Genomic DNA, 144,179 nt, shown 5'->3' with positions numbered 1-144,179 from the left:
TCCTCCCAAAAAGGACCCCCACAACCCCATTCATCTTTGACATGTTCTCAATCCAGTGACACATCCTCTCAAGATATCCTTCAACACATTTTCAAGGAAGTTCCCCATGACCATTCCCATTGGAATTTTCTCTCAGTAACCCAATCTTATAAAAAGCCCCAGAATAGGGCACAATTTGTTCATTATAGCCAGGACTCTACCTCGAGTCCTGGCTTGAGTTGAGATCTGGCTAGTTCCACAGAACCCAGGCTAGGTGTGACCTCACTAGTCTAACTCAGTCACCCCAAATTTGCTTATCTGACAGAAGGGGCTAGTTCTTGGTTTATTTACCTCACTGCTACTAAGATGAAACAAGATAGTGTTTGTAAGAATGGATTGAGGAAGTATAAAGTATTGCAAAAGAATAAGGAAGAGGGGGCCGGCGCAGTGGCGATAGAGGTAAGGTGTCTGCCTTGCCAGTGCTAGCCTAGGACGGACCTCGGTTTGATTCCCCAGCGTCCCATATGGTCCCCCTTGCCAGGAGCGACTTCTGAGTGCATAGCCAGGAGTAACCTCTGAGCGTTACCGGGTATGGCCCAAAAACCAAAAATAAAATAAAATAAAATAAAAATAAGGAAGAGAACTGTAGTTCTCAGGATTGAACATTGTGATTAGAATTGAGAGGTCCCAAGACTTTCTAGAATGGCCCACTGTAAGCTGCTTGAAGCCAATTCCTCTACCCCACTTCTTCAGAAGGGCAGGATCCTGTGATTTCTTGCCTGAGGCCTTTCCACAAAGGTCTCAGTGGGCAGCCTTTGCAACAAAATGACCCAGATGCTGCAGGCTGGCAGCTCCTGCTCAGGTTTCAGTGCAGGTTTATTTCAGTTTTATATTTTATTCCAGGCAAGTGCTTATTACATGGGTAGTATTCATGTCTCAATACCTAAAGTCTTGGAGCATGAACAGCCACTAGAATACAGTTCAATAGTAAAAATACAATATGTACAAAATTAGGGTTTTTGTAGTATTTTTCCCACACAGCAGATGTATCCAAACACATAAAAATCTCTACAGTCTGGGGTCACTACGGTTTATATTTCAGGAAACGGAGACACAGTGACCGAGTCCTCACTGTAAACAAGGGCCACCTCTTTGGGGGACAGGGGTGGGACCCTGGGATGGGGGGAGAAGCTGTTCCTAGAGAGAGCAAGGGTTATGGTGACCCTCAATTCCTCTCCAGGTATTCCCTGCCCTTCTTTGCCTCCCCCCTCCTCTGGAACTAAGCTCCCCCCTCTCCCCGAGGTAAAGATTCCCAGCCAGTGAGCCACTCTAAACATCAAAAAGTAAAACACGCATGAGAGGTAAGATGTGTGTGTGTGTGCACGCGTGTCCCCCAGGCTGGAAGGGCAAGGGAGGGGAGGGGCAGGCAGTCCCATAGGGCGAGGACAGATAGGGTCCTGACAGTTCTCAGAGGGAAGATGCCCAAGGAAAGGCTGGCCGAGGCTGCCCTATCGGGCACACAGCGTCACAGCATTCACAAACAACAAAACAACAGCAACAACACCCATCATCACCAATCTGGACATAGTCATTCGGCACTAGTTTGGGTGACCCCCATGGCTCGGGGGTGGGGGGGGCAGGCAGATGAGGTATCTGTGCAGGCCCGAGGGGCAACTGGCTGACACTCTGGAAGGGCTTTAGGATGCAGGGTGAATGGAGGTGAAAGGAAGGGCGAGTTCACCAAATTCTTCTCCGACTGTCCCCTTAGCTTTTTACCATCATTACACCAGGGGAACAAAATCAGCTTCCCCAAGAACCAGGGTGGCAGGTGGTATGGATGACTGCAGGTGCAGGAAGCATCAAGCTACTATGTTGGGGTGGGCACAGGGCTCCCTCCTTGAGGTCTTCCCCACTGCCAGCAGAGAGATCACGCTCCAGGGCCAGGTAGGGGCGGACAGGGCCTGAGCGTGTATCAATCTTCTCACAGCACCATCAGCCTCTTTGCATCCTGCTGCATACTTGAGAGGACCCTGGTCCCCTGCACTGCCTCCCTCTTCCCCTTGAACAGACTTCACACCTGAACACTCACTTTCTCCCAAGGATAGGCCATTGGTGGGTGTGCTTCCGGGTGGGGAGCCGAGCATGCCTGACACATAAGGCTACTCATTGGGGCCAGCCACATAGAAGATGTGCTACAGAAGCAAACAGGTCCAGCCATACAAGAGAAGACAAAGCTGCATGGCAAGAAGCTGAGGCAGGGAGAACAGCATCCCTATTACAACCTGGTGCTCTCTCTCATGCCTCCTGAGCCCACACTTCGCCCTGCCTTGGACCCAGAAGAAAGAAAGAGGTGGCACACTGCAGCCCGCCAAGGAGGGTACTCAGAATAGGCCACTGGGGAAGGGATGTGCCAGGAAAATGATACTAGAGACAGAAGCTGGGGCAGAGGCAGCACCTCTTGATGCTTTGGCCTTGCTCCCTCTTCTCCAGGGCCGGAACACTTCAATAAGGGAGAGGCTTTGGCCTAACCTCTGGGCTTTAGCTTTGCGATGGCCTCAATAGGGTGATTCAGGCTTCTGAAGCTCATACCAGCTGCTGGTCCGTGTCTTTCAGACTCTAGGAGGCACCTAGATGTATCCCCCTTTCCTTCCAGCAGAGCAGAGGCCAGAAAGCCCAGGGGGAAAAAAATACCTCCCCTTTGCCTTCTGAGAGTCAAGAGCCTTATTCTCACTCCAGACCCAGGATACAGGGGTGAGGGTAGGGAGATCATAGCCTCTCCTCCACCACTCCAGACCCAACCTGCTCTCCTGAGGTCAAGAGCCCAGCAAGCAAGGGTTGGAGGGGCTTGGGAAACTTGACAACAGCTTGGGTTTGGTTTTATTCTTGGCAGATCATCTGGTTTCTGCTAAAATGAATCAAGTGACTGCAGCTGGGTTGGAGAGCCCCAGATTGAGGGGACCCGCGACCAGCCACTTCCTAGAAGCTGTCACTTGGACAAGAGCAGGGACCTACAGTCTCAAGCTTTCTAGGCCAAGCTGTTTTGAGTTCTGCTCCCCTACCCCTCCAAATATCTGGGAAGAGAAGGTGGGACTCAAGACCTTCATTAGCTAGAGCAATAGCAGCAGCAGTGGAAGGCAGCAGGGCAGGAGTCAGAGAGTAGGTCTACATCACATTGTGTGTAGGGGATAGGGCAGGGAGCAAGAATGGCACCAGAGCTGCCACCAGGCCGGAGAGGCAGCACGTTCACCCAACAATCTCATTGTTTCATCAAGTCCTAGTGCAGTAGGGGACTCCCTTGCCCTGTGCCCAGCTCCTTGGGGTGGCCCCTCCATCCCCTGGCTCAGTCTCTGCACCCCTTTCCCCTAGGGGTGGGTGGAGTGGGGTGGACTTGGCTGGAATGTGTGGAGCTGGTGGGTGGGAGAGTGGGGAGGGCCCCCTTCTGCCCCCACTGGGGGCCTGAGTGGCCTCACCCTCAAGCCAGCTTGAGTGTGCTGACCGGGAAGGAGGGCATGGTGACCATGGTCACAGGGTTGAGCACTGTCTGGCCTACCAGCTGGGGGTGATGCACCACCTGAGCCCCAACAGCTGGCTTTGCCATAACAGTTGCTGGGGGCCCCAGCCCGGCTGTGCCATTCACTTGCTGGTGAGAGAGGGTGTGGGCAATGTGGCTCACAGCCACAGGCTGGCTCACTGCCACGGGCTGTGGGTACAGAGGCAGCTGGGAGCCAAGGTGGGCCACGTGGTTGAGGGTAGCAGGGTGCACTGTGATGTGGCCAATGGGGGGTGTGGCAGGTGCCAGCTGAACAGCAGGGCTGGGGGCCGAGGGAGCAATGTGTGCAATGTGCTTGCCACTTGGCCCCTGGAGCACATGGTTCACAGTCTGGATGACTGAGGCATGGGTGGTGGCTGTATGGGCAATGACCGTGGAGCCTCCCCCAGCTGTAGCCACCAGATGGGCTGGAGCAGGCACCAGTGTCTGGGCAGGGGCAGCTGGCGGGGGAGGAGGAGCTGGCAATGGTGTCTTCTGCTGTGGTGGCTGTGGCCCAGGCAGGTGGGCAGGAGACAGGGCCACGGACTGGGTATGGGGGTGTTGGTGTGGGGGCAGAGGCAAAGGGGCTGTGCTGGGTGGTGGTTTCGGCAGCTCCGGGTGAGGGCGAAGGCTCAGCTTAGATGGGCACAGGCCGACCTGGTCCTCCTCCATATCCTCGTCTATGTTGTCCTCACCCTCTGTGGGGGGGGGAGGGGACAGGGACAGGTCAGAAGGATTTAAGAAACAAGAAACAGATGCCTCTGGAGATCTGAGGTATACATAAAAGGGCTAGGATGTGGGACATCTTCTCTCCTGACAAAGGAGGCCAGAGAGACCAGTGGTTGAAGGGCAGCGGCTCACCAGAGGCGGTGGAGGTAGAGGCCTGGTCGTCTTCAGGCTGGCCCGTCTGCCTGAGCACACGCTCGATCTCCAGCACATCCATCCACTGGCTCAGCTCGTGCTTGAGCTCAGCCAGCCGCTGCTGTGTGGCGATTTTCTCCCGCGCCAGCCGCTCCATCTCATGCTCATATTCCTTCTCCTTCCTCTTCAGAGACTGGAGAACAGGGCAGGGGACAGCAGTATTCCTTGAGCAGCAGTCACTGGGCCCCAAAGAGCCTCAAATATTTCCCCCAGTGGCTTTCCCATCCAGATGCCCTGGCCCTCAGGAGAGCACTGCAGAATCTGGGGCAGGTGCCAGTGAAGGAAGTGCAGATTACTTGCCCTCCCAAGCCCATCTCCAATGTCCATATCAAACTCTTGTCCTGAGGAGTTTCAGCATCCCACCCTTTCTATCCATTTCTTTTTTTTTTTTTTTTTTTTTTGGTTTTTGGGTCACACCCGGCAGTGCGCAGGGGTTACTCCTGGCTCCATGCTCAGAAATCGCCCCTGGCAGGCTCGGGGGACCATGTGGGATGCTGGGATCCGAACCACCGTCCTTATGCATGAAAGGCAAACGCCTTACCTCCATGCTATCTCTCCAGCCCCCTCTATCCATTTCTTGAGGACACTGCCACCATCCATATCTCCCGTCAATCACTGATTAGAACTCTTTCCCAAAGAATCCTAATATTCTTTTATTCTCATCACATTCATTGTGGTCACCTTCGAGTCTTAGAGAATTATTTCATCTCCTTGACCTGCCTCTCTTTTAGTTCCAGAAGCTATTGGCCTCACCCAACTCCTCAATTTGGGCTACTCTCCACTGAGTCCCTTGGTGCTATCTCTACAGTCTTCCCTGCTTCCCAGGCACTGCTAAGTAAAGCACAAGCCACTCCTCCTTTCACATCCAGACCTGAGCTGGGGAACACTGAAACAGCTCTTGTCAGGGGACCCAAACTACAATTATGTAAAACTGTGTGTATACAGGTTGGGGGCGGGAGGAAAATGAGGACTCTGGTGAAAATGGAACTGGGACGTCATCTGCCTGAAACTCCACTGTTAACAACTTTGTAAATCATGGGACCCAAATTATGTCTTTACCATAGGCTTCAAATCATACTCTTGAACAATGAGATGCTGATTCCACTCAGTTGACAAAGAAGAGAGGGAGAGAATCCTGTCCTCTATAACCTATTCCCCAGCTCACAGGGGTCTAACTATTTTCCAGAGGGAAGGCCATATCTGGCAATGTTCAGGGTTTACTCCTGGCTGTGTTACAACTCAAGAATCACTTCTGGTGGGCTTGGGGGGGAATATGAGATACCAGGGTTCAAACCTGGGTCAGCCATGTGCAAGGTAAGTACTCTACCTGCCACACTATATAGCTCTTGGGTTTGTGCCCTTCTTTGATTTGGGGCCACTTCTGGAGATACTCAGGGGTTACTTCTAGCTTTGCACACAGGACTCACTCTTGCTGGGCTCAGGGAACCATATGGGTGCCAGGAATTGAACCCGGGTCAGCTGCATGCAAGGCAAATGCCCTACCCACTGTACTATTGCTCCAGCAGTGGGTCTGTGCCTTTTAGGCTCATTCCCTCACACAGATGCAAGAAGCCAGGCCTCTGATGTAGCTTCCCTTATAAGAAAGATTCACTTCCCCTCCCACAAGCTTGTTACAAGCTCCAAACAGCATGCTCAGGACCTATTTCTCAGATCCCTTCTAAATCTCTTCCATCCTGCATGGCTTTCTGACTCTGACAGTTCAGTAAAGCCACTCATCCAAGTCTTGCAGACCTCCCCACTGCTGAGCCTGACATCTAACACAGGCAATCCAGCCCAGCTGCTACCTCTCACTAGAACTGCTCCTGAAGTTCCTAGCTTCCAAGCACTGCAGGTCATGGGCAGGTAAAATGTCACTACTTCTTCCTGTTGTCCTGTCCCCACTACCCTTCTTAGCACAGCTATCACAAACCTGAGCAATTAATAAGTGGGACAATACCTAATCCACACTAGCTCATATGACCTATGTATTTCATATTTTGTCTTTTTTATTTTTATTTTTTTTTTGGTTTTTGGGTCACACCCAGCAGCTCTCAGGGGTTACTCCTGGCGTTAGGCTCAGAAATCGCTCCTGGCAAGCACAGGGGACCATATGGGATGCCGGGATTTGAACCCGTCCTTCTGCATGCAAGGCAAACGCACCACCTCCAAGCTATCTCTCCGGCCCTATGTTTTGTCTTTCAATCAACATTCCTAGCCAGGCTGCAGTGAATGGGCTTGGAGGGGAGTAGCCTAGAATGAAAATGACTGTTCTACCCCAAAACTTAAAGCTGACCATGACAGTGCACAGGCCTTAGCCTTAGGGGAAGGGGCTCCCTCTTCTTTATCATAGGAGATGCATAGTGACTCAAGAGATTTGACTTATCCCCCCCCCCCCCAGCTGCACTTCCTATGGGCATCTTAGCAACAGCCTATCCCTACTGGGTGTTGCTGTGTCTTCAATTCCACCCATCACATAGTCCCAATTCCCCACTTTTTCTCCTGCAGCCCCAAACTTCATATCTCCAACCTCAATCGTAAAAGAAAGACGTCTCAAAACTCAATACCTGCCACATACAACCCCCACACGGCCACACATGACTATGACCTGAAACCTGGAAATTTTATACATGTCACTAGTCCCAGGCCACACATAGCTCAAATTTCTTCAACAACTTCCCTTATTCTCCTAAATCCTTCAATCCCTGCCTATCTCCCTTTAGATCTCATTGTTTATAATTTGTCACGAGATCAAACCTACCATATTTCAAAGCATTAACTGTGGCAGATTTTATGCCAATTTTTCAGTGTGATCAATATGTGAAACTTGGGGAGGCACACCCAGAATGGCTCAAGGCTTACTCCTTGCTCTGTGCTCAAGGATGACTCCTGGCAACTGAGGTAGGACCAAACCCAGGTCCACCTGGGCAAAAGTCGTTTTTGTTTTGTTTCTGGGCCCCACCACAATGCTCAGAGGTTATTCTGGGCTCTGTGCTCAGGAATCACTCTTGGCAGGGGACCATGGGGGATGCTGGGGAATAAACCCAGGTTAGTCACATGTGAAGTAAGCAGCTTACACAGCCCAATGTGAAGCTTTTTAAAAATAATTTGCTGTTATTTAAACAAACATTATGCAATGAATTAGCATAATATGGAGATGAATTAGCACAGGACTTTCCAAAAATACCTGAGTGAATAAATAGTGAAGTTAAAGATTCAAGGTTAGCCTTGAATTGTTCCCACTGACAGTAAAAGGGTCACTTAGGAACAGCCTATGTCTATTTTGTTTCCCACTGAGACTAGGCTCATGTCCTAAGACTACTGAATCTCCGTTTCTGACTTCAAATCCGAATCTCATACAAAGTGGCCCTCCATAAGCACGGAAATTTAAAAAGGAACTTGCCACCTCATCTTACTATTTTCTCATTAATATTTGTATTGTCTATCTTCCCCTACAGAGAGAATACTGTTCTTTTCCATGTAGCTCTATGGCCAATAGGCAAGAGAAAAACCGATGCCAGGAGGGGTGCAGGGGAATAAACCCAAGTCACAGTATTTGCACAGGGATTTTCTCCCAGTCCATATGGCTGTTATTCAGTAACTGACACTCAAACCCGCATTCTCTAAAAAAAAAAAAAAAAAAAAAAAAAAAAAAAAAAAACCACCACAAATCACTCCACAAATAGGACGCCCTAGAACCCTTGGAGACCTAAAACTGGTGGATCTCTAACCTCTACCAGGCCCTCCAGAGCACCAGTTAAGCCCCGCCCCTCCCCGAGCACGCGCGCACACACGCGGCTCAGGCTTCGCTGCGTCACTCCAAGCCCGCCCCACCCTTCACCTCGGCAGGCTTGCCCCGCCCCCTTCCAGCCGACCAATCCGCGAACCGGATGCCTCGGCCTTCGCTGCGTCACTCCCATCCAGCCCCGCCCGTTCGCAGTCGGCCAATCAGCGAGATGGGTGCCGGAAAGCTCGACTTGGAGGCGCGCCAGGCCCCGCCCCTCGGGCGGGCGGGCGGACGGGGGAAAGGCGCGCGCGTCTGAGGGAGCCGAGCCGCTGAGGGGAAGCGAGTCAGGCTCAGGTTACCTGAGGGCTCTGACCCCGCCACGGGGGCGGAAAGGAGGGGCGACGGGGGCCAGCCCCTCTCAGCCACCGAGCGGCTCCCACGGGTCGTGACGCCACCCAGCTCCCCCATCTCCCCGCGCAGGAGAGCCCCCACCCCCGAAGGGCCCCACAGCTCCCGCCCGCCCCGTGCTGAGGGCCGGCGCCTAGCCCCTCCCACTCTCCAAAGGCTCCATTCGGGCCCCGTCTCCACAGCAGCCGAGCGTGGTCGCCCGCCGCCCCGCCCCCCGCTTCCTTCCCGGCACGTAGCCCCGCCCCTCCCTCCCGTCGCCAGGGAAACCGAAACTCGGGCAGCCAAGGCAACGGGCCGGGCGGGGCCCATCCCCCCCAGAGCCGCGGCCCGGAGTCAGGGCCCGGAGGGAGGGAGAAGAGGGAAGGACGTCAAAATGGTGCAAGTGCTTGACTCCGGAGGCAACGGGAACAGGAATCTTTTGGAAACGGGCCTCCCGACTTAACCCACTCGGGAATCCAGAGGCACCTCAGGCCTAATTCTCGGGGCAACGCCGGCCCAGATACCAGTGGGGGATCCCCGCGCGGCCCCCACAGCAGAGCAGAGCAGAGCAGCCGGCAGGCAGCCACGCCCAGCCCGGGCGCAAGCGGGTTCAAGCCCGGGCACCGTGGGCGGGGTGTGTGGAGAGCCCTCCTGCTCCCCCCCCCCCCCCCCCCCGGCGCCCGCGCAGCGCCAAGCTTCCCCGCAGGGACCCCGCCCCGACCCCGAGCCTCTGAGGGGAGCGTGGGGCGGGGAGGGGGAGGGGAAGCGCCGCCGCCCAGCCCCGCGCACGCGCCCTCCCGGGCGGGGACCCCGCTGACGTCAGCCGAGCCATGTGCTCAGCGCCCGCGTGGAGGCGGGCGGGGCCGCGGCGGCCCGGGAGCTGAGGAGGAGCTGAAGAGGAGGCGGGAGCCGGAGGAAGCGGCGGCGCTGCAGCCGCGCTCAAGGCTCCATCCAGGCTGAAGGGGAAGGGCGGCCGTCCGTCCCTCCCTCCCGGCCCCGTACCTGGATGTAGCGCAGCGCCGTCCGCAGCACGCTCAGATTCGACGTCTTCTTGTCGTCCACGTTGGGGATGTTGCGCTTCAGGGTCTCAAAGCACTCCTTGAGATGGGCCCTCCTGGAGACGGGAAGCAGCAGCCCTTCAGCCCGGGCGGGAGGCAGGGGGGAGGCTGGGGGTGCCCGGGGAAGGCAGGCTGCAGAAGAGCAGCGGTAGGGCCGTCCAGGGTGGGGCCAGAATCACAAACACCCGCGCACACACCTGTTCTTCTCCAATTTGTTGTGGACTTCTCTGGTTCCGATCCTGAAACCCAGACAGACAAGGAGGCTTCAGGCGGGAGGGGAGGGTCTGAGCAGGCGACCTCCCCGCACCCCAGCCTCTGAAGGCCAAGCTCGGTTTGTCCCTGACATTCGCATGAAAGCATCCGAAGAGTGACGTTTGCCCTGCATGGTGGCACAGACCTCATCCCCATTAACCCTCTTAGCTACCAACCCCGGTCTTGTCCAGAGGCCCATAAACCAACATTCAGTTCAGACTTAGAAATGTCAAGAGTTACATGTGGTCGTTAGCAAACATGGAATCCTGAGGACACTGCCCTACTCACGGGGTGCTGGACACAGTGAGTGAGAATGTGTCCACAGAGAAAGCCCTTCTAGATACGGACAGGAGGTGGCTGGTTCTGCAGGCTTAGTTTTTTCTGTTTTGTTTTGGGCCATACCTGGCAGTGCTCAGGGATCACTCTTGGCATTGAACATGGGTGAGCCACATGCAAGGCGGGCACCTTGCCAGCTGTACTTTCTTTCTGGCGCCCCCTCCCCTGTTAATTCTGGAGGTACCACAGCATACACACAGTCCATCGGGTGGGTGTTCTCTGCATCCCACCATACTGGATTCAGCCACACCACAACTCACCCCCCAGGCCTCTTCTTCTGTTCACTGGATTTGACTTCTTCAGCCGGTGCCAGCTTCAGGGTCCCAAGAGTGGGTGGAGGTGGCTGCTGGGGTGCTAGCTGGGGTGCTAATTGGGGTTGCACTCCAGGATGTGGTGCTATGGTCAGGATGGGCGTGGGGAGGGGCTGCAAAGGTTTGGGGCTGCCAGTAGGTGGAACTGTGGTCTTAGAGTCCGTCAACAGGGGTGCGGGTGTGGGTACTTGTGGCCTGGTGGGCAGGGGAGCAGGTTCCTTAATGCTGAGTCCAGGAGTGCTAACCAGGGCAGGCTGTCGAGGTGCCAGGGGCAGAGGCTGAGCTGTAGGGGGCAGTGGGGGTGGTGGGGGCAAAGGCTGAGGGGAGTTGGTCACCACTGGAATAGGAATGACAGTCAGTGGGGTGGGGGTGGCGAGAGGTGGCGGGGGAGCTGGCGGGGGCGCAGGGGGGGGACAGAGGCAGGGGCGGTGCCTCCATGCGGGGTTCCTCCAAGGGCAGGGCATGGGCCAGCCTAGCCAGGCTGCTGGCCTTCTTCTGCTCCTGCTCTCGCTCCCGCTCCAAGCGAAGCCGTTCCTGTTCCTCTATGTAGAGAGAGAACACAGGGGGTGTCTCAGGCAGGCTAACAGTCCTGGATCCCAGCTTTATCTGTCCTCTGACCTAGCCATCTTCAGGCCCTGCCCCAACCAGTGGTCGGTGACACACAAATAGCCACCCCTTCCCAGCCAGGCAACTGGGCTAAGCGAGAAGACACAGCAGTTAACAAGTAACAGAGACACGTCCCTGCCTTTGGGGAGCTCATGGCCTGGGGGTGGAGGTGAGGAACAAGTAACAGGGATGGCAATCCAGGCTAAAGAAGGCCAAGGGATGAGGCAGTGATGTGCAGGGAGAGCCATGAGCAACAAAGCTGGGGGAGGGCTGAGATGAGGTGAGCAGAGGCCAGCCCGCTAAAGGCAGCAGAACGGATGGTGGCTACAGAAATCACTGCTCCTGGGGAGGCCAGTCAGTATTACTGCGCACCTGGAGGGAAAATAATACTTTCACTTCACAGATGAACACAGCAGCTCAGGGACAAGTAATCTGCCGAGATCACACAGTTCCTTACAGGTGAGATTGGGGCTTACACCCGGCCAGTTATACCACCTGGCGGATGCCTTACTGGCTTTGCCAAAAAATGGTCAGTGCTACCAACCATTGTCTGAAGACTGGTGCTGATCTGCAGGTATGAAAAGATCAAAACCACAGAACTACAGACATACACACATCACACACGGGGACTTGAAACCACTGCACTAGTACATGCACGGACACACATCACACACAGGAAACCGAAACCACTGCACTAGCTCACACGACACACACACACATCACACACTGTGGGTCATTACCATCAATTCACACATGAGGAAACCAGAGCCAGGACTCTGGACCCCCAGGTTACATCCCAGTGCTCCTGGTTTCCTCAGAGACCATACAGAAAACCTCCTCCTCTGCCCGCTGTTGTTCTCAAACTCATTGTTCCCAACCCCATATCTTCACACAGCAGCAACAGTTGCACAAACTACAAAGGAAAGAAAGAGGAAGACAGAAAGGAAAGCTGGACTTTTTATAGGGCTGAACAGGGGTGATGAGCTCTGACATTCTTGTACCCTGCTGAAAACCAGGTTGGAAGGGGAGGACTGTTCTAAAGCTTGAGACTGGGAGAAGGGAAGCCCTTGATTTTCCTGAGGTCCCTTCCTCTGGGTGTTGTGCTCTACCATCTTTCATTGTGACCCCCTGGCTCCAGAGTCTTGCAGGAGTCCTAGGGAGCAGTTGCAGCCCCAGGCTAGGGTGCAGGTCAGACATCTAGCCCGCCCTTCAGTTGGGGTTTGCCATGCTGCTGACTAACAGACACGCCCCAAACACCCCACCCATTAGGGGTGGGGAATATGTGTGTGGGGAAACAAAGTTAGGTAAGTGGACCCTAAAGAGGGCCCCTCCCAAGCCTTTTCCACAGATATTATGGAGTCAGGGGTCCCAGAAAACCTGAGGCCTCAGGGTTCTTTGGCTAGTGAGGGCCAGATTGGCTGAAAGACAGGCCTGCTACTGCGTGCCTGCCCTCACTCTCTCCCTCCCACAGGCTGCAGAGGAGGAAGTAGAGGGGGAGTGTTTTGAGAGGGGAAGCATTTCAGTGGTTTCCCAGCAGCCTGAGTTCAAGGGCTGGACTGGTCAGCCTGGGCCTCTTCCGTAGCTCTCTGCCCTTCAGGAAGGGGAGCCGGCAGGCTGGTGCAAGCCTGCTCCAGTTAGGGGAGGCTTTGCTCACTCAAGCTTTTCCAGACAACACTGGATTCTGTTATAGCCCCTAGATAAACCAGCTCTCTGCTCTCCACAGACCAATATGGAAACCCTTCACAGGCCAGCCTATTCTCCATGTCTGCTTCCCACCTTCTGTTACTCCATGTCTCAAGAAAACCTTGGGATCTTAAGTCCCAACTGCCCCTTTCTACCAGCACTCCTTTGTCTAAAGCCATGAGCCACATTTTCATTGGCTTTGGAGCAAGTGTTCACTCTCCCATGAGTAGGGAAACACAGGGGCCCCTAACCTCAAGGACAGGAGCCCTGCATACTGCACTGAAAGCAAACCTCATGTTCTCCATATCTGGAAGCAACTGCAGCACTCCAAAAGATGGCAATTTCCTTTCCACTGTTTGACTCTTTCTAAGGCACCTCATAGGTGCCAGGTGTCAGGAAGAATTCTATCACACTAGGATCAGAATGAAAAGCTTTGATGATGAAGTAGAGGAGGTGTCCCAGACCAGCTCAGTCCACCAAAGCTGCCAGTCTCCTCCCTACCCACTTTAACTCATTTAAAAATTGGAAAATGGCGATAAGACAGCAGGTAAGAAGCCTGCCTTGCACAGGCAACCCAGGTTTTAATAGGCAACCCCCTATCCTCATGGATCCTAGAGTCCCGCCAGAAGTGATCCCTGACCAAAACTAAAATCAAAACACTCCAAAACACCAACAGCCAGCTTGGGGGTGAGGGGAGTTAAAGAAGATTATACAGATGGGGTAAGGTACTTGTCTTGATTGTTGTGGACTAAAATTCAATCCCTCATACCCTATATGTTTCTGAGCCTATCTAGGAGTGATAGCTGAAAGCAGAGCCAGGGGTAAGTCCTGAGCACTGCTAGGCATTACCCCCTTCCCCCAAAATAACCCCCAACAAAACCCAACAACAACCTTTTCCCTACAGCCTGGACAGGGAAAGAAGCTGCCGGAGTAGACTGCAGTCCCTCAGAGGCAGCCTGTATTTAGGCTCCTTAAAATTAATGTTCTGCTGCACCCCTAGGTGCACTTCTTTTCTCATACATTCATAACACTTATTTTGGCACCTTTCTGGATCTGCTTAGATCCCCCACCCCTCAAGAATGTAGCACAACCCCTCTGGGGTGATCCAAGGGTCAGAGTGGAGAACATGGATACCGTGTTCTCTTCCATCACTGCAAGCTGCTTTCCAAGTCCCTCTCCCAGGGACTCAGCAGGCACAGGGCTGAGGAGGTGGCTGTACCAGGAGGCCCCAAATGTTCACACAAATTCACCCCTCTACATACATGCTCAAGACAGGACTAGGGTAGCTTTAAATCAGCAAGCCTGCAAACACCACTCAAGTCCTTCCATTAAAGAGGTGGATTCCACTGGTGCTATTTCCATGACTGCTAGAAGTGACCACCACCAGGCAGGCCTTGTCCTTCCCTCTGCACTCTCACCCACAGGCCAACATTCTGAGGTCCATCATGTGACTGAGCTGGCTCCTGTAGCTCAGGACAAGGACCTCAGAAGCTAAGTGGGGTCTGGCAGAGGAGCCTCATTCAGAGCCACTGCTCAGCCTGGGAAAGCAGTTCTGGTCCTCAGATTCCTAAAGCCCCCAGTCTTCCCACCCTGAAGCAGAAGATAAAATCTCCACAAGGAGAAAGCAATGGAGATCAAGTTGCTGCAGCCATCCTGGCCTTAAGTGTAGGAGAGCTAACGGAGTAATTTGGTTTTCCAGGCTGAAACTCACTATCCCCCAACCCCCCAGGAACGGATCCTGGCAAGTACACAGCCTCAATCCAATGCCCAACCCCCCAGGGCCCACCTTAAAGCAGGCAGAGCTCTCAGGCTCTCACAATGTCACACATCATCCTTGTCCTCCTGACTGGCCAGCATTGGTCTCGCTTATCTCGGAAAGGGTGAGGGTGATGGCAGTGGGTGTCTACTCCCCTCTCCCAGAAGGCAAACCAGCCTGTAGGTAAAGTGAAGGTGAAGTAAGTGTTCTTTTGGGGTACAGGAGTCATCGGTTCACCCTTATGCCGTGTCTGGGACACTGTAGGAACAGACTCTGGTGCTAATGGTGGCAGCAGATCAGGTGCAACACCCCCCCCCCATCAGTGGAGGTTCTTTTACCACTAGATTGGCCCCACAGTCTGACCCTACTCTGTGCCAGTGATTAGGGTGGCAGGCTGGTGGGTGAGCAGAGGTCCCAGCCCCACATTTCCACAAAATCCAAGCACCCTGATTTTCAAGAGTGCCTCGACCTTGAGAGGCTGGTTAACCTGATGAGGCCTGAGGCCAGCCTCCAGGAGCTGCCTCGCCTCCCCTCGGGCCTCCAGTGACAGCAGCCCGCCCTGCCCTGACAGCAGCCAAGGCGGCAGAGGCGAGGGAGGCGAGGCGGCACTGCTGGAGCTGGCGCTGGAGGGGGAAGGCGCCCGCGCGTGCGCGCACTCACACACAACACACTACTACCTCCGGCATGACTCATCATTGAAGCAACAATAGGCAGAGAAAAAGGAAAGGAGGGCGAAGCACTCTCACCACCACACGGGCGGGGGAAGGGCTGAGAAGGGGGGTCTGGAGGGGCTGAAGGAAGCCAGGGCTAAGGGTTACTCAAAAGGGGAACGAGGTCTTTTCCCAGTTCTTATTTTTGGCAAGTGGGGACACCTAGGGAGGCGGGAATGGGGTATATCCGAAATGCTAGTCGTAGTCTACATCAGCGGGGAGAGAGAACATCAAAAACATCAGTTTGCCCCTTTTCCGCCCGCGGGGTGTCACCCGTAGGCCCCGGTGAGAACGTTTTGGGGATCAGTGGGCGTGTATGAGCTGCAAAGTCCTTACAGCCTTGGGATCCTGAGGGTTTTCTGGGCCCAAGATCTAAACTAGGGGGGCCGGGGGGAGCGGATCACAGACAGGTGAGCGCGGCTCCTCCTACGCGGGCGCAGGCTCACCCCGGAAAAAGCCCAGCGGCCCGCTGGGCCAGGGCCCAACCCGGCGCGAGGCCCCGCGCCAGCCCCGCCCCGGGCCCGCCCCCGACCGGGCGCGAGCGGCGAGGAGGGCCGGGCCGCGCCGTCCCCAGCGGGAGTGTCCCCCGTGCACGTGGTCGGGGGCGGGGCCCGGGCACGTCAGCGCCCGGTGTAGCCAACGAGTGGGGAACGCAGCACACGCAGCATTCCAGCCGCGAGCGGGCTCGGAGCGCGCCGACACGCCACATTCCAAGCCGGCTACGGCGGGGCGCGGCGGAGGGGGCCGGGGGCTGCCCTTCCCGCGGACACCGTCCGCCCGCTCTCACCCACCCCCGGGACGCGCGGCCCGGCCCAGCTCGGGGAGGAGGCGGGGCTAGGCGAGGCCGGCCGGGATCATAAGACACGCGATGTCACTTCATTCTGCAAAGGCCGCCTCCGCCCAGGAGAGGAGGCGCGTCGATCTGCCGGGAGCGGGCCCCCCGCACGCTCCCCACGGCCAGGAGAGCCGGCGAGCTGCCTCGCGTAGAGTAGTTCCCATCCCCCCGGTTACACACACGCCCACTTGTGTGCGCGATCCGTTCGGCTCGAGGCTCTCCCATCGCACAGCCCCCGTGCACACACGCACGCACGCACAAGCGGGTGGGCCGCCTCCCTGCAGCCCCGTTCCTCGCCCCCTCTTTCAGCGCGACCCCGCGTGCCGCTGGCCCCACACGTACAGGGCCCCTCCAGAAAAGCGCACGGGGTGGCAGGCGGCGGGGTGGCGCCCGCAGGAGCCGGGTCCCTTGCAGCATGTTAATGAACGTGCTCATTCGTGCCCGTCACTCGTCCCAAGCGCCGGCCCTCGAGCGGGTCGACCGCGAGGGGGTCCTGCCCACCCGTCAGCGCGGGCTCCGGGGCCCGATCGCGAGCCTCCCCTTCCCCGGGGCCCAAGGGGCTCAGCCCGGCCGCTCACCACGTGCTCTCTGTTGTTGCTGCGCTTGCCATTCCAGGAAGCGGGCCGCCTCCAGTAGCGTGTCTATGCTCATCGCGCCGAGAGCGGCCGGGGGCGCGGCGGGGCCGAAACTGCGGCCCGAAAACCCAGCACAGGTCAGGCTGGCGGGCAGGCAGGAGGGCGGGATCCACCTCCGGGGGACGACAGGGCTGGGCGCGCGGCGCACTCCGCGGGGAAGAACGGGGGAGCAGGGAGAGGGAATAAAAAAGCAACGTCTCCCGAATTATTTGCAAAATAGGATTTGCAAATTGAAGAAAATTATGCAAAAAGAAAAAGGCGGCCCGGCCTCTCCCTCCTTCCCCTCCCTCTGCCTCCCTGCGACGGCCTCCCGCCCCGCGATCCCCGGGAGTCCCGCCGACAAGAAAAGGCTTTGCAACAAGATGGCGAGGAGGCACCGACACACACAACAAGGGAAGGAGCCGCGCTGCCCCCGGCCGCCGCCCCCGCTACTACACCGGGGCCGCAGCCAAAGCCCGGACCGGAGCCCCCGCCCGCTGGGCCGAGGCGTCGCGCGGAGGAGGGCGGGGTTCGAGGCGCCAGGGCCCGCCCACTCGGCACCCCAGCACACGTGGCCCTGGGCGGGGAGCGGCCGCCGCGGCCGAGCGAGGCGCCTCCTTCCGCGCTCCTCTCCCCGGCCCCGCCCCGGCCGCGCGGGAGCCACCCCCGGCGAGCTCCTGGGGCCCATTCACAAGGGATCGTCCCGCCGAGGAGGGGAGGCCGGGCGTCGCGAGCTCCACGCCACGTCCCCGGCAGGAGGAGCCTGCAGCCTGGGAAGCCCAGTTCGGCGGCCAGCTCGGCCTGGCTCCGCCCGCGCACGTGACCGCATTCCTGCACCGGCTCCGCTGTCGCAGTCCCCCGCGGGACCCGCCCCTGGGCGGAGCCGGCAGCCCGGGAGCGGGCGGCGGGAGCGGAGCGCGATCCAGGCCGCCTTTTGCCTCCGCTCCTCCCCCCGCAGTGCGTTCGCGTCCCATTAGGCGACGTCACCGGGCCGCGGGCCAATGGGCGGGCAGGACAACACGGCATGGAGCGGCTCCACATGGACAGCCCGCGCCGCCAGCCTCCCGTTTAAAGGGCCAGCGTCTGGCGAGGGGGGTCACGCTCCCGGGTGCGGACGGGGTCACCGGGCTAGGCGGGACGCTAGGCGGAGACGCTCGGGGGAGATTCCGCAGCGTCTGTGCACCCGCCTGCCCGGTGCTTTTCCCCACCTCCCTCCCTCCCTCCGTCGCTCCCTCGGTCCCCCTCCTGGAGTCTTTGTCCACGCTCGTCTGGGGTGGGCGGCGTCTCCACACTCCGTCCCGGGCTCCGGGGGCCCGGGAGGGGGAGGTCACGGCGCGGAGTCTCGTGTCCCGGCCGAGGGGCGTGGCGCCCGGCAGGAACGACGTGGAGGGCGGAAGCCCGGCTTTGCTTTCCGCGGCCGGGTGGAGGAGACGTGGGCGGGGTGCGGAGACCCGGGCGCTCCGGAGGGGCCCGGGGGCGGGGATTCCGAATGCTGGCCCTCGGCCACGTCTCTCACTTCTGAGGGTTTGGGACGCCGCCGAACGTAGACCACTGAGTCAGCTGGCCCAAGTCTTGCAGAGACAGCACCAAGGTTTTGATGGGGGCGACCAGCATCTTAGCCTGAAGTGCCACTCACCGTTGGGGAAGGTTGCACAAAATTCATGCTCATGGTGGGCAGGTATTGGCACTTACCGGCTAAAGACACATTTGCAGCACCCTGGGTTATAGTTTGCTGTCCCAATGACAGGGTCTAGACTCCCTTAGTCCTGGTCTCACATTCCATTCATTGCTAACTAGTAGAAACAAGAACAGTGTCGATTGAATTTAGTATTTCACGACCTGGGCTTCACTATTGTGCAAATCCGGAAAGCAAACCATTACGAGGACCACTAAGTAACGTCATCCTGCCAAAGCATCCCAGCAAATTGTCTGCACGTTCCTAGATGGGGGACAAACTAGAAAACAACACACACGCATGCTTGTTGGCTTTACTCCTTTCATTGCAGCATACAGTGCATCTAGGAAATAAAAACCTGCAGATGTTGGAAACCAGGAACTTGGTTTAGGAGGGAGTGGCTGGGTGCTTCCCAGCATCATGCAATGGAGAACTCTTATCTTTGCACACTTAATACCCTAGCATCTGTGGCTGGGCCTAAAGAGGCCATTGCCTAGAAATGTCCCTGTACCTGCCTATGATGTAAATAGCAGGGGGATTGAGGATACAACTCAGTTCTTCATGGCCCAATGTTCTTTTCCTGGGAGCGCTTCGTTTAAGATGTCTACCACCTGCTACCAGTGTGAACAGAGTGTTTCAGGACAGTATATAGGGGTTGGGCACATGGTTCAAGTGGTAGAGTGCATCAAGTGAGGTCCTGGGTTCCATTCCCAGCACCACTTGCCCCCACCCCACCCCACTGTATATGCACCTGGAAGTCTCTAGGCACCGCCAGACTGAGCATCACCTAGCAATGTACTGGCCCTGCTTTTCTTTCTTTTCTTTTTTTTTTTTTTTTAAAAAGGCAATACTGGGAGACTGGGGTAAAGACTCAAAAGAGCTGGAGTGCATGCTTTGCATGCTGGCACCTTCAGTGGTGACTCCTGAGTAAGAACTGGGAGTAGTCCCCAAATACCACCATATGCTACCCCAAAGTCCTCCTACCCCACCAAAATAAAATAAGGTACTATACAGGGTGTATGTGGGGGACCTAAAGAATAATTCTATCTATATAGAGGCATATTTATTTACATATATGCAGATCATGTGACCTTAAATATTAACCTTAATTTGGGGTCACCTGCCCTGCTCATGATCAGGACATTTGATTAGCTCTGACACAGGGTCAGAGACATTAAAGAGGAGGTAAGGCACTTGCATTTCATGCAGTTCTTTGGCCCTGACCCTGGTCTCGTTGGCACTGCAGATGGTTCCCCAACACTGACAGGAGTGACCAGAGAACAGAACCAGGAGTAAGCCCTGGGCATTGTTAGGTGGTTCCCCCCTTAAAGCAAAACAACACAATTTTTCTAACTCTTCCTTTTAGAGACCAGCTCTATGCAATTAAGAAAGCTCCCTCAGAAAAACAGTTTTGAAAACATCTTTCCCTTCAAGAGAGAGGAAGGAAAACAAGATAAAAAACAATGGGGTACCAGAGAGATAGCACAGCGGTAGGGTATCTGCCTTGCACGCGGCTGACCCTATGACAGACCTAGGTTCGATTCCTGGCATCTCATATGGTCCCCCGAGTTTGCCAGAAGTGAGAAGCTGGGGCTGGAGAGATAGCATGGAGGTAAGGCGTTTGCCTTTCATGCAGAAGGTCATTGGTTCGAATTCCGGCGTCCCATATGGTCCCCTGTGCCTGCCAGGAGCAATTTCTGAGCATGGAGCCAGGAGTAACCCCTGATCACTGCCAGGTGTGACCCAAAAACCGCAAAAAAAAAAAAAAAAGTGAGAAGCTCCTGAGTACTGCTGGGTGTGGTCCCCCCAAAAAAAGAAAAAAAAAATGGCGTGAATGCTGATTCAGGTGGCAAGGCAGTCTCTCTCCCTTACTCCCAATACCCCATCTGCTCTAGAGCTTAGTGGAGATGCTTGTTATTTAAAACAAACACCCTCACTGGCTCTGCATGATCTTCTATTTGGGTCACACAGGGACAGAATCCAGGGGATGCAAGGCAAGGGTTTAGAAAGACTTTTCTGAGGTCTTTAGTTGCCTGCTGGAACTTAGAAATGACCAGATTGTTCCATCAACTATGGTTTCCTTAGTTGGGAGAATGGATAGTGGAGTTTAAGATAATACTTAACAGAACAGAATAAAGGTCATTCCTAAATTTTGTTTTAATAACTTTTAGGTGTTTAGAACCTAAAGAAAGAGAAAATCTGGGTCATCTATCATGCTCAGCTTTCTTATGAGAGGATTTAAATTTTCATTTTTAGTCTTATTTAAGTCTTGTGCATCCCAACTTCCATTTCAAATCCTTCAAAGATATTTTTTAAACTATGTTAGCTGCACTCCCTTAGTAAAATGGTCCCAATTCCCAACACTCACCAATCACCCCCAAAAAGCATTATACCCTATTCTTAAGAAAGCAGTTCTGTGATCTCCACAGAGATGGGAGAGAGGGAATGAAGTAAAATGTAAGGCATTTGTAGTAGATTCCAGATTTCTTCAGACCTAGCTCTTCACATTTTGCAAGTGGATTTAAGGTAACTTTTTTTTTTTTTTTTTGGATGGCCACACAATGTAATACTCAGAGTTTACTCCTAGTGTGCTCAGGGAGACCATATTGGGATGCCAAGGACTAAAAAACCCAAGTCAACAAAATTCAAGACAAGTGCCCTGCCTGCTGTATTACAGTTCTGGGCCCCCAAAGTAACTTTTTTTTTGGGGGGGGGGGCATGTCCTGCAGTGTTCAGGGGTTACTCTTAGATCTGCACTCAAAAATTACTCCTTGTGGTTTCAGAGTACCATAAGGGATGCTAGGGATCGAACCCAGATTGGCAGTGTACAAGGCAAGCACCCTACCCTCTATACTATTATCTCCATCCAGCCCCTCAGGGGTAATTACTCTTTAATTGTGCACTTAGGAATCACTCCTGACCATGTTCAGGGGATCAATAGATATCATGGGTTGAACCCAGGAAACTTCTGCCTGCAAGCAAGCACCCTACCTGTTTTACTTCTCTCTGTCCCAGCTAAAGTAACTCTTTAATCAATTATAATGAAAACAAGAGCAGAAGGAGAAAGCTATGAGAGGAAGAGAATATTCACTTCACTAGTCACTGTATCCCTAACATGTGCCAGGCACTGCATTGGGGTTCCTTGTAAGGACCCGTAGCAGGTGATGTCTGGTAAGTCAGAGAAAAAGGTGGAGAATAGCTGGAAGAGAGAGCTTTGCTCTCTTTCCCCCACCATTCTGGGTGTAGCCTAACAGATCAGTTCACAAAGATCCATACAGCACTATCTTCTTTCTGATTAGCTTTTCATATAATTTTTCTAGTAAGATAAAAATTATATGAATTTAAGAGTGGTTTCACCAACTGAACCTCATTTCTTACAAGCCTAGTGTGAACTAGCATGATTCTAAATTATTTTGTTTGTTTGGGGACCACACTCGATGATGCTCAAGGGTTACTTCTGATTCTGCACTCAGGGATCATTCCTGGTGGCTCTGGGTACTATTGAGGTTCTGGACATTTAACCCAGGTCAGCTGCGTGCAAGGCAAAAGCCCTGCCTGCTATACTACTGCTTCAGTCCCATTCTGATTATTTTGATGGAAAAATGCATCCTATGAATAGTCATTCAATTCTCAGTTGGCTCCCTAGAGCTCGGGGTTTCCCCCAAGTCTTCAGCAACTTGACTTTATAAAGGGCAGCATGCAGTCAAAGTCCCTCTCTTGAACCTCCAAAATCGGTACAATCCTATCCTGTCCTTTCCTTTCTTCATTGCCTCACTAGATGTCTTGGCTGTACCAGTGGAGATCATCAAGTTGAACTGATGATGAGAAGGTGTCTGGTTCTCCTTGGATTGTGTGGGACAACAGTCCAGTCTGGAGGAGCAGGTCAAGTAAGTCCTTAAAAATCCCACAGGGTGATGGTAGAAAGATAACTTCTTCCTTCTTGGCTGAAGACAGGAATAATCATTAACTCTGCTGAGTGGTGCTCAATAGACAAAACTAGTTGATAAGTGAGTTTAGGAAAGAGAATCAGTCTGAGGAATTAAGAACCTCTAAATGGGCCCACTTTTAGTCACTCTGGCCATACTTTTCTTCTGGTCTGCTTATGTTCTTGCCTGAAAATGGTGACTGGGGAAAAGGGGCAGACTTTTAATCCAGGAAACTGCCTTGGGTGTGGACATTGAGTAATAAGGAAAGAAATGCAGTTCAGGAGTAAAAAGGGAGGAGTCATGCACTCTGAGCTTTCCTGAGAAACCAGAGACTCATCCAGCTAAGCAACCTGGGAGAAGCAAAATGGGAAAGGCCAAAAGAAAGAATAAGGGTTCACTTATTTCTTCTTTAAGAAAAAGTGGTTTTCTGGGAGTAAATCATTCAGGTGACAGCAGTAAGTCGTCAAAGCTGTGAGAGGTGAAGTCTTACAATGAGAGTCAAAAGTCAGCTGTTGAGGGTGGACTGATAGTACAGCGGGTAGAGCACTTGCCTTGAACAGGGCTGAATGAGATTTGAACCCTGGCATTACATATGGTCCCTCAAACACTGGAGTAATTCTTGAATGCAGAGCCAGGAGTAACTTCTGATTATTACCAGGTCGTTCCCCTCACCAAAAAAAAGAGCAAGCTGATAGGAGGGGTGATGGGAAAGGCTTGACTGGCATGAAAATCTGTGCCCCCTTGGAAAGGATGAAGGTCTAATGGCTAAGCACTTCAAGGTCACACCTGCAAAGCTGCAGGATGATCTAAAATCCCAGGAGATCAGCTTCCTGAGTGAGGAACCAATTCCTCAGAAACACAAGTGAGGCCAGGAGCAGTATCCCATAACCAGATTATCACAAAGGCCCTCAGGCACACAGGAGAGTGCTCCAGGGGCTGGCCCGGAAGGAGGTTCTACCTATAGAAGCAAACTAAGAGAAGATAAAGACATAGAATGACAGATCTAGTAAAGTAGACCCTGTAAAAGCTCCCAACTACAGAAACAAACAAAAAGGGTGCACTTGCGCACACACACACATACACGTACACACACATAATAAACCAAAATGAAGTGAAATAGTTGCAGTATGTTTCCTTGCAATTCAGTAACAAAGAGAATTCTTTGGATAGAAAAATGAATATAAAAAATAATTTAGGGAGGCCGGAGCGGTAACGCAAGGGGTAAGATGTCTGCTTTGCCAGTGCTAGCCTAGGACAGACCGTGGTTTGATCCCCTCCGGCGACCCATATGGTCCCCCAAAGCCAGGAGCGATTTCTGAGCACATAGCCTGAATGTTACCGGGTGTAGCCCGAAAACAAAAAACAAACAAAAATATAATTTAGGGGAGCTAGAGAGATAGCACAATGGTAGGGCGTTTGCCTTGCATGCCGCCAACCCAGCACAGACGGTGGTTTGATTCCCGGCATTCCATATGGTCCCCGAGCCTTCCAGGGGTGATTTCTGAGTGCAGAGCCAAGAATAAACCTTGAGTGCTGCCAGATGTGACCCCCACAAAAAAAGATTTAGGGAGGCTGGAGCAATAGCACAGTGGGTAGGGTGTTTGCTTTGCATGCAGCTGACCCAGGTTCAACCCCAGCATCCCCATATGGTCCCTTGAGCTTGCCAGAGTAATTTTTCTTTTTTGGCTTTTTGGGTCACATCTAGTGGTGGTCAGGGGTTACTCCTAGCTTTGCACTCAGAAATTACACATGGCAGGCATCTGCGATGCTGGAGACTGAACCTGGGCCATGTGCAAGGCAAACGCCCCACCCTCTACATGCTGTGCTATAGCTCTGGCCCTGCCAAAGTAATTTCTTTTTTTTTTTTTTTTGGTTTTTGGGCCACACCCTGTGCCGCTCAGGGGTTACTCCTGGCTATGCGCTCAGAAGTTGCTCCTGGCTTCTTGGGGGACCATATGGGACACCGGGGGATCGAACCGCAGTCCGTCCTAGGCTAGCGCAGGCAAGGCAGGCACCTTACCTCCAGCGCCACCGCCCGGCCCGCCAAAGTAATTTCTGAGTGCAGATTCAGTAGTAATCCTTGAGTGCTGCCGGTTGTGACCCCTACCCCTCAAAAAGAAAAAAAACACCCACAGAAATATAGAACCAGAGCACAGTATAGCAGGTAGGGTGTTTGCCTTGCATTGGCTGACCCAGGTTAGATTCCTAGCATCCCATATGGTCCATGAGCACCAAGAGTGATATTTTAGCACAGTCAGGGGTATACCTCACCACCACAGCACCAAAAAATAAAGGGGGGGGGGAATTTGAACAAAGAAGAGGGCCAGATAGTAAGTACCAGGGCTAAGGTGGCTTGCCTTGCATGTGATGACCCCAGTGATTCCTGGCACCACATATGATACCCCCCAAGCACTGCCAGGGGACATTCCTGATGACAGAGAGTAAGAACCTTTGAGCACTAACGGGCGTGGCCCCAAAGTAAACAAAAGGAATAGTAGACCAGGAAGTCTACAGCAAGTTTTGTTACAGACACAGCCAAGGGGAGAGGTCTATGAGGCGGTGAGAATGTGAAGGCTGAAGTTTAGGAAAGGCCTCCATGGGAGGCCAGGAAGATAGTACAGTGCTTTCCTTGTGCAAGGCCAATTCAGGTCCTATCCCGGGCATCCCATATGTGTCCCCTCGGCCTTCGAGGAGTGATTCCTGAATGCAGAACAAGGAGTAAACCTTGAGCACTGCCAGGTGTAGCCCAAACACATGCACCCATCAAAAAAAAAAAAAGGGGGGGGGGAAGCTCTAATAAAGGAGAGTGGGCAACATTATCAGACTCCAACAGCTGAAGCAAATGAGCTAGCAAAGTGGCAATGAATACTTCAGGATTTCATAAATAGTGGGTAAGAGACAGAGATAGAACAGGAATTAAGGCACTTGGTTTATACATAGCTGACCTGGAATCAATTCCCAGCAGCACATTAGGTCCCCAAGCACAATCAGGAGTAAGCCCTGGAAACAGTCAGGTGTGACCCAACCTGCTCCCTAACCACATAAGTATTTATATGGTTGAAAGTCTGTATTTAACTGAATCATTGCTGACACAACTACTGTTATCATAACTCTAGTTATTTGGTTTCCCTCAAAAAAATAAGATATATCAACAATAGCACATATTCTTAAATAGCAGTGATTAGCAGAAAACGATCAAAGATACTTCCTCTTTGAGCACAAGCTTTCTGCTCTCTTGCCTGGTCCTGGTGTAGAAGATGAGAAAAATACTATACGAACAAAAAGTTCCTTATTAGTGTTCTCTCTCTCTCTCTTTTTTTTTTTTTTGGTTTTTGGGTCACACCCGGCAGTGCTCAGGGGTCACTCCTGGCTCCATGCTCAGAAATTGCTCCTGGCAGGCACAGGGGACCATATGGGACGCCGGGATTCGAACCGATGACCTTCTGCATGAAAGGCAAACGCCTTACCTCCATGCTATCTCCCCGGCCCCTATTAGTGTTCTCTTAAAGTTCACTGAAATACAGGTCAAATTTTGATCCATAAATCCCCACATATGACTTTGAAAGCAGGGATTCTGGAACCAGAAAACCAAAACCCAAGTCTAAAACAAAAACTCAAAAATTATGGTCAAAACGCAAAAACTCAAATTATGGTTTTTACTAATATCAGACCATACAGGGGCCTCCTTTTCCTATTAAGAGACAGTAAGTTTCCAGAAGAGCAATACATGAAAGCCTCTATCTCATCCACTGTCCCAGGAAAGGGTCCAGCTCGGTGGTGCTCTGGACAGCAGCAACTCAAGTCGTATTTCCTTGGAGGCCAGCCGGCTGCTGGGCCAGCCAAGTGCCCAGCTGGGAATTTCCTGGCTCTAGTCTTTAGCCTCTTGGGCCATACTCTCTGAATAGGGCACCAGATGGCATGAAGCCTTTTCTTTCTTCCAGATTTACACATTCATTCATTCTACCTGCAGAGACGAGGTGCTGCTTTCCTCACAAAATACTATCTTTGTAATGTTATAATCAAAAAGCACACCAATATTTTGTATACAGTATAAAACATTAGATCTACCTTTTCTTTGTTGTTGTTTTGCTTTTGGGCCACAGCTGGTGGCACTCAGAGGTTACTCCTGATTCTGCTCAGAAATTGCTCCTGGCAGGCTTGAGGGACCATATGGGATGCAGGGGATCAAACCCGGGTTGGCTGCTTGTAAGGCAAATGGTCTACTGCTGTACTATTGCTCTGGCCCCTAAAAAACTCTCTTTATAATATAATGTTCTGTCATTGTCATTACCTAATTATAACTTGTGTATGTTTGAGCTACATTCAGCAGTGCTCAGAAATCATTCTTGGTTGTGCATAGAACTGGGTGCAAGGCAAATGCTGTAACCCCTGCACTATCTGGCTCATTTATTAGATATTTTATATTTATTCTGGTCCAACATGTACTTGCACATGACATTTTACTTTGTGACTTTATTACTGTTATTTGTCCTACAAACACAAAATTCTATTAAAAACTGCTAGTATTAAGGAGGCTGGAGCGATAGCATAGTGTTAGGGCATTTGCCTTGCACGTGGCCAATCCCAGATGAACTCTGGTTCGATTTCCGGCATCCCATATGGTCTTTGAGCCTGCCAGGAGCGACTTCTGAGTTGCAGAGCCAGAAGTAATCCCTGAGCACCACTGTGTGTGTCCGCCCCCCACAAAGAAAAAGAATTATAAGGATATCACTACTAGATCTTGCTCACTGTTCAGAGGCTGGAAAATATTACTTCTCCAGCCATACCCTACAGCACGAGTATGGTTAAGTGCATATCCTTTGCATGTATGAGGGCTTGGGCATGCACCCTGGAATGTATGTGAATACATATTCACATATTGAATATATATTCAACATACATATACTGAGAGAAAAAAAAATTTTTTGCCCACACCAGCTGTGCTTAGGCTTACTCTAGGTACTACTCAGGAGACCTCCTGGGGCGTGGGGAATCAAACCAGAGTTGGTCTGGTACAAGGCAATCACCTAACCTGTTGTACTATTGCTCCAGTCCCAGAAAAATTTACATTTTGAGGGAAACTGCAAAGTTGGGTAAAAGAATTTATTCTCTTTTCTGTGTCTTCATAATTGAAATTTCCTTCCCTATGGGAAGATCAGGGAACAGGGACATTCATTTCTATCCTAAAAACAGTAATTGTAATCAACATTGAGATTAGGTTTTTTGGTTTTGTTTTAGGACCCCACCTGGCATTGCTCAGGGGATCAGGGATTGAACCCAGTTAGTACAAGGCAAGGACCTTACCTACTGTGCTATCACTCTTGCCTTGATCCTTGAGAACCATGAATGAACCTTGAGAACCTTGAGAATCTCTGGATCTGAGTTCAAATTTCATTTCTCTGACTTAGGTCTATGAGTAAGCTTAGGGCAGATCTCTGAAGCTCACTGAGCTTCATTTTCTTCACTCTACCACACAGGAACACCAGAGCACTTGGGTTGGTTTCTAGATGAGACCATTGTAAGATGATCAAAGTCTCCTCTTCTTCCTTCCATTATGTAGAAACCTGGGTTTTGCTCATGGTCAAAACATGGCTCACTACACATCTGTGGTTATACTTAGGAAGCCTCAGCCTTTTCATTTGATTCTATTTGATATTCTTTTTATTCTCTTTGGTTTTTGGGCTACACTCCGCACCATTCAGGTCTTACTCCTGGCTTTGCACTGAGAGATCACTCTTGAATGGCACTGGGGATCAAATTTGGGTCAGTTGTGTGCAAAGTCAAGGATGCACTCTTACAGGTGTTTCAGAACTTTTCTCACTTCACTGCTGCAACAGTTCTGAGAAGTTTCTCTCATCCTCTCATATGAGAGACTTATTGCTACTGATTTAAACTGCAAGGTGACTTGAATGAAGAACCAGGGCTGATGAATAGTCAAGTCTGCCTTTTTCCTCTATTTTTTATTTCACTTGGATGGATAGAGACAGAGAGGGAGGGAGGGGGAGGAGAGAGAGAGAGAGAGAGAGAGAGAGAGAGAGAGAGAGAGAGAGAGAGAGAGAGAGAGAGTTAGAGAGAGTTCAGACCCAGAAATATTCAGGAATTATACACAGTCAAGTCTGCCTTTCTTCCCCTATTTTTTTATTTCCCTTGGATAGGTAGTGGGGGGGGGAGAAGAGAGAGCCAGAGATATTCAGGAATTATGCTCCTGGGGGGACTTTACGGGATGTGGAGGATAGAACCCAGGTCAGTCATATGCAAGTCAAGTAACCTAATTGTTGTACTATCACTGTGGCCCATTGGGTGGGTATTTCAAAAATCCAAGATAAAGCTTGGCTTTATCTAACCTTTGCCTTCTTAAGAGTATAACTTACAAGCCAAGTCTGTCAAGTCCATCTGCACTTTCTGGTCCACTATCTACAACTTTAAGTCCCTGGTGTTTAATGAGACCCACGATCTTCCTCTTCCCTGAAGAAAACCTAGAGTCCTTGATGCTGCTGCACTGCTTGAGACATACTGATAGGCTAAAGGACACTTTGAGGTGTTAGGCCTTAATTCGGTCACAACACAGTCCCCTAAAGTAAAAGTAGTTTCCAAAGGCAGCATCAGCTGTTCCAACCAGCAATTAAAAAAAACCAAACCACTGTTTTAGTCATTTGTGTGAGTCACAGCAAAGGATCTGAATGACTGCACAGAAGAGGGAGTGCATGAGGCCCTGCTGTTGGGGCTGGGAACCCCATGCTGGGTTTCTTAGCACCAAGAGATTTATACTCTTGGCGCAGAAAGGCTGCACTCCATTACTGTCCTGTTCCAGGAGACAGAAGACAATAGATTCTCACCGGCAAGCCTCTATACATTTTTACTGGATTAGTACCAGAAACGTTTAGTGCTCAGCAAACCAACTTCTACCCTTATCACCAACTTTCCTACAAAATTATACATATGATTAATATAATATTAATTATATAATATATAAATATATTTATTATATACTACTAATAATATAAAATTATTATATATGCAACAAATTATGTCATAAATATATATTTTCTCGCCCAGGATGGCACAGTACCTTATAGACATTCCTTCTTCCAGAGAGCTCTTTAGATTTATAATTAGGACCTTTTCCCTCCTAATTTTCAGATATGTGAAATATGCCACAAAACTAAGGGTAAGCAAAATTTCTTGAGCACATATGAGTTGAGGATTAGTAATATCCATGTTCTGCTCAGAAATGCTCCTTGTGGGTAAGGAGCAGTAGCCTCTGTAATACATATAACACAGAACCAAAGATGCTATTTATGTAATAACACTACACATATGCTTATCAGCCAGTCAGATAAACCAAAACAAAAACTGAAAGACAGTAAAAGGCCAGGGAGTCAGCCCATCATCCTGCATGCAGCAGACCACTGTTTAATCTTCTAGTACCATATGTGGTCCCAAACATTGTCAGGTATTCCTGAGTACCAAGCCAAAAACAGTCCCTGAGCATTACTGTGGTAAAATAAACAACAAACAAACACAAAACAACAGATTATCAGAAACAGACTAGGGTTGGGGCTGTGACTCTGGAAGCACTTGTCTTGCATGTTCCATGTTTAAGATCTTGTGTAGGATCTTTTGCACCATCAAAATGCAACAAACAAAAAAATACTTCTTGGGCTGGAGAGCTGTTCAACGGGTCGACCATGTGCAGTGCATAAAGTAGGCCGGGTTCCATGGCTGGCACCAAATGGTCTCCAAAGCATAGCAGGGAGGAAGCCTCTGTACAGAACCCAGAGTTACCCCTAAACACTACAGGGTGTGGTCTAAAAACCAAACCAATATCCCAAATAAACAAAAACAATCTTTTTACAATCTCTCTATTATTCTTCTTAGAACACAAACCCTCAGAAAGGGTTCTGTTTAAGATCACTAAACATTTTCCCCTTCTGAGTCCCAGTTAACATAAGTAGGAAGCTGCCATAAATTTCTGATTGACACAACCTGATCAACCAGAATATATTCTAGATGGCAACTGAAAAAAACAAAAAGAAACAACTTGTCAGTGCTCAGGCTGAGGTCCCCTAACATCCACCACAGCCCACATGCTGAGTGCCACCCAGCTGGCACTGTTCTTTGATATTCCTAAAGTCACAACAAAAATGTACTATCTCTGTTGCATCACAGCCAAGTGTGTGACCTCATCATCCCAGAAATAGTAAAAACAACCAAAAGGAAGGGAAAGAGAAATACAAAAATGCAAAAAAGATGGCCAGCTGGGACCATTCAGAAACTTAAAAGGACTGCATGAGAGGATCCCTAACAGGAGGGCACCTGACCTGCATGTGTGCTCCTGGTGGGTTTAATCCCTATCACCACAAAAAGGAAAAGAAAGAAATAAAAACATAAAAAACAATGCCCAGGCTTAAAAAAAAAAAGAAGCTGTAGGGTAGTAGAGCTGGAACAATTGTACAGAGGGTAGGACACTTACCTTGCACATGGCTGACCTAGGTTCAATCCCTCTCATCCCATCCCTGTCATCCCATATGGTCCCCCTGAGTGCAATCCCTGAGCAGAGCCAGAAAGAAGCCCTGAACACAGCTGGTTGTGGCCTCAAAACAAAACAACAGAACCCACTAAACAAAGAAAAAAATCTAAAGGGATGGGCTTTAGGTTTTAAAAATTGTAATTATTTAATTTTTGGAAGTAAAAGCATTTTATTTGGGGGGCCCAGTGATAACACAGTGGGTAGGGCGTTTGCCTTGCATGCAGCTGACCCAGGTTTGATATCTGGCATCCCATATTGTCCTCTGAGCCTGACAAGAGTAATTTCTGAGGGCAGAGCAAAGGGTAACCACTGAGTGTCACTGGGTGTGACTCCTCAATTTTTTTTTAATTTGGAGGTACTAAGGAACCCAAGATGAAAGCCTGAAAGTCCACATCTCAAGAGGTGAAAAGTAGGCCACATATGTCAGATACTATGTATCCAGGTAACACATGTGTTATTTTCTTATTTTTAACTAAAATTTGGTTAGGTGAATATGTACTTGTTTACATAAAAATATTTATATGGGGGGCCGGAGAGATAGCACAGCGGTGTTTGCCCTGCAAGCAGCCAATGCAGGACCTAAGGTGGTTGGTTCGAATCCTGGCATCCAATATGGTCCCCTGTGCCTGCCAGGAGCTATTTCTGAGCAGATAGCCAGGAGTAACCCCTGAGCACCGCCGGGTGTGGCCCAAAAACCAAAATAAAATAAAATATTTATATAGGTATCAACTGGACATTTCAAGAAAAAAACCAAGGCGGGGGAAAAAAAAAAAAGAGAGAGAGAAAGGAAAAAGAACCAAGGCGAGTTTTATTTACTCCCACAGTGAAATAAAAGGACAGGGAATAAAAAGGCCAATGATGCCCCCATGTGGTCACAGAGGGAACTGTTGTGGTTGTACAGGAAAGTGGTTTATTAATCCCTTTCTTACATGCTTTTTGGGCCATACAAGGCGATGTTCAGGGGTTCAGGTGGTGCTCAGAGGCTCTTTTGGCTCTGCACCCACGAATTAGATGGTGGTTAGGGAACCATATGGAATGCTGCTGGTGATAGAACCCAGATTGGGCATGTGCAAGACAGTCTACTCACTGTATTCTCTCTCCTTCCTTCCTTCCTCCCTCCCTCTCTCTTCTCTCTCTCTTCCTCCCTTCCTTTTCTCTTTCTTCATTCCTTCCTTTCTTTTTTCTTTTTTTGTTTTTGGGTCACACCCGGCAGCACTTAGGTTACTCCTGGCTCTACGCTCAGAGATCGCTCCTGGCAGGCTCGGGGGACCATATGGGATGCCGGGATTCAAACTACTGTCCTTCTGCATGGAAGGCAAACGCCCTACCTCCATGCTATCTCTTTGCCCCCCCCCCCTTTCTTTATTTTTAAACATTTTCTTGGCCACACTTAGCAGTGTTTAGGGTTTATTACAGTTCTCAGGGAGCAATCCTAGTGGACTTGGGATACTGTACCAAGGCAAATGCCTTACCCAGTGTTGCCCTACAGTGATTTTCCAAAGGCTTTTTGTTGTTGTTTTTGGGTCACACCCGGCAGCACTCAGGGGACCAAATGGGATGCCAGGATTCGAATCACTGTCCTTCTGCATGAAAGGCAAATTTGGCTCCATGCTATCGCTCTGGCCCCTCCAAAGGCTTTTTGCTTCTTACCCACACTTAACAGTTTTGTCAGAGCTTAAAAGTTAGTGTACTTACATCATAAGTAGTTATTTTTTCCCCATCAAAAAGTGATTTATGTTTTAAAGTATATATACTAAAATTTGTTTTGTTTTGTGGGAGCAAAGGCTCAGGGACTATTCTGAGCTTAGTGCTCAGGGGTTGCTCTTGGTACTTGGAGTCCATACAGTGCCAGTGATGCAAACCTGGGGCTTTTGCTTACAAAATATGTGATCCGGCTGAAAAAGCCAATCCGCTGAAAGCAACGCAGACTCCAAAGAACAAAAGTCGCTTTAGTCCTCCTTGGAAAACAAGTTCAGTTTCTGTTCCACTCCAGAAAGTTATCAAGAGATCAGAAGCCAAATGCCAGCAACAGAATAGAACTCAGGAGAGTAAAAAGTTTCAATTCCAAACCAATCCATCATTATGAGTTTTACAGGAGCCAGAGTGGTGGTACTAGAGGTAAGGCATCTGCCTTGCAAGCACTAGCCTAGGACGAACAGCGGTTGGATCCTCTGGCGCCCCATATGGTCCACCCAAGCCAGGGGCGATTTCTGAGCACATAGCCAGGCGTAACCCCTAACTCCTGAGCATCAAACGGGTGTGGCCCCCCCAAAAAAAAACAAACAAAAAAAAATGAGCTTTACACTTTAAGTATCACTCAGCATTATGCTACTAGGGTCAATAACCTACTTCCTTAGAAAAGAAAATTTATGTTACATTGGTGAAGGGGGGTGTTCTGTTTGTGACTGTAACCCAACTATAATCATGTTACTTAAATAAAAAATATAAAGGGCCCAGAGAGATAGCACAGCGGCGTTTGCCTTGCAAGCAGCCGATCCAGGACCTAAGGTGGTTGGTTCGAATCCCAGTGTCCCATATGGTCTGCCGTGCCTGCCAGGAGCTATTTCTGAGCAGACAGCCAGGAGTAACCCCTGAGCACCACCGGGTATGGCCCAAAAAACGAAAAAACAAAACAAAACAAAAATAAAAAAAATTTAATTTTATCTATACCAGAGACATTTTGCAAATCACATTTTATTTTTTTTCGGGCCACACCCGTTTGGTGCTCAGGGGTTATTCCTGGCTAAGCACTCAGAAATTGCCCCTGGCTTGGGGGGACCATATGGGACACCGGGGGATCGAACCTGGTCCTGATCCTTGGCTAGCGCTTGCAAGGCAGACACCTTACCTCTAGTGCCACCTCGCCGGCCCCCACATTTTATGTTTATAAATTTATATATTTATAAATTTATAGTGATAAATTAAAAAAATTGTAAAACTTTATAGATTTATAAGGTGATAAAGATATAACTGAAAGAAAACAATTTTTGGTGTTTTTGAGCCACACCTAGAGATCCCTGGAGGACCATCTATCCACCTATGGTGCAAGGATTTGAATCAGGGTCAGCCAGAATGCAAGGTGCTGTCCCTTAACTCTTTTTTTTTTTTTTTGGTTTTTGGGTCACTCCCGGTAGTGCTCAGGGGTTACTCCTGGCTCCATGCTCTGGCAGGGTTGGGGGACCATTTGGGATGCAGAGAATTCGAACCAATGACCTTCTGCATGAAAGGCAAACGCCTTACCTCCATGCTATCTCTCCAGCTCTGTCCCTTAACTCTTGTAGTTAACTCCCCAGTTCCTTAAAATTTTTTATTTATTTATTTTTGTTTTTGGGCCACACTTAGAAATGCTCAGGATTTATTTTTGACTGCACTCAGTGATCACTCTTAGTGGTGCTGAGAGACCATATGATGCTAGGGATCAAACCCAGATTTGTACGTGGAAAGCAAGTGCTTTACCCAATGTACTATCTCTCTGTATTTAATGTACTATATCGAGGAAATCTTTTGTTTGATTTTTGTAACCCGGCGGCACTCAGGGGTTACTCCTGGCTCTGCGTTCAGAAACTGGTTCTGGTAGGCTTGGAGGACCATATGGGATGATGAGAATTAAACCCGGGTCTGTTCCAGGTTGGCTGTGTCCAAGGCAAATGCCCTACCGCTGTGCTATCACTCCTGCCTTCTGGGAGTTATTCTTTTTTTTGGGGGGGCCACACCCAGTAACGCTCAGGGGTTACTCCTGGCTATGCGCTCAGAAGTCGCTCCTGGCTTGGGGGACCATATGGGACGCCGGGGGATAGAACCGCGGTCCGTCCTAGGCTAGTACTGGCAAGGCAGACACCTTACCTCTAGCGCCACCACGCTGGCCCCTGGGAGTTATTCTTTACACCAAAATTTTTCAACATGTTTTATACTGGTGAACTGGTATTTATTCTGCATATTGATCCATGGACTGGCAGTAAATACTTTGCACTCAGGGATCACTCCTGGTGGGGTTGTGGGGGGCATATATGGGAGCCTCTGTAGAATCCAGGTTAGGTGCATTTTTTTTTTTTTTTTTTGGTTTTTGGGCCACACCCGGTAATGCTCAGGGGTTACTCCTGGCTATGCGCTCAGAAGTTGCTCCTGGCTTGGGGGACCATATGGGACACCGGGGGATCGAACCGCGGTCCGTCCAAGGCTAGCGCTGGCAAGGCAGGCACCTTACCTTTAGTGCCACCGCCCGGCCCCAGGTTAGGTGCATTTAAGGTAGCACCTTAACCAATGTACTGTCTTCTCCAGCTCTGGACCAGCTGTGACAAGCAAGGCAGTGGACCAGCGGTTTTCAACAACTGTGGATCAGCACAGCAGTTGAGACCATTGCTCTAGATATGCCTGAACTGGGTGAAAATGCTCAACAGTTTCCATTCTGCAGCTCCACCCCCACTGCACTAGTAGCAAACAATATGGTACTATTTTCTTTTCACATATTTTATGTTAAGGGTCTGCTCTAGTTGTTGCCAAGATATGCCGGGGGCAATCAATGTTTGATTGTAACAAACAGCCACCACCCCTAAGAGATCAGGATAGAGGCTGGAGAGAGTACAGCAAGTAAGGCACTTGTTTTGCACCTGCCCAACCTGAGTTCGATCCCCAGTATTGTATATGTTCCCCCAAGCCAATCAGGAGTGATCTGGAGAGCTGAACCAGGAGAATGCTCTCAGCACTGCTAGGTATGGACCCAAACCTGAGATACATCAAAATAGAAAGTATGCCTCAAAATCATTTAATACTGGGGCCAGAGCAGTGGCGCAAGTGGTAAGGCATCTCCCTTGAGTGCACTAGCCTAGGAATGGACTGCAGTTCAATTCTCCAGTGTACTCTATGGTCCCCCAAGCCAGGAGTGATTTCTGAGCACTTAGCCAGGAGTAAACCCTGAGTGTCATTGTGTGGCTCAAAAAAAAAAAATTTAATACCAGGCTCAGATTTCAATCTAAATAGAACCCGAAGCTGATAGTTTTCTCTAGAAGCTCTCCTATTAAGCCATAGTGCTCCAAATAATAGTAATTTTTGGTTCTTGTTTTGGAGCCACACCTGGTGGTGCTCAGGGGCTATACTACTGGTTCCGTGCTCATGGAACCATAAAATGCTGGGGTTTACCAAACCTGGGCACAACATGCAAATCATGTGTTCCAGCCCTTGAGCCATCTTCCTGGCCCTGGAAGCATCTTAGGAATGAAGTCTGGTGACTGGACAGACAGTATAGTAGAGTGGGTAGGGTGTTTGCTTTGCAAACAAAAGCTAACCTACATTCAATCCTGGGCTTTCCATATGGCCCTCTGAGCATTGCTAGGTGAGGACTCCAAACAAACAAGGGCCAAAGAGATAGCACAGTGGTAGGGCATTTGCCTTGCATGAGGCCAACCGGGAAGAACCTGGTTCGATTCCCGGCATCCCATATGGGCTCCCAGCCGGTGAGGGATGATTTCTGAGTGAAGAGCCTGGAGTAATCCCTGAGCACCACCTCAGCTGGGTGTGTCCCAAAAAACAATCAATCAATCCATCAAATGTTAAAAAACAGGGGGAACAGAGAGATAGCATGGAGGTAGGGTGTTTGCCTTGCATGCAGAAGGACAGTGGTTCAAATCCTGGCATCCCATATGGTATCCCGAGCTTGCCAGGAGCGATTTCTGAGTGTGGAGCCAGGAGTAACCCCTGAGCGCAGCTGGGTGTGCCCCCCCCCAAAATTAAAAAACAAAAAACAAGAAAGCATGAAGTCTGGAGTAGGGTGAACAGAAAAGGGCAGGTGCATGCCTGGCACATCTCGGAGATGCTTACTTGTACCTTGCTATTGCTGAGCAAAACTGATTTCTTTCTGCTCCCCAGAAATGTGGGATGGCATGACTCTTGCCAGTGCTGTACCACCCAACTCTGCTCCACTGGTTCCCTGCCCCCTATTCAGCCTCTACCTCACAGTACAGCTGCTGGAAAAGCAAGATGCAGTGTAGGATGGTCCCCAGTAATACTGCCACATGATGGCCCCCCAAAAATAAAGAAAAATACCCCAAATGTTTTAATTTGGGAGCTGGAGAGGTTAAGTATAGTGGGTACAGCTGGTCCTGGTTCAATCCCCAGATTGAACCATATGGTCCCCAGAGCACTGATTGAGCTCAGAAACAAGGGTAAGCATCAAGTATCACTGAGTCCACCCTCCAAAATAATACTAAATGTTTAAATCTGGAAATTGGCATTAAAGTATTAGAACTCTGACAGACAACATGAGTAAAGAAGACAAAAACTCAAGAATCATCTCAAAAGAACATCCTTTTTTATCTATACAAATAAGAAAACCAAGTATATTAAGGCAAGACCAGAAAGTGATAATACCCAGTACCACAGCCACAAAAAGACAAACTTTTTAAACTTAAAACAAAATTGGCTAGTAAAGTTTTCAGTAGAAATATAGAAAGCAAAATAATATATCAATGGGGAAAAATGCACTCCTTTAAAACTATCTAAGGAATTAATCAGTTCAACTAGGACAACTAATACAAATAATTTGAAGAAAACTAATCAAACTTTGTCATCACTAACTAAATAAGCATGATCTCCAAAGCCAATGTATGACATTAAGTCAAACACTTCACCTTAAAAACAATAGCAGGGGGGCCGGAGAGATAGCATGGAGGTAAGGCGATTGCCTTTCATGCAGAAGGTCATCGGTTCGAATCCCGGGGTCCCATATGGTCCCCTGTGCCTGCCAGGAGCAATTTCTGAGCATGGAGCCAGGAGTAACCCCTGAGCACTGCCGGGTGTGACCCAAAAACCACAAAAAAAAAAAAAAAAACAATAGCAGGAAGAAACAGTTGTGGGGCCTGTGCACACTGGATAGAGCACTTGCCTTATAAGCAGCTAACTTGAGTTTGATTCCTGGTACCCCATATGATCCCCTAAGCCAGCCAGGAGTGATCCCTGAGCACAGAGCCAGAAGTAAGCCCTGAGCAAAGATGGGTGCAGACTACCATCCCTCCACTCCCAAACAACAGTTGGGGAAACATTAATGGGTGGGGGAAACAAAGAAAGATACTAACATATCCAAGAAACTTGTTCTTGAATTTTATTGAGGTCAGATTGTTCAATCTAAGACTACTACATTTAGAAAACCTCTTCATTTAAGCAATACGGAGATCTCTCCATGAAAAGAAATAGAATTCCCCTATGATGGCAATACCATTTACTAGCATCTATCCCAAAACACAAAACATTCACTCAAAAGACTATATGATCAACTGTGTTCATCACAGCACTTGGCATAACAGCCATAAAGAAACAATAGACAAGATGCCTAACTATGGATGACTGGATCAATAAGTTGTGGTATATGGAGAAAAACAGCCCAGCTCCACTATTAAGCTCCAAAAGAAAATTATGGCAGCTGAGGTGCTAAAAGCTCTGGGGCCTTCTCAGAATGGTTGGGGATAAATTTCTCCTTTCTGTCGGAAAGCACAACAGCCCAAAGCCACACTTCCACCCTCCAACAGAAATGACTCAGTTCCATAATTTAACCTTTATCAAACTGCCAACCCAACAAATTTGTTCCAGATCTACATATCTTGGACCGTATGGCAGCTACACCTCAAAATTTCATAATAATGTTAGCACAGTAGGATCAGAGTAAACATGATGGGAAAGTTACATAGAAGATCATCAAGCTCAGTAAGCCTAAATAGTAACACAGAGGCTCAACTAGCATCAACCACAGCCTGGGAAATCCTTAGACACTGACATTGTCTTTAGGACTACCACAGAGATTTAACAATCATTTCAAACTGACCTTTTTTTTGTTTGTTTGTTTTTTGAGCCACACCCGGTGACGCTCAGGGGTTTCTTCTGGCTATGTGCTCAGAAGTTGCTCCTGGCTTGGGGGACCATATGGGACGCCAGGTGATCGAACTGCGGTTTGTCCTAGGCTAGTGCTGACAAAGCAGACACCTTACCTCTAGCGTTACCACGCCGGCCCCCAAACTGACCCTTCTTGATATAACTTTTAATAATTCCATTTGCCTTTGGGTTGTAACAGACAATATGAAGTATATTTGCTTGTGTCTGTAAGGGGGCAGGCAGGTAGGTGGCAAACTGGGGACAATGGTGGAGGGAAGGTCACACCAGAGGTGAGAGTGGTGATTGAACATTTAATGCCAGAATTATGAGAATTTGGTCAATTACAGTGTTACATTCTTTTTTTTTGTTTGTTTTGTTTTTGGGCCACACTCGGCAGTGCTCAGGGGCTACTCCTGGATGTCTGCTCAGAAATAGCTCCTGGCATGCACGGGGGACCATATGGGACACCGGGATTTGAACCAACCACCTTTGGTACTGGATGGCTACTTGCAAGGCAAACGCCGCCGTGCTATCTCTCCAGGCCCCTTATTTTTTTTTTTTTTTAAAGAATAAGATTATGGAGGTTGGTATAGAATGCACCTGGGGAACTTTGGTGGAGGGAAGTTGACACTGGTAGTGGGATTGGCCCTGATTCATTGTATGTCTGAAATCCAACTATGAAGGACTTTGTAAATCATAATGGTTTCAATAAAATTTAAAAAGGATAAGATTATAAAATAAAGAAGTTATGGTATATACATACACACAACATGAAATACTGTGCAGATGGGGGAGAAAGCATGGGGGAGAAATCATGCATTCTGCAATCACATGGATATCATGCTGAGTGAAGGCAGCCAGAAGGAAAGGAATAGATATAGAAAGATCTCGGGGCCAGAGCAATACTAAAACTGCAGGCAGGGCATTTGCCCGGGACACAGGCAACCCAGGTTCAATATCTGACACACAGGGGCTGGAGAGATAACACAACAGGTAGGGCATTTGCTTTGCATGCTGCCAACCAAGGTTTGATTCCCAGCATTCCATTTGGTCTTCTAAACCTGCCAGGAGTAATTTCTGAGCACAGAGCCAGGAGTAACCAGAGTGCTGCTAGGTTTGGCCAAAACCAAAACCAAAACAACCTCTAGGGGCCAAAGTGGTGGCTCCTGCATGAGGCTGATCTAAGATGGACCTTGGCTCAATCCCCCAGCATCTTATATGGTCCCCCGAGCCAGAAGCGATTTCTGAGCACATAGCCAGGAGAAACCCGAGTGTTACAACCCAAAAACAAAAACAAAAAAGCCCCAACAACCCCCAAACACTGATCAGAGTAGACATACTATAACGAAAGTAACTCTTGGTGATAGGTCAACTTTGCTTAAAGAAAGCCCCGAGGACAGAAAAGCTCACTTGAGTGAATGAAAGGATGGCAAAAGAATGCCAACAAGGCCTAGCTCAGTAATCAGCCTGAACATATAGCACAGAATGAAAAATCGGCTGATTGCTTCTGGATTATCAGGGAGAAAATGAACAAAGATGGGAAAGCAAAAAAGACATTCTCTGTATGTCTCAACCTGATGAATGAGGGAGGGATGATCAAAAGAAGTAGTACTGACCATAATTAATGTACTGATTCCAGATGCCAAAAAACTCATTAAATACTGGTTATGCCTTATACTAGCCTTGCTTGTGTAAGACTTCTTATAGTCTATGAGAAGGCCATCTGGAGGTCAGCTTATTGAAGAGATAAGATATACAATTGTTGGAAATTCAATAACAAAGAGTCAAAAAATGTTTTGGGGGGACTGGAGTGATATTACAGCAGGTAGGACACTTGTTCTGTATGAGGTCAGCCCAGTTCCATCCTCAGCATCATATATTGTCCCCTGAGCACCAGTTGTAATCCCTGAATACAGAGCCAGGAGTAAACTCTGTGCGCACTAGATGTGGCTCCAAAACAAAACAGAAATAATTTGGGGGACGGAATGATAGGACAGTGGTAGGGCTTTTGCCTTGCACACGGCCACTACAGGATGGACAGTGGTTCGAATCCTGGAATCCTATATAGTCCCCCAAGCCTGCCAGGAGTGATTTCTGAGCACAGAGCTAGGAGTAACCCCTGAGAGCTGCTGGGTGTGACCCCCCAAAAAGAAGCCAAAAAAGAAAAAAAAAAAGAAAAAAAAATTTGGGAGAAGAATAAGGAGGCTTGTGTAAACAAAAGGTCAACAATGAAGATACTGGGTAGGAGCACTAGAAATGGAAAATAAACATCACAAATCATGGTATTTCAAGATTGAAAAAAAAAAAGGACAATATGACAAAGGAACCAAGAATAGATGACAAGATAGCGAAAGAATGATACATATACACAATGGAATATTACCTGGCCATAAAAGATAAAGTCATGAAATCTGTTGCTACATGAAAGACTATTCATGCTGAAGGTTAGAGGGAGAGTGACAATACAGAATGATCTCTCTCACACAAGTGGAATATATAAAGAAATATAATGAATGCCCAAAGACAATGGAAACAAAGAACATGAAAACTGGTCTTAAGTAGGAAACATGCTTGAGGGAATGGGGGGATAGGACAGAGAGAGGGCAAGATCTATGGTGAAGGGAAATATTCAAGCAGGAGAAAATGGCAGTGTTATGTATGAACCTCTATCAGCAACAGCACTGTAAACCAGTGCAAAAACTTCTTAAAAAAAAAAAGCCGGGGCCGGAGAGATAGCATGGAGGTAAGACGTTTGCCTTTCATGCAGGAGGTCATCAGTTCGAATCCCGGCGTCCCATATGGTCCCCGTGCCTGCCAGGAGCAATTTCTGAGCATGGAGCCGGGAATAACCCCTGAGCACTGCCGGGTGTGACCCCCCCCAAACAAAAAAGCCAAAACCCCCCCAAAAATGCCTCTTATAGAAACAGACAAATGGGGCCCGGAGAGATAGCACAGCAGTGTTTGCCTTGCAAGCAGCCGATCCAGGACCAAAGGTGGTTGGTTCGAATCCTGGTGTCCCATATGGTCCCCCGTGCCTGCCAGGAGCTATTTCTGAGCAGACAGCCAGGAGTAACCCCTGAGCAACGCCGGGTATGGCCCAAAAACAAAAACAAAAACAAAACAAAACAAAAAAAAAGAAGCAGTCGGGGCCGGGCGGTGGCGCTGGAGGTAAGGTGCCTGCCTTGCCTGCGCTAGCCTAGGACGGACCGAGGTTCGATCCCCCGGCGTCCCATATGGTCCCCCAAGAAGCCAGGAGCAACTTCTGAGCGCATAGCCAGGAGTAACCCCTGAGCGTCACAGGGTGTGGCCCAAAAACCAAAAAAAAAAAAAAAAAAAAAAAAGAAGCAGTCAAATGGGTAGGTGAAAAATGGAGCATTAGTGAAGGGAAGTGGGCATTGGGAAGGGATTTGTGTTGAAATATTGTGTGCCTAAAGCTCAATCATGAATCACTTTGTAATTTCACTGTGACTAAACTAAAAAGAAAAAGATGATAAAGAAACCTATCCTCCATGGGGCCGAGTGATAGCACAGCGGTACATTTGCCTTGCACGTGGCTGATCCAGGACAGACCTGGATCTGTCAAAAAAAGAACAAAAAAACAAAAAAAGAAAAACCTCCAATACATAAATCAGGAATAGCTTAATTAAAAAGTGTCTACTACACAACACTTGCAAAATATAAAATAAAAATCAGCCTGTCCAAACAAATTCAACTTATTTTTCCTTTTGGACCACATCCAGTAGTGCTCCAGGGTTACTCCTGGCTCTGTGCTCAGGAATCTCCTGGCAGTGCTCAGGGTACTACATGGGATGTCAGGTATCAAAGAAGACTGGCTGTGTGCAAGGCAAGTGCCCTACCCACTTTACTATATATTGCTTTGGCAATATACCCAAATTCAACATTTAAAGAGCTGAAGTTTGTAAAGAGTGTCTTCATGAGAACACTCCTAAATTCATAGATGTTAAAAGGCCATTTTCCTTGTGAGTCTTCACTGAAACATTAAGAAATTTGGGAAATGAAACAGATTTGGCCACCCCAATTGACGCAGCTCTATGCAGAGACCAAAGTACCAGAAGAGAAGTAAAGATATAAGGAGCGGGGTTTGTACTTTCCAGGGCTGCTTGTTCTGTAATGGAAATGCTGACACATCCTTAAAGAGTGCAGCTTCTATGATGAAACTCTACTATACCAACTCCTTTATTTTCAGAAAAGTGTGAGCGTTTCCACACTGGATTCAGCAACTGATGTGGCAATTACTCATGCTTGTTGGATTGCAAGTCTTACCAAATAGAGAGGGAAAAAAAACGAATGAGGTCTAAATTAACTTGACCTCAGAATTTTCTAGTAATAGCAGGTAAGCATTAGCAGAGGGTTATATGAGAAAGAAAGCAGTATATGATCGACTAATCAGATTTTTCTTTTTCTTTTTGTGGTGTTGGGAATTGGGCATTGGGCCTCACACATGCAAAGAAAAGTGAAATACTGCCTAACTACATTCCTAGTCCTGAATTAGACTTCTTTGTGTTATCTTGTGTTGAGTAGCAGAGGTGCTTAGGACCACACCCAGTGGCAAGGATTTGATCCAGAGACTCCCACATGCAAAGCATTATAGCTCATTAAACTATCTCTCCAGCTCTCCGATTTTTGTTTGTGTTTCAGAGACACACTCAGCTGTACTTAGGACCTACTCTTGACTCTTTTTTTTGGTGGTGGTGGTGGGCCCATACCTGGCAGTGCTCAAGGGTTACACCTGGCTCTGTGCTCAGAAATTGGTCCTGGCAGGCTCGGGGACCATATGAGATGCAGGGGATCAAACCCAGGTCTGTCCTGGGTTGGCCATGTACAAGGCAAACATCCTACTGCTGTGCTATTGCTCCAGCCCCTTACCCTGACTCTTAATTCAGAGATCACTCCTACTAGGTTTGGGGACCATACAGGAGGCTGGAGATCGAATCTGGATTGCTGTGTGCAAGTATCCACTGTACTATCTCTCCAGCTCCCCTCCTCTCCATTTCTTTTGTTTTTGTTTTTGGTCACACTCAGCAGCGTTCAAGAGTTACTCCTGGCTCTATGCTCAGAGATTGCTCCTAGCAGGCTCAGGGGACCATATAGGATGCCGAGATTCGAACCACCATCTTTCTGCATGCAAGGCAAATGCCCTACCTCCATGCTATCTCTCTGCCCTTCTCTCCATTTCTTACTCCTATCATCAACTGCTACTAACTTCAAGTGATGAAAATGCTATTTCTAGCTCTGGACTCAAATAGGGTTGAGAATATTAATGAAAAACAAAACAGCAAAGCACCATTTTCCAATGTCCAAACAGATTACATGCATTCACAATAAAATGCTACAATACAACTTTCAACAGGGAGTAGGAATCTGGCTATATAATCTTGTGTCCTATCTGGGAGTTTGCTTAATTCTGTTTCAGAAATAAGCAAAACCAGGGGCCAATGTGATAGCACAGTGGTAGGGCGTTTGCCTTGAACGCAGCCGATCCAGGACGAACCTTGGTTCGATCCCCAGTGTCCCATATAGTCCCCCGAGCCAGGAGCAATTTCTGAGCACATAGCCAGGAGTAACCCCTGAACATCACCAGGTGTGTCCCAAAAAGCAAAAAAGAGAAATAAAGAAAATCAAAGACATAAGTCAGTAATGTGATGTTTCCAGGTGTCCCTCAGGTTCTAAGATCTCTCTGGCTCTTCCATCCACTAACAGTAGGCTAGTTCCTTTTAGGATTGATGCAGGGAAAATTAACTACATATATCCAGAGGGAAACATTCAGCCTTAAAGTTGATGAGAAGAGGCACTGGCTGTTTACCTAGGGATTCTGCCTCCATTAATAGGATAAGAAATAAGAAGTGATAGTACTGCGAGAAGGGCATTACCTTGTGCCTGGCCAACCCAGGATCAAACCCTGACATCCCAGATGGTGTCCCGAGCTTGCCAGGAGTGATCCCTGAGTACAGCGCCAGGAGTAAAACCTGTGAACCAAAATCTGTCTGAAAAATAAAACAATGGTTGAGGGTATGTGAGAAACATTTTGCAGACTGTTTTCAGTACTGAAAATAAGAGTGCAGAGGAGGGGATGTAGCTCAGTGATGGAGTCAATCCAGAAGGGAGGAAGAGGAAGAAGAAGAGGAAGAAGGGTGGAAGGTAGGAAGGAAAGGAAGGAAGGAGCAAGCAATGGGGGTGACAAAGGAAGCCAGATAATCTGTGTAGTTCTGATTGACTTCAAAACTCATCTTTTAGATTCAGAGAGCAAGCTAAAGCAAAATCAGTTTAAGTCTGGGTTAAGTTCCTTATAATTTTTTTGAATATTAATAACTATAAATTTTCCTCTTGAATTATCATACTACAATGTCCTGTAACTTAAAAAAACAACAAAGCAACAAACATTGGGGGAGACATGGGTTGTATTTAAAGTGGATTGATTTATATCTGCTTTTGAAATTGTTTTTGGTAGGAGTTTGGGCCACTCCTAGCAGTGTTTAGATTATTGGTGCTGGGGATTGAACTGGGGTCCACCACATACCTACCCCCTGTACTCTCGTTTTCTCTGGTACCCCTGTATCTGTTTTTAAAGATAACTCTACATAATGGTACTAGCGGGGCAATGGCAGCATTTCTCAGGTCATTCCAAAGCAAGCTGCTTTATAGAAAATCATAGTTCCAACAGGACAAGATGCTTGGAGTTAACTAGCAACCACCCTGAAAATTTGGTTGCGTATATAGGTACAAAGCTGGTTCATCAAATCCCTATTCTGACCCTCAACCCAATGCATTTCAACTAATGCATCATTCACCTCCTTCTTAACATTTATCAAACACTTAAACAGGTAATGTCCAGCCATTCCTTGGAGATGATTTCCTTTTTCAGACACAGGGTTGCTGAACTGCTCAGAAGCCTTTTGGTCCTGGGCATCATTGCTAGAGCCTTTATAGCTTTCCCAAACCTCCATCCCTCCCTTTTCCTCACTCCTTTCATCCTCCATGGGCTCTGGGTTTTCCTCCTGGGGAAGTAAATCCTGGTGTGGGTCCTGGCACTCAACAGCAGCGGGCGGGCCTTCTGGCAGAGCAGGCCCATGCAGGGCATTCTCCAGGGTGCCCTTTGCCAGATCTGGGTTACTGCCAGACTCCTTGGGGTTAGACTTTTTCTCTTCCAAGGCTTGGATGACATCTTCCGGAGCTCGAGGAACTTCTCTCAGCTGTCTCACTCGTTCTCTTTTCTTTCTTCTTAAGTGAATCCAGGAGTTTTCTATGGCTGTTAGGAAAAGGCTCACTTCCTCCTTCCCACAGGGAACTCTTTTGTGTTGGACCTAGTTGGAGGAAAAGACAGTTTCACTATAGAAAATTCCCTCTCAAAATGCCTTGTATAAAAGCAAAGAAAAAAAAAGGAAGACTATTGTAAGTATTTTCATCGTGCTTAAACAAGAACCTTGAGGTCGGTGAGAATTTTTTCGATCCATGTTGTCACAACTACTATGCCTTCCTCTGTCTCGGAGCCCAAAGATGAGGACTTGAGAGACAATTCTTTCATCACAGACTCCAACACCACAAAGGTGATGGGTTTCCTTGGCTTCTCTAATTTTCTTCGCTTACTTGGTGGTGACTGAAAGAAAAAACAAGGTATAGGAGAAGGGAAAAGTTATCCAAATATCAAATTCCAAAGATTAGAATAAAGCTGATTAAAAATTTTCTATGACTTCTGCTACCTATCACAGATGACTAAAAAATAGAAGGCTTTTCTATACTTACTCCTTCTTTCTCCCTTTGTTCTCACCCTTCTCCCTCATACCTTAATTAAACCCAAAGTCTCATATATGTGAGACATGTCTTCTACCTGTGAGTTATATCTCTGGCACCTAAATGTTTTCTTTCCTTTTTCCCTTCCCTTCCTTTTTCTGTGTGGGTTTGCACACCAAACCCAGCAGTGCTCAAGGCTTACTCAGCACTCTGCACTCAGGGGTCATTCTTGGTACTGCTAAGGGATGCTGGGTATCAAACTCAGTCAGCCACAGATAAGGCAAGTGACTTGCCCACTTTACTATCTCTACAGCCCGTTTTCAATAGTTAGAATAATCTGCTAAATACATTTATTACAACCCCATTTCACAGAGGGAAACTAAAATATAGCGAAACAATATAACTAACCAGCTCAAATTCACACTACTAGCAATGGCAAAGCTAGGGTCTGAATCCCAAACCCAGGTTCTTTCTGATATACCATGCTGCTTTTATTCTGGTTATCAATATATAGCTCTTACCTTTACTGAATGCCCTTAATCAACCTGTTGGCCTAAAGCAGGCCTGTACAATTTTTTGTTTCTTCTGTCTCACACCTGACAATGCTCATAGGTTACTCCTGGCTTTGCCATCAGGAATTACTCCTAGCGGGCTCAGGAGACCATATGGGATGCTGTGTATCAAACTTGGGTCGGCTGTGTGCAAGACAAGCATTCCCTGTGCTCTGCCAGGAGTGATCCCTGAGTGCAAAGCCAGGAGCAAGCCCTGAGTCCTTTCGGGTGTGGCCCCAAACCCCCTTCTCCCCTGCCAATCCTTAGTTTCTAGTCTGACTTTATACTTGCTGGGGCTTGAAAGAAAGGAGCCTGCTTAGACAAGGCTCGTGAGATCACTGTTTAGGAACACCCTGGATGAAGAATATGGCTTCTGAATACTGTCTGTCAGGCCAGACCTAACAGTTTAATTAAGCACTGCCTCAGCTGGGAAAGAGTCTCAGCTGGGAAAGATTCTTTCCTTCTTTCCCAGCTGAGGGTAGAGTGCCAGCAAGGGCAGTGAATTTAAAAGCTGCTTATGTCAAGTTGTCATCCATTGCAATTTTGGAAGGTGAATTAGTCTACCCACTAGGGGGACTCAGACTCCATTTTAAAAATCCAGAGAAAGCTGTTGCACCTTAAGCCCTCCTGTTGGCCCAAAATTGACTTCTTTAAAATAAAAAAAAAAAGGTGTTCTGAGGCTAGAGAGATAGGCAAATGTGCTATAGTGTATGCTTTGCAAGCAGAGAGCCCAATTTTGATCTCTAGCATAGGTCCCCTAAGCACTACCAAGAGCAACCAGTAAACACTGGACCAGGAGAATCTCCATAGCTGGGTATGACCCAAATTCTGCCCCTGCCCCCCCCCCCCAAACAACAAAACCAAAACCAAAAGCCTTTTAACTAGACCAGATAGTGTGGAAACTTAAGAAAGCGTGTTTTGGGGCTGGACCAGTGGCGCAAGCGTTAAGGCATCAGCATGTGCGCACTAGCCTAGGACGGACTGTGGTTTGATTCCCTGGAGTCTCTTAGAGTCCCCCGAGCCAGGAGCGAATTCTGAGTGCATAGCCAGGAGTAAACCCTGAGTGTCACTGGGTGTGGCCCAAAAACAAACAAACAAAAAAGGCGTGTTTTGTTTTGATTATTTTTTTGGGGGGGTGCTACACCAGCAATGCTCAGAGGTTCTAACTTTGGGCTCTGCACTTGGGAATCACTCCTGGCAGTGCTTGCATGACCTAGGATGCTGGGGACCAAACCCTGTTCAACCGTGTGCAAGGAAAGCACCTTACCTACTGTTCTATCTTTCTAGCACCATAAGATGGTAGTATTTATTACTAAATCACCCAATATAAAGAAAAAAGGTCTGAATCCTGACTTTTGTTTTGGAGAATATACCCAGCAGTGCTTGGGAAACCATATCTGGTGGCAGAGATCAAACCTGTACAAGCAGGTCTCAAGCAAGGCAAGCACCCTACCTGCCATATTATCACTCTTACCTAAAATATTATTGTTAAGCAGGGGAGGAGGAGAGATAGTGGTGGGTGGTAGAATGAGGGGGGGATGACAGTCAGATTCTCCATTCAACTTCCCAACATTAGGGCTATGACCAGGGAGAAGTCATGGAAACAGAGCACCCTTGATAGCACCTAAAACACGGAAAGTCACTTATAAATATGGCTGAAATAGTTTCCTCTAGCTCTTTTGCCAGATTTGGAGTTTTTTGTTTTTGTTTTTTGGGGACCCACCCAGCAGTGCTCAGGGCTTATCCTGGCTCTAATTCACGAATCACTCCTAGCATGATCAGAGGACCATAGAGAATGCCAGGATCAAACCCAGGTCAGTTGCATGCAATGTTAGCGCCCTACCTGATCTCTCAGGCCCTGATATTTGTATTCACAAATGATAACTAGCAAAGTAAAGGTATTTCTGTGCTTCTGCTCTGTTGGTCTGCAATATTTTAGCCACAAATAAGAATGATCATTTCAAGGGGCCAGAGTATAGGGCTTAAGGTTCTTGGCTTGCTGTGGTACAGCTGGCCACAGTGAATTCCTAGCACCACACATAGTCCCAAAGACCTGCTAAGAAGTCATCTCTGAGCACAACCAGAAGTAAGCACCACTATCCACACCTGCCCTTCAAGCACCCTCCTCCAAGAATCATCATTTCTAGAACTTAAAGGAGAGAACAGTGATAGGAGTTTTGTGAAGGATATACACTTTCCATATTCTGAGGGAATCGTAAACAACAAAAATAGAGGCTGGAGGGATAGCACAGTGGTAGGGTGTTTGCCTTGCTTGCTGCTGACCCAGGACGGACCCAGATTCGATCTCCAACATCCCATATGGCCCCTGAGACTACTAGAAGTGACTATTGAGTGCAAAGCCAGGAGTAACCTCTGAATGCTGCCGGGTGTGGTCCCAAAACCAAAAATAAATAAATATTGAAAAATTCACCACCTTGTTATCCCAGAGGATAAAATATGGTAGTAGAGTTCCAATTTTCCATATATTGCATATGTAACAATAGACAAATATGGAAATATGAGAAGATTTTAGTGAACCTTTTTTTTTTTTTTTGCAGTTTTTGGGTCACACCCGCAGTGCTCAGGGGTTATTCCTGGCTCCAGAAATTGCTCCTGGCAGGCACGGGGGACCATATGGGACGCTGGGATTCGAACCGATGACCTCCTGCATGAAAGGCAAACGCCTTACCTCCATGCTATCTCTCTGGCCTCTTTAGTGAACCTTTTTAACAAATACATGCACATCATATCCTCAGAATTATTTTAGCTAAAGGGTCAGAGAGAAAGCATCGAGGCAGGGCATTTGCCTTGCACGCAGAAGGACGGTGGTTCAAATCCCGGCATCTCATATGGTCCCCGAGCCTGCCAGGAGCAATTTCTGAGCATAGAGCCAGGAGTAACTGCTGGGTGTGGCTGGGTGTGACCCCCCCCCCAAAAAAAATGTTAGTAAGTAGGTAGGACTGCAGAATAAACTGTAGGAGCAGATCTTAAAAATTAGTAGTTAGGGGCCCGGAGAGATAGCACAGCGGCGTTTGCCTTGCAAGCAGCCGATCCAGGACCAAAGGTGGTTGGTTCGAATCCCGGTGTCCCATATGGTCCCCGGTGCCTGCCAGGAGCTATTTCTGAGCAGACAGCCAGGAGTAACCCCTGAGCACTGCCGGGTGTGGCCCAAAAAAACAAAAACAAACAAAAAAACAAACAAAAAAAAGTAGTTAGGGATGCCTAATGGAGAGATAGCACAGATATAGGGCATTTGCCTGACATGCAGCCAATCCAGGACGAATGGTGGTTCGGTTTGAATCCTGGCATCCCGTATGGTTCCCTGTGCCTTCCAGGAGCAATTTATGAGCACAGAGTCAGGAGTAACCCCTGAGTGCCTTTGGGTGTGACCCAAAAAACAAAAATTAAAATAAAATAAAAAATTAATAGTTAGGGGCCAGAGTGAGATTACAGAAGGTTGGATGATTGCTTTGCATGCCACCAACCCAGATTTGATCCCCAGAATTCCATACTTCTAGGAGTGATTCCTGAGTGCAGACCCAGGAATAACCCCTGAGCACTGCTGGATAGGGCCAAAACCAAAATAATAGTAATAATAATGAAGAATTAAGAGGGGCCGGAGAGATAGCATGGTAAGGCGTTTGCCTCGCATGCAGAAGGATGGTGGTTTGAATCCTGGCATCCCATATGGTCCCTCGAGCCTACCAGGAGTGATTTCTGACTGTAAAACCAGGAGTAACCCCTGAGCGCTGCTGGGTGTGAACCAAAAACCAAAAAAAAAAAAAAATTAAGAATTAAGAGTTAACTTCCGGGCCGGAGAGATAGCACTGTGGAAAGGCATTTGCCTTGCAAGTAGCCAATCAGGACAGATGGTGGCTCGAATCCTGGCATTCCATATGGTATCTCGAGCCTGCCAGGGGCGATTTCTGAGCACAGAGCCAGGATTAAACCCTAAGCACCACTGGATGTGACCCAAAAAACCAAAAAAAAAAAAAAACAAAACCCAACCCCCCAAAAAAAAGTTAATTTCAACCTTTCATTCGGGCCATGGTAATGAATAATTTAATAAATGCCATATGCTAGTAAACAGAAATAGTATTTTTTGTTGTTGTTTTTTTGGGTCACACCCAGCAGCGCTCAGGTGTTACTCCTGGCTCTACTGGAATCTGAAACCTACAGAAACTGTTACTGGCAGACTCGGGAGACCATATAGGATGCTGGGATTTGAACCACCATCCTTCTGCATGCAAGGCAAACGCCTTACCTCTATTCTATCTCTCCAGTCCCATGTTTTTTCTTAATTTCATAATATTTTGTTAATATGTTTATAATTGCAAACTAGTTTCAGGGGCTAGGCAGATAGTATAATAGGTGGGTTGATTGCCTTGTGCGCGCGCGCACACACACACACACACGTGTTCAATCTTGGCAACCCATTATGGTTCCCTAAGCCCCACTAGGAGTCATACCTGACTGCATTCATGAGTAGGCATTGGCTGGGCAACGTCCAAATTCGGGGGTGGGGGAAGGGAGTGAAAGCACTACTTACTTCTAGAGTCAGAATAAAAATTAGCAGATGGGCAATTTAAGTAACTTAACATTTAAAAAATATTTTTAAAATATTAAAAAATAGGTTTTTGGGAGTTTAATTTTTGTTGTTGCTGTTGTTTTATAATGATTAGTTCACTTTAATGCAGAACCAGAAAGTATTTCACATTAGAAAGTATACTATAAAAAAAAAAGTATACTATATACTAGGGTCAGAGTCAGTAGGTATTGTATTTGCCTTGCATGTGGCCGACCTAGGGTTTGATCCCTGGCATCCCATGTGGTCCAAGCACCACCAGGAGTAATTCCTGAGTGCAGAGCCAGGAGTGACTCTTGAGCACCACCCAGTGTGAACCCCTCAACAACAAACAAACAAACACAAAAAAATTATACTTACTACCAAGATGGAATTACAGTGTGAAAGATATTTGGTGGGAAACCATAAATCCCTTTTGGAAGGACAAGAATTCAGTAAATACTATTCAACAGGGCTGGTAGCTATTGTTATATAGAAAATATTAGACTGGAAGCATAAATTGGGCAAAAACAGTTCTTAATTTTGGGGAAAAAAAAATAGTCTGCAGTACTGGTCCTTATTTTAGTGCCAGGGATCAAGCCTGGAATGGCACATACAAAGCAAGCTCCATAGCCACTTTGCTGCTGTGCTGTCTGTCACTCCAGTCCCATGCCTGTAAATTTCTTTTCTTTTTTTTTTTCCATCTGTTTTTTGTTTGTTTGTTTTTGTTTTTAACCATATGTGGCAATGCTCAAGGGTTACCTCTGGCTCTACACTCAGAAATTTCTCCTCGCAATGTTTGGGGAAACAAATGGATACTGGAATCGAACCCAGGTCAGCCATGTGCAAGGCAAATATCCTAACCACTATACTATCTATCACTTGGCCCCTGTAAGTTTCTTACATGCCAACTCTGGTACCATTAGTCAAGACACTTTGAGGTGAGGTGTAACTTGACACAAATTTGGATAGCTTCTGCTTTGCTGCCAAAGCTCTGCTGTGAACTAGAGCAAAGTAAAACACTCAATAAAGCCAAATGGCATTAAATTATTAAGTTCTCCCAGCATCTGCAGGAAAAGGAGCGACAGTCGGTAGAGATCAGCTGAGCATTAAGTCGCTGACTCCACTGCTGGCTTTGATAAAACAGTTTCTGGGATGGGCAGCCAGATAATCTCAACACTCAGCCTCAAGGAAATAGGAAGCAATTCTGCTGACACAGTGAAATATTTAATCTAAGGATGCAGCCTATTTACTAACAGACTGGTGGACGTTTTTATTTCTACTTTAATCTACTTAAAATGTTCTTCTTCTTTTTTTTTTTTTTTGGTGGTTTTTGGGTCACACCCGGCAGTGCTCAGGGGTAATTCCTGGCTCCAGGCTCAGAAATTGCTCCGGGCAGGCACGGGGGACCAGATGGGATGCTGGGATTCGAACCGATGACCTCCTGCATGAAAGGCAAATGCCTTACCTCCATGCTATCTCTCCAGCCCCTACTTAAAATGTTCTAAAATAATCCCCAGGAAATGTTTTTTTCTTTTTTTCTTTTTGTCTTTTGGACCACATGTGGTGATGCTCTGGGGTTACTCCTGGCTGTATGCTCAGAAATTGCTCCTGGCTTGGGGAACCATAGGGATTGCTGGGATATCGAATCGGGGTCTGTCCTAGGTTAGCGCATGCAAGGCAAACGCCCTACCATCTGAGCCACCACTGTGGCCCCATAAATATTGATAAAATCTTTATAGAAAAAGGGGTGGTCACATATTCTCTGAATTTTTTTATTTTTAAAAATGGGGTGAGGGGGCCGGGCGGTGGCGCTAAAGGTAAGGTGCCTGCCTTGCCTGCGCTAACCTTGGACGGACCGCGGTTCGATCCCCCGTTGTCCAATATGGTCGCACATAGCCAGGAGTAACCCCTGAGCGTTACTGGGTGTGGCCCAAAAACCAAAAAAAAAAAAAAAAATAAAAAAAAAAAATAAAAATGGGGTGAGGGCATATGGCTCTTATCTTAGTGTGTGGGACCACAGTGCTGTGATTTGTGGTCCTCAGTGTCATATAATTTATCTGAACTGCATATCAGGTATGTAGCACCAGAATTCCTCATAAGTACCACAGCTAAAAAGATGTGCAGAGCCAACTGACCTCTGTAGAGCAAGTGTTGGAGCAACACAACTAACGGACTCTGACTCCAATGAGCATTGCAAGTGTGTGAGCTCTACAGCCTGGTGTGTGACCCCACAAACACAACTAAACATGCAGAATCACAGCTTAGCATGTGTGGATCTGCAGTCACCATAGCATTTGCAGAGGAAAGGAAAGGGGTAAATAAAGAAAAAGAAATGATAAAATCAGTAACCCATGGAAACATAAGATCTTGAGTGAAAGAAACTAAACTTCTGACATCACATCATTTTTGCTTTAAAATTATCATTATGATTATTAATTTTTGGTCAGATATCTAACACAGGGCTAATGCACTCTTTAATTTTTTTTTTTTTTGGTTTTTCGGGCCACACCTGTTTGATGCTCAAGGGTTACTCCTGGCTAAGCACTCAGAAATTGCCCCTGGCTTGGGGGGACCATATGGGACGCCGGGGGGTTGAACCGCAGTCCTTCCTTGGCTAGCGCTTGCAAGGCAGACGCCGTACCTCTAGCGCCACCTTGCCAGCCCCATGAACTCTATAATTTTAATTTTTTTTAAATTTTTATTTGTTTTTGTTTTTGGGCCACACCCGGCGTTGCTCAGGGGTTATTCCTGGCTGTCTGCTCAGAAATAGCTCCTGGCAGGCACGGGGGACCATATGGGACACCAGGATTCGAACCAACCACTTTTGGTCCTGGATTGGCTGCTTGCAAGGCAAATGCAGCTGTGCTATCTCTCCGGGCCCGCACTCTTTAATTTTTAAATAAAATTTTTCTAACCAAAAAAGTTTTCCCCAAATTACAAAGTAAAAAGTAAGCAAATAAAGAAGTATGCCAATTTGGTATTTGGGGCCAGAGTGATAGAACAGCAGGTAGGGTGTTTGCCTTGCACGTAGCCAACCCAGGTTTGATCCCTGGCATCCCAAATGCTTCCCTGAGGACTGCCAGGAGTGATTCCTGTGCACAGAACCAAGAGTAACCTGAAAATCTTCAGTGTGGCCCGAAAAACAAAAACTGAAGAAAAAATAAAAGGAAATATTCCAAGTGGCTTTAAAATTCATTGCAACATACTCCACAGTACTAAAGAACTTTTCAGAAGACCCAATTTAAAAATAATTCTGGGGGCTGGAGAGATAGCATGGAAGTAAGGTGTTTGCCTTGCATGCATAAGGATGGTGGTTCGAATCCCGGCATCCCATATAGTCCCCCGAGTCTGCCAGGAGCGATTTCTGAGTGTAGAGCCAGGAGTGACCCCTGAGCGCTGCCGGGTGTGACCCCCCCCAAAATAATAATAATTCTGTTCACAGCAATGACAATTTTGAAATTACTGTGTGTCATTAGCCAAAAATAAATAAGTAATTGGGGCCAGAGTGATAGCACAGTGAGTGATAGGGCATTTGCCCTGCATGAGATCAACCTAGGTTCAATCCCTGACATCCCATATGGTCCCCCGAGCCTGCCAGGAGCAATTTCTGAATGCAGAGCCAGGAACAACCCCTGAGCACCACCGGGTGTGACTGAAAAACAAAAAACAAAAAACAACCCAAAAAGGTTTAAGGTTAAAATGATATAAATGTATTTGAGACACACCTGGCAGTGCCTGGAATACAGTATGAGGACTGAATCCTAGAATGCTGGAATTCAGCTTAGCCCTAAATTCATTATTTTAATCCACAGCAACATTTCCCATCTAGGGGCCATATGACCCTGAGTGGAGCTCCAAGATATTACGAGGCGGACAAAAGAAACAAGGTCAGAAAGAGGTGTGCATGTGAGTGTGAAAATTAGCAACACTAATCTGAAGCAATGCTGTTCTGTCTGCTGTTCTCTATGATTATGAGCTGGAGGGATAGTAATCAGGGTAAGGTACTTGCCTTGCATGCAGTCTACCTGGGTTTGATCCCCTGTAGCCCAGATGGTTTTCTGACCCTAACAGGAATGAACCCTAAGTGCAGGACCAGCAGTAAGCTCTGAGCATCTTTGGGTATGATAAAAAAGTCAACCTAAACAAAATTAAGTTAACCTCCTGCCAAATCCAACCAACCCTTGCCAACTCAATCTGCCCCCCCCATCCCAAACATCAGGCCAGAGTGAGATCGTACAGTGGGTAGGGGGCTTGCCTTGCACAACGGCTAACCTTGGTTTAATCCCTGACATTCCATATGGTGCCCTGAGCAACACTAGGAGAAAAGCATCATGAGAAAAAATGAGAAAGCATCATGAGCATCATGAGGTGTGGCACCAAAACAAAAATAAAACAAACAGATATTCTACATCTTCCGTTTGTGGGGTGAGGGTAGAGGTGGGTCACACATAGTATGTTCAGATGCTCAGGACTTACTCCTGACTCTGTACTGATAAGGGATCACTTGGCAGAGTTCAGGATCAAACCTGGGTTAGCCACATACCAGGCAAATGTTCTGCACTCTGTACTGGCTGCCTAACCCAATTTTCTTTTGGAGGGAGTTGGGCCACACCTGGTGATGCTCTGGGGTTACTACTGGCTCTGCACTCAGAAATCACTCCTGGCGCGGGGAACCATATTTGATGCTGGGGATTGAACTGCGGTCCGTCCTGGGCCAGCCGTGTGCAAGGCAAATGCCCTATCACTGTGCCACCGCTCTGGCAATTTTTTGGGGGGGGGGTCCCACCCAGCAGTGCTCAGGGGTTACTCCTTGCAGGCTCAGGGGACCATATGGGATGCCGGGATTCGAACCACCAACCTTCTGCATGCAAGGCAAATGCCTTACCTCCATGCTATCTCTCTGGCCCCCAAACTGAACTCAATTTTTGAAATGGTAAAGAACTTAATTTTAAAAACCACATGGAGAATACAGATCAAGATCTATAAATGCGGGACTGGAGAGATAGCATGGAGGTAAGGCGTTTGCCTTTCATGCAGTAGGTCATCAGTTCGAATCCCGGCGTCCCATATGGTCCCCTATGCTTGCCTGGAGCAATTTTTGAGCATGGAGCCAGGAGTAACCTCTGAGCACTGCCGGGTGAGACCCAAAAATAAACAAACAAAAACAAAAACAAGGGGCCGGGCGGTGGCGCTAGAGGTAAGGTGCCTGCCTTGCCTGCGCTAGCCTAGGACGGACCGCGGTTCGATCCCCTGGTGTCCCATATGGTCCCCCAAGCCAGGAGCGAATTCTGAGAGCATAGCCAGGAGTAACCCCTGAGCATCACCGGGTGTGGCCCAAAAAAAACCAAAAAAAAAAAAAAAAAAAAAAACCCAAAAAAACAAAAACAAAAACAAAAAAAAAAGATCTATAAATGCTGGGGCCAGAGAGGTAGTAAAGTAGGTAATATCTCTAAGCCCCGCCACGTGTGGCCCAAAACCAAACAAAATATCTATGAATACAAACAACTGAAATCACTCTAGCCCTTCAAAAGCATTTTGAATGTTAGAATCTACAGACTCTTTCCCTTCTCACTAAGCAGATTAAACGTGCACATAAGTGGACAGTTTTAACATATTTCTGAGTATAGGAGTTCAAGTGTGGACTTAAGTTTGTCCACCTATTTTTTTGGAGGGTTTTGGGCCACACACAGCAGTGCTCAGTATAGTGATTACTGCACTCAGAAACTGCTCCTGGCAGGCTCGACAGACCATATGGAATGCCAGGGATTGAACTCAAGCCAGTCCCGGCTCAGCCTTCTGCAAGGCAAATGCCCTACCACTGTGTTATGGATCTGGTGCCAAATCTGTCCATCTTTTACTCTTTTTTTAATATATATATTATTTAAATACCTTGATTACATACATGATTGTGTTTGGGTTTCAGTCATGTAAAGAACACCACCCATCACCAGTGCAATGTTCCCATCACCAATGTCCCAAATCTCCCTCCTTCCCACCCGACCCCCGCCTGTACTCTAGACAGGCTTTCCATTTCCCTCATACATTCTCATTATTAGGGCAGTTCAAAATGTAGTTATTTCTCTAACTAAACTCATCACTCTTTGTGGTGAGCTTCGTGAGGTGAGCTGTAACTTCCAGCTCTTTTCTCTTTTGTGTCTGAAAATTCTTGTAGCTAGCTATGCTGCTGGGAGAAATGTTCACCAAGTTTGAATGTCCTGTTCCTTGAAGCCTAGACTCTCCCTGTATAGTGTAATAGGATATCTAGTTTCTTTCTTTCTTCTTTCTTTTTTTTTTTGGTTTTTGAGTCACAACTGGCAGGGCTCAGGGGTTACTCCTGGCTCTATGCTCAGAACTCGCTCCTGGCAGGCTCGGGGGATCATATGGGATGCTGGGATTTGAACCACCATCCTTCTGCATGCAAGGCAAACGCCCTACCTCCATGCTATCTCTCCGGCTCCTCTAGTTTCTTATTTTATTTTATTTATTCATTTATTCATTTATTTATTTATTTATTTATTTGGTTTTTGGGCCACACCCAGTGGTGCTCAGGGGTTACTTCTGGCTGTCTACTCAGAAATAGCTCCTGGCAGGCACCGGGGACCATATGGGACACCGGGATTCGAACCAACCACCTTTGGTCCTGGATCGGCTGCTTGCAAGGCAAACGCCGCTGTGCTATCTCTCCGGGCCCTTTATTTATTTTTTTTAAAGATTTTTTTTTTGTTTTTGTTTTTGTTTTTTGGGCCACACCCGACATTGCTCAGGGGTTACTCCTGGCTGTCTGCTCAGAAATAGCTCCTGGCAGGCACGGGGGACCATATGGGACACTGGGATTCGAACCAACCACCTTTGGTCCTGGATCGGCTGCTTGCAAGGCAAACGCCACTGTGCTATCTCTCCAGGCCCTATTTTATTTTATTTTTTGTTTTTGTTTTTTGGGTCACACCAAGCAGCGCTCAGGGGTTACTCCTGACTCTGTGCTCAGAAACCGCTCCTGGCAGGCTCGGGGGACCGTATGTCCTGGGATGCCGGGATTTGAACCACCATCTTTCTGTATGCAAGGCTAATGCCATACCTCCATGCTATCTCTCTGGCTCCTCTAGTTTCTTATTTTAAAATGGGTTAAAAGGACTGTTCTCTCTTTCATGGTGATGCTGAAAATTGAACCTAGGATCTCACATATGTAAGGCAAGTGTTCTAACATTTGGAAAACATTCCCAATCCAAAGAGATAATTTAGTTTTATTAAATTTACTTTGAGGCCTCCCAAGCTCTGCTACTACCATTTGATTCCAGAGATTGAACCTGGGCTTCCCAGAAGCAAAGTACTTTTTATTTCCCCACAAGCACTAGCCCTTTAGCTATCTCCCAAGTCCCTTATCTGAAAAATTTTTACATAACCCCAAGGATATAGGTATAAAAATTAAACATTTTTGATAATAAATCTAAATAAATTTATTTTATTTATTTATTTATTTATTTATTTATTTATTTTGGTTTTTGGGTCAAACCCAGCAGCACGTAAGGGTTACTCCTGGCCCTGCACTCAGAAATCGCTTCTGGCAGGCACAGGGGACCATATGATGTTGGGACTCGAGCCACTGTCCGTTCTGGGTCGGCAGCATGCAAGGCAAACATCCTACCACTGTGCTATCTCTCCAGCCCGAGAAATGTATTTTTTGAACAATTTTTAAAAAGTTACTATGCAGGGCTAGAGTAGAATGCCTTGCATGTAGCCAACTGGGGTTGATCCCCAGCAGCCTATATTGTACATCTGAACTATGGGGAATGTTCCCTGAGTGCAGAGACAGGAGTAGGTCATAAGCACTGCAATGTGGTCAAAACAAAACAAAACAAAACAGGGGGCTAGAGAGATAGCACTGTGATAGGGTGTCTGCCTTGTACATGGCCGTCCCAGAAGGGACCCATTTTGGTTCCTGGCATCCCCAACGTCCTCCAGCCTGCCAGAGTTGATTTCTGAGTGCGGAGCCAGGAGTAACCCCTGAGCACTGCAGAATGACCCAAAACCCTACTAATCAATCAATCAATATAAATAAATGAAGTTTAAAACAAAACAAAATAAAAAAAAAAAAAACAAGAAAGTTACGAATGTGAGGTTGTGAGGCACAGTTTAAGAAGTTAAGTTTTAGGGACCAGACTCATAGTACAGCTATGCCTTGCACATAGCTGACCTGGTTTGCTCCCTGGCACCACATATAGACCCTTGAGCACTGCCAAGAGTGATCCCTGAAAGCGACCCAGTCATAATCCTTTGGACTGAGTATGGCCCCAAAATAAAACCAAAATGAGCTATGTTCTAGGTTTTTATACCTTTGGACTGGCAACATGCACAGTCCACTCAAATACAACTGTTCTAGAATATCACACATCATTAATAATGGTCTGGGTTGCCACTGTGCCAACACCACAGCTGCTGGAGCATGGAAGGGGACCTTTACAAAGGCTGTTTCACTTGCCTCCCACACCTCCTACATTTGTTGGCACTGCAGGTAGAGAACTGAGAATGAGCTCACCATCTCAGAGATCAGAATTGCCCTTTGCCCTTTTGGCTCAGTAGCGATTTTAGATCAAAGATTCAAAGAGCACTATTATCTGTATTGGCAAAATAAGCTTATTCTGAAAAGGAACCATCTAAGCCTCCTTGTCTTTTAAGGCCCATTCTCGAGCCCTTTCTCTAGTTTCAACCATCCAATACTGTCTCTAACTATTGGCCTCCAGTTTTTCTCATTCCAGAGTACTTATCCCTCCCTACTATTACTCCAACCTAAAGCTGTTAATAAAGGATTCCCAAGTGTTCCATTAGTGGCACTTAAAACGGCTGCAGGGAAAATGGCACTTTCTGAATTGAGGTATCCCAGCAACAGTTTCTTAGCACGGGTGCCCTTGATCAGCAACTGCTTTCCCAGGGGTGCTTTGAGGGCAGCTGTGAGCTTTTCAAGGCTCTCCTCCCTCTTAGTTCTCCTTCCCTCTATGTAGACTTCTCTCAGTTTGCTCTTTGAACTCTTCTTTTTTGACTTTCTCCCTTTTGCTCTTGCTGGGGTGGGGGAGGGAGGAGGATAATGAAAACAAGCCAAGGACTTACTAGTTAAGCAGAAAATATTGACCTAGTTCTCCCCTTCCCCCACCGCCACACCCCACTCTCCCTCCTTGTAGGTGAATGAGCAAGTTACTATGGTAACTCAGGGCTACTGATTCGTCCCTGTTGAAAATTCTAATTCACTGCTGATTCATGTGTGTTCATTAAGCCCACTGCACTTATCTGAATTTATTTTAGCAATGAAATGACTACTAGCACTCTAGCATTGGACGAATTCTTGTACAATCATTTCTGACTAATGATGACCCTAAGGAAACACACTGGAAGGGTATTTATTTATTCATTTATACGTTGGAGGCCTCTCAGGAAATACTCAAGTGGCCAGAGGCCATTCTGGTAATACTCGCCAGACAGTTGGCCACCTGAGTTGGACAGTTCAATGTTCAGGTTGGCTGATGCAACACTACTCGAGGCCAGAGGTACTGCGGGTCATCAGTGCCAGCCTTGTGGTGTTTGGGATCTACAAGCCTATACCTGGCAGTGCTGTCAATTAAATTTGGGGTCTCATGCTTACGAGGCATGTGTTTCAGTCTAATGATCTATCTCCCCATTCCCTTTAAGGGTTCTTCTTTTGAGGAGTGGCACTCAGGGATCTCTCTCTGGGTGGAGTTCAAGGGACCATGTGGGGGTACCAGGGATCAATCCAGATCAGCTGTACTCTACGCTCTGTACTATGATTCCAGCTCTAAGGGATGTTTTTTATGGAATTTTAGTAAGCCACTTAAAATACCCTTTTGTTTCAGCTTCTAATTGTGTGAGTTGTTGTGTGAGCTTTGTTTTCAGGTTCTTGACACTTGCAATAAGGAAAAGAGGGAAATAAAGGAGCTCTAATAAGTTGTGATCTTTGACCTCCTGTCCCCATCTGTCATCCCCTGTGGTGCCTACAAAGAACCCCTAATCTATTTAATTAGTCATCTATTAGTGATATTCTATCTAGAATGAGTGGTGTGCAGGAACTCTGATTTTAAAACTATTCCCCTGTGTTTAGAACATTCCTTTGAGCCAGGGATTTTCCTGTTTAGAAAGTAGCCACTAGAAGGCTTTTTGCAAAAGAGTCAAACTAATTTAGGTAACCTAGTTAAAATCAAATTAGAAACCTCTTCTTAGTTCCTTTTCTTATTACGTTCTTCATTGTGAAAACAAAGGAATAAGACACCATTTTTTCTTTTTGGGTTTCTGGGCCACACCCAGAAGTACTCAGGGCTTACTCCTGGCTCCAATGCTTAGGGATTACTTCTGGTGGGGTTCAGGGGTCCATATGTGGATCAAATCTAGATTGGCCACATGCAAGGCAGATATCCTAACCATTGTATTATTTGCTTACCTTTTTCCACTTTGGTACTCTCTTGAGTATTTCCTTTCTTACTCTCCCTTCACTTCTAAATTTTATTTAATAAAAACTATTTTGTTTTGGAGTCAGAGCGCTGGTGCAAGCAGTAGGGCGTCTGCCTTGCATGCGCTAAACTAGGATGTACCACAGTTTGATCCCCATTGTCCCATATGGTCCTCCAAGCCAGGGGCGATTTCTGAGCCATAGTGAGGAATGACCCCTGAGCATCACCTGGTGTGGCTCAAAAAACAAAAAAAGAGAAAAAAAAAAAAGTAAAAAATAAAATTATTTGTTTAAAAAAAGAAAAAGAGAAAAATGAGTTTGATCTTCAAGCCTATATTCTCTTTTGAACACACACTTCTCCCTCTCTCCTCTCACATCATTTTTTCTTTTTCTTCTTTTTTTCTTTTTGGTTTCTGGGTTGCACTCAGGGGTTCCTCCTGGCTCTATGCTTAGAAATTGTTCCTGGCAGGGCTCAGGGGACCATATGGGATGCCGGGATTCAAACCACTGTCCTTCTGCATGCAAGGCAAATTATCTTACCTCCATGCTATCTCTCCAGCCCCTCTTTTTTTCTTTTTTTGGAGGGGGGGCTCACACCATGGTGCTCCTGGCTCGGTGCTCAAGGGACCATATAGGGTGCTAGGGTTCAGAGTCAAGTGCCCTACCTACCTGCTGTATTTTTTTTGGGGGGGGGGGGGTTTGGGCTACACCTGTTTGATGCTCAGGGGTTACTCCTGGCTAAGTACTCAGAAATTGCCCCTGGCTTGGGGGGACCATATGGGACACCGGGGGATAGAACTGCAGTCCGGGGGGATCGAACCGCAGTCCTTCCTTGGCTAGCGCAGTCCTTCCTTGGCTAGCGCTTGCAAGGCAGACACCTTACCTCTAAGGCCACTTCGCCGGCCCCGTGTATTGTTCCTCACATGCATTTTTTAATTGTAAATGATATATTCTCAAATCATTTGTTCGCTGAGCAAGAATTACTGTTACTTTTTTTTTCTTTTTGGGCCACACCCGGTGGTGCTCAGGGGTTACTCCTGGCTATCTGCTCAGAAATAGCTCCTGGCAGGCACAGGGGACTATATGGGACCGGGATTCGAACCAACCACCTTAGGTCCTGGATTGGCTGCTTGCAAGGCAAACGCCGCTGTGCTATCTCTCCGGGCCCGAATTACTGTTACTTAAACTCACAGAGAACAGTCCCACATCACCAGTCTTCCAGGACAGTGCTCTATTTACAACTATATTCCATTTTGGCGTAAGTACGTAGGGTAAACCTCAGAGAAATAGGCAGGACTGACTTAGTTCACTGATGGTTTACTAAAGGTTATTTAAAGAAGCTGAAACAAGTTCTTTACTTACCGGTACTGTTACATCATCATAAAAACTCCAAGCTAAAGCCCATCTCATTGTCCGACCTTGACAGAATTCAGTGAAGGTGACTTTAGGAACCTGCAACCAACATAGACATCTCATCTAACAGAAGTCATTCTACCAATAGGTTTCTTGCTATTAACATCAGTTAATATTTTCTTTCTTGTCAGTTGAATATTACTATTTCCCAAAGCTATATGTTGCTGCCTAAAAATTAACAAAGAAATCATATCCCAACAAATCTGATTTTTTTTCTTTCTTTGGTTTTTGGGCCACACCCGGTGGCGTTCAGGGGTTACTCCTGGCTCTGAGCTCAGAAATCGCTCCCTGGAAAGCACAGGGGACCATATGGGATACCGGGATTCAAACCACCATCTGTCCTGGATCGCCTGCATGCAAGGCATATGCCCTGCTGCTGTGCTATATCTCTCTGGCCCTTAATTTTTTCTTTTTAACAAAAATTTAACTGGGGAAAATAAATGAATAAAATGTCAGATAAACCTGACACTGAGGAAGCTATTCTGATACACTAAGCTTGGTTTCTACCATTGACTCTTTTCTTGTTTTGTTTGTTTTTGGGTCACACCCGGCAGCACTCAATGATTACTCTTGACTCTGTGCTCAGAAATCACTCCTGGCAGGCACAGGGGACATGTGGGATGCTGGGATTCAAACCACCATTGGTCCTGGATTACCAACTGGGAGAGGTGTGAGGGGAAACGTGTTTGCAACTTGCTTCTCAAAAACAGAAACACGGGGCTGAACTCCTGGGGACCATCAATACAGGTCTACAGTGGAAAACACTGTGAAATGAGGTTTTGCTTTGAGCTCTTCACTAATGCCTACACATATGAACTTAGAACAAGTATCTTAACTTGTTGCTTTTAGCTTTATCAAAGCAAAGAGCCAATGTGAGGTCAGTGGTGGGTAGACACTAGGATATTGATTTCCAGTTTCTCTGATACTCAACTCATTTAGTTTCCCAACTCTTAAAGAAGGCAATTTGAAAATGATCCATTTTAGACTTAAGTTGCAAAACTAAAAATAGACTAAAAATGCAAAACTCACATTTATAGTTTTAAGGTATAAAGGTATAAGGTTTAAGGTATAAAGGAAAACTCTGTACTTCAGCAAACATTGAAAGAAGATATATCAGAACATTAATGACCAAGTCTTACCCCTTGTATACGAAGTTCTTCTTTTAGAGGAGCCAGGCTACATTTTTTCCCCAGCATACAGCTGTACCACCTAGTAGAGGAAAGTTAAGACTGGTGAAGTGGGCCCGGAGAGATAGCACAGCGGCGTTTGCTTTGCAAGCAGCCGATCCAGGACCAAAGGTGGTTGGTTCGAATCCCCGGTGTCCCATATGGTCCCCCGTGCCTGCCAGGAGCTATTTCTGAGCAGACAGCCAGGAGTAACCCCTGAGCACCACCGGGTGTGGCCCCAAAACCAAAAAAAAAAAAAAAAAAAAAAAAAAGAAGACTGGTGAAGCACTGATTTACAAGACTATTTTATTTTTTGTGGGGTCACAATAGAGGTGCTCAGGACTCACTCCTGGTAGGCTCAGCGCACCATATGGGGTGATGGGTACTGAACACAGGCTGGCTATGTGCAAGTCAAGCACCCGCTGTACTACTGCTCAGACCTGCAAATATTTTTATTTCTCAAGGATACAATACTACATACCATGTTACTCCACCCTGGATTAAGGTGTAGCTACCTAAGACCCACCCATTTCTGGGAGGGGTCTTGGGAACCAAATATTATGTGTGACCTTACCTGCAAGACCCCGCCCATTCCTGAGAGGGGTCTTGGAATAGGTAGATAAACCTTTGAGCGAGGGGATTAAGGGTTTTTCGGCCCTGCTGAGCTCTCTGGCTTCTGGGTCTCTGCCTCTTTTGGTCTTGGACCAGGATGGAGGCCAAAGGGAAGATGGCTGAAAGGATTAAGACGCAGGGTAGCCTAGAATGGCTGAATGCTTGAAAGGTTATGAGATAGGCGACACACATGTGGTGAACAGGTCATGAATAAAGCTGATGGTTCCTGATGCCTGCCTGTGAGTGAGTGATTTCGCCTTTCACCTGGGCCTGGGACCCGCCGGCTGGATGGGGTTGTGGAGCCACCTGGCCTGGGATGACAGAGAGAAATCCATCACCATCCATCGCCATCCAGCCCCATCGTTAATTATTTGATACTACAATACCATACCTACCACCAGGGTGTAAATAACTTCCAACTATAGTCTTTTGGCTCCTTTCTGTCCACATTCTTGCCTTACCCTACTCCTCCTACCTTGATAACCTGTTTTTTTTTTCTTTTTTAATTGAATCACCATGAGAGAGTTTCTGTATATTGTGAGAGAAAAACTGTTGTTAGTTGAGTTTTAGTCATACAATGTTCCAACCCTTCACCAGTTTTCATTCCTACCACTAATGTCCCCAGTTTCCCTCCTGTCTCCCCACCTAACAACAGCCCCTAGCTTGCCTCTATAGCATACTTTCTCTCCCCTACACTTTATTCATTTTACTCAAAATGGTTTGCAATATTGTTACTGAAAGGCTACCATGAATATTACTTTACTATATATTATATTACCTTAAACACCCAATTCTTGTCCAGAATGATCACTTCCCACTATCATTGCCATAGTGGTCCCTTTTCTGCTTTAACTTCCCCACCAGCCCTTACCCCTTGTGGCAAGCTTCCTATCACATAACAGTCCTGGCCCTCATTTTTTTGTCTTTGGGTATTATTCTCACACTACAGTAAACTCAATATTGTGTGTGTGTGTGTATGTTGTTTTGTTTTTTGGGTGCCCGAACAGTGCCTGAGCTTAATCCTGGTTCTTTGTTCAGGGGTCACTCCTGGTGATGCTTAAGGGACCATATGATGTGCCACGAATTGAATCCAGGTTAGCTACATGCAAGGCAAGCACCCTACTTCTCACTCTGGACCCCCATTTTTTTTTGGTATCTGATCACCTTTTCATTTTTTATTTTGGCATCACTCCCAGCTCAGTGTTAGCCAGTTACTTTTGCTGGTGGTGGGGGACACTGCATGTAGAGCTCAAACTCAGTCTTCCTGCATGCAAAGTATGAGCTCCAAACCTTCGAGGAGTACTGCCACTCCCAAATGGTCCTCGAGAACAACCAGGGTAATTGCTGAGTGCAGAGCCTGGAGTAGCCCCCAAAACAAAACAAAAAATTAAAAAAAAAAAAGAAGACAGTGGAGGAATTTTAAATTGATAGACATTTCTAATTTTTGAGATAGTAAGGGATACACTTGTCAAAATGTATCAAATTCTACACTTAAAATTAGAGAACTTTTCCTTTTGTCTTTTGTTTTGGGGGCATATGTGCTGTGCTGGGGGTTGGGTACTCCCAAGTGTGGTGTGGTATGTAGGTGTCACTCCCAGTAAAATTGGAGAACTTTGTATGCAATAAAATAATTTTATGGGGCCAGAATGATAGTACAATGGGTAGGGCACTTGCTTGCATGTGGCCACCCTGGGTTGGATCTCTGGCATCTAATATGGTTCCCTCAGCATTATCAGGAGTAATTCTGAATATAGACCTAGGAGTAAGTAATCCCTGAGCAATGCCAGGAGTGACCCCCCACACAAAAAAAAAACAAAACAAAAAGTTCTGGTTTAATATATAAATTTCTAAAGATGATATATAATTTCTTTAATTATCTATATACTTTTTTTTTTTGTGCTTTTTGGGTCACACTCAGCAGTGCTCAGGGGTTATTCCTGGCTCCAGGCTCAGAAATTGCTCCTGGCAGGCACAGGGGACCGTATGGGATACGGGGATTCAAACCGATGACCTCCTGCATGAAAGGCAAATGCCTTACCTCCATGCTATCTCTCCGGCCCCGAATTATCTATATACTTTATATAACATGTCTGGGGTTACTTCTGGCTCTGCACTCAGAAATCGCCCCTGGCAGGCCTGGGGAACCATATGGGATGCCAGGGATCGAACCTGGGTTGGCACATGCAAGGCAAATGCCCTACCACTGTGCCATCACTATAGCCCCAATTTTGTTTTGGTTTCTAGGCCACAGCCAGCAGTGTTCAGGGCTCACTCCTGGCAGACTTGGAGGACCATATGGGAGGCCAGGGATAGAATCTGGGTCTGCCATGTTTAAGGCAAATGCCCTTCCAGCTGTGCTTTCACTTTGGCCCCTGAAGGTGAATTTTAAAGTGACTAAAATAGGTGAATCTAAGAACTAAGTTTGGCAGGGAGAGCCATAATGCTGAGTTCTTGCTGGCAAATGCAATGTTGGTAAGATCACTGAGCTCAATCCTTACTACACCCCACATGCCTGACTATTATCCTAGCAGAACTGCTGATGCCCAAAGCACCGACCCAGTATGAGGACAGCAATCAACTACAGGGTCCCTTATGAGCGCTGAGCACTGTTACAAAGTGTGAGACTCTGGGAGAGCACTGCCACCAAATGTGTATAAGCACCAATTCTGAAGGTGAGTCAAGCAGTGTATGAAACCCCAAGCAACTGTGTGTAGACCCTGGTCATCACAGAAACAATAAAGAGAAGAAAAAGGAAAAAGGTGTGTGTGCGTGTGTGTGTGTGTATGTGGTGGGGGGGTTATTTCAAATCACTCATGGAGCTACAAACCACACATAACTGCCATTTTTTAATAAGGCAACTCTGGAGATTTCAGATTGTTCAGTCTAACATGGTATTAACAAAACTCTTATTTATTTAAGGGGCCAGAGATAGCACAGCAGTAGGGCATGTGCCTTGCAAGCAGCTGATCCAGGACGAATGGTAGTTCGAATCCCGGCATCCCACATGGTCCCCCGTGCCTGCCAAGAGCGATTTCTGAGCACAGAGCCAGGAGTAACCCCTGAGCAACACTGGGTGTGGCTCAAAAACGAACAAACAAAAAAACCTCTTATTTATTTTAAAATTATGGCAAAATTACATTGATTTAGAAATAGCACACATATTAACCAATTTAACCAAATGTAACATTATGTTTAGTTTTTCTTTTTTGTGTTGAACTTTCTTTTGTTTAAGTTAAAAACAATTTTTTTTTTTATGGGCATACTTGGCAGTGCTTGGAACTTATTCCTGCTCTGCACTCAGAGACTGGGGGACCACGTAGAGTGCCGAGGACTGAAGCCAGGTAGGCAGTATGTGAGGCAAGCACCCTATCTCTATCAACTATCTATACTTTCTTAGAAAAATTTCTTTTCTTTTTTCATTTTTTTGTTTTTGGTCACATCTGACAGCACTCAGGAGTTACTCCTGGCTCTGTGCTCAGAAGTCGCTCCTAGCAGGCTCGGAGGACCATATAGGATGATGGGATTTGAACCAGGGTCTGTCCTGTGTTGGCCACATGCAAGGCAAATGCCTTATCGCTGTGGTATATTGCTCTGGTCCCCCTTAGAAAAATTTCTAAGAAAGATACTTTTCTCTTTTCTTTTCCTGTCTCTTCTTTCCTTTTCTGTCTTATTTTTAAAATTATGGTTTTTCCCTGCCACTCTGACTTTTTTTGGGCAACACTCATGGTACTTAGAGTATATTACAGGTTCTGTGGTCAGGGCCAACCCATGCCAGTGCTCGAGAACCCTGAGTAGAATTATGGATTTAAACAGGATCACCCAAATGTAAAACAAACATCTTAACCCCTGTATTGTCTCTCTGGTTCCCAATACTATGTATTTATGGTGGGCTAACAAAAGATGATTGTGCTTATTATTGTAAAGTCAGTCTTTTCTTTCTTTTTCTTTTTTTTTTTTTTTTTGGTGGGGCAGGGCAGGTTGGGGCCACATCCAATAATGCTCAGGGCCTACTTCTTACTCTGTGCTGAAGGGAGAATGTAGGGTCTCAGGAACTGGACCTAGATCTGTCCCCATGCAAGGCAAGTACCCACTGTATTATCACTCTGGAACTTTTTGTTCTTTTGATAATAAAAAAAAAAATGATTGTCCTGCCTCAACTACTTTTAATAAACCTGTGACATTCTGGATCACAATCAATTTCAGTTAGCTTTAAAATGTTTGGAATAGGGCTGGAGACACAATACAAAGAGTAGGGTACTTGCCTTGCATGCAATCAACCCAGGTTTGCTCCCTGAGCACTGAGCCAGGAGAAAGCCCTGAGCACCACTGGGTGTGGCCTAGAGAAAAAGAAAAATACGGACAAAAAAAAAATACGCTTCCTTTAAGAAAACACTAAGTATATAATAGATGCAAGTCACTACCCAGGAGTAAAAATTCTTTGGTATACTATGAACAAGATAAAGGAAAATAAATTAAGACCAATTAGGTGATCAAATAGTACTAGTTAAATAGGTTAACAACCTTTAAAATTAACATTTCAAGACTAGAGAGATAGTATAGCAGGTAAGATGATTGCCTTGAATGAACCTGACTTGGGTTTGATCCCCAGCATCCCATATGGTTCCCAAGTACTGTTGGGAGTAATTACTGAGTGCAGAGCCAAGAGTGACCCAAAAACTAAAAAAACTAACTAAATAAATACAATTGCCATTCTCTGAACTGGAGATGATTTAAATGTTTGGAAACATACTTTGCTTACAGGAGTTCCAGGTCAGATATCTTTGATACTATGTTTGTCCCCTGAGCACCAAGTGCTAGGTGTAGTAACTAGCACTGTTAGGTGTGACCCAAATACCAAAGATTAAAACCAGAATTACTGAGTAGAGTAGATCAAACTCACCAGAAGCCAAGAAAAAGTTTGTCTCCAGAAAAGAGACAAACTATAAAATTCCGGGGCCAGCGAGGTGGCGCTAGAGGTAAGGTGTCTGCCTTGCAAGCGCTAGCCAAGAAAGGACCGAGACCTCGGTTTGATCCCCTGGCATCCCATATGGTCCCCTCAAGCCAGGGGCAATTTCTGAGCGCTTAGCCAGGAGTAACCCCTGAGCACCAAACAGGTGTGGCTCGAAAAAAAAAAAAAACCAAAAACTATAAAATTCCTTATGAGATAAGGGAAAGCAAATAGTTAAGTAAAAATCACTAATAAATATTACTGATTATTAATGTAGGCATAAATTTTATTTTTTAATTTGTTTTTGTTTTGGGGGGCTACTTCTGGTGGAGCTTAGGGCTTCTACTCCTATCTCTTCACTCAGCAATTACTCTTGGTGGGTTTGGGGGACTATATGTGTTGACAATTTAACCTAGGGGCCAGAGAGATAGTACAACAGTGTTTGCCTTGCAAACAGCTGATCCAGGACCTAAGGTGTTTGGTTCGAATCCTGGCGTCCCCGTGCCTGCCAGGAGCTATTTCTGAGCAAATAGCCAGGAGTAATCCCTGAGCAGTGCCGGGTGTAGCCCAAAAACAAAACAAAACAAAACAAAACAAAATTGAACCTAGATTGGCTGCATGCAAGGCAAACACCCTATCTGCTTGCTGTATTATCTCTCTGGCCCTAAATTTAATTTCTGTTCCTTACTTTAAGTTGAATACTGCACAGTAAATTTTTCCAGATTTAATTTCATTAATATATTTAGAGGTTTCTGCAAGTAATATATCTTATAGAAAAAGCAGATATAACTGGATGTTTTAGAAATTCTATTTTAGCTTCACTTAAAGAAAAAATAAGACCTATCCTGTATATCTGAGCTACTCTCAATAGGCATTTTGTGACAACTAATCAAACTGCAAGTAGGAAAAAAATGAACAAAAGGAAAATCTAGTTACCCAAGAGACTGAATCCATTATACTCTTTTAATAAAAGTAGCACTCTACTTATTATAGTAGTTAGTAATTCCTCTGAGACAGTAGATTTCCAAGAAAATAATTTTGAAAAAATTTCAAATGTACAGAAGTGTTGCAAGATTAGTACAAATATTTCAGTATACTCTTCACCCTGACTTACAAATTAACATTTTCCCCATTTGCTCAAAATCTATGTGTATGTTTTTCTTGAAACCATTTGAGTTAGCTACAGTAATCACTGTGCCCCTTCAAACTTAAATATTTTGGCATGCAGATTTTAAATAACAAGGATATTCTCTGTCATAACCAAATAATAAAACTGGGAAAAATTTAATATTCACACAATTCTATTGTCTAAAATACAGTACAGACTCAAATTTTACCAATTACTCCAAAGAGATCCATCATGGCAATTTCCTCCCCTGATGAAAGATTCATTCTAGGATCATGCATTTCATTTACGTGTCAAGTCTCTATAGTCCCCTTAATCTGGAACAGTTCTTCAGTCTTTTTTACTTTCCTGACCTTAATATTTCTGAAGAATTATTTTATAAACCCCAGCAGGTTGGTCTGTGTGAGTTTCCTCATAGCTAGATTCAGGCCACAAAGAGCACAGTAGTGCCTTCTGTCCTTCCTGTCACACCAGGAGGTCACCACCTCCTCAAGGTGGTATTCAAATAGGTTTCTCTGCTTTTATGTTTTTTTATTTAATTTATTTTTTGTGGTTTTTGGGTCACACCTGGCAGTGCTCAGGGGTTTTTCCTGGCTCCGTGCTCAGAAATTGCTCCTGGCAGGCACAGGGGACCATATGGGACACCGGGATTCGAACCAATGTCCTTCTGCATGAAAGGTAAACGCCTTACCTCCATGCTATCTCTCCGGGCCCCCTCTGCTTTTATGTTTTAATTATTGCTTGGGGGTGGGGTTCAGGTTTTCAGGGCTTACTCCTGATTCTGTATCCAGGGAAGCAGAGCTTGAGGTACCATATATGATGTCGGGGATCAAATGACAGTTGGTCATGTGCAAAGCAAGTGCCTTACCCACAGTACTATGTATCTGGCTTCAAGAGACCCAGGTTTGATCTCCAAGTCTTCCAAGTACCAATGGAGGTGAACCTCAAGTACTGAGCCAGGAGTCAAACACTTGAGGATATACTAGCCTAAACTATCACCCAGAAGACAGGATGAGCCCATTATAATTTTCACTTTATCAAGCATGGATTCATTTCTTATATGATCAACCTATGAGTTATAAGGTAGTTGTTTTTTTTGTTTGTTTGTTTGTTTGTTTTTGGGAGTTGGGGATGGTTCATGCCCAGCAGCACACAGGGCTTATTCCTGGCTCCGTACTCAGGGATTTCTCCAGCAGAGCTTGGGGGACCATACAGTGTGCTGGGTATTGGCTGTATTTAAGTCAAATATCCGGCCTGCTGTACACTATTAATCTGCTCAAAAGAGCTATCTTTTTTTGTTTGTTTTTGGACCACACTTGATGGTGCTCAGGTGTTACTTCTGGCTTTGTGTTCAGTAATCACTCCTGGCAGGCCATTTGGGATGCTGGGATCAAACCCAGGTCAGCCAAGTGCAAGGCTATCGCTCCAGTCCTGAGAGCTGTATTTTTTGGGGGGAGGGGATCACATCCGGCAGCGCTCAGGGGTTACTCCTGAAATCGCTTCAGAAATCGCTTCTGGCAGGCTCAGGGGACCATAGGGGATGCTGGGATTTGAACCATTGTCCTTCTGCATGAAAGGCAATGACTTACCTCCGTGCTATCTCTCTGGCCCTGAGAGCTGTATTTTTAATTTTTTTTACTAATAAGAAAACAGCAACACATTCAAATTGCTTAGATTACCAGCTACGAAGATAGCTCAAGCAGACAGCACATGAAGAGCATATGAAAAGCCTGGGTCCAATCTCCTGCCATCACATGGCCCCACACAGCACTGCTAGATTAAGTTTGTAGCCACAAACTTAAGCACTGCCGGATCCAGCTCTGCCTGCAGTGTGTCCAGGGCCCCTAGTACTTCCAGGTGATCCTTACATTACAAAATTAATACTCAGAGGTTCTGGATGTGGCTCAATGACAAATCACATGCCTTACATACATGAGACCAGCTTCAATCCCCAGACCAGAGGAGAAAAATCTTTTTTTTTTTTTTTTGCGATTTTTTTCTTACTAATGAGATTTTTTTAATTATCTTTATTTAAACACCGTGATTACAAATATAATTGTAGTTGTATGATTACAGTCATGTAAAGAATACCCCCCTTCACCAGTGCAAGATTCCCACCACCAATTTCCCAGATCTACTTACTCCCCACCCCACCCACACCTATACTCGAGACAGGCTTTCTTTTTCCCTTATTCATTCACATTGTTATGATAGTTTTCAGTGTAGTTATTTCTCTAACTGCACTTATCACTCTATGTGGTGAGCTTCATGTTATTAGCTGCACCTACATGAGAGGATGGGGGGAAGTAAGGGTTGGGACTGAGGCAGTAAAATATTAGAAATGAGCTTTGTAGGGCAGTATCAAGGTCCCAAAACAAGATGGATATTATGGATATATAGAATATATGCACACAATACTATCAATATGAAAACAAAGAAAAAATTTCCACTGACTGTCCCAACATAAACCAGTGCTAGAACAGCCTGCCCCAGAGGAGAAAAATCTTAAGAGGTTTTGAGAGATAGCTTAGCAATTAGGGGCAAATCCCTTGCATATGTTAGGAGTAAGACTGCAACCCTATGGACCTATAGCACCTATGGACTCTAAATATCACTGGAAGCCCAGAATCCCATGAGCTCCTCTGGACGGCTCTGGCGTCCCCAGCACCATACAGCCCCACATACTTGGACTCTAATATTGATCAGTCCAGCTGTTGGCCAGGTATTGTTGCAGGTCATGCTGAGTACCTCTGAGGACTTCCTGAGACTGTCCTTCCCTTGCTAAAAGGCTCAGAGTTTTCAAGTCATCCCTAACCCACTATACTAGGCTGCTTTTTTTTTTTTTTTTTTTTTTTTTGGTTTTTGGGCCACACCCTGTGACGCTCAGGGGTTACTCCTGGCTATGCGCTCAGAAGTTGCTCCTGGCTTCTTGGGGGACCATATGGGGCACCGGGGGATCGAACCGCAGTCCGTCCTAGGTTAGCGCAGGCAAGGCAGGCACCTTACCTCCAGCGCCACCGCCCGGCCCCAAGGCTGCTTTTTTTTTGTTTTGGGGTCACACCCAGCGGCACTCAGGGGTTACTCCTAGCTCTGCTCCTGGCAGGCTCTGGGGACCATATGGGATGTTGGGGATCAAACTCAGATGGGTCCCAGGTGGGCCACACCCTACCCACTATACTATACTTGCTGTGCTCAGGGCTTACTCCTGGCTCTAAGCTCAGGGTCACTACTGGCAGTGCTTGGGAAACCATATGCAGTTCATGGTCAGTTGCTTACAAGGCAAGCACCTTAAGTCTTGTATTTTCTCCAACACATGAACACTTATATTATCTTTGCAGCACATGGGTTGATTTTGGTTGTTTGTAGATGTAGGAGCTGGAAGGTGGAGAGGGAAAACAATGCTCAGAGAGCCCAATGCTAATCCTGGTGGTGCAGGGAGCCATCAGGCCTACAATCAACAGTGTTTGAAAGGCTTGGGGCCGGAGAGATAGCATGGAGGTAAGGCCTTTCATGCAGGAGGTCATCGGTTCGAATCCTGGCATTCCATATGGTCCCCCGTACCTGCCAGGAGCAATTTCTGAGCCTGGAGCCAGAAATAACCCCTTAGCACTGCCGGGTGTGACCCAAAAAAAAAAAAACAAAAAAAAAACAAAAAAAAAACACATACACACACACACACACAAAAAGAAAGACTGAAAAGTCCTTCAAAGGACTTTTCAAAAATATAAAAACTTGGGGCCGGGCGGTGGCACAAGAGGTAAGGTGCCTGCCTTGCCTGCGCTAGCCTTGGACGGACCGCGGTTCGATCCCCCGGTGTCCCATATGGTCCCCCCAAGCCAGGAGCGACTTCTGAGCGCATAGCCAGGAGTAACCCCTGAGCAGCAAACGGGTGTGGCCCAAAAACCAAAAAAAAAAAAAAAAAAAACTTTTCATTTATAAAAGGGCTGAAAATTGGGTCTTAGATATTTATACATCTATTTTTGTTCACAATAGTCAAAAGGCAAAACAATATACATCAACATATCAATAATGAAATGCATGACAGAATATATTATGCAGCTTAGAGAGGAAGAAAATCCTGATATCCTATAATTGGATGAACCCTGCTGACATTAGTACATGAGAAAAAAAAAAACAGTCACAAAGGACAATAACTGCCTGATTCCACTTAGAATAGTCAAATTCATGGAAAGAGCAAGTAGATGGTGTTACGAGGAGCTGTTGTTTATTGGGCTTAGTTGCAGTTTTACAAGAACGAGTTCTTGAACAAGTTGAACAATATTAATGTACACAACACTGAATTCTTCAAAATTGTAGGATTCAAAATGTGTAGGATAACAAATTTGATAATGTGCATTTTATCACAATTTAAAAAACAATACCTGTATCCCAAAGCTAAACCCTAAGGTTGAAATCTTCCTTAGCTGTGACCTACTACAGGATCCTTCATTTCAACAGCACTGGGCAGGGTGAGAAGTTAAGTGAGACAAATCGATTCTTTGGAATACCTTCTGCTGCTTAATAACAGGTGTGGTACTTGACATAATTAGCTTTTAAAAAGAAAATAATAGCCGTAACTCTCCTTTACAACTGGTTAGTAATCTCAGTTTCCTTTCTTTCATCAAGTTTCTGACAGCTAGATGTCCTCACATCTGCCACTGTTTGGGAGACTAATTCCAAAAACATAAATTGCTTCCAAAGACTAGGCAACACATTTTTTCAGGTTCATGGGACAGATCTGAATCCATCTGTTTTCTAATCAAGAACCATACTTGAATTAGTTTTGTTCCATCATAGGACCATAATAATGAGAGCAATGCAATCATATGGTATTTTCCTCCTTTCTATCCATGTCTAGATTATTATAGAAACACAAATCACAATTAAAGGCATGAGACCAAACAGGGCCTTCACAGACTATAGAATACACTTGCTTTTAGATTTTCTTCTGTGTATTCTTCAGATCACTGGAGCAGGTTTACTCTAAATAACTTGTTTTCTTTTAAAATTACACAAGGAGAAAATATTTCCAGGCTTACCTTAATCTTTTTTTAAGCTGTAAACTATCATGGATGATCCTTTTAACAAACTCCAATTCACCTCCTTCAGCCATGATCTCTGTGATACCTCCTGTATTTACAGAACTAGGTGGAGGTCTTCGAGGATTTCTAGAGTTTACTCCCTGAAAAACAACAGAAAAGATTGATTAAAACAAATGCCTTAAAAAACAAAAAACCAAATGCCTTACCCACTCACTGTATTATCACTCCAGCTCCCCAAATTATTACGTTTAAAAAATGAAGTCTTACTATGATCTAGTTATGAGAATTTAACTATATCATCTATTCCTACATTGTACTAAATTTAAAAAATGAATTCAAGGGCCCGGAGAGATAGCACAGCGGCGTTTGCCTTGCAAGCAGCCGATCCAGGACCAAAGGTGGTTGGTTCGAATCCCGGTGTCCCATATGGTCCCCCGTGCCTGCCAGGAGCTATTTCTGAGCAGACAGCCAGGAGTAACCCCTGAGCACTGCCGGGTGTGACCCAAAAACCAAAAAAAAAACAAAAAAGAATTCAAAATAAATGTAAATATAAAAGATAAAACTATGAAACTCATAAAATATGGAGTAAATATGGGACCAGAAAGATAGCATAGCAGTAGGGCATTTGCCTTGCACGCAGCCAATCCAGGACAGACTGTGGTTCAAATTCTGGCATCCCATATGGTCCCCTGTGCCTGCCAGGGGCGATTTCTGAGTGCAGAGTCAGGAGTTACCCCTGAGGGCCACCAGGTGTGACCCCAAAACCAAAAAACCAAAAAAACAAAACATGGAGTAAATCTCCATAAGTTTGTATAAAACAAATGTCTTAGATGTGACTTAAAAGTTTATAGAACAGAGGTTAAAGCACCTGCCTGTCATGTGGCTGTAACCATGGTAGCAGCTAGAATCCTGGCTCCGTATATGTCTCCCAAGCACCTACAGCTGTGGTCCCTGAACATAGAACCAGGTATGGCTTCTGAGCACATAACCAGGTGTAGCATGCCCCACGCCCACCAGATGTTCAGTTCTGGTCCATCAAAATTTTGTTTCTTTATCTCGATTCTAGTCTCATGACAGTGTTCACTTTAGAAAATCTACAGTTTATACTTAAAAAATAATTTCTTTTTTCTTTGGGGGGGGGTGGATGATGAGTAGCCTGTAGTGCACTAGGACTATTTCTGTCTCTGTGCTCAAGAATCCCTTGAGCAGGAGACCATATGTGGTGCTAGGGATTCAAACTAGGATTGGTAGCATATAAGACAAGAGTTTTACTTCCTGTACTAACTCTCTGGTACACAAGAGATGTATTCTTTTATGTATTTATGTTGTAACTCAATATTGTTTAAAATTAATATTGCAGGGGCCAGAGAGACAATACAGTGGGCAAGGAACTTGCCTTGCATATTGTTAACCTGGTTTGATCCCTAGAATCTGTTATGGTCCCTGAGCACTGCTAGGAGTGATCCCTGATCACAGAGCCAGAAGTAATCCTGAGTACAGTTCAGTATTCCCCAATACAAAATCCAACCAAACGAAAAGAATACTCCAGGGCTAAAGAGATAGTAGGACAAATACTTTCATTGCTGACCTGGGTCTGATCTCCTTCACTCCTTAAGGTCCTCTAAGCATCACCAGCTGTGGCCCCAAAGCTAAATCATAAATAAATTAAATTTAAAATAGTAGTACCCTATGATAGAAAGCTTGCCATAAGGGGGAGGGAGTGCAGTTAGAGCAGAGAAGGAAAAACTATGATGATAGCTGAGATAATTACTCTGGACAGGAACTGGGTGCTAAAAGTAGGTGCTAATATGAATGATTTCATTCACTACTGCAAACCTCAAGGAAAAAAGGAAAAGTTAGGGGTGAGGGGAGAAGACAAGAAAAATGTCTGCTATATAGGTAGGCTGGTGAAGGGGGCAGGAGGGAATCTGTGGACACTGCTTGTAGCAAATGTGCACTGGTGAAGAAGGGCTGAGTGTTAAAACATTGTATTGATCATGAATAATTTTGCAACTGCGTATCTCATGGTGATTCAATTAAAAAAATAAAGAAAAATATTACCCTAACTTAGGTCCTAAATTTTATCTGCATCAAAGACTGAGATTTAGGTTAATCATTATTATTGTTGTTATTATTATTTTGATGCAGGGCTCATGTGCATTATGTTTCCAGGGCTCACCAGGGACTGCAGTGGAGCTTGTCAGGAATGATACTCCTGGCCACAATGCTTATATATCTTTAGCTGTGGTGTTCAGAAATCACATCTCAGGTATACTAGGGGTCCCAGAAAAGAGCTTCTAGGATGAGGCCAAGCATACATGTATAGTACCAAGGATCAACCTCAGAATCTTATGCTTGTAAAGGCCTATGCCTTAACCCACTGAACTATTCCCCTAACACCCTCAACTTTAGACTTACTGAGATCAGATTGGTACAGTACAACAGGTATGGCATTTGCCTGGCTTGCATGTGACTGACCCAGGTTTGATTTCTGGCATCCTATATGGTCTCCTGAGTACTGCAAGGAATAATTTCTGAGTGCACAACCAGGAGCAACTCCTGAGCATCACCAAGTGTGGCCCCAAAACCAAACCAAACCAAAAAAAAAAAAAGTAGATTTACTTTTTCTTGGGAAGAGGGGCTCATACCAGGCAACTCTCAGGTCTACTCCTGTCTTTACAGGGGTGGGGGGCGCACTCCTGCTACTGCTCAAGGAACTGCTTAGAATTGAGTGAAATATCTAAAACTATATTGTGTTGTTTTGTTTTTTTGTTTATTTTTGGGGTCATTTCTGGTGTTGCTTAGGGCTTACTCTTGATTCTGTGCTCGGGGACCACTCCTGGAAGGCCCAGGAGGACTATATGGGGTGGCAGGTACTTGGCTATGTGCAAGGCAAATGCCTTACCTACCACACTATTGCTCTGGCCCCAGATTTTTTTTTTTTTTTTTGGCTACACCCGTTTGATGCTCAGGGGTTACTCCTGGCTAAGCACTCAGAAATCACCCCTGGCTTGGGGGGATCATATGGGATGCCAGGGGATCGAACCGCAGTCCTTCCTTGGCTAGCGCTTGCAAGGCAGACACCTTACCTCTAGCGCCACCTCACCGGCCCCCCAAATTTAGATTTTTAAAAAAGTAATTTCTCGGGGCCAGAGAGACAGCACAGCGGTAGGACGTTTGCCTCACAAGCAGTAAATCCCCGGCATTCCATATGGTCCCTCGTGCCTGCTGGGAGTGATTTCAGAGTTAAGAGCGAGGAGTAAAATCCTGAGCGCCGCTGGGTGTGACCCAAAACCAAAACCAAAACAAAAAAAGTTTACTCTATTTAAACACAGTAGTTGGGGCCAGAAAGATAGCACAGAGGTGTTTGCCTTGCAATCAGCCGATCCAGGACCTAAGGTGGTTGGTTCGAATCCCGGAGTCCCATATGGTCCCCCATGCCTGCCAGGAGCTATTTCTGAGTAGATAGCCAGGAGTAACCCCTGAGCACCGCCGGGTGTGGCACCCTCAAAAAAAAATAATAATAAACACAGTAGTTATAGAGTTTTTTATAATACAGTTTTTTTTTCACAATTCCAAAGTTGTTCAAGATTGAATTTCAGACATACAATGTACAATACCCTTTACCAATGCATATTTCCTACCACACAGATATTCTCATTCTCCCCTCCCTTTTTTATACCTTTATCCCTTTTATACACTGTGGTTTGCAATATGTTGTTGAAGGGGTATCATGCCTATCGCACTTTTCTCCTTTCAGCATCCAGCTCTTATCCAGAGTGAACATTTCCAGTTATCATTGTTAGAATTGTAAAGCCACAATTTATGTTCTAATCTAGAATGTTGGCAGTGCTAATACAGTTCTATTTTTTCTTTCTTTCTTTCTTTCTTTCTTTCTTTCTTTCTTTCTTTCTTTCTTTCTTTCTTTCTTTCTTTCTTTCTTTCTTTCTTTCTTTCTTTCTTTCTTTCTTTCTTCCTTCCTTCCTTCCTTCCTTCCTTCCTTCCTTCCTTCCTTCCTTCCCTCCCTCCCTCCCTCCCTCCCTCCCTCCCTCCCTCCCTCCCTCCCTCCCTCCCTTCCTTTCTTTCTTGTGTTTGGGTCACACCCGGGGCACTCAGGAGTTACTCCTGATTCTGTGCTCAGAAGTTGCTCCTGTGCTCAGAAGTTGCTCCTGGCAGGCACCGGGGACCATATGGGATGATGGGATTTGAACCACGCTGAGTCGGCTGAGTGCAAGGTAAACACCCTGCCATTGTGTTATCTCTCCAGTCCCTGCTAATACAGCTCTACCCCCACTTCTCCAGGCCCACCACACAAAAAAACTGACAAAAATATTTAATCCACCTGAACTTTATCGTGAAATATGCAAATGATGCTTTTAGGGTATAAACATGACTTTAAAATAATTTATGGGGAAGATGTTGGGGAATATATATAGGAAAAATAATTTATGGGTACAACTTAGTAAAGAGGAGGCTGAATGAGTTCAAGCAATCGTAGAGTGGCGGGTGCCCAGAGAGATAGCATGGAGGTAAGGCATTTGTCTTGCATGCAAAAGGTCCGTGGTTCGAATCCCAGCATCCCATATGGTCCCCCGAGTCTGGCAGGAGCGATTTCTGAGAGTAGAGCCAGAAGTAACTCTTGAGCGCTGCCGGGTGTGACCCAAAAACCAAAAAAATAAAATAAAATAAAAAATAATACACTGGCTAAGTCTCTTTCCTTGCACATAGCTGACCCTGGTTCAATCCCTGGTACTTCTTAAGGTCCCACAAGTTCATCAATGGCTATCCCATAGTGCAAGGCTAGTAGTAAGGCTCAGCACAGCTGGGTGTGGCCCAAACACCAAAAAAATCCCCAACCCCCCCCAAAAAAAAAACCCAGCTCAAATAAGTAAAAAGAGAGAGGGGGCTGGTAGAATGCTTGCCTTTCACCCGAAAAACTTAAGTTCAATCCCTGGTACTTCATATGGTCAGGGGACCCCTAGATCCCAGATCCTCTCCAGGAGTGATCCCTGAGAAAAGCCAGAAATAAGCCCTGAGTATCACCAAGTGTACCTAACCCCCTCAAAATAAGACTGGGAAAGAAGATTAATGTGACTCTGGTGAATAGTACTAGAACTTTTTGTGGTTCTAGTGTTTTATTGTGCTATTCACAATATACCATGTGCCACACCCATTGATGCCTGCAGGGTACTACTCAGAGCTCAGAGCTTCCAGTGGTACACAAGGGACCATGCAGTGCTGGGGATCAAACCGTGGTCTCCCATACAAAGCATGTGCTTCAGCCATTTCATTCTGTTCCACCATCCTGCCAGAACTATGTTTTTAAATAGGTTAGTTGCTTTAATCCAGGGTATCTCTTTTTATATTTGTGAGTAAATAACATAAACATTTTAAGTTATGAAGAACAAATCAAACATTTACTAACAAGTGAGCGGCATCAGTAAATATGATCTCTGAGGATTGAGCTGAATGCATGTGAAGGCGAGAGTTGGATCCTGAGCACCAGATGGTAGCCTGAGCACTGAAAATCCCCCAAGATCAGAGTCCCAAGTAGCCTCTAGGAACCGATGCATGTGTTCCATAAAGCAACAAAACAAAACAAGGTCTTCCTTCTTAAGTCAATAAACTCAATGCAGGAGAGGAGTATAATATAAGTTGTTCCAATCAGAATAAATCCAAATGTTTGTGGAAGAAAAGAGATCTTCTACTCAACTCATCCTCCCTAGGTAGTTACAATTTTGTCATGAGTAAATCAGTCTGAGAACAAAAATAACCATGACCAGGCCAGAACCAAGAGAAACATGGAAAAACTTCAGCCTTGATGCAACTATGAACGTAATTGAGCAAACTGTTCACCAAGTCTATATTATTTCTGGATTTCTTTAAGACAAAGAACTGGGGAATAGAGATATAGTATGGAGAGTAAGGCACTTGACCTTCATGTTGCCAATCTGGTTTGATCTCCAGCACTCCAGATGGCCCCTCCAGAGCTCTACCAGAAGTGATGCCTAACCACAGCTCAGGAGTTTGCCCTGAGCAGTAGTGGGCATGGCTTAAACAAACAAACAAACAAAAAACAAAACTTAAAACAAGAAACTTTCTTCATTGTTGACTTTTTTTGTTTGTTTGTTTTTCTTTGGGGGTAGTCATATTCAGTGGTGCTTATGTTTTATACCTATCTCTACACTCAAAAATCACTCCTGAGGGTCGGAGAGATAGCACAGTGGTAAGACGTTTTCCTTGCATGTGGCCCACCCAGGAGGGACCTGATTCGATTCCCAGCATCCTATATGGTCCCCCAGCCTGCAAAGGGTGATTTCTGAGTGCAGAGCCAGGAGTAACCTCTGAGCATTGGTGGGTGTGGCCTAATAACCAAACAACCAATCAGTCAATAAATAAAGTTTAAAAAAATCACGCCTGCCCAGACAGCTGGCCAATGGCCTCCTGGGCTGACCACTTAGGCCAGGAGACCGAGATCCCCCCCATACCAAACTGGTCTTCAGGGCCACGTCTGGCAACTGAGCTCTGGGGGGAGGGCGGAGGAGGGAAACTCCAACCTTACGCTTTTTCAAACTGGAGAGGAAGGCTGCAGCTGGACCTAGAAGATCCCACATGACAGGATTACTGCTCCTCTTCTACTGGCATGGCTGGGAATCTGGACAGACAGCTGGCCAAAGGCCTCCAGGACTGACCAGTTAGTCCTGGAGACCGAGAGCCCCCACTACAGGCTGGCTTTCAAGGCCAGGGCTAGCATCTGAGCTTGGGGATGGGGAGGAGGCAAACTCCTCCCCCATGCTTTTTCATACTGGAGAGGGAGCTAACTGGACCTAGATGATCCCACATGCCAGGATTCCTGCTCCTCTCCTATGGGTATGGCTGGGAATCTGGGCAGACAGCTGGCCAATGGTCTCCTGGGCTGATCACTTAGGCCAGGAGACCGAGATCCCCCCCATGCCAAACTGGTCTCAGGACCACGTCTGGCAACTGGGCTCTGGGGGGAGGTGGGAGGAGGGAAACTCCTCCCATATTCATACTGGACCCCCTGCAGCGGTGTCTTTTCTTACTAATACTCATTTTCATAATCCCGTGGGCGCAAATATACATTTTAAGCATTATCTAAAAATGTTCTTTATTCTAGACGGTTCCTAGGAAAGAAAACGGAATACCAAAGATTTGGAGGATAACACTCAAATAGATCTTTAAAGTCAGTCTTTATGGGCGTGACTTTCCATACTGACTCCAAGCTGAAATCACAAACATGTCATGTATTGCCTCTCCCCTACCCCTGTGTCTCTTCTATCCCCTTATCTCCCAATCCTGATCTGTTATCTTCCCCTAATTTAACCCTCTTTACCCTCAGTTCCTAACCCGGTAGGCACCAAGATTGACCTCTTGCCCAAACAGATCACCTTCCAGCTCCTCAGTGAAAGACACCCTCTGGGTCTCCGTTCTCATGCCTTAGCAAAGAACTACAACCAGCACGCCTGTTGACTCATGCTTGAAGGCCCCTCTCACCCCCACCAAATCGTGTACTGTTGCATGATGCAGGAATCGGCCTCAGCAAAACTCCCAGCTCAAAGATACTATATGGTCTCGTAATGCAGCAAAGCATCTCTCAAACTCAATTCCAAGGCCTGTGAATCGAAAAGTACCTTGGCTTTTACTCCCCACAAGAATATATCAAAAGACTTAATTGAGAGTCTTATATTGCCTATGGAAGCTCAATATCTGTATAACAATACATCTTAAGATGTGTATTCCTAAATATACAAGTAGCCTCCTCCACCACTTGTTTTATTCGAATACCTTTTCTTTTTAACTCAGTTTTATTTATTTGTTCTATTTTAATATATACATTTTTTCTCTATCCTTACCATTTTTGGTGCTGCTTGGTACAAGCACACACAGAGACTGTGTGTTCAGTCTGTCATCCTTACCCAGAATAGCACCAGCAACACAGTATGACACCATACGTTTTTGTATGGGCACAGTATAAAAAGGGGAAACCATAGACACAGAAACAAGATCTTATCTTCTAGGGATAAGAACTTACTTTTTATAGCAGAAGGGTGCCTCCCATCCTGAACATGTGTCATGTGGATACAACAAGTCCCCAGGAGATTAGACAGTGTTAGTCCAACCCGAAACCCCAGATCCCCGACGTAGAAATGATACAGCTCCGGGCAACACCACCAGAAACTAAGCTCCATTGGGAGATTTCTAACACTACTCTGGCACCAACTTGTGCCAGTTTTGATATGACAACGAGGAAAGGAAAACTTGACCTAAGACCAGGCTGTCCTATCACATCACCTAATACTAAATGGAAATGAGAAGAGATATCATCCTTTGAACTGTGAAAAATAAAAGCACCAACAGAAAACTGACTTTGACAACTGTGACTGAACAGAACCTACCTTGGAACTAATAAGGAAAACCCTACCCTAGGCTGTAGCCCAGGACACATAAACAACAACAACAACAAGATGTCTTATTGCAGAGGTCCAATTTGGACAACAAAGACTGTGCAGAACCTTTGGATCCATAATATCCCAGGCTTCGGCTTAGGGACTGAAGGAAAACAGAGAGCAAGTGTTACAGAAGACTGAACACAACAGCAACAATGATGGATAGGAACCTAGAGACTCGATCCTAGACCCTGACCTATAACCCACGCAAATATCAAGATCGCTAGCTACAGTGGCTTGATTTTCTCACACACAACCAAGAGTAAACTTTCCTGGCATCACAAAAAGGCCTTTGGGATGGGGTAATGAGTATATAGGGAGCCAGGGGTTGATCCCATGATGGTATGCTTCAAGGATGGAGAAACCCTGAATCTCTTAGGCCACGGGAATTCCCTTTCTTCCCCAATGCTTACTGTGCCTATGCAAAAAAAAAAAAAGTGGGGGCAACGCCAAAGCCTACCACTCCAGCACCCATACTTTTTCTTGTTTTGTTTTGATTTGTTAGCTTTTGACTATATTTTCCTTCTCTTTTTTCTTCCACTTTTCTCTTTCTTTTTCACTCTTGTGGTTATTATTTAGATTTATTTTTATTTTTATTTGCCAGAGCCATTTATTTTTCTTTTTTTTCCATTTTTCTTTTCTTTTCTTTTTTTTCTCTCTTCTTTCTTTTTTGGGTAGTTGTCACCAAATTTTTTTCCCCCTTTTTTCTTATCCTTTTTATCCCCAATGATGGTGGAATAGATGCTCAATCTACAATAAGTTGTAAAGTGGAGACCAGTTGCACTAGCAATCTGGCGGGTAGACAAGGGAGCTATGGGATGCATGCTGGGAACAGGGGTAGAGGGAGGACAGCACTGGTGGTGGGAATGCCCCTCATTCATTGTCACTATGTACCATAAATGATGCAGTGAAAGATTTGTAATGCACTTTGGTCACAATAAAAAATAAAAAAAATCACTCCTGGTTGGCTTAGGGAACCATGTAGGGTATTAGGATCAAACCAGGTAGGCCTCAAGCAAGGCAAGCACTCTACCCACTGTACTCTGGTCCCTTTCTTACCTCTATAGCCTGATATCAGAAGCATCTGATACAGATCCCAAAACAAAAGTTGCTCTGTGCTCTGATCTCTGCAAACAAAGATAACTTGATATTCATTTACTTTAAAACAGAAGATATTTACCTTGGCTTCCAACTGATTGGCAAAAAATGGAGGGTTGCACATGCAAAAGTCATAGATTATTTCAGATTCTTCTTTAAGAGCATCCATCAGGAGTGTTTTCTGTGGTACTTTTACCACTAGGAGGAAAAACAGGAAATGTTAACCATTATTAACTGGTAGTTTTCAAAATCTGTTCCTAATTCCTTTTCATATTTAATGTTTTTTAATTTTAATTTGATTGAAACCTTTATGATTAACAAAGTCTATCACAGTTGAGTTCAGACATACAATGAGTCAGGGCCAATCTCACCACCAGTGTCCACCTCCCTCTACCAATGTTCCCCAAGTACATCCCATACCAATCCTTGCCCCCATGTCCCTAATTCTTTGACACTAGTCCCTCAGAGAGGTGAAGTTCAATTTCCCTCTTCTTGAGTACAGGTTGTATTGAGATGCACTTTTAGTGAATAAAATATGACAGAATATAATTTCTGAGGCTATGTTCTAAAATACCATTTTTTCAGCCTTTGTACATCTATGGACTGGAACCAATCTGCATACTGGTCCACAGATAGACAGTTATAATCAAGACTACAAATTATTTTCAATTTTTGTATAGCTGTGGAACAAGCATAGTTTAAGGACCAGCAGATAAAGTCCACTGATAAAAGATATTTTAATTTTTCTGTCCTAGATCAAAAATTATTCCTAGTAGGAAAACTGAGCTGCCAAGCTATGAGGAAGCTCAAATAACTCTGAGGAAAGGTTCATATAGTAATGAACTAAGGTTTCCTACTAACAATCATCAAATAAACCATCTTGAAGACATAATTCCTGCCAGGTATCATTAGATAACTGCAAACTCTGAACCAGAAATATCAGCTAGGGCATACAACCTGATCCAGAGAAACCCATAGTTTATTAATGTTCAGTTTTAAAGCTACTTGATTTTACAGTAATTATGACAGGAATGTATCGGGGCCAGAGCAATAGCCCTGTAGGAACTGGCCTTGCATATGGTCGCCATATGCAAATCGCCAGGACTGCCACACTATATAAACTCCTGAGACCACCAGGTATGATCCTGAGCTCAAAGTCATGAGTAAGCCCTGAACCCTGCTGAGTACGGCCCCAAAACAAAAAACGAACAAAATAATGTATAAAATTATGTATAAATATATAATCAATATATAATTTATAATATACATATATAAAATGTATAGTAATATATAAAACACATTAATAATATGAGTATCATCCCTTATGATAATGTTTATCAATGATAAAAAATAAATTTCTTCCATAAATGAACACCAGGTTTAGTTTTTTGTTTGTTTATTTTATTTTTGGGTCACACCCAGCGCTTAGGGGCTACTTACTCTTGGCTCTACGCTCAGAAATCGCCCCTGGCAGGCTCGGGGGACCATATGGGAAGCCGGGATTCGAACAAACCACCGTCCTTCTGTGTGCCAGGCAAATGCCCTATCGCTGTGCTATCTCTCCGGCCCCAACACCAAATATAGTTACTGTCATGTTTCTGGTCTGTTTTGGAGCCACATTTGGCAGTGCTCAAAGTCTACTGTTTGCTCTCTGCTCAGGAAACACTACTGGCAAAGCTCAGGGCATCATATGTCATGCTGGGGAGGGAGCCTGGGCCAGCTGCAAGCAAAGCAAACATCCTACTTGCCATACTATCTGTCTGGTTCTATTGTCTTTATGGTTTGAAGATATTCAGTGTGAACAAACTCTAAATGTATATTGACATATGCACTCCTAGAGAAATACAAGAGTAGGTAATTGATAGCTTATAGACACATTTTCATTAACTCATTGATATATAATAATGTTTTATGTGTGTTTCTGTTTAAAAATACCTTATTAATATATAGTGATGGTTACTTAATATTGAACCCCTGTCAATAGCACTATAACCCATGTTAGAATGAAGAATCCAACACATTAAAATTTTTTTTGAAAAAAAAAAATTGGGGAGGAGGAGGTCACACCCAACTGCGCTCAGGGGTTACTCCTGACTCTATGCTCAAAAATTGTTCCTGACAGGCTCAGGGGACCATATGGGATGCCGGGATTCGAACCCCGTCCTTCTGCATGCAAGGCAAACACCCTACCTCCATGCTATCTCTTTGGCCCCAACACATAAAAATTTTTTTCTTTCTATTTTTTTTAAGCTACACCTGGTAATTCTCAGGGGTTACTCCTGGCTCTGCACTCAGTAATCACTCTTGGCAGGCTCAAGGTACCATATGAGATGCTGGGGATTGAACATGGGTTAGTCCCAGGCAAGGCAAATGCCCTACCTACTATATATATAGCTCAGAACCCAAACAACACATTTATTTTCAAAGACATAACACAGGCTCTGGGACCAGAGCGGTGGCACAGGTGGTAGGGCATTTGCCTTGAATGCGCTAACCTAGGACAGACCCCGGCGTCCCATATGGTCCCTCCAGCCAGGGGCGATTTCTGAGTTCATAGCCAGGAGTAACCCCTGAGCGTCACCGGGTGTGGCTCCCCCCCCAAAAAACAAACAAAAAACAAAAAACACAGCACTTAAGATTGTATTTGTAGTCATTTTTCATTTTGGAGTCACACCTGGGGGTGGTCAGGGCTTAACCTGTTTCTGCACTCAGGAACACTCCTGATGAGACTCCAGGGATGATATGTAGTACCAGAGATCAGACCTGCCCAGGTCAGCCATATTAAAGGGAAGTGTCCTACCCACTACACTATAGCTCTGGCCCTAGGAGTCATTCAAAACAGGTAAATCTAAAACATCTCAAAAATGCTATTGCAAATTGCACTAAACAGATCAAAATCAAAAACAAAAGCACCCAGGAAATAAGAAAGCTGAACGTTGTCTCATTCAATTCTATTAAAAACACACATGTTCCTAACCTACAATTTCCACCAATCTGTACATCAATGAATGACTACAGAAGAACCAGAATATTGATGCTAGCATTAAAATAACCCCAAGTTCGGGTCAGAAATAGTTTAGAGGGTATGTCACTTGTCTTACTAAATGGTCCCTGATCCACCAGGTGTCATTCATAGGAATATAGAGTAAGGAGCAAGCCTTGAACAATGCTAGGTGACCACAAAATAAATAAAAAGACACCCCCCCATCCTCAAAAATAACCCCAAGTAGGTTATTTTAGCAAGTAGAAAAATTTCCAAATATAGACTACACAAATTATAAACATCGACTATATTTACCACATATTTTTACCACATATTTTAATAACTTTCACAATAAAACAGCAAACCCAAAATACCAAGTCCTCAATTAACAAAGTTTGCATAAATATGCTTAAATAAACAAAATATGAGTTGTATTTTTTTTGGTTTTTGGTCACACCTGGCAGCACTCAGGGGTTACTCCTGGCGCTATGCTCAGAAATCGCTCCTGGCAGGCTCAGGGGACCATATGGGATGCTGGGATTCGAACCACCAACCTTCTGCATGAAAGGCAAAAACGTTTTACTTCCATGCTATCTCTCCAGCCCCAAGGTGAGTTGTATTAAATCAGAAAGGTTAATAAAGTTTTAAAAGGCATTATTATTTTGTAGTGCTAACCTTTTATGAGATCAGATAAATTGTTCTGTTCCACATTTTTCTTTGCATAGTTGAAGCACATATCATCTACTTCCGTTGCAAGAAAATACCAGCCATTTAAAGTTGTTCCTAGTAAAGGATAGATGCAAGATGCCCCAGTACCTAGTAAAATAAAAATTAAAAACATAATGTGAACAGCTGAAAAAGAGGTGAGAATAAAAAGTACAAATGCCATTCTTGGGTTGGGCTCCTCTCCAAAATGTTGTTCTTAGAAACCACAGTCTTAACAATTGCTACCTGATTCTACACATAGCTATAGTGCTTGCATTCTCTAGTCATTTCATGCACAACAGTCCTGCCTCATAATTAGATATAAATTTCCTAGAGGGCAGAAATCTTTCTGCTCTCTTATGTGTTATTTTAAATACAGGATGCTGGTGATCAAAAAACACATGACAGATTAACTGAAAATTGTCCAAACTCAATTTAATTTACTTTGTTAAAAGTTTGCTTAGAGGCCCGGAGAGATAGCACAGCGGCGTTTGCCTTGCAAGCAGCCGATCCAGGACCAAAGGTGGTTGGTTCGAATCCCGGTGTCCCATATGGTCCCCGTGCCTGCCAGGAGCTATTTCTGAGCCAGAAGTAACCCCTGAGCATAGCCAGGTGTGGCCCAAAAACCAAAAAAAAAAAAAAAAAAAAGGTTGTTTAGAGGCCTCAGTGGTGCACTAAGGCCAGTGTACCTCTGTGATAGAACATGCTTCACACATAAGGGTCCACATTAGATTAATGAACTTAGATCAATAAAACATCCAGTTTTCTACAAATAGAAGAGAGCATGAGAAAAAGGGTAAGGTGCTTGAAGTGAATGTGGCCAACCCTGGTTTGATCACTAGCACCACATATGGTCCTCCAATCAATATCAAGGTCACTTTTGAGAAGAGAGCCAGGAATCTATCTGCCCTCAGGGGCAGATAGACAGACAGTACATCATGTTGGGAATTTGCCTTACATATGAAGGATCTAGGTTAGATCATGGGAATCCCATGGGAATCCCAGAGCTCACTAGGAATGATCCATGAACAGGTCAGAAGGAAGTCCTCAGCAAGAGCATGAATCCCAAAACAAAAATCCAAACCGGAGTAACCCCTAGCACTGTGTAAACTTCTCCCCCAAACTCCACAGTGAGATAAAGAAAGAGAAAAATAGCCAAAAACCTCTACAGGGAATTAATTTCTTAGACACAGACACTTGAAAAGACATTTAATGCAGATCAAAAAATATTCTCATTTGCTGGGGCCGGAGTAGTGGCACAAGTAGTAGGGCGTTTGCCTTGCAAACGCTAACCTAGAACTGACCCCAGTTCGAAATACAGCATCCCATATGGTCCCCAAGCCAGGAGTGATTTCTGAGCGCATAGTAGTAATTCCTGAGCATCACCAGCTGTGGCCCCTCCCAAAAAAAAATCATTTGGGGCTGGAGAGATACTATAGAGGGGAAGGTGCTTGCAGCCTACATGGTCCTGAGTACCACCAAAAGTATAGAGCCAGAAGAAAGCCCTGAGCACTGCAGGAGGGTATGGCCCAAAACCAAAGTAAATAAGCAAATAAACAGAATTGTCATTAGCCTGCTGCATATTCTGGGCAAAAAGCACTCAACTGGTTTTGGAAACAGAATCCGTAACTGTGAGTTGGATTACATACTAACTACAAATACTATTTCTATAACCATTGACTAATCTAGGCCAATATGATGAAAAAAAAAAACGTATTTAAATAAGAAAAAGAAATCAGGTCAGATGATAGTGTACTTGTTGTCTTGCATATCAACTTGCACTTGATACATAGTATTCAATATGGTGCCCCAGTAGTGCCAGGAATAATTCCTGAGTGCAGAGCTAGGAACAACCCGAGTATCACTGAATATGGCCCCCCCAAAAATAAAAAAGTCAGAAATTATATTTTTTAATATTTTTGCTATCATGACATTTTTTGTTTTTAATTTTATTAAAATTTAATTTTATTAAAGGTAATGTGGTCTACAATAGTGTTAAAATTATGCTTTTAGGGCCCGGAGAGATAGCACAGCAGTGTTTGCCTTGCAAGCAGCCGATCCAGGACCAATGGTGGTTGGTTTGAATCCCAGTGTCCCATATGGTCCCCCGTGCCTTCCAGGAGCTATTTCTGAGCAGACAGCCAGGAGTAACCCCTGAGCACCGCCGGGTGTGACCCAAAAACAGAAAAAAAAAAAAAAAAAAAAAAACAAAACAGAAATATATATATGTGCTTTTGGGGTACAATGTTACTATAAAACACTCATGCCAAGGTGACTATATCCTTCCACCAGAACTTCGGTTCCTCTAGCTCAGTGGTTCTCAAACAGTGGGGCGCACCCCCCAGGGGAGGTGCGAGGCTCCATGAAGGGGGGCACGTTTGACCTCAGCAAATACTGTCATAACAAGCTAAGCCCCGTGTTTATGTCTCTGTATGTCTCTGGAGCTGAGAGTTGCTGTGTCCTGCTTCAAAACCCCTGCTTTGAAAAGCTATGCATTGCAAAACGTACTCATTGTAGCCATTAATCCAGACATCACCTCTGATTAAAAAATCAGCTCAAATTATTTTAAATATTTTTGTTTTGCAGGTTAATTTTCTTAAATAAAGATACTATTTACAGTCACACGGGGCATGAAAAATGTTTTCTTCTTTCTAGTGGGACATGGCAGAAAATAATTGAGAAGCACTGCTCTAGCTCACAATCCCCCAATCTGCCTTCCATTTCCTCCCCCACTTAGCAACCTCAGTTCTCTTATCAGAGTCTAAGGGCTTGTTTTCAGTGGCCATTGTCTGTACCCTTGCTTTGTTTCTTAATATACCACACATGTATGAGGTCATGTATTTGTCTTCTTCCTGACATTTTTCACTAAACATGACACCTTTCTAGTTCTACTCATACTATAGCAAAATTCAAAATTTCACCTTTTCTTATTATATCAGTGTAAATATATCATAATTTTTTTTTGTGTTTGAAATTTTATTTTATTTTATTTTTTGGTTTTTGGACCACATCCGGCAGTGCTCAGGGCTTACTCCTGGCTATCTGCTCAGAAATAGCTCCTGGCAGGCATGGGGGACCATATGGGACACCTGGATTCGAACCAACCACCTTAGGTCCTGGGTTGGCTGCTTACAAGGCAAATGCCACTGTGCTATCTCTCTGGCCCCAAATAGTTTTATTAAAAGAAACTTACTTAGATAGGACCAGAGTGGGTAGGGTGCTTGCTGACCTAGGTTCAATTCCAGGCATTCCAAATGGTCCCTTGAACACTGCCAGGGATGATCCTTGAGTGTAGAGCCAGGAATAAGCCCTGAGGTATGCCCTCCAAAACAAATATAAACCTTAAAGAAGAAATGTGAGGGGACAGAAAAACAGAGATACATTTCAGGAGAACATGAGCTTTAACAGCAGAAAAAAACCAAGAGTACAAGAGATATAGGCCAATCTGCAGAATGGTAAATGAGTCTATTGTTTTTGTTGTTGTTTATATTATTTATTTATTTTTGCCTTTTGTTTTAGGGCCAATCTCATAGCATCCTTGGGCTCAGAGATCATATGTGGTGCTGGGGAGAGAACCTAGCTTGGCCACCTGAAAGGCGTGTGACCCTCACGCTATATTATTACTCTATCCACTGTTGTTTTTTGAATGTGTGTAGTACTGGAGATCAAATCCAGGATCTCATAAATTCAAGACATGAGTTTTACTTCTGAATCAAAATTCCAGTCCAAAATTGTTTCACTGCTGTTGTTATAGTGTGGATCACCCCCGAAGGTGCTCAAAAGTGCTCAAGGCTATACTTGGTGGTGCTTGTGGGAACCAAAAGGTGCCAAGGATTAAATCCAGGGCTTTAAACTTGCAAAGCTTATTGCTGTACAACTCTTTTTTTTTTTTTTTTTTGGTTTTTTGGGCCAACCCGTTTGATGCTCAGGAGTTACTCCTGGCTAAGCGCTCAGAAATCACCTCTGGCTTGGGGGGACCATATGGGACGCCAGGGGATTGAATCTCGGTCCTTTCCTTGGCTAGCGCTTGCAAGGCAGACACCTTACCTCTAGCGCCACCTCACCAGCCCCTGCTGTACCACTCTTAAGATTCTTCCCTGTCTTCTGTGTACTATAATGTCCTTATCTACTCATCTTCCTTTTGGGCATTTGGGATATTTCTTTTTTTTTTTTTTTCATTTGGGATATTTCTATCTTGGCTATTATAAACAGTAAGATGAAGACAGCATGCACAAGTATTTCTTTCTTTTTTTTTTTTTTTTTTGGTTTTTGGGCCACACCCGGCCGTGCTCAGGGGTTACTCCTGGCTGTCTGCTCAGAAATAGCTCCTGGCAGGCACGGGGGACCATATGGGACACCGGGATTCGAACCAACCACCTTTGGTCCTGGATCGGCTGCTTGCAAGGCAAACGCCGCTGTGCTATCTCTCCGGGCCCTCGTATTTCTAAAGTAGTGGTTTTTTATGTTCTTGGAATAGATATCAATAAGGAACAGAAATACTGGATCATAATGGTAGTTCTATTTTAAGTTTTGAGATGTCTCTTGACCATTTCCAACCAGACAAACAAGATAAAAATCCCAACAGTGAATAATGAAGGTTCCTTTTTCTTTTTTTTTTTTTTTTTTTTTTGGTTTTTGGGCCACACCCGGTAATGCTCAGGGGTTACTCCTGGCTATGTGCTCAGAAGTTGCGGACCATATGGGACACCGGGGGATCGAACCGCGGTCCGTCCAAGGCTAGCGCAGGCAAGGCAGGCACCTTACCTTTAGCGCCACCGCCCGGCCCCTGAAGGTTCCTTTTTCAATGTACGCTTGCCAGCACTTCTTTTTTTCCCTTAATGGCAATTTTTTGTGGGGAGGGCACACTTAGTGGTACTCAGACAGAGGACCATAGAGGATGCTGTGGATCAATTCAAGTTGGCCACATGCAAGGCAAACACCCTACCTTACATACTACTGCTTCACCGCTCTTTCTTTTTTTTTTTTTTTTTTTTTGGTTTTTGGTTTTTGGGCCACACCCAGCGGTGCTCAGGGGTGACTCCTGGCTGTCTGCTCAGAAATAGCTCCTGACAGGCACGGGGGACCATATGGGACACCGGGATTCGAACCAACCACCTTTGGTCCTGGATCAGCTGCTTGCAAGGCAAACACTGCTGTGCTATCTCTCCGGGCATTTCACCACTCTTTCTGACCTTGTTTTGATATAAACCATTCTACCTGGTGTGAGTAGCTATCTCGTTGGAAATGCCAATGTTTCTCCTGATGGCCTAGCGAAGCCAATCTACAACAGCTACTTACTTTAGGTGTCCTTTTTCCAATTACATTTTGGAACAAATGTTCCAAATTACAAATTTGGAACAAACTAAAATGTTTGTTTGAAGTGGTAAAAGTTATTGATAATATTAACCCAGGCTCATATTACACTTACCTTCTTGAGCATTCATTGAAAGAATTGATTGCTAGTGTCTTTCTCCTCATTAAGTATTTTCATTCTCTTTGGTGGAGGGGGTAATTGGATTTTTGGTCCTGACCTTGTAAAGCTTGCTATCCACTCCTGACATTGCAGGGGAAGCAGATGGACAGACTATGTGATAATACACACACACATAAATATATACATATATAAATCAACTTTTTTTTTTTTTTTGTGGTTTTTGGGTCACACCCGGCAGTGCTCAGGGGTTATTCCTGGCTCCAGGCTCAGAAATTGCTCCTGGCAGGCACGGGAGGACCATACGGGACGCCGGGATTCGAACTGATGACCTCCTGCATGAGAGGCAAACACCTTACCTCCATGCTATCTCTCCGGCCCCATTGTTTTTTTTTTTTTTTTTTTTTTTTGGTTTTTGGGCCACACCCATTTGACGCTCAGGGGTTACTCCTGGCTATGTGCTCAGAAATCGCCCCTGGCTTGGGGGACCATATGGGACACGGGGGGATCGAACCGTGGTCTGTTCCTTGGCTAGCGCTTGTAAGGCAGATACCTTACCTCTAGCGCCACCTTCCCGGCCTAAATCAACTTTGTTAACATGGTCAGAATAGTGTTAATATTTATGGTTTGACATAATTTTTTGATTCTCTTTTATTTGGTTTTGGGTCATAACCAGCAATCCTCAGAGTTACTTCTGACTCTGCATTCAGAAATTACTGCTGGTGCTGAGTGTGTGTGTGTGTAGTGGTGGGGGACCATGTTCAGAGAACCATATTAAATGCCAAGGTCTGAACCCAGGTTGGCTGCATGCGAAGCAAGCATCCGACCCTTTGTACTAGCATTCTGGTCCCTTAAATCTTAATTCATAAAACCAAAAAGCATCTAATTTACTCAGGAAGCTGAATAACTTTCAAAAATGAGTAGTCATTGCAATGATAAATAAAAATAGAAAGCTTGTAATTATAGAATTAGAGTCTGAGGAAAGAATTTATATAAAACCCTAATTAGAATGAATATTTCAGCAAGAGAGCTCCTGTGAAAAGCGAAAATCCATTAACCTTCTATATCCCTATGTGCTATAATAGAAGGTTTGGGGCAGAACTAAAATAAATTAGTACCAAATAGGTGCTCAAGTCTTTTATATACCCATCAGCCAATGTTTTGCATGTACAGAAAACGACTTTATTTTATTTATTTATTTTTTGGTTTATTATTATTATTATTATTTTTTTTTTTTTTTTTTTTTTGTTACTCCTGGCTGACTGCTCAGAAATAACTCCTGGCAGGCATGGGTGGCCATATGGGACACCTGGATTCGAACCAACCACCTTAGGTCCTGGATGGGCTGCTTGCAAGATAAACACCGCTGTGCTATCTCTCTGGGCCCTCGCTTTATTTTTATATAGAACTTACATTCACATGGAGTACTCAGAATGTTGCATGCTTTTAAAAAATGAATATTGAGAGAACCTATTAAAATAATTCAATATATTATTTACTGTACACCTACTATGTACCAGAAAATTTTATAGGTCTTGCACCACAGAAATAGGCCTAGTGCTTTACAATTTAATGGCGAAGAAAGATTTTAATCGGGGCTGGAGAGATAGCATGGAGGTAAGGCGTTTGCCTTTCACGCAGAAGGTCATTGGTTCGAATTCCGGCATCCCATATGGTCCCCTGAGCCTGCCAGGAGCAATTTCTGAGCGTGGAGCCACAAGCTGCCTGAGCTGCCGAATGTGACCCAAAAACTAAAAAAAGAAAAAAAAAAAAAAAAAGAAAGAAAGATTTTAATCAAGGGCCCAGAGAGATTGTTCAATGAGCTGGGCACATGCACAAACCAAAACACTGGGGGGAAAAAAAGACATCAAGAAAGAACACTAGGGCTGGAGCAATAGCATAGAAGATAGGGCATTTGCCTTGCAAATAGCCAATCCAGGCTCAATCCCTGGCATCCCATGTGGTTCCCCAAGCCTGCCAGGAGTGTTTTCTGAGTGTGGAGCCAGGACTAACCCGAATGGCTGTATCTTCCCGGATAGTCTGCTTTGGGCTAAAAATTTGGGGCCTTCTAAGAAGGGGTGTGGCCAGATTCCCCTTTCTGCCTGAAGACAAAGCAGCCCATATCCACACCCAAAACCCAGTCAGAAATGGCCTGCTCCAATATTTAACTTTATTAGGCTGCTAAGTCAACCAAATTTGTTCTAGATCTATTATAGATCCTGGACCTTGCAGCCCTAAGTGGCCACAAAACATCTCAGAATTTCTTTCTTTCTTTTTTTTTTGTTTTTTCAGGCCACACTTGTTTGATGCTCAGGTGTTACTCCTGGCTCAGTGCTCAGAAATTGCCCCTGGGGGAACCATATGGGACGCTGGGGGATGGAACCATGGTCCTTTCTTGGCTAGCGCTTGCAAGGCAGATGCCTTACCTCTAGCGCCACCTCACCGCCCCCTCAGAATTTCATAGTTGTGTCAATCCAGTAGACTCACAGCATATCTGGTGAGAAAGTTACAAAGAAAAACGCAAAGCTCAGTGAGTCTAAACAGAAACACAAAAGGCTCAATTGGCATCAACCACAGTTCGATAGATCCTTAGACAATGACATTAGTAATGCCATTGAGAAATAGGGCCCGGAGAGATAGCACAGCGGCGTTTGCCTTGCAAGCAGCCGATCCAGGACCAAAGGTGGTTGGTTCGAATCCCGGTGTCCCATATGGTCCCCCGTGCCTGCCAGGAGCTGTTTCTGAGCAGAGAGCCAGGAGTAACCCCTGAGCACTGCCGGGTGTGGCCCAAAAACCAAAAAAAAAAAAAAAAAAAAAAAAAAAAGAGAAATAATAACCACTATTTATGGGGCCGGAGAGATAGCAGGGAGGTAAGGCGTTTGCCTTTCATGCAGAAGGTCATCGGTTCGAATTCCGGCGTCCCATATGGTCCCCCGTGCCTGCCAGGAGTAACCCCTGAGCACTGCCGGGTGTGACCCAAAAACCACACACACACACACAAAAAAAAAGAAATAATAACCACTATTTCAAAGTGATCCTTATTGACCTAAGGTTTAATCATTCTATTGCCATTGTGTTGTAACAAACAATATGAAGGAAATTTGTGCTTGCAAGGGGGCAAGTCTGGGGTAGTGGGTGGGACACTGATGGAGGGAAGGTCACACTGGTGGTTGAATAGATTTTTGAATATTTTTGTTGTTGTTGCTGTTGCTGTTGTTTTGGTTTTTGGGTCACACCTGGCAGCACTCGGGGGTTACTGCTGGCAGGCTCGGGGGATCATATGGGATGCCGGGATTTGAACCACCGTCCTTCAAGCAAATGCCCTAACTCCATGCTATCTCTCCGGCCCCAGATTTTTGAATATTTAATGCCTGAAAAAACTACATTATGAACAACTTGGTAAATTGTTATATTACAATAAAAATTAAAAAATAAACAACAAATAAAGAAGAAAAGCATAAAATCAGACAATGGAAATTCTAATAGGATAAGTTAAGATTTTAGATTTCTATCACAGGAGAAATAGAAAATCATTAAAGTAGTAAAGAAGCGATCAGATATAAGCTTAGCATATTTTTTGGTGCATTAAGTGGGAAAATGATGGAGGATAAAATAAAAGAGTATGATTAAAAAAAAAGGTCACCAAGAAAAGTGATGGTGACTTAGACTGGAGTGACCACTGAGTGGAGAGTCAGGAGTAAGACCTAAACACTTTTAAGTATGGCCCACAGCAAAAACAAAAAATAAAGTGCCTACTATGTAAATGTGAGACTACATTCCATGCCCAAACCTGTCACGTGCTGAGTGTGGTCCTGGACAGCAATGCTGTTTGAATCTGGCAGCTCTCTATCTCTGTCCAAGGGTGCTGCAAGAAATTTCTGGTTGTCAAGTGTGAGTGAGAACCACGATTTATGGGATGAAACCCTCAAAGAGTATCACTAAAAGAGAAGTGTGAGCATCGCAACCAAGAGGTACATACCCTGGCACGCATATGAATGATTACTGCATCTACCCCTGGCAAGCACTATAGTCAGATTGTGCAAGAACATCAAATTTAAGAGTGTTACTCCCCATGTAGGTGAAACACTCCAGAACATTGAGACTAAAGGCATCTATAAGGAGGAGACAGCACTTTCCAAACAAGTGGAAGCAGAGATAAACAGATGGGACTATATTAAGCTGAGAAACTTCTGCATCTCAAAGGAGATAGTGCCCAGAATACAAAAGCAATCCACTGAATGGGAGAAATTATTCACCCAATACTCATCAGATAAAGGACTAATATCCAAAATTTACAAGGTACTGACAGAACTATACAAGAAAAAAAAACAACTAACCCCATCAAAAATGGGGAGAATGAACAGACACTTTGAAAAAGAAGAAAGGCAAATGGCCAAAAGGCACATGAAAAGATGCTCAACAGCACTAATCGTCAGGGAGATGCAAATCAAAACTACTATGAGGTACCACCTCATGCCACTGAGATTAGCACACATCACAAAAAAGGAAAACAAGCAGGGCTGGCGGGGATGTGGAGAGAAAGGAACTCTTTTTCACTGCTGGTGGGAATGCCGTCTAGTACAACCTTTATGGAAAGCGATATGGAGATTCCTTCACGAACTGGAAATTGAGCTTCCATACGATCCAGCTATACCACTCCTAGGAATATACCCGAGGAACACAAAAATACAATACAAAAATCCCTTCCTTACACCTATATTCATTGCAGCGCTATTTACAATAGCCAGACGCTGGAAACAACCAAGATGCCCTTCAACAGATGAGTGGCTAAAGAAACTGTGGTACATACACACAATGGAATACTATGCAGCCATCAGGAGAGATGAAGTCATGAAATTTTCCTATACATGGATGTACATGGAATCTATTATGCTGAGTGAAGTAAGTCAGAGGGAGAGAGAAAGACGCAGAATGGTTTTACTCATTTATGGGTTTTAAGAAAAATGAAAGACATTTTTAACAGTATCTCAGAGACAAGAGAGATGAGGGCTGGTAGGTGCAGCTCATGACATGAAGCTCATCACATAGAGTGATGAGTGTAGTTGGAGAGATGACTACACTGAAAACTATCATAACAATGTGAATGAATGAGAGAAGTAGAAAGCCTGTCTCGGGGCCGGGCGGTGGCGCTGGAGGTAAGGTGCCTGCCTTGCCTGCGCTAGCCTAGGACGGACCGCGGTTCGATCCCCCGGCGTCCCATATGGTCCCCCAAGAAGCCAGGAGCAACTTCTGAGCGCATAGCCAGGAGTAACCCCTGAGCGTCACAGGGTGTGGCCCAAAAACAAAAAAAAAAAAAAGAAAGCCTGTCTTGAGTATAGGTGTGGGGGGGTGAGGAGGAGGGAGATCTGGGAAATTGGTGGTGGGAATGTTGCACTGGTGAAGGGGGGGTGTTCTTTACATGACTGTAATCATACAACTATAATCATATTTGTAATCACGGTGTTTAAATAAAGATAATTATAAAAAAAAAAAAGAGTGTGACTCCCAGCACAAATCACAAGCAAAGGGGTTTGAGCCTAGTTAAGCACCATAACCTAAAGTGTGAACATCAAAGCCAAACATATATGCTGCTCCAGTTATGACAGCAGCAGCAGAAGCAATAAGAATAGCAACAGCCAGGCATGTGCTCCTTTCATATGTCTCCATTCTAAAGTTCTTTTATCCCTTTCTTCAGATTTGGTGCTGATAATACCTTCCCCTTTCAGAAGAAATCAATGGCAGAAAAGACTAGATATAGCAATTAAGACCAGTAATATATATAACTAGATTCTTTATTGTTGCTGTTTTGTTTTTGGATCTTACCCAGCCATGTCCAGGGAAAATTTCTGGCTCTTCTCTCAGGGGTCATAGCTGGTAGGCCCAGGGGACCATAAGGGGTGTTAAGAGATCGAACCTAGATTGGTCACATGAAAAGCAAGTACCCTACTTGCTGTACTATCTCCCTGGCCCTGAAACTAGATTCTTTCATACAGATGCCCAGTAAAAAAGGTTCACAGCAAATATGACCTTGCAAATTTAAGAAACTTATAATCAGCCATAAAAGAATTCTAAACCTCGGGGCCAGTGAGGTGGCGCTAGAGGTAAGGTGTTTGCATTGCAAGCGCTAGCCAAGGAAGGACCTCGGATCGCGGTTCAATCCCCCGCATCCATATGGTCCCCCCAAGCCAGGGGCAATTTCTGAGCACTTAGCCAGGAGTAACCCCTGAGCATCAAACGGGTGTGGCCCCCCCCCCAAAAAAAAAAGAATTCTAAACCACACATACAGATAAATATCAATACCTATGTCAATGCCTCTCCGGAGAGTACTTTTATCAGAGTCTTGATGACCAATCAGATCTTCCACCCAGTGAATATAGTTGAGTCTCAAGGGAACTGTAGGAATTAGTCTTTCCAGTGGAATATCAATAGAAAGTCCAAAATCTTCTCGCAGGAGAGTACAAGTCAGAGCTCTTACTGCTTCAGGATCTTTAAAATTAAGACTAAGATGGAGAAAAAACAAAGCAGAACTCATTAGTAAGATCTACTCACTGTACAAGTTCTATGTCAGACAGGTAATATCAAATATTTGAATTTTCTAGGAGATAAATAAAAAGAGTTACACAGAAGATTCAATCTGTGGCATATATATGTATATATATATATATGTATATACATATATATGTTTAACACAATCAAAGAACATGAGCAACAATATAAATATTCACCAAAATATTGTATTTGAGGGCTGAAGAGACAACTTAAAAGGCTGGAATGCATACTTTCATGCAGGAGGCCCAGGTTTGATCACTATACCGCACAATCCAGTCACTATGGAGGGAGCAAAGACCAAGCATCAAAACTACAATTAAAACAATGCATTCCACATGGCCAGAGAACAAGAGTACCTCTTTCTATTCCTACATGATTGTCTTCTTAGTTAGTTATGTGACTGGACAAGTTTCAAGATTACCACCTCAGATGCAAAATGGAATTAATAGTACCTAAATCATATTGCTACTGGGAGGGAATATATAGAAAGTTACTTAGATAATGCCTACTCTGAGTAACTATTTTATAAATTTGGCTATTTCTAGTATTATCATTAACATCACTTGACACTAGCATTGTCTGAAGTAGATGGTGTATAAAATATTAAATAGGGACCAGGGAGAAAGTATCAAGGTAGAGATTCATGAATGCACATGACTCTAGTTCAGTCCCCACCACCATAGGGCCCCAAGCACTGCCAGAAACAACACCTAAGCAGAGAGTTGGGAGTAGTCTCTACTACTGCTAGGTGTGGCCCAAAAATAAAAAAGAAATGTGCTATTTTAAGTATTTTGATGCTAAATGCTTCTATACTAAAATATATATATATATATATATATACTTTTTTTTTTTTTTCGGGCCACACTCATTTGATGCTCAGGGGTTACTCCTGGCTAAGCGCTCAGAAATTGCCCCTGGCTTGGGGGGACCATATGGGACGCCAGGGGATCGAACCACGGTCCTTCCTTGGTTAGTGCTTGCAAGGCAGACAGACACCTTACCTCTAGCGCCACCTCGCCGGCCCCTATATATACATATTTTAAAAAAAATCAACAGATCTTGGGCCCGGAAAGATAGCACAGTGGCGTTTGCCTTGCAAGCAGCCGATCCAGGACCAAAGGTGGTTGGTTCGAATCCTGGTGTCCCATATGGTCCCCTGTGCCTGCCAGGAGCTATTTCTGAGCAGACAGCCAGGAGTAACCCCTGAGCACCGTTGGGTGTGGCCCAAAAACCAAACCAAACCAAAACAAAACAACAGATCTTATTTATCCTTTCTATTCCTTTCTTGATCATCGAATTATGAATCATTTTGAAAAATAATCAGATGTCTGAATAACAAAACAGAAGCAAGAGTATTGGTCCTCAGGCTTTACCCCTTCCTCTCCCAACACCAACGGGGGGGGGGGGGGAGGACACATGGGGTGGATGGCAGGCCGATGCAGCACTGGTGTATGTCGGGACATTACGTTGTGACATTCACTGGTATTTTTTCTTCTGATTGGTCTCCATTTCAAAAACCGCGCGGGTACCATATTTATTTAAAATAAAAATGGGAGGATAGATTCTCAGTTTGGGAAGAGACCAGTTCAGGTGGGAGTACCATATATTTTCAAAATAAAAATGAGAGGATGAACTCTCAGGCTGGGAAGAGGCCAGTACTCTTTACCTACTTGTTTACTCTCAGCGGCCTCCTGGCCTCTTTCTTCTTTCATTGTGTAACTGTGGTTGATACCATACTAGGTTTTTGATTAGTTCCCATAAACGGTGACAATTGAGTCCACTGTCTTAAGTTAGACTGTTTATTTTCCCCACTTTTTATCTTTTCTCCTCTTTGTGAACTGTTTAATAATGTATTTTGGTGAAAGAGTCCTTCTCTATCTTTCCTTCCCTTTGTTATTTGCTAAATAAGGAAGTTTGTAGAAGTGTCCCTCCATTTAACGTTTATAGAAGAACCAAGTCAATTGTATTGTTGGACTTGTTCTAGCATCCCCATAGGCACCAATCTCCCCATGTGATACTGTTCTTCCTTTGCATAGGCACATTAAAATGGGAAATTATATACAAACACATTCTTATAGAGATGGGAACACACAAATTTTCTTAAACGGTGACAATTGTGTCCACTGTCTTAAGTTAGATTGTTTATTTTCCCCACTTTTTCTCTTTTTTTCTCTTTGTGAACTGTTCAATAAGAAATTTTGGTGAAAGAGTCCCTGAGTTTAATGCTTATGTTTGAACCAGGTCATGGGGATTGTTGGACTTGTTCTTGCAGCCCCCTTATGCACTGATAACGCTAGGTGGCATTATTCCTTGTTTGCATGGGCACATTAAAATGGAAAATACTATACATACAAATAAGTTCTTATCTAATAGAGATAGGAACACACAAATCTTGTGGTGCAATGGAACCTTACACCCTGAACATTGATATGATGACTTGGCACAGGCCTCAGAGGTTTGGGCATTTTCCAGTCACCCCTGAACCAGGGAAGCCATCTACAAAACATCCAAAGTTGTCTATGACATCACCTGGAAGCAATCCTCTACCAAGGAAGACCCTACTGCTGCTCTGACATCGATTTACTAAAAAGAGTCTTCCCTTAATACTGAGAAGATTTAAACAACAACAACCTGCGTACTGGACAGGGCTTTCTGCATTGCCCTTTAATTCTGAGTTGAAATTAGACGCCGCTCCGCACCATCCTGACTTCAATGTAGGATATACAGATTCCAGGATCTTCAATACAGAAACATGATACCAACAACAGAGACTGTGAAAAATATAACTGTATGGGCACTACAGACAATGACGGGGATTGGACAAACTAGTTTGCCTGGAGCCTAGAAATGGTCTTATGTCAGGAAATTTCAGGGGTAGGGTCTCCTTGTACTTAGGCCAAAGTTTTTCCTTTCCATACTTTGGTGGGCCCATGCAAACGATAACTGCCACTCTAACATTGTTTTTACAGTGCTCCTTTGACTCTAAACCTGTAAGAAACCACTAGTAAAAATATCTGGAACTGCGGAAAAAAAAAAAAAGGTTTACAATAGTGTTAACATATATGCTTTTAGTTACACTAGCATTCTGGGGGATAAAGGAGGGAGGGAGGAAGATAAGGGATATATGCTTGGGAACAGGGATGAAGGGAGGACAACACTGGTGGTGGAAAGGCCCTCATTTATTGTCACTGTGTACCTTAAATATCACTGTGTAAGATTTGTAATTCACTTTGGCCACAATAAAAAAAAAGAAAAAAGAAAAGAAAAAAGAGTATTTTAGCAACAGAGCTAAAATAAAAATTTTAGAAAGGTGGTATGGACCCAGTCATCTCTGTCATGCACAACAATATTCTAAGAGGGGAGTTCAGAAATCTAGACTCTAGTGTTGGCCTTAAAATCAATTACCACCTCCCCACAAACCAATTACCCATAAACTAAAGCTACAGCATAGGTCATGCATCTGCCTTACAGACATGAGGTCTGACTGCCAATGCTATCTCATGAGCCCAGTATGATCCCAGAGCCTCTGCCTTTAGGGATCTCTAATGCCATAGCAAAGTCTGTGATACCAGTGCACAGAAACCAAATGTGAGTGAGCATCACAACGAGAATGTGCAAGAGCATCAGTTAAGTGTGTGATCACTGCAACCACAAAAAGGGAAGGAGAATTAAAAATAATTTTTAATTCAGTTCTTAAGTATCAAGTTGTCTCTGTAGAATTAAAGAACTAGACAAAGACAGCTGACATAACTTACAATATTTTTAGTTTAGAAAAACCTAAATTGGGGCGAGCAAGGTGGCGCTAGAGGTAAGGTGTCTGCCTTGCAAGCGCTAGCCAAGAAAGGACCACGGTTCGATCCCCCGGCGTCCCACATGGTCCCCCAAGCCAGGGGCAATTTCTGAGCGCTTAGCCAGGAGTAACCCCTGAGCATCAAACAGGAGTGGCCCGAAAAACCAAAAATAAAAAAAAATAGAAAAATCTAAATTTAATAGCAAAAGAATTAGAGAAAAGAAAAGGACAGGTGGGCCGGAGAGATAGCACAGTAGTGCCTGCCAGGAGCAATTTCTGAGCACAAAGCCATCAGTAACCCCTGAACACCACCAGGTGTGACACCCCGCCAAAAAAGGGCAGGAATAGATTTGGGGAGTACAGGTGTTTGTTGTCTATAGAAAAACTACACCCTATACTTGAATATCCACTTTTTTGTTTTGATGCTCAGGGATTACTCCTGGCTAGGCACTGCTGAGTAATTCCTGGGAACCAAATGGATGCCTAGGAAGAACTGAATTCAGGTCAGTAACATGCAAGGCAAACGCTCTACTTGCTGTACTGCTCTGGCCCCAAATAGTCACTTTCTTACAACCTTTAAGAATGCTTCAGAATATTAATTTGTTGGGGGGAAATGGAAGAGACAAAGAATAAAATGACATAATTTATGTCAGAACCTTGACAGAAAGATGACAATAGTAGAATCTCAGGATAGTAGAGTGACTAAAATACTATAAAGCAATAACACTTTGAAGCAACCTAGTTCCAAGTCATGGTTTCCAAGTATCATATCAGTCACTAAAATGAATTAGATTTGAGGGAGGAGAAGTACAAGAAGGGACCATAGGGTGTATATTTTATATGTGGCTGACCTGAGTTTGGTCCCTGATACCCCATATGGTCTCCCATGAGTCCTGCCAGGAGTGGTCCTTGAGCGCAAAGCCAGAAGTTAGTCTTGAGCACTGCCGGGTGTGGTCCAAGAAAGAAAAAGAAGGGGCCCGGAGAGATAGCACAGCAGTGTTTGCCTTGCAAGCAGCTGATCCAGGACCAAAGGTGGTTGGTTCGAATCCCAGTGTCCCATGTGGTCCCCAGGAGCTATTTCTGAGCAGACAGCCAGGAGTAACCCCTGAGCACTGCCGGGTGTGGCCCAAAAACAACAACAACAACAAAAAAAAAACACGAGCACCTAGAACATTTTGTAGTATCAGAAAATAGAATGGGCTCCAAGAAGATGAGGACAAATTAGTTGCACATGGGTCAGTTTAAAGGGGACTTCCAATGGCCAAATTTGAAGTATTTAAATGAAGAATATTAGAAACAGTATAGACTAATCATGAATAAAAGAATATGAGGTCATTTATTGTTTCAATTTAAAAGTCATCAATGCCTCCCTCCAGAACTTCAAAAATTATAAGAAGTAAATTAAAAAATTTAAAGCACAGAGAAACCTAAAAATATCAAGACAGACACCTAAAAATGGGTCATCAGTGGAAAAAAAAGTAGTAGATAAAAGTCTGAGAGAGGGCACAGCAAACAAGGCACTTGCCTTGTAAACAACTGACCTGGATTTGATTGCTAGCATTAAATCATACGTATGATTTACCTGATCACTATCAGGTGTGGCCACTGAACATAGAGCCAGGAGTAGCACCTAAGTTTGACCAGGTATGGCCCCCAAAACAAATAGAAGTTTGACAACAATATGTATGTGTTTTTAAAGTGTTTCCCCCAAATTATAAATCACAAAGAAAACAGCTACTCTATTTAATATAGGCATCTGATGAATACCACCTTAAACAAATGATCCAAATTACCATCACAAACCATGGGACAAACTGAAATCATGTTTCTATGACACATTGAGAAGAAATTAAGATTTTTTTTTTTTTTTTTTTTTTAGCTTTTTGGGTCACACCCAGTGGTGCTCAGGGGTTACTCCTGGCTGTCTGCTCAGAAATAGCTCCTGGCAGGCACGGGGGACCATATGGGACACCGGGATTTGAACCAACCACCTTTGGTCCTGGATCGGCTGCTTGCAAGGCAAACACCGCTGTGCTATCTCTCCGGGCCCAGAAATCAAGATTTTAAGAAGCATGCAAATGAAATGAAATGCAAGACTGACAGTGATTAGTTTTGTCAATTACTAAAAACTAATTAATTTAAAAGGTGAATTTTGGGGCTGGCGTGGTAGCGCTAGAGGTAAGGTGTCTGCCTTGCCAGCGCTAGCCTAGGAAGGACCGCAGTTCGATCCCCCCGGCGTCCCATATGGTCCCCCAAGCCAGGAGCAACTTCTGAGCGCATAGCCAGGAGTAACCCCTGAGCGTCACCGGGTGTGGCCCCAAAACTAAATAAATAAATAAATAAATAAATAAATAAATAAATAAAGGTGAACTTTACAGTATGTTAACTGTTTCCCAAAAAACAATAACACAGAAATATGTATTGAGTTTTTAAAAATTAGAGAACAGATTAGGCAGACAGGACAGAAAGGAGACCCCCTTCAGTATCACCATGGTGATACTGAATAAGTGAGCCAAAGGTATAAACAACCAAGCAAAGATATGGTTGAGGATAATCTTCTTCTTTTTTTTTTTGTTTTTGTTTTTGTTTTTGGGCCACACCCGGCAGTGCTCAGGGGTTACTTCCAGGCTATCTGCTCAGAAATAGCTCCTGGCAGACACGGGGGGGGGGGGGGGGGGGGGGGGGGGGGGGGGAACGGACCATATGGGACACCGGGATTCGAACCAACCACCTTTGGTCCTGGATCGGCTGCTTGCAAGGCAAACACCGCTGTGCTATCTCTCCGGGCCCCATGGTTGAGGATAATCTTCTAAAACCAAAAGGTTCACTCTGTTCCTAGCAAAACCAATACAGAATTAGCAATACCAAAACATATCCTAGAAAACTTACAAGACTTTAAAATTTAAAAAATCTTTTATACTGGGGCCGGGCGGTGGCGCAAAGAGGTAAGGTGCCTGCCTTGCCTGCGCTAGCCTTGGACGGACCGAGGTTCGATCCCCCGGCGTCCCATATGGTCCCCCAAGCCAGGAGCAACTTCTGAGCGCATAGCCAGGAGTAACCCCTGAGCATTACCGGGTGTGGCCCAAAAACCAAAAAAAAAAAAAAAATCTTTTATACTGTCTTCAGACATCTACACATCACCATTTAACAGAAGAAAAAAGAACATTTACTGTAAAGCTCTAAGAAAAAAATGGAATGCTATTCAACAATTTTATAGTTAGCCAAATTATATGGTAAGCCTGACAATAAGCAGTGTACAAGAATTCCAGGAAATTAGTCCTAGGATCTCTTTATAAATTTTTTTGTTTGTTTTGGTTTTTTTCTTTCATTTTTCTATAAATTTTTTTCTGATTAAAAAATATGACAAAATAAGAGACAAATGTAACTATGGCAAAAGAACTATCAATAAGCATGTTTAGTTAGTTTTTTTTTTTTTTTTGGTCGCATCTGGTGGTGCTAGAGGAATTATGAGTGCCAGGGATTGAACCCATATGCAAAGCATGTGCACTAGCCCTTTAATCTATCTCCCAGGTCCCCTTGGGAGACCTATTTTAACCAGACAACTAAGATTAACACAAGCTAGGGGCCCAAAGGAATAGCACACTGGCTTAGAGTTTCTTAGTTCTCTGGTTGCAAGTGTATAATCACAAATTCAAATCCCCAGTGTCCAACATGTACTGAGCACCATCTGGGCAACTTTATGTTTAAGCATAAGAGTTATAGGGCCGGAGAGATAGCATGGAGGTAAGGTGTTTGCCTTTCATGCAGGAGGTCATCGGTTTGAATCCCGGCGTCCCATATGGTCCCCTGTGCCTGCCAGGAGCAATTTCTGAGCCTGGAGCCAGGAATAACCCCTGAGCACTGCCGGGTGTGACCCAAAAACCACAAAAAAAAAAAAAAGTTATGTGATCCCTGGCACTGCAAGCAATTCCTGGCCGTAAAGTATAAATATTAGCAAAAAAGAAAAAATATATAAGCACCAGGACCAAGAAATGTGGTCTCTGGCAAGAACATGGATAAAGACCACAATGACTCATGATGAGCACCACAATTAGTGAAGGCAAGCCTTGGTGAACACCAGAGCTGAGTACATGAGCACTGCAACCATGATCCCCAGCAAGTACCAAATATGTAAGTGCCCAGCCAGGTGTGTTCAAGCCCATCAAAACATCAATAACAAAGGGAGGTGCTTGGAGTACAGGAGTAACCCCTGAGTGCCGCTGGGTGTGACCCAAAAACCAAAAAAAAAAAAAATAATAATAAAAAAAAATATATATATATAAAATAACTGAATTGCAACTAAATAATAGAATGAAAAATTAAAACTATTATATAATAAAGTTCATTAAAATCTCAGAAGGAGCCTTGCCCACAGCCATCTTCCCATCTGGAAAAAGGCCCAGATCCTTCATCAAGCTTCAGAAGAAAATAATGGCAATTGTTACTTTCCAGGTTACTGGGTCTGGCTAATAACCTCTGTGGAAGTCTCAGAAAGGGAGTTGCAGATTCTCCTTTCTGCATTAACTATAGAAGCCAAACACCACCTCCTACACCCTCCAACAGAAATGGCTCAGCTTCACGATTTAACCCTTTCAAACTGCCAAGCCACCATATTGGTTATAGATCTATTTAACCTAGACCACATGACCACATGCAGCCACACGACACCTCAATATCTAGTAGTAGTGTCAGTCCAGTAGTATCACAGGAAACCTGACGGGAAAGTTACATGGTAATCTACCAAATTTAGTGAGCCTAAATAGTAACAGGGAAGGACCAACTAGCAGCACCAACTACAGTTCTGTAAATACTTGGACTTTAGAAACACCCTGGTGAGATATAACAATCATTTTAAATGAACCCTTATTGATCCAAGTTTTGATCATTTCATTTGCCTTTGTGTTGTAACAAACATCATGAAGTAAATTTGTTTGTGCCCCAGGGAGGCAGGCTACGGTGGTGAGTGGGAAATTGGGGACACTGGTAAAGGACACACCGGTGGTAGAACTGGTGTTTGAACTTGGTAAATCATAGTCATAATAAAAATTAGGAGAAAAAAAAGTCAATTCCAAAATAAATTTGAGAACAATATTTAATCATAAACCTAGGTGGCAAAGGATAAGTAAAAACCAGATCATGCTGCAGAACAGATGAAAGAAAAAGTAATTCACAACAACATAAACACTGTAAACTCCTAAGATTCAGATTAAACCATAAAACCAAAATCAACTACAATAATTTATGCTATAAAATAAAAGCTATGTCTGAAACACAAAAACTGAAAGTAGGGGCTGGAGCAGTGGCACAAGCGGTATGGTGTCTGCCATGCGCGCGCTAGCCTAAGGATGGACCGTGTGGTTCGATCCCCCAGCATCCCAGCCAGGAGTGATTTCTGAGCGCATAACCAGGAGTAACCCCTGAATGTCACTGGGTGTGGCCAAAGAAACAAAAAAAACCCCACAAAATCTGAAAATAGGGTATGGGGAGGATTCTACTGAGCTACATTCATGGTTCTTCCTTAAAATCGCAAAAAAATTAAAAATATATAAAATTATGGATATTAAATTATATCTATAAACGTAAGAAACTTCTATAGATGTATAGGGAGGGGCCAGGGAGGAGTAGGGGGGATGCAAATATTAGCAAAATAAGGACAGAGTGAGAGTACAGCAGGTAGGGCACTTGCCTTGTCTGAGATTCATAGGTCCAACTCCCAGCAACCTTTATGGTCTGCCAGGAATAATTTCTAAATACGGAGCCAAGAGTAACCCCTGAGCATAGCTGAGCATGTCCCCAAACCCAAAAATAAATAAATAGATAGATAAACAAACAAACAAACAAACAAAAAGACTATGTAGGGCCAGAGAGGGCTGGAGAAATAGAACAGGAGTTTGGCACTTTGTCTTCAGGTAAAAGATCACAGACAAATCCCTGCCACATGTGAATCCCAGCACTGCCAAGGGGTCACTTTCAAGCACAGACCCAGGAATAGTTCCAAGGGTGACCTGATCCCATTCTTCAAATTTGCTACCAAATAAATTAATGACTTACAATTATAAATGTTTAATTTGAATACTTGTAAATGTAAATCTATATGCTAAAGGCCAGGTAAAATTTTTGGGATGGGGCTAGAGCAATAGTACAGTGGGTAAGGTGCTTGCCTTGCATGCAGCTGACCCAAGTTTGCTATCTGGCATCCTGTAAGGTCCCCTGAACCTTCCAGGACTGATCCCTGAGGTAGAGCCAGGTAGTCAGCCTTTGAGCACTACAGGGTATGGCCCCAAAACAAAACAAAAATTAATTGAATAAAATTAAATATTGGGGTGAATGAGAGGTGGAAAAAATTGAAAGAGTTCTGAATTCTAACAGAATTTTATTAATAAGAAACTATATGCTAATAAACAAGGCATCATGTTAATCTAATTAAATAACATAATCTGAGAAATTAATGAAGAGCTGATCAGACTCTTGGTAAAATGAGTATTTTTTATTTCTAAGAAAAAAGACACTTATCTGGGGGTTGGGAATACTTTTATAGGACAAAGTCTAGTCTTTTAAGTTTACCAGTTAAATATCTAGGTCATTTTAGCACCCTGGGACATTCAATAACTCCTAACACAGGCAAGATCTTTTTTCAATATTATTTCTGAGACCACAGAAAGGCATAAGAACTAAAATTAGCTCTCATGTAGAAATTAGTAATTTGTTCCATTAGTCTTTGTTGTTCAACATACCCGGCTTCACATAATAGTCTATTGTTTAGGCTGTGTCCATTTCCCCAGAATGACTCCTGCTTTGCTACTGCTGAATACAGTATTGCCATTACAGATAAGTTTGGAAGGATACAGTCTATAATCCACCCTCAAAATAAGAACCATTCTGGGGCCAGAGCGGTGGCACAGCAGTAGGGCGTTTGCCTTGCACGCAGCTGACCTAGGATGGACTGCAGTTCAATCCCCCGGCGTCCCATATGGTCCCCCGAGCCAGGAGCAATTTCTTTTCTTTTCTTTTTTTTTTTTTCATCTTTTTGGTGTGGCAGTGGTGGTGGGGTTGGGGAGGGAGTGATTTCTGAGCCCAGAGTCAGGAGTAACCTCTGAGAACTGCAGGGTGTGACCCAAAAACCAAAAAAAAAAGACAATGCTATTGTTGTTTTTACCTTTGTCTTGTTTTATTTTGGGGCCACACCCAGCAATGCTCAGGGGATACTCTTGGCTCTGCACTTGGGAATCACACATGGTGGAGCATGGAGGGACCAAATGGAATGATAGGGATTGAACCGCAAGTTGCATGCAAGGCAACCTCTTTATCTGTTTTTTCACTCTGGTCCACCTTTTAAAAAACAAAACAAATAGACAAAAAAAATCCTTTTCTCTTCTCTTTATTTTGTAACTTCAAGGATAGAGGTCCACACACTTGGCTGTGGTGCTAGTACATTATGGTACTTTCTAGAATCACACAATTGGTGGCAGATCTCACATACTAAGAGGTGGTGCTAGTTATAGGTTGCACAGGAAGTTGTAGTCTTTATATACTTGGTTAAGGTGTTATCCAGAGGGGTCACACACTTTTATTTGTGGTGCTCACAGTATGTTAGAGATCCTATAACCTGTTGTACTGCCAGACTGACACTCAGCATATGTGAAGGTATCAAGGATTAAAATCACAGTATCACACCTTCAATCAATTTCTGGACTACAGTCTTTCAGAAAATCAATCCTTTAAGTATGTCTTAAAAGTTGAAACCTGGGCCGGAGCAGTGGTGCAAGTGGTAGAGCTCAGTTCTATCCCCCCAGCATCCCATATGGTCCCCCAAGTCAGGAGCGATTTCTGACTACATAGCCAGGAGTAACCCTTAAGCGTCACCTGGTGTGACCAAAAAAACAAAAAAAAATAAAAAGCCCAAACCTACCACCAAAGTTATTTATTTATTTTAGTACTTAAATAATTATTGATAGGGCCAGAGTATAGAAGGTGAGGTATTTGCCTTGCATAGAGCCAGGAATCAGGCTTGGGCACCAATGGGTATGGCCCTAGACCAGAAAAAAAATCTAATTAACTTTCCCCATGGTTGCCCCAACTGCATCTATTAAAAATCCATTACTGGGGCAGGAGCAATAGTAAAACTGTAAGGCATTTGTCTTGCACAGGGCCAACACAGGACGAACCCTGGTTCGAATCCTGGCATCCCCTGAGCCTGCCAGGAGCAATTTCTGAGTGCAGAGCTAGGAGTAACCCCTGAGCACCGACGATGTGTAACCCCAAAACAAAAACAAAAACAAAAATTCTATTACTATCTCTTCCATCCTTAATAACCCTTAACCTGCAATAACATCTTTATTCTATATACTATACATTTAATAGGGGTGGAGAATATTTTACTTTACAGGCCTAAAGTAGACATATAAAGTAAAATACAATATGATCAAAATGATACTATGGAATCTCCTTATACATTCATAGAACTATAAAATATTAACATTTTAAGAAGTACACAGGAGGGCCCGGAGAGATAGCACAGCGGTGTTTGCCTTGCAAGCAGCCGATCCAGGACCAAAGGTGGTTGGTTCGAATCCCGGTGTCCCATATGGTCCCCTGTGCCTGCCAGGAGCTATTTCTGAGCAGACAGCCAGGAGTAACCCCTGAGCACCACCAGGTGTGACCCAAAAAACAAAAAAAAAAGAAGTACACAGGAGTCAAGATTGACAAAGACTCATTGCCCACTTTGCACACCTTGTGAGAAGTCTATGGAGAAAAACACAGGCAAGAATCAGGCCACTATTTTTAAACTTTTTTTTTTTTTTTTTTATTGCTTGGGGGTTTCTCTTGGCTCTGTGCTCAGGGATCACTCTGGCAGTGTTCAGAGGAACCGAGGACCAAACTGCAAGGCTAGCACTTTAAACTCTACATTGCCTCTGAACTTCACTCCACTATTTAACCTGCACCCACAATACACTGTTTAGATACAGGTATGCTTTCTTTTTCTTTTCTTTTTTTTTTTTTTAACAGGTATGCTTTCTAACACCTTCATCTATCAGAAAATATCCAATTTTTGTTCCAGCATAATACTAATATCCTAATTACTCTAAAGACAATATATTTAAGTCCCTATATTCTCTACCTCTCTCTTTTTGTTTCTGGGTCACATTCAGCTCCATGCTCTGCTCACAAGACCATGCAGTGCTGGGAATCAACCCAGGACTTCAACTCTGGTATTCCATATGCAGAGCATGTACTCTAAGTACTTCTTTTTATTTATTAAAACACTATCGTGGGGCTGTTGAGGTGGCGCTAGAGGTAAGGTGTCTGCCTTGCAAGCGCTAGCCAAGGAAGGACCGCGGTTCGATTCCCCGGCCTCCCATATGGTCCCCCCAAGCCAGGGGCAATTTCTGAGCCCTTAGCCAGGAGTAATGCCTGAGCATCAAACGGGTGTGGCCTGAAAAAAAAAAACAAAAAAACACCATGGTTTATATAGCTGCTCATAATACAGTTGGGACTGTATTATATGGGACGTCGGGATTCGAACCAACCACCTTAGGTCCTGGGTCGGCTGCTTGCAAGGCAAACATCATTGTGCTATCTCTCCGGCCCAGGCATGGAATAATTTATAATCCTTGTTACAACTAAGTGGTAATAGAATTACTGAAGAAAACTTCAATAAAAGAAAAAACTGTTATACCTCAAATGGGGTAATTAGTAATTGATTCAGCTTTTTGTTACTAATTGAGAAATATCTTTCTTTGTTATTGGTTTTGTTTGTTGATCTTAAGTGGCTTCTATGTTACTTTGTCATCTAATTTGGTGTGTTCCTCCTGGGATGTTTTATTGAAAAATTCGGGAGTGGAGCCGGAGAGATAGCACAGCGGGTAGGGTGTTTGCCTTGCACAGAGCCAACCCAGGTTCGCTCTTGGGGATCCCACATAGACTTTCAAGCCACCCAGGAGTAGTTTCTGAAAGCAGAGCCAGGAGTAACCCCTGAAAGCCACTGGGTGTGGTTCAAATCTCCTTCCCCAACTGGAGGTGTAGTGCATGTGCCAGTATATGCCGCACACTCCAAGAATTCCAGGATCCGTGGAGCTGGAATGAGCTGATATTGCTGTGGCTATGGACTGCTTCTGGAAGAACAGGGTGGTAGTGGCAGTGGGCAGGGAAAGGGAGGAATGACAGGCTGCCTGCCCTCACTCATAGAAGACACCAGAGTTCTCAGCCCAAAAGACCAGGCTGGAATTATATTGAGTAGGTGTCTCTGTAGAAGTCAGTGGTAAAGTGCTCAAGTTGGCCCGTACCCCTATCCTAATCTTTGATTTACCTCTCTAGCCCTTTTTTTTTTTGGGGGGGGGGGTTGGTTTTTTGCAGTTCTCAGGAGTTACTCCTGGCTCTGCGTTCAGAAATTGCTCCTGTTGGGGCCAGAGATAGCACAGTGGCGTTTGCCTTGCAAGCAGCCGACCCAGGACCTAAGGTGGTTGGTTTGAATTCTAGCATCCCATATGGTCCCCCGTGCCAGCCAGGAGCGATTTCTGAGCAGATAGCCAGGAGTAACCCCTGAGCACTGCTGGTTGTGGCCCAAAAAAACGAGAAAAAAAAAAAAAAAAAAAAGAAAGAAAGAAAGAAATTGCTCCCGTCAGGCACGGGGACAATATGGGATGCCGGGATTTGAACCACAGTTCATCCTGGGGGATTTGAACCACAGTTCATCCTGGGTTGGCTGCGTGCAAGGCAAATGTCCTACCTCTATGCTATCTCTCTGGCCTTATTTTTTTTTTTTTTTTTTGGTTTTTTGGGCCACACCCATTTGATGCTCAGGGGTTACTCCTGGCTAAGCGCTCAGAAATTGCTCCTGGCTTGGGGAAACCATATGGGACGCCGGGGGATTGAACCGCAGTCCTTTCCTTGGCTAGCGCTTGCAAGGCAGACACCTTACCTCTAGCGCCACCTCACTAGCCCCTATTTTTTTTGTTTGTTTGTTTATTTTTTTGGCTTTTGGGTCACACCCAGCCGTGCTCAGGGGTTATTCCTGGCTCTATGCTCAGAAATCACTCCTGGCAGGCTTGGGGGACTATATGGGATGCTGGGATTTGAACCACCAACCTTCTGCATGCAAGGCAAATGCTTTTACCTCCATGCTATCTCTCCAGCCCCACTAGCCCCTATTTTTATAACATTTCTTTGAGTATCTTTTCCTTAAGCTTTGAATAATAGCTGGTACTTTTTCACCCCAAAAACTTATAGGAATGATGACTGAGAGGAATTGACATTTTTTGTTTTTGTTTTTGTTTTTGGGCCATACCCGGCGTTGCTCAGGGGTTGCTCAGGGGTTACTCCTGGCTGTCTGCTCAGAAATAGCTCCAGGCAGGCACGGGGGACGATATGGGACACCGGGATTCAAACCTACCACCTTTGGTCCTGGATCGGCTGCTTGCAAGGCAAACGCCACTGTGCTATCTCTCCGGGCCCAGGAATTGACATTTTAACTATAATGAGTCTCCCCATTCAGAAAAACTGCATGCCCTTAAATTTATCACTTCCCCATGGCTCCTAAAAGAAATTCTGTTATTTGACAAAACAGATGTTTTTTGCCAAATTTTTACCTGTTTACTTAGTTATTGTTAAGGGGATCTTTTTGTTGCAACTATATTTTCCAACAAGAATCTGGAAAATTATCTTTTAATTTTTTTCTGTTTGTTTTGTTTGAGATTGCATCCAGTGGAGTTTGGAATGTATACCCTTGGCCATGCTTGGTGACCTTGTGTAGCCAAAGATGAAACCCAAAGCTTCCATAAGCAAAGGATGCATGTCCGCTTTTGGAGCCAATGTTCTTTTCCATATGTTTCTTTTTCCTTCCTATATTACTTATTTATAATCATATTATTTGTTGAATGTGTGCTCAGGAAATTCTCACAGTTTTTTTTTTTTGAGGTTCTCACCTTTTAAAATTTCCCCCAGGTTAAAATAATCCAGTGGGGGGCAAGAACATTATTCTGGATAGAGCATTATACTGGATAGATTCCATCACAGCATATTATGTTCCCCAGAGCCATGCAAGGAGTAATTCCTGGGTGTGGAGCCAGGAAAAATCCTTGAGCATCATCATGTGTGGCCAAAAAATTAAAAAATTCACTCAATTATCAGAAATTATAATTTAGAAAATTATAATCTCGGAGATTATAACCTCTGGTGCTGGAGTGACAGCACAGCAAGGAGAGCATTTGTCTTGCACACAGCCAACCCAGGTTCAATCCCTGGCATCCCGTTATGGTCCCCTGCACCTGCCAGAAGTAATTCCAGAGTGCAGAGCAAAGAGTAACCCCTGTGCGCTGCTGGGTGGGACCCACAAAGTAGAAAAAAAAAAATTCTGAACCAGGGATATAGTGATAAGGTCTGAAAACTCCAGGTTCAATTCTCAACACCACCTGGTCCTCTGAGGATCACTGGGAACAAGCCTTAAAAACCAAGCTGGGAGGGGCCCCGAGAGATAGCACAGCGGCGTATGCCTTGCAAGCAGCCCATCCAGGACCAGAGGTGGTTGGTTCAAATCCCGGTGTCCCATATGGTCCCCTGTGCCTGCCAGGAGCTATTTCTGAGCAGACACCCCTGAGCACTGCCAGGTGTGTCCCAAAAACCAAAACAAACAAACAAACAAACAAACAAAAAACCAAGCTGGGAGCAGCCCCTAAGCACTGCCCTGTGTGGTCAAAAATAAATAAAAAGAATATATACATAATTAAATAGACTTATATATGTTATGTGTATAATACATACTTAATGCAAATCTGTATAAAATTATTATAAAATGTATATGTAACATATCATTATAGTATAATAATATACACTTAATTTTTCTCAAGCCTAGGAAAATGCCTGTTATCCTCAAGGCCCTAAGTTTGAGCCTCTGCATTATAAGACCCTGGAGACCTTCCAGGTCAAGTATTGCTGAGAGAGGCACCCAGGCACTGCTGTGAATTCTCCTCAAATAAATAAATTATAACTTTTTTTTCTTTTGGTTTTTGGGTCACACTCAGCGGTGCTCAGGGGTTACTCCTGGCTCTGTGCTCAGAAATCGCTCCTGGCAGGCACGGGGGACCATATGTGATGCCAGGATTGGAACAAACTTTGGTCCTGGATTGGCTGCTTACAAGGCAAAAGCCCTATTGCGGTGCTATCTTTCCGACTCCTAACTTTCTTTTTCTAATGTTTATACCTCAATAAGTCAGAAAAGCAATAGGTTAAATCATTTCTTTTTTTTCCTGCTTTTTAAAAATAAGGACCACACCGGAGAGATAGCATGGAGGTAAGGCATTTGCCTTGCGTCAAGAAGGACGGTGGTTCGAATCCCGGCATCCCATATGGTCCCCCGTGCCTACCGGGGGCGATTTCTGAGCATAGAGCCAGGAGTGACCCATGAGCGCTGCAGGTGTGACCCCCAAAAAATAAATAAATAAGGACCACACAGAGCAGCAAAGTGCCTCAGGGATCATATGGGACCCTGGTTCAAACTTGGGTCAACTGTGGGAAAAGTGCTGTACTACAGCTCCAGCACAATCACTCATTTTTTTAAGTCAGAAGGAAACATAAAGCAATTGGTATGATCCTCTCCTTTTTGTTTTGGGGCCACACTTGGAGATGCTCAGGGTTTACTCCTGGCTAAGGAATCACTCCTGGCTTGGGGAACCACCTAGGCTGCTGGGGATCAAATCAAGGTTGGTCTGTGCATGAGAAGTGCCCTACCCACACTGTACTATCACTTCTACTCCCTAATCCTATCATTTTTATAGATTAAAAAACAGAAACTATATGTGTTGTGGGGAGGCAGAGTGATAAGTGATGTTACAACAATAAGGTGTTTGTTTGCTTTACATGTAACTGACACAGGTTCTTCTATTCCTGGCAACCATATGGTCCCCAAGTTTATCAGGAATAACCCCTGGGCACAGAGCTAGAAAAAAGCCTTTTTTTTTTTTTTTTTTTTTTGGTTTTTGGGCCACACCCTGTGACGCTCAGGGGTTACTCCTGGCTATGCGCTCAGAAGTTGCTCCTGGCTTCTTGGGGGACCATATGGGATGCCGGGGGATCGAACCGCGGTCCGTCCTAGGCTAGCGCAGGTAAGGCAGGCACCTTACCTCCAGCGCCACCGCCCGGCCCCTAGAAAAAAGCCTTGAGCACAGATGGGCATGTTCCCTTTCTCAAAAAAGGGGGACGAATGGACAAAGACATAGCATGGAGGTAGGACATTTGCCTTGCATGTAGAAGGTGGTTCAAATCCCATATGGTCCCCTGCACCTGCCAGGAGCGATATCTGAGCATAGAGCTAAGAGTAACCCCTGAGCGCCACCAGGTATGACCCAAAAACAAAATAAACAAAAAAAACAAAAAAAAAAAATGGTGGGGAGTAGAAACCCAAAAAAGTCAAGTGATTTGTTCAAAGTCAGATAAAAGAAAGACAGATACAAATCTAGGTTCAATGTTCAAGTCCACTATCAGCCCAATACACTTGCCTACACATTAAGTCCATTTAAATTATACTAGAATATGATATTCAAGAATTCTTCACCCATTACCTACCTTACTCTTCCATTCAGATTTATCTGAACATGCTGCTTAAAATCTGGATATTTGGATGCTAGATAGGCAAAGTCGGGTGGTTTGTCCTTGTATCTGTTTCTTGCATGCATTGATTTACTCAGAGCCATCTTTAAAAAGAAAAAAAAAGGGAGAGGAGAGTCAGCACCTAAAGCTAAAAAAAAAAGCTGTCAATTCTTAGAGCCAATCAAGTAATAAAGTATATTTTAAAATTATTTGCAACGGGTCTGGAGAGATAACATGGAGTTAGGGTGTTTGCCTAGCATGCAGAAGAACGGTGGTTTGAATCCTGCCATGAGCCTGCCAGGATCGATTTGGGTTTTTTTTGGTTTTTGGGTCATACCTGGTGGTGCTCAGGGGTTACTCCTGGCTCTACACTCAGAAATCGCTCCTGGCAGGCTCGCTCAGAGGACCATAAGGGATGACGGAATTTGAACCACCGTCCTTCTGCATGCAAGGCAAATGCCTTACCTCCATGCTATCTCTCCGGCCCCAGGATCGATTTCTGAGCTAGAGCCAGGAGTAACCCCTGAGGGCTGCTGGGTGTGACCCAAAAAAACAAAAACAAAATTATTTGCGACAAATATGCAAGTGAAAAGATGCTCAATATTACTAATCGACAAGGAAACATGTCTCAAAATTACAATAAGGTAACTTTCATATTATTAGAAAACTATTATTATGAAAAAAATTTTTTTTTTGGTTTTTGGGACACACCCTTTTGATGCTCAGGGGTTACTCCTGGCTATGTGCTCAGAAGGCGCTCCTGGCTTGGGGAGACCATAAGGGATGCAGGGGATCAAACCGCGGTCTGTCCTACACTAGCGCTTGCAAGGCAGACACCTTACCTCTAGCGCCACCTTCCCGGCCCCTATTATGAAAATATTTTAAAAGGGACAGGAAATGTGTTTTGATAGTAGAATACATGCCATATATATGAGGCCCTAGGCTGAATCCTCCACACAAAAGAAAGGAAAGGAGGGAGAATGGAAGGAACAAGAAGAAAAGAAGGCTTGCCTTTCACATTTGTATTCTCCTTGAACACATACCTCTCACTTCTAGTTTTTTAGGTTTTTGAGTCACACCCGGCAGCGCTCGGGATTACTCCTGGCTCTGCGCTCAGAAATTGTTCCTGGCAGGCACAGGGGACCATATGGGATGCCGGTATTCAAACCACCATCCGTCTTGGATCGGCTGTGTGCAAGGCAAATGCCCTATCTCTGTGCTATCTCTCTGGCCTCATACCTTTCTTTTTTTGTTTTGTTTTGTTTTGTTTTTGGGCCACATTTGGTGATGCTCAGGGGCTACTCCTGGCTTGGGGGACCATATGGATGCCAGAGGATCGAACCACGATCTGTCCTATGCTAGCACTGGCAAGGCAGACACCTTACCCCTTGCACCACCACTCTGACCCCATATACTTCACTTCTTAAGTCTAAGGCTTGCTTTGTCCCACACTAGAGAAGTTTGTGTTCTCTAGAACATGTACTTACTACCTTTCTCTTCCCTCATCTTAAAAAAACTTAATTTTTTTTTTGGTGTTTTGGGCCACACCCGTTTGATGCTCAGGGGTTACTCCTGGCTAAGTGCTCAGAAATTGCCCCTGGCTTGGGGCAACCATATGGGATGCTGGGGGATCGAACTGCGGTCTTTCCTTTGCTTGCAAGGCAGGCACCTTACCTCTAGCGCCACCTCACTGGCCCCAAAAAACTTAAGTAAGTTTTAATAAAAACTGTTTTGTTTCACCACCAACCCAAAAAGGAAAAGGAAATAGAAAAATGTCAATGAGGGACTGGAAAGGATAGGGGCATTTGCCTTTCACAGGCTGATTTAAGTCATCCCTGGTATCCCATATAGTCCCTCAATCCCTGCCAGAAGTGATCCCTGAGTACAGAGTCCAAGAGTAATCCCTAAACATTCCTGAGTGTGGCCCAAAAACAAACAAACAAACAAACAAAATGTAGTATAGAAAAGATAAGAGACAACTGAAGCACATGTTTTACATGCAGGAGCCCTGGAACTGATACCTGACACTAAGTGTGGTTCTAAAACAAAATTTTTAAAAAGTGGGGTATGGGCCCGGAGAGATAGCACAGCGGCGTTTGCCTTGCAAGCAGCCGATCCACGACCAGAGGTGGTTGGTTCGAATCCTGGTGCCCCATATGGTCCCCCATGCCTGCAGGAGCTATTTCTGAGCAGACAGCCAAGAGTAACCCCTGAGCACCGCCGGGTGTGGCCCAAAAACCAAAATAAAAAACAAAACAAAAAAAAGTGGGGTACGTGCATGCAAGTGCATATACACACATATATACATATACATACTTTTTGTGTTGGGTATATGTGTTTATGTTATGATATATACATATATGTATATATAAACACACACAGATAATAGAATATTATTCTAAAATTCCCCGACCAGGGTGATGATTCAAAGGGCTAAGCATCTGTTTTGAATAAAGAATCACTGGTTTCAAGTAACTGCATGGTTCCCAGCATTGTCAGAGTGACCGTCATGCAAAATGCTGAAAGTAGCCCCTAAATACTGCAGAATGGTCCCAAAACCACACACACAAAAGTTCTGGGAGCCAGCAAGTTAGTTCAGTTGTCAGGATGCATCCTTTACAAGGGCCAGCACATGAGTTTGAAATCCAGCACCAATGGCCTCCCTGAAAATGATAGGGAACGGGCCTGTAAAACCCTGAATACTGCCAGATGTACCCAGATCCTGAAAACTGCCAGGTGGTTCCTAGCATTCTTGAGCCCTAGCATTGAAGCTTCAGAAACGGATAGTCAAACATCACCTGGAGTGACCCGCAGAACCTGAGCACTGCTTGGGAGGGCCCCCTCCAGAAAAAATTTTCTTCCATACTACAATATGGATGAACCCTAAAAATACTGTACTAAGAGGAGAAAAATCATTCACAAAAAGTCAAACATATTTGCCAACTTAGATGAGATGCCAAGAAAGCAAATTCATTTAAGTATAAAGTAGAATTGAGGACACCAGAGTTGGGGAAAGGAGAAATGGTGTTAGTGTTTAATGCAGACATAAATGCATATATATATATATATATATATATATATATATAGTGCCAGAGAGATAGCATGGAGATAAGGTATTTGCCTTTCATGCAGAAGGTCGGTGGTTGAAATCCCGGCATCCCATATAGTCCCCCGAGCCTGCCAGCGTAACTCCTGAGCGCTGCCCGGTGTGATAATAATGCATTTATATCAAGAAATAAATACTAAAAAAGCTATTGTGATGGTTTAGTAAATCTATAAGCAGGTAGTAATTTAAAAATATGTCACTGTCTATCCCTAGGTAGAAGGTCTATTTATTTTTTTTCTACCTTTTTATTTTTTTTCTACCTTTTTATTTTTTTTATTTTTTTATTTTTTTTATTTTTTTTCTACCTTTTTATTTTTTTTCTACCTTTTTATTTTTTTTATTTTTTTATTTTTTTTATTTTTTTTCTACCTTTTTATTTTTTTTATGGGTCACACCTGGCAGCGCTCAGGGGTTACTCCTGGCTCTACACTCAGAAATCGCTCCTGGCAGGCTCAGGGGACCGTATGGGATGCTGGGATTCGAACCACTGTCCTTCTGCATGCAAGGGAAATTGTCCTACCTCCATGCTATCTCTCCAGTCCCTCTTTTCTACTTTTTTGTTTTGTCTTTTGGGGTTTTTTTGGGTCACAACTGGCAGCGCTCAGGAGTTACTTCTGGCTCTACGCTCAGAAATCGCTCGTAGCAGGCTCAGGGACCATATGGGATGCCGGGATTCGAACCACCATCCTTCTGAATGCAAGGCAAACATCCTACCTCCATGCTCTCTCTCTGGCCCCTCTTTTCTACTTTTTTCTATGAGTATTCATATGAACATTGTTTAAATGTTTAATAAACCAGAAACCTAGGGGTCACCTGATAGTTCTCTATACCATACATATCCCAAGAAATCACAATTATGGGTTTTTCCATGCTAAATACCTCTTAAAAAAATACCATCCAGGATTTTAATAAGTCTATTACTCATTACCTAGACTAGATACAAAGCTAGTTGTACCTAGCTACAACAGCCTCTTAGTGGGTCTCCCTGAATCTATTCTTATTCTCTCCATTACTTTTCCAATCCAGCAGTAATAATTTGTCTTGGAGCCACACCCGTTAGTGCTCAGGGATGACTCCTGGCTCTGTGCTCAGAGACCACATCAAATGCTGGGGATTAAACTCTAGCTCCCCCTTATTATAGATCAATCTCTAGCTCCCCCTTATTATAGTTTGCCTATTACAGTTCAGGCACCTTCTCTTCAGGAAGACTTCCTAATCTGCTCTGTTAAATCCTATCTTCAGTTATCAAGTCTCCTAGCAACAAGCACCTTTCATTTGAAGACTTTTGGGGACATTTTCCAGACATACTGGAAATCTAACAGCCATTTTTAAAAAAGAACTGTCTTCACACCAGAATTTTACAAATCATATCTAACTGCCTAACAGACTTAGCATTTGAGTAGGTCAAAAATATTTTATGCACATATGTCCAAAATGAAATCATTTTATCCAACGCAAACTGATTTACTTCCCTATTTTGCCTAATGACATCACTATCTTTTAGTTGTATATGCTACTTCTTAAGCACCTTCTTCACCCAACTCACCCATTCATGAACAATCTGTCTCCCAATAATTTCTTGATCTTATCCATTCTTCACCCTTCATAATAATGCCAGGTTTCTCGGTACCCAGGAGATCTTTGCAGCTCTATAGTCAGGAATGGCCCCTGGTGATGCTCAAGGGACCATATGTAATGGTGGAGAGTCTCACTAGGAGGGCCATGTGCAAGGTTAGTACATTACCTCCTGTATTATTTCTCTGGGCTCCTTAGATTATTATTTTTTTAAATATATGGAACGCTTCACGAATTTGAGTGTCATCCTTGCGCAGGGGCCATGATAATCTTCTCTGTATCGTTCCAGTTTTAGTATATGTGCTGCTAAAGTGAAAACTCCTTGGATTATTTTAATAGTTTCTAACTGATCTCTTTATAACATCTCTCTGACTTCTGCAATTCATCCAGTAGGTAAGTCTTCCTAACCCATTCCTTTCTAAATCCCTTCAGATATTTTCTAAAGCTGTCAGCCTCATAAAATCCAAAATCACTAACAAGGCATACATAACCTTGTCTTTTCTTTCACCCTCATTTGTTCCCTTTCCCTTTCCTGCACTAAGCATCATATATTTTCTCTGCAGCTGCAGTCTAGTCAACCATGTGCCCTTCATACTATACTCCCACCATCACTTCACTTCACCAAATCTTGGCCCACTAGATAGGACTTCAATTCACACCCTGCAAGCCATTTCCTCAGGCAACCATATACTCAAGCAGATATCCACTTTTTTTTTTTTTTTTTTGGTTTTTGGGTCACACCCGGCAGTGCTCAGGGGTTATTCCTGGCTCCAGGCTCAGAAATTGCTCCTGGCAGGCTCGGGGGACCATATGGGATGCCCGGATTCGAACCGATGACCTCCTGCATGAAAGGCAAACGCTTTACCTCCATGCTATCTCTCCGGCCCCAGATATCCACTTTTAACCCTTATCATGTCCATCTTATTCTTCAGTAATAGGTATACAATTAAAAAGTTGAGCGAATGAATAATTGGGAAGGGGGATTAATAATCAGTGAAATTCTTCAGCATACCAGACTTGTTTTTGCCACTGACACTAACACAGAAATTCTCTACACACACATTTTTACATTCCTAATCTAACCTAAGATGACCTAACAATCATTTACAAACGATCCAGGAAGCAAGGAACATAAAAGTAGGACAAATCTCATCACCCAAGATAAACTTGAAAGAAATCCCATTTCCTTGGAATTCAGGCAAGAAACAACAAAAGATACTCTTTATAATAATTTGCCAAAGACAACTTTCACAACTCAAAGTTTGACATGACCCTACAACACCTTAGATCCTAGTATACAGATGATATCAACATTTAAGACACAGTGCACATACTTAGTGAATTCATTACAGATAGGTCATCTTTATTCATTCTCTATGTTATTCAATTTTTTTGTCAGGATTGATACACAATGACTGATTAAAACTCATTTCTTTGGGCCCGGAGAGATAGCACAGCAGTGTTTGCCTTGCAAGCAGCCGATCCAGGACCAAAGCTGGTTGGTTCGAATCCCGGTGTCCCATATGGTCCCTCGTGCCTGCCAGGAGCTATTTCTGAGCAGACAGCCAGGAGTAACCCCTGAGCATCGCTGGGTGTGGCCCAAAAACAAAAACAAAAACAAAAATTCATTTCTTTGATAACCAGATTCATAATACAAGCCAGGTTCTTAGCTATGTCACTGTCAGCTCTTAACCTAGCATCAGCATTGTTAGTCCCCACTTTTCTCTAACCTACTCTTGCTTTTCTCTACCTGACTTATGTTCTAACCATTTTGGCCTCATTGTTCCTCCAGTAAACAAGGCACACTCTAGTCTCAGTACCTGCTTTATTGAATACCTGTTATTAGGACTGACAGAACTGTTATTTCCCAAATTACAAACATACAAAGTACCTTAACTTTGCTCAAGTCCTTTGATCAACAACGTAAATTAGCCTTTCCTGAATACCTCCACATAAAATGCACAGCAAAAGAAAACTTCCTTTGTCTCCTCTACTAGCTTCAGTCATTCACATAAAACATACCCATCTACGTAGTACAACGAGTTGAACATTTTCCTTGCACAGGCCTACCAAGGTTCAATCCTCGAGTCCAAGATGTCCAACCTTGGTTCCAATCCTGGCACCACATATGGTCCTGAGAAGAGCCAGAAATGATTCCCAAGTCTAAAGCCAGGAGTAAGCCTTAAGCACTGGCCCCCCAAAAAAATATGAAAAACCTTACCCACCTGACTTTCATGTACCTTGTATTTTAAAAATATTTCCTCTTGGGCCCGGAGAGATAGCACAGCGGCGTTTGCCTTGCAAGCAGCCGATCCAGGACCAAAGGTGGTTGGTTCGAATCCCGGTGTCCCATATGGTCCCCCGTGCCTGTCAGGAGCTATTTCTGAGCAGACAGCCAGGAGTAACCCCTGAGCACCGTCGGGTGTGGCCCAAAAACCAAAAACCAAAAATAAATAAATAAATAAAATAAAAAATATTTCCTCTTCGCTTCTCAAGGAAAAAGATAATATCTATGAAGTTACTGTGATATCCCAGTCCCTTCAACAGGATGGAAACTAGGCACTCAGTATTTGTTCTCAAAGTCCTTTGGATTTCTTTACACTAATTTTTGAAAAGCAATCCTTATTTTGGCTCTCAGAAAGACTCAGCAGTCCCTGGCTACAACTTTTTCTTCCACGCTACCCAAATTAGTTCAGGAAGACAAAGTAATATATCTGGAAAGTTGAGGCTTTGACTCCAAAGTTTGTTTCCTCGGTTTCCCCCAAATTCTCCATAAAACTCTCTAATGACTGTTTAACACAAAACAGCCTAAATTCCAACTCAGAACTTCAAATCCCACTTCCACCCTAATCTGTTTTCTCTCGCCATCCTTCATAAATCTTATTTATCCCTTCAATACGGGCACTGTCAATTCTCCCAATTCTTCTAGCCTTCAACGCTCTCCTCTAACTCCCAATTTGTTTTCCCGCCTCAAATTCTGGGTCTCTAGAGGGCTACACCTCCTTAGTCCCGCGAGTGATCCCTATTTTAATTCACTCGGGTTCTATTCGCCAGCACCCACCACTCACCCCTCTACAATCCACTAACGCACACTTACACTCAGCGCGCGCCCACACAGACATACACAGAAACACATGGTAAGTCTCCCTTTTTTCTATCAGAGCCTCGGGCCAGGACAGGAGCATGAATCATGTGTGTAATTCGATGGTTTAGTAGAATTGCAACCCGCATGGGCGATATGCAGTGACTCACCTCTGAGTTCAAATTTTCTGCCAGACTATAACCCTGGCATGAACCTCTGCAACCCCAGATTCTCAAGCCACCCGCAGCGCGAAGCTCCTAGAAACGCAGATGTTACGCTCCCAGGACGCGGCCATCTTGGGAAGTCATCCAGACTCCTGATTGGCTTAGCCACTCTCGCGAGATCTCTACTAATTCTCCTTAAAGAAGGAACTATCGCGATATCTGGGGTTGAGTCTCCTTTTGGACGGGAGATGGGGCGTGGTACTAAGTGTAGTGTCTGAGGGAATCTTCTTGGAACTTCGGTTTGGGTTTTGCGTTAAAATGGTGGGGTTTTTTTGTTGTTGTTTGTTTGTTTGCTGTATTTAAATATACTTTTTTGGGGGTACTACTCCAGGCCTACTAAAACACTTTCTTTGGGGGGGGGGGGTAGGAGGTTGGGTGTGGAAAATAAGGGCGGGAAAAAGTTGGCTTTGGGATTTGCTAACATGCTATTAGTATTTACCGTGCAACAGGTAAATACTCAACGTTTTTGTGTCATTTAATTATCGCAGAAAAAAACTGTGAGGTAACAGTAGAGTCGTTTACAGAAGAAGAATTTGGGATCAAAAAATAATAAAAATTGTTTCAACATCTTATATTTGAACTGATATAGCAATAGAGATAAGAGGAAAATAGGCGGAGTGAGATTAGAAGAATGATTCTGGGCCTGGAGAGATAGTACAGGGTTAAATGCTCTTGCCAAGTACAGGCACCATATATGGTCCTCTGAGTATCTTCAAGATGTGAGCCCCCCAAAATATGGCCTTAGGGGAAAATTATTGAGAATGAGCCTAGTAAATGCACGCAGGATATACAAACACTAATCTTTGCAAACATCATCATCTTCCCCAATCCTTTTAATTTCCCATCTTGTATGCCTTAACACAGTGCAGTGTTCCCTTAGTAAAAATAATAACAAAGAAAATTTTCACCTTTCTGGGCTTTCTACTTAATGATACCCCACACCCCACCTGCTTCTATATCTTCCCTTTACTCAATGTTTCTATTGAATTAACTTGAATTAATTTCTATTGAGTTAACTTGAAGATCTATTAAGTACATTTAATTTCTCCTTTCACTTCAAGTATGTTAATCTTATCCTCTAAAAGATGATTGACACTAAAGACCAGAGAGAATGATGGATAAGGTGCTTATTTTGCACGTTGCCAACCTGGTTGGATCCTGGCACTACAGGTACAAGCACTGTAAGTAATCCCTAAGCATAGGAGTAAACCCTGAGCACATGGCTATGCTTCCCAAACAAAAACCAAAAGAAAGTAACAAAAGAATAAGCATTATTCTACCCAGTCTATAATCATGACTAAAGTTAAATAACTTTCAAAAGACATATGAAAAGTCCAAGTCCAAGGCAAACGTCCTACCACTGTGCTATCTCTCTGGCCCCAAGATATTAATTTTTAAATACAATAATACTTTCAAGATAAAATTAAACCCAGAAATAGTATCACTGACATATCAAATATAAAAACCCTTTAAATGCACTGAAAATAAGAAATAAGAATAACTAAAATGTCAAGGGGACGGAGAGATAGCAAGGGGGCAGGGTGTTTGCCTTGCATGCAGAAGGATGATGGTTTGAATCCCAGCATCCCATATGGTCCCCCGATTTCTGAGCGTAGAGGCAGGAGTAACCCTTGAGCACTGGTGGGTGTGACCCAAAAACAAAACAAAAGAAAAAAAAAACAAAAAAGATTTAGAAAGGTGTTGGTTTGTTTTAAACTGCCCCTGGCAGTGATCAGGGATACTCATGGTTCCATACTCAGAAATAACTCCTGGTAGTGCGCAGGTTGCCATATGAGATACCAGGGGTCTAACCTGGGTCAGCCACTTTCAAAGAAAATACCCTATCCGTTGTTCTATTGCTCAGTGATGCAAAGGAGTACTTAAGCCACTCTTAGACATGGCAGTTTGGTTAAGAGGCCACTAGGACTCTGCCCTACAATGCTGGGGGCATGTAGTCAATACCGGGATTTGAAACTCTCATGTGATACATATTCTGTATCACATAACCTTGAAACTCTCATATCTTTTTCTTGCAACCTTCAAGACCTGAATGCAGACATGGGATATAGTGACAAAACTTAATAAAACGAATGCTTCACCACCAATACTTCACTTAGCCATACTTATGAAGCTTGCCACAGAGCACTGAGCATAGCTAGAGCACTAACCACAATGACAACTATCATATAAACAATAGTGAGGAATAGAGGAAGAATGCCTGAGAGACAGGTAGGGAATAGGAGTGGGAGAGGGAAATAGGGGATATTAGTGGTAAGAAGATCACACTGGTGAGGGTATACATTCTATGACTGAAACCCCAATATGAAAAATTTTGTAACCATGGTGATTAAATTAAAAGGAAAATAACCCAATGTTAAAATGAGAAATGGAGGGGCTGGTGAGGTGGCGCTAGAAGTAAGGTGTCTGCCTTGCAAAAGCTAGCCAAGGAAGGACCGCAGTTCGATCCCCCGGTCGTCCTATATGATCCCCCAAGCCAGGGATGATTTCTGAGTGCTTAGCCAGGAGTAACCCCTGAGCATCAAATGGCTGTGGCCCAAAACTCCCCCCCAAAAAAGAGAAATGGATATGAATAGAAAACTTTCTTTAAAAGTCTATATAATTTCCAATTACATTGATTTTTAATGCTCAAATACATAAGTAATAATATTAAAGCATAGTAAAATAACCACAACATGTATTTTAACACCTAAGATTAATAAAAAAAACGATTAAAATATTTGTTCAACTGTAAAAATATTGTAGATGGATAAATAATTTAATAAGTAGGCACTTGCTTAGTACACAGCTGACTGATGTTAGATCCCCTGTATCCCATGTGTTCCTCTGAGTACCACCAGGATTGATTCCTTATTGTGTAATCCATGAGCATTGCCCGGTGTGGCCTCTAAATAAACAAAATTGATACTATTCACTGGTGCTAAAGAGCAGTATGATAATTTTTGCTGTGCTCAAACCATGCAAAAGCATTGTGACTTCAAAGTGGCCAGGAGATAGAATAGCAGGAAAGGTGTTTGCAGTGCATGTGGTTGAGCCTGTTTGATCTTTACTGACAACATTTACAGTTTCCTGAACACTACCAGGCGTTATCCTTGCACAAAACAAGGAATAAGCCCTGAACATTTCTGGGTATAACCCCAAAACAAAACAAAAATAGCCATTAATGATTTTAACTCTTCCCATCAGGTAGGCAGCTTTTCTGTTCTGGGCTAGTTTCACTGGTGTCTATGGTCAATTGAAGGGTTACTCTGAGACATTGAAGGTATGAAATGATTTTATTCACCTGCTCTTAGGTAGTAGGTCTGGGGTGAGAGTGAAAAACTATAGCAAACAGATCAAATCTGATTTATATATGTATTATTTTGTCTTTGAGCTACAATAGGTAGTACTCAGGGGAAACTCTTGGCTCTGTGGTTGAGGGTCACTCTAAAAAGTGATAAGGGAAATATTTGGTACTAGGATATAATCTGAGCCTCTCTTATGCAAAAAATACACACTCAGACAACTCAACCTATTGAGTTATTTCTCTGACTTTTTATTTATTCTTTTTCAACTTTCTAAACATAATTAAAGCATTGAATAGTGGCAAGAGATCATATAGCTTGCAAAGCTGAAAATACTTACTCTCTGACTTGTAATAATGATTTTGCCAACCCCTAGTCTAGAAAACCTAAACTGGGGGTATTTTTCTCTGCTGCACATTCTCACACTCCAGTAGGACTAGATTTATTCACATGGTAGCAAAATTCTGAGACAAAGTTAAGCTGAATATAAGAAAATATAAAATCTTAGGGGCCAGAGAGATGACATGGAGGCATGGCATTTGCCTTGCATGCAGAAGGATGGTGGTTCGAATCCCGGCATTCATATGGTCTCTGACCCTGCCAGGAGCAATTTCTGAGCATAGAGCCAGGAGTAACCCCTGAGCGCTGCTGGGTGTGACCCAATAAACAAAAAAGGAAGGGAAGGGAAGGGAAGGGAAGGGAAAGGAAGGGAAGGGAAGGGAAGGGAAGGGAAGGGAAGGGAAGGGAAGGGAAGGGAAGGGAAGGGAAGGGAAGGGAAGGGAAGGGAAGGGAAGGGAAGGGAAGGGAAGGGAAGGGAAGGGAAGGGAAGGGAAGGGAAGGGAAGGGAAGGAAGGGAAGGGAAGGGAAGGGAAGGGAAGGGAAGGGAAGGGAAGGGAAGGGAAGGGAAGGGAAGGGAAGGGAAGGGAAGGGAAGGGAAGGGAAGGGAAGGGAAGGGAAGGGAAGGGAAGGGAAGGGAAGGGAAGGGAAAGGAGGGAGGAAGGAAGGAAGGAAGGAAGAAAGAAAGAGAGAGAGAGAAAGTGAGAAAGAGAAAAAGAGAGAAAGAGAGAAAGAAAGTACGAAAGAAAGAACGAAAGAAAGAACGAAAGAAAAAGAAAATATGAAATCTTGAGGTTAGCTGTAGTTGGATGGAACTGGAGAGTATACACTGAGTGATGTGAGTCAGAGGGAGAAGGGAAAATACTGAACGACCTCTCTCCCATATGGAGTAAAAAGAAACAAAGCAAGGAACAGACAATAGTCAATGAAAGCAGACCCTAAGAATCTGCCTGGAGAACTAAGTTTACTAATGTGACAGGGAAGAATAAAAGAAGGGTAGAACCTAGTGAAGGAGACAGGTGTGGTGGAACAACATTATAATTCAAAAACAGTACTATCAAAATAACACTATTGTAAATCATGGTGCATAAATAAAATAAGGGGGGAAAAGGAAAGAGAACCATAGGAATGACTCCATGAGCCAAGTTCAATCTCCATCACCCAAAGGTTTTCTGAGCAACATTGGAACAATCCCAAAGTACAAAGACAGGAATATCTTTGTAGCTCAAATAGGTGTGGCCCAAAACACCAAAACAACCCTCAGAATACAGAAAAAAAGAAGAAAGGCAAACTAGGGAAGTAGAAGAACTTTTTCTTTTAATTTTGTTTTATGGTGTGATCTTGGTGGGACTTGGGACAGCCTATGGGATGAATCAGGTCAGCTATATGCAAGGCAAACACATCACCCACTGTTACTATCTCTCTCAGCCCAGAATGCTCTCAAGATCTAGCACAACCAGGCCAGGAACATTAACTTAAAAGAGATGGAAATTCTTTAACTACTGAATCATCTCCCAGGCCTAGTGTCCAGCAGCTTTGACAGATTCATTTTTAGTTCTAATGGTTATTTGTCATTTTTTACTCAATAAGCAAATCATATTGGGGCGATAGAGATAGTACAGATCTGTATAGGTGTAAGGCCTTGCATCCGCTTACTCCAGTTGATTTCTGGCACCACATATGGCCCCCGCCAAAAGTGACCTCTAGGCACAGAGACAAGAGTATGCCCAGAGCACCACCACTGTGACTCCCAAACAAATCAAAAGGCACATCAGTATAATTGAAATAATTTTACTTCTTTTTTTCCCCAGTGTCTTGTTGCTTCTCTCTCTCTCTCTCTCTCTCTCTCTCTCTCTCTCTCTCTCTCTCTCTCTCTCTCTCTCTCTCTCTCTCTCTCTCTCTCTCTCTCAACTCTGCTCAGGGATTACTCTTGATTTTACAACATTCCTGGCAGTGGTTAGGGAACAATAAGTAGTTACTAGGCTCCATTGCATGCAAGCAAGTGACTTAACCTTTGTACTGTCTTTCTAGCCCTATTCTTGCTAACACACACACACACACACACACACACACACACACACACACACACACACACACACACACACACACAGAGTTTTTGACACGCCCCTTGGTGCTCAGAGATTATTCTTGACTTTGCATTTAGGAATCATTCCCAGTGAGTTTGAGGACTATATGGGATACTGGGGATCCAACCTGGTTGAGTGCAAAGCAAAAGCCCTGCCTGATATACAAGTGCTTTCTACTACACACACACACACACACACACACACACACACACACACACACACACACACACATTGTTGCTAATCTTAAAGGAAAAGTTCTTCCTCTTTGAGAACAGTGTATGTGTTGAGTACAATGTGTGTTGTTTTCATGCCTTCACCAGGTTGGAGCAGTTTCCTTCCCCCAATAGTTTGCTGAGTAACTTTATCAGAAAGAATTCTGGGTTTTTCTGATTTAATTGATATGATCATATGCCTTTCTATTAGTATGGCATATTAGTGAACTGATCTACAGATGTCCAAATTTTGTGTCCCAAGAATGTCCCAAAAATCTCAAAATAACACTCATGGTATCAAATAATTTTAATATGCTATTAAATTCTACTTTCTAATATTTTTCTTAGAACTTTTGTGTGTATGTGAGTCAGTATTTTGAGCTCAAGGAGAATTTAAATATATTCAAAGTAAATGATCTACTGTTGATCTCTGTCACTGGCCCCTTAGCTTTGCTCTTTTAAATTACATTTTTTATGTAATTGTAAATTCACATGCCATTGTGAGATATTATACAGAGAAAGCAAACATCCCTATGACCTAATTCCTCTAAGTTAACCCAATTTCTCTAACATCTTGCAGAACTATAGTACAATATCAAAATCAGGATATTGTCATTTATTCAAGATATAAAAAAGTGCCAGTTACATAAAGACCCCTCCTGTGCTAACATTTTTATTGCCATACCCTCCTCTTTATCTCCCCCCATTGTCCTTGTTTCTTGCCACCCACTAAAATATTCTCCAATTTATATATTTCTATCACTTCAGAATAGCACATATGTTTCAATGATAAGTCAATTAGGAAGGAGGAAATAGGGAGCCGGAGAGATAGCATGGAGTTAAGGCATTTGCCTTGCATGCAGAAAGATAGTGGTTCGAATCCCGGCATCCTATACGGTCCCCTGAGCCTGCCTAGAGCAATTTCTGAGTAGAGTAACCCCTGAGCACTGCCAGGTGTAACCCAAAAACAAAAACAAAAACAAAAAAAGGAGGAAATAGGATAAAAATAGAATCAAGATGTGGATAATCTATTTTTTTTTTAATTTTTTGGTTTTTGGTTTTTGGGTCACACCCAGTGGCGCTCGGGGCTTACTCCTAGCTCTATGCTCAAAAATCACTCCTGGCAGGCTCGGGGGACCATATGGGATGTTGGGATTTGAACCACCATCCTTCTGCATGCAAAGCAAACACCCCACCTCCATGCTATCTCTCTGGCCCCATAATTTTATTATGTAGTTTTGTTTTGTTTTGTTTTGGTTTGGTTTGCACCATACCTAGCAATGTTTAGGATTTTTACTCCTGACTTTGTGCTAATGGGACAATATGGAGTACCAAGGATTACTGAATATAGACTCAGGTTGGCTCTATATAATGCAAGTTGCCTTATCTAAATACTATCTAGCCCTGCAACCTAAGTTTAAAAAGGAACATATTTTGGGGCCAGAGAGATAGCATGGAGGTAAGGCATTTGCCTTGCATGCAGAAGGACAGTGATTCAAATCCCGGCATCCCATGTGGTCCCCCGAGCCTGCCAGGAGCGATTTTTGAGCATAGAACCAGGAGTAACCCCTGAGCACTGCCGGGTGTGACCCAACCCCGCCCCAAAAGGAACATATTGTATTAATAGCCTCACTATGCTAATTATTTACACTGTGATCTTAGATAAATTATATAAATATTGATAAATATTAATTGTGAAAGTGCTTAGTGCACAGTTAAAATTAAGTAAATGCAGGCCGGAACAGTGGTGCAAGCGGTAAGGCATTTGCCTTGCCTGTGCTAACCTAGGAGGGACTGAGATTCAATCCCCTGGCATCCCATATGGTCCCTCAAGCCAGGAGCGATTTCTGAGCACATAGCCAGGAGTAACCCCTGATCATCATTGGGTGTGGTCCAAAAACCAAAAATATTAAATAAAAATAATTAAGTAAATGTTTATCTAACTGCCTTTCCCTCAACTGTGGCATTATACAAGTGTTTTGTTACTGCTGTCTTCCCAAACTGATAAAATTCGACCTCTCAAATTTCCAGTATATGGGGCCAGCAAGATAGTATGGAGGTAAGAAATTTGCCTTTCATGCAGAAGGTCATTGGTTCGAATCTCGGCATCCCATATGATCCCCCGAGCCTGCCAGAAGCAATTTCTGAGCATGGAGCCAGGAGTAACACCTGAGTACTGCCGGGTGTGATCCAAAAACCAAAAAAAAATTTTTTCCCAGTATATATGGATGATTCTGATTGATGTATACTTATAGATTAGACTTCAAGCTTCTTATAAAAGGGGTAATAAATGCACTCTTCAAAGAAAACTCAGAATAGAATATATAAACTATCTGGGATACAATCCAAAAATTGTTCAAGAAAGAAAGAATTAGGTCAACCTGACCTATTCTGAAAAGAAAATCAATATAGAGCAACCTGATTTAAGCCAAATGCTGAATTAAGCAATATAACTTCAAAAATCTATTTTAACTACATTCAGTGATGGAATGGAAACTATGTTAACACTAAATGCATATAAATGAAATCTCAAAGAGAAGTAAAATCTACTAAAAAGAATCAAAAGAAAATAAAGACCCAGGGAATGTCTCAGTGACAGAAGTGCCTGACTTGCAAAATTAAAGTAATAAGTTTGATCCCCAATGAAGCCCTCATGTGCCAAATGTGGTCCCAACTGCTCTGGTATCTGGAGCATATGATGCTGCAACAGAGCATACAGACTCTGGAGTACTACGGCAACGTGTATGTAAGCACTACAACCACAGTGCGCAATACCCGGTAAGCACCAAAACAAAAAGACATGCTAGGGCCAGAATGATACACTTGCTTTGCATGCAGTTGATCCGGGTTCAATCTCTGGCACTGCATGTGTCCTCCACAACTGCCAGAGGTCATTCTTGAGCACAGAACAAAGAGTACCCCTTGAGCACTACCAGATGTGGTTCAACTCCCCACTCCAACTTTATGTGAGCACAGTGTACCAGGAGTGCAATCCGCAGTGAGCATGTGTGAGCCCTATAGTAAGCTTTGATGAGTAATAGTGCAATCATTACAACTAAGGAGTGTTTGACCTTATGTGGGCACTGTGACAAGTGTGTTAGCACCACAACCCAATGTGCAATCTCTCTTGAGAGCACCATAGTCAAGCATGTGTGAACCCTTGACTAGTTCAACCACTGCAGCAATGGGAAGGGGAAAGAAAAAGCACATTAAAAAAAAAAGAAAGAAAGAAAGAAAGAAAGAAAGAAAGAAAGAAAGAAAGAAAGAAAGAAAGAAAGAAAGAAAGAAAGAAAGAAAGAAAGAAAGAAAGAAAGAAAGAAAGAAAGAAAGAAAGAAAGAAAGAAAGAAAGAAAGAAAGAAAGAAAGAAAGAAAGAAAGAAGAGAAAGAAAGAAAGAAAGAAAGAAAGAAGAAAGAAAGAAAGAAAGAAAGAAAGAAAGAAAGAAAGAAAGAAAGAAAGAAAGAAAGAAAGAAAGAAAGAAAGAAAGAAGAAAGAAAGAAAGAAAGAAAGAAAGAAAGAAAGAAAGAAAGAAAGATCTGAACTGGAGAGATATCACAAATTGAATTCTAAAATGCATTTTTTTGGTATGCAGGAAGCTCAGATTCTTTCCCTGGCTCTGCAAATGGTCTCCCAGGCACTACCAGGAGTGAACCTTGAGCACCAAGCTGAAAATAACTTCTGAGTATCAAAAGATGTGCCACCCCAAACAAAAATAATATAAATAAAATACAAAGAAATGTATTGAACCAAATATATATCTCAGTGGCAAAGCAACTACCTTATAATTTTAAGTCCCTGGGTTCAATTCCTGGCACTCCCTGTCCCCCCCGCAAAAGAACAGAATACAAACTCTAAAAATTATAAACATCAAAATTAAACAAAAATGAAAACAACAACAAAAGAATCAGCAAACAGGGGCCTGAGGCTCCTTGATTAAGTGCCTCCTTTGTACTCAGGAGGTCACAAATCTCTAGCTCACCCCTCACTGCCAACTGATTCCCAGCAGTGCCACTGTGACTTGTGGTGTCACAAGAAGTGTGCAACCTACACCTACAGCACAATGCAGCCATGTGTGTCAGAGCACTGTAGACAAGTGTGCCACAGCCACTGACAGCAACAACAAAGGGAAGGGAAATAATTCATACCCCCTAAAATTCATAAATGTGCTATTAATCTCCTTTTCCACACTTTAAGGGGTTTTGCTTATTTGTTTTTGTTTTGTTTTGCAGCTACACCCACAATACTCAGGGAGCATTCCTGGCTCTATACTCAGAAATCACTCTATCACTCCTGGCGGGCTTGGGGACCATATAGGATGCCAGAGACCAAACTTGCATGCAAGGCAAACACCTTACCCACTGTACTATTGCTCCAGACTCCTTTTTTTAAATCTATATCTTGCTACAAGGGGCCTGAGAAATAGTTCAGCAGGTACAGGCACTTGTCTAGCATGAGGGTGACTCGGATTTGATCCCTGGAATCCTATTTTGTTCTCTGAGCCCACCAGGATTGACTCCTGAGTTCAGAGCTAGGAGTAATCCCTGTGCACTGCTAGGAATGGCCAACAATGAAATATCAACAACAACAAATATATATATATACTCACATACATGTACATATATATACACACATATATATATACACATATATGAGGATGGAGTGATAGTATAGTGGGTAGAGTGTTTGCCTTGCATGCTGCCAACCTTGGTTCCATCCCTGGCATTTCATATGGTCCCTGAGACTACCAGGAATAATTCATGAGTGCTGTCAGAAAAGCAGAGCAATGGTCCAAAAATAAAATAACGAAAAGAAGTAGCGAGATATATATATATATATATATATATATATATATATACAAACAAAGAAATAAACAATATATATTGGGGCCGGAGAGATAGCATGGAGGTAAAGCGTTTGCCTTTCATGCAGGAGGTCATCGGTTCGAATCCCGGCGTCCCATATGGTCCCCCCGTGCCTGCCAGGAGCAATTTCTGAGCCTGGAGCCAGGAATAACCCCTGAGCACTGCCGGGTGTGACCAAAAAAAAAAAAAAAAAAAAAACCACACAAAAAAAACCAATATATATTGTTTGTTTCTTTGTTTGTTTGTTTGTTTTAGTTTTGGGTCCAAACCAGTGATGCTCAAGGGTTACTTCTGGCTCTTGACTCAGAAATTACTCCTGGTGATGCTCAGAGAAACTATATGGGACGTCATGGAAGGAATCCAGGTTGGTTGTGTGAAAGGCAATCTCCTTGTACTTTCTCTCTAGCCTCATATCTTGCTGCTTCTAAGTAGGCTTTATTCCCCTTTTGTAAAAATTCCTTAAATATTTTAGTTTTTGTTTGTTTGGGGGCCACACCTGATGCTAAGGACTTACTTCTGGCTCTGAGATCAGGGATCATCCCTGGTGGGGCCTGGAGGACTTAAAGGGGTACTGAACTGGAGTTAGCTGTGTGCAAGACAAGAGCCTTACCCATTATACTATCTCTTCAGTACTTAAATAATTCTCAGAAAATTAGTTTCATGGCAGTGAAGCCCTTTAAGAGTTGTTTTGGAAAACTTATTTCTCCTTCAAGACTGAATTGGAACTAAACTGAATTAAATATGTATGGTTGGAAAACTTCTCCATTCAGTTCTTAGAATATTATCAATTCACTTCCTTCTATATAGTTTTTGTGGAGAAATGTCAAAATCTTATAGAGTTCTTTCTTTCTTTCCTTCTTTCTTTCTCCCTCCCTCCCTCCCTTCCTCCCTCCCTCCCTCCCTCCCTCCCTTCTTTCTTTCTTTCTTTTTCTTTCTTTCTTTCTTTCTTTCTTTCTTTCTTTCTTTCTTTCTTTCTTTCTTTCTTTCTTTCTTTCTTTCTTTCTTTCTTTCTTTCTTTCTTTCTTTCTTCTTTCTTTCTTTCTTTCTTTCTTTCTTTCTTTCTTTCTTTCTTTCTTTCTTTCTTTCTTTCTTTCTTTCTTTCTTTCTTTCTTTCTTTCTTTCTCTTTTTTTTTTCTGTTTTTTGGGTCACACCTGGCAGCACTCAGGGGTTACTCCTGACTCTACGCTCAGAAATCGCTCCTGGCAGGCTTAGGGGACCACATGGGATGCCAGAATTCAGCTACCGTCCTTCTGCATGCAAGACAAATGCCTTACCTCCATGCTATCTCTCTGGCCCCTACCCTTTCATTTCTTATTCAATTTATTAGGATTCTCACTCTTTCTTTGTGAGTTTTGCTAGTGGTTATAAATTTCATTTATTTTTTCAAGAACCAGCTCTTGGTTTTATAATATTTTATTGTTTATTCCAGTTCATTAAGTTTTATTATTTCCTGTATTGTGCTTCTTTTTTTGGTCCATTTCTAGATTTTTTTTTTTTTTTTTTGGTTTGCCTTTTTTTGGAGGCCACACCTGGAGTTGCTCAGAGGATACTTCTATCTCTGTACTCAGGAATTACTTCTGCACTCAGGGACCACATGTGATGCTGGGAATCTAACCCTGGTCAGCTGCATGCAAAGCAAGTGCCTTGCTCACTGTACTATCTCTTCATCTCCTTTTCTAGAATTTTCAACTTGCAGTTATATTATTTATCTGGGCCCTATTTTCCCCTTTCTATGAAATTTCTTCTCAACACTGCTTTTGGTGTGTTCAATGTGTTCTGGTTGTTCATATCTTCCTTTTCATTTATTTCTGGGATTCTTGATTTCCTCTTCAATTTATGCTATTACACACTGGTTGTTAAGTAGTAAACTGTTTAATTTCCAAGTATTTAGAGCTTTTTTCTCCTAGCTTCTACTTGTGATTAATTTCCATTTGCAACACATTATAACCTGAGAGAATTAGTGATATGATTTCTATCTTCTTAATTTTATAAAAGTATGTTTTGTGACCCCCCCCCCCATGTGATCTTGGAGAATATCCTGTGTGCATTGGAGAAGAATGTGTAGTCAACCTTAAAGGGATGTGGTGCTCTGAATATATCTGCTAAGCTGATCTCTTCTATTTCTTCCTTCAAAGCCAATGTTTCTTTGTTGAGTTTTACTTTAGTTAATTTATCCAAAGGTGATAAAGCAATGTTGGGTTTTCCCACTACTACTGCATTAATATTAGTATCTTCCTTCAGATCTGTTAGTAGTTGTTTTAGGTATTTAGATGGTCAATCATTAGGTGCATAAATGTTTAGGAGTGTGCATATTCTTCCTGTTTTACATGTCCTTTGATTATTAGGCAATTATTATCAATGTCTATTATTATTATTATTATTATTTTAATTCTATATTGTCAGATGAGTATAGCCATTCCAACCTTTTTTGTTGCTGTTGTTTGTTTGCTTGTTTTTGGGCCACATCTTAACATGCTCAGATTTTTCTCCTGACTCTAATCTCAGGCATCACCCCTGGCAGGCTCACTCTTGGCAGAATTGGGGAAACATAAGAGGTACCAGGGATCAACTCTAGTCGGCTGTGTGCAAGGCAAACACCCTACAAGGACTGTTTGCTTGACATACTGTTTTCCAATCTTTGACTTTGAGTCTGTGATTTCCCTGATCATTCAGATGTGTGTCTTGTAGGCAGACAGAGGAAAATTGGGCTCATTTTGCTGATCCATCCTCTGCAGTGACTTTATCTGTAGTGACTAGGCACATTATTTTCATGATGATTAATAATTAGAAAAAGTGCCAGTAAACCAAACATGCACTGGAAGTGACAGCACTTCTCTTCCACATTTCATTACCAAGATCCTCACTCTACCTTCTACTGGCCATTAGTCACCAGCAGCCCCAGACCCTCCTTTGGCAGAGCAGCAAGCAAAGTGAAAACCAGGAGAAATAACAATGAAGGGACATCCTTCATAGCTACAAGGTTCACAAGACCATCATAACCTGAGTCTAGAAAGCCAGGTCCTACAAAATATTTATCGGCATGAAGGCCCCTCAGTGCAATTTCCTCACCTAGCAAGGGAGAAAAACAGCATTAGCCCTAACCACTTTCCAAACATAATCTGAGGCTCAGAAGACAGAAATGAACAACTAACTACGAGTTAGTTGAGTTGAGAGGAGGGGAGGGAGGGAGAGGGAGAAGATGGGAGAAGGGAGAGAGGAGAGAAGAGGGGAGGGGAAGGGAGAGGGAGAGGGAGGGAGAGGGAAGGGAGGGGAAGAGAGGGAGAGGGAGAGAGAGGGAGGGAGAGGGGGAGGGGGAGAGGGAGAGTTGAGGAGAGAGATGGAGGGAGAGGGAGGGAAAGAGAAAGGGAAAGAGGAAGAGAGAAGGAGGGAGAGAGGGAGGGAGAGGGGGAGAAATAAGGAGGGAAAGAGGGAGGGAGAAGGAGGGAGACAGAGGGAAGGGAAAACCCACCCCTATCCCAGAAGTCTTCCCAAAACCCACAAGAGGGACCCAGTTGGCTTCCTTTGTCCACGCTTTCCAACGCAGGAAAGTTCCGTGGCAATCTGACAAGTGAGTCCAACAGGCGCGGGGCCCAGACGGTGTGAGGGGGTCGAGGGAGCCCCAGAAAGGTTGGTGGGGCAGGGGTTCATGGACCTCCGAAGATCTTGGAGCTGGATCTTCCTGGCGCATAAATGCACGCGGACACCGCACCGGCCCTCTCCACCGACCGCCAGCCCCGGCCTGAGCACTGGCCCAAGGAGCCCGCGAGCAAGCCGGGCGCTGGGCGTTGCGGGAGCCCGAAGTTCCCCTGGGCCCGGCGCCGAGCTCCCACTCAGTCCCCAGCAGAGACTGCCCGCACCTCCGGGGCTCCGCTCTCTGGGACCCGGCCCGGGGGACAGGCGCTCAAGCCCCGACCCGAAAGGTTTTAGGACAGGCCTGTCGCTTACGAGGAAGCGCTCCCTAAACACCAGTATTGCTTTCCCCCGAAATCTGCTCCTCCTACGTGCTCTCTCTCCTTGACTAAAGCTTGACAAATTGCTCCTTCGAGGAGCAGGAAGGGCCGTCCCCAAACCTCTGTATTTAGGGGTTTGTTTAACACTAATTTAAGACACTCAGTGTCTGGAAAGGAGACTGTTTACTATGACTTCAGTGTGCTAAGTGTTTACTACAAGGCACCCACCGTGCCAAGACTCTAAGAATGTGCTCGCTAGAAGATCTCACAATCACTACAGAAGACAGAAGGCTGTTTGTGGCCCGCTTTTATTTTTATGAGGATGGTGATGGTAGGAGAGCCACACGCAGCCGAGATGGAGACTGCTGGTTGTGCCTGTTTCTGATTGTGCTTGGGGAACCATTGCGGGATTAAATCGAGGTGGGCTGTATGTAAGAATCACCTTCCCACCCGTGCCATCTTTCCAGACCCATATTGTCCTTTAATAACCTCAAGGAAATGACATACAGATTAGAGAACATGTGACAATTTCCTCCCCAATATTTTAAGCACAGTGGTCTACAAAACTGACACTGGCATGGTTTCATTCATAAAAATTCCAGCACCTTGGGGCCGGAGAGATAGCATGGAGGTAAGGCGTTTGCCTTTCATGTAGGAGGTCATCGGTTTGAATCCCGTCGTCCCATATGGTCCCCCGTGCCTGCCAGGAGCTATTTCTGAGCCTGGAGCCAGGAATAACCCCTGAGCGCTGCCGGGTGTGACCCAAAAACTACACACACACACACACACACACACACACACACACACAATTCCAGCACCACCCCCACTACGGGTGTGACCCAAAAACCACACACACACACACACACAAAATTCCAGCACCACCCCCCACTACTTGGGTGTCCTATTCCCTCTCCCTTCATCCCTGTCTCCCCTTTTCCCCTGCCCTATAATAGCTTCCTACTATAAGCCAGTGCTCAGTTCCTGCTTCCTTTGTGCAACTGTTATTCCACAATTGTGTTTCTTTATAGCCACACAGGAGAGAGATCATACTTTGTTTGGCCCTCTTCTTCTGGCTATATTACTCAGCATGATATACTATATCCGTCCATGTAGCAGCAAATTGAATTTATTTTTCATCTCTTGAGGTAGGGTGGTCACACCAGGTGATGCTTAGGGCTTCTTTCTTTTTCTTTCATTCTTTCTTTCTTTCTTTCTTTCTTTCTCTTTCTTTATCTCTTTCTTTCTCTTTCTTTCTTTCTTTCTCTCTTTCTTTCTTCTTTCTTTCTTTCTTTCTTTCTTTCTTTCTTTCTTTCTTTCTTCTTTCTTTCTTTCTTTCTTTCATCTAAATTATTTTTTTTTTTTTTTTTTTTTTTTTTTGGTTTTCGGGTCACACCGGCGATGCTCAGGGGTTACTCCTGGCTGTCTGCTCAGAAATAGCTCCTGGCAGGTACGGGGAACCATATGGGACACCGGGATTCGAACCAACCACCTTAGGTTCTGGATCAGCTGCTTGCAAGGCAAACACC

The 144,179-nt window shown here is 44.5% G+C and overlaps 2 protein-coding genes and 1 non-coding gene across 3 annotated transcripts; all 3 read right to left on the bottom strand.

Moving 5' to 3' along the window:
- Positions 1 to 2,202: 2,202 nt before the first annotated feature.
- On the bottom strand, positions 2,203 to 17,072 carry MNT (MAX network transcriptional repressor). The gene is given in 7 exon segments (XM_049782358.1): positions 2,203 to 4,206; positions 4,370 to 4,562; positions 9,543 to 9,654; positions 9,796 to 9,837; positions 10,447 to 10,907; positions 10,909 to 11,039; positions 16,666 to 17,072. Coding segments are annotated over 7 exon segments (1,767 nt in total). The 5' UTR covers positions 16,739 to 17,072; the 3' UTR covers positions 2,203 to 3,451.
- Positions 17,073 to 45,090: 28,018 nt separating this feature from the next.
- On the bottom strand, positions 45,091 to 127,956 carry METTL16 (methyltransferase 16, N6-methyladenosine). Its single transcript, XM_049782391.1, has 10 exons — positions 127,851 to 127,956; positions 119,894 to 120,021; positions 101,299 to 101,498; positions 89,538 to 89,678; positions 85,962 to 86,077; positions 76,311 to 76,453; positions 64,559 to 64,628; positions 63,369 to 63,458; positions 46,131 to 46,304; positions 45,091 to 46,011 (listed from the first exon to the last, which is right to left on the bottom strand). The coding sequence occupies exons 2-10, from the start codon at positions 120,019 to 120,021 to the stop codon at positions 45,388 to 45,390; spliced, it is 1,686 nt and encodes a 561-aa protein (XP_049638348.1). The 5' UTR covers positions 127,851 to 127,956; the 3' UTR covers positions 45,091 to 45,387.
- LOC126026250 (U6 spliceosomal RNA) lies at positions 124,811 to 124,917 on the bottom strand. Its single transcript, XR_007501594.1, has one exon. It is a non-coding gene; the product is annotated as a U6 spliceosomal RNA (small nuclear RNA).
- Positions 127,957 to 144,179: the final 16,223 nt, after the last annotated feature.

This window comes from Suncus etruscus, chromosome 1, assembly GCF_024139225.1.
Source record: "Suncus etruscus isolate mSunEtr1 chromosome 1, mSunEtr1.pri.cur, whole genome shotgun sequence".
NCBI classification, from domain to species: Eukaryota; Metazoa; Chordata; class Mammalia; order Eulipotyphla; family Soricidae; genus Suncus; species Suncus etruscus.
This window is presented reverse-complemented; position numbering and strand designations above follow the sequence as displayed.

What these genes read in the sequence shown, in the direction of transcription:
- METTL16 (XM_049782391.1), bottom strand. Translation starts at nt 120,021, where the DNA reads ATGGCTCTGAGTAAATCAATGCATGCAAGAAACAGATACAAGGACAAA. An exon ending in CCGGAGAGGCATTGACATAG is followed by an intron (nt 89,679 to 101,298) that starts GTATTGATATTT and finishes TTATTTTACTAG; the next exon opens with GTACTGGGGCATCTTGCATC. An exon ending in AAGAACTTCGTATACAAGGG is followed by an intron (nt 63,459 to 64,558) that starts GTAAGACTTGGT and finishes TGTTGGTTGCAG; the next exon opens with GTTCCTAAAGTCACCTTCAC.